Source organism: Equus caballus, chromosome 1, assembly GCF_041296265.1.
Source record: "Equus caballus isolate H_3958 breed thoroughbred chromosome 1, TB-T2T, whole genome shotgun sequence".
In the NCBI taxonomy this organism is placed as follows: Eukaryota; Metazoa; Chordata; class Mammalia; order Perissodactyla; family Equidae; genus Equus; species Equus caballus.
The window spans coordinates 196274696-196418874 of NC_091684.1; the positions used below are offsets into that span (position 1 = coordinate 196274696).

The 144179-nt window shown below is 37.9% G+C and overlaps 2 long non-coding RNA genes across 2 annotated transcripts; one reads left to right on the plus strand and one right to left on the minus strand.

The window, feature by feature from the left end:
- Positions 1-20670: 20670 nt before the first annotated feature.
- LOC111769300 (uncharacterized) lies at positions 20671-27615 on the minus strand. The gene is made up of 3 exons (XR_002802197.2): positions 27290-27615; positions 23973-24100; positions 20671-23416 (listed from the first exon to the last, which is right to left on the minus strand). It is a non-coding gene; the product is annotated as an uncharacterized lncRNA (long non-coding RNA).
- An 88-nt stretch (positions 27616-27703) lies between these two features.
- Positions 27704-105861, plus strand: LOC106782224 (uncharacterized). Its single transcript, XR_011441192.1, has 9 exons — positions 27704-27824; positions 28477-28672; positions 43935-44099; positions 72193-72373; positions 87424-87522; positions 99485-99648; positions 99829-100048; positions 104018-104143; positions 105618-105861. It is a non-coding gene; the product is annotated as an uncharacterized lncRNA (long non-coding RNA).
- The last annotated feature ends 38318 nt before the right edge of the window (positions 105862-144179 follow it).

A 144179-nucleotide genomic window follows, 5' to 3' on the forward strand; every position in this document is an offset into this window, starting at 1 on the left:
TGTACTTGCTTACTTGTGCACGTTGAATGGCTCAAGCTTTACAGAGCAAACTCCAGAAGGCTTGAACAGTTAATGAATACTCTTGTCACACCTACATAAATAATCAGGCCAAATCTAAATCCACAAACATTTCTGTGAACAAGAATAATCTTCGGAGATTACTTATGCTCACAAAATGATAAAAAGTGAAACAAAATATCTGAAGCTTAAGAAAAAAACTGTCTTTTTCAATGTTATATACTGAAGGGCAACTCAAGGCTTATCTAGGATAATGACTTGGTATTGACACTGTTTACTACCGACTTCCAGTTGCAGACTGAGTAATGCTACATGCTAATTTAGAGAGTTTTCCCCAGTAAAGATGTAATTAATCCCTCTCAGGTGGAGCAGGTAATCCCAATGGTTATAGATTATGATCTTAGTGGACTTTAACCAGTTTTGTGTCTAATGGAGCAATCAAATACTAAAAGTTCTTTATTTATTCACTAAATTGCATATCTCACATTCTTCTTCATTATTTAATTAGTTGAATAAATTTTAACACGAGTTCATTTGTATAAGAGCTATGCTTCTTAATATTTTGAAAACTATAAATTAATAAGTATTGATATTATATATATATAGAACTGAAAAAGAGGGACAAGATCATTAAAGCATTCCAAATTATGCCTATTCCTTACCACTAGCTATCAGTGGAATGTGATTTTAGACTCTACTAGATATTTAATGAAGGTACTCAAGGCAAAGATAAGTACATCTGGAAAGTTTCCTATCAAAACATTTTCAAGGGAGAATAATTTGGGTGGGAGAAAAACTTTTTAGTAAATGTTCTAATTCATAATTTTATGAATTGATACTTTCCTAAGTGGTTTGTATTTAATTCAAATTTTTTCCTTTATGCCTGAGAAGATTGTGTTTATTCTGTAGATTTAGGTTTCTGGAGATATTTGGGAAAATATTTGAAACTTGAAGACTAGCATACAAATATAAATTCTTCTTATTATTTTATCTTACCAAGTTGATAGCTGAAAGCTTTTTCTACAGTGATATGCTATTTTTCCATTACCTTGCTTGTGTGTATTGGTGTTACACATATCAGCTGCTATGAAGGCCTGTCCTGAATTCCAGGTCTTTTTCCAGATACCCAAGCAAAAAGTTTTCAGCTAATCTCCAAAGGCATTTATTTTAAGAATGAACTCATCCTCTCTTTAGTCCTTGAGGCTTCTGAAGAATTGCTGTAAAAAGATCATCATTTCCTCTTTTACCAATTTCATCTTTTGTCCTTGTTCTTTTTAATCTTGCATTATAAATTTTGGCTGTGTCTACAAGGATATTTTAAATGCAAAAGAAATATGCATATGAGGATAGTCATCTTCATTTTAATAATAAAGTATATGTATTCATATCGACTTTGGGCAATGGCAAAAACATTATTTATTCAACATACGCAATGTTCTCTTTTATAATTCCATACTTTTTTAATAAGAAAAGAAAATTAAAGAGTTATCTTTAAAATCACAAGAAAAGAGCCCACTTCTCGTGATGACTGAATACAATCTCCCTTTTCTGCTCATCTTCCATCCACGAAGATGAATCCCTTGAATGTCATAATTCCAGAATATTTCTTTTCTACTTTGTGAGAAAACAAGACATTTATTTTAACATATTCAAATATTCAGTTATTTCAATATAATCATCGAAATTTCAAACTGAGTTTTCCATCAAGTGAAAAAACAGCTCAGAGCTTCTTTTAAATAATGTTGACAATGGCTTGCCCTGAAAAAAATCATAAAATTATGCCTTTGGGAAGAGTAATACCACATTAATTTACTCTTATAAATAGTGGTTTATTAGAGTGTAAAGTGTTAGACAAAATGTGGATTTTTTGCAAGTTCCTCTACCAAAGCTGTACTTTTTCCTGATAATAAGAAACCGAATCATTACAAGAAGGCAACGGTGCTTCCTCTACACTTTACTAAGGCATTTACTTACTATCTGAATGAAGGCTACGTTTAGTTTCAAGGACAATTAAAGTCATTTTATAAAGATTCTCAGCACTATATTTTAATAAAATGTAGTATTTGAACCAATCTGTTGGTGATCAGAGAAGACAGGAGACCTGCTGATACATTCAAATGCTCTGACTTAAGGAGTTGGCAACTTTTAACACTTGTGTCAGATGGTGACACTTTAGGATGCCTGGGCTGGCAACCAACCCCTGGCAGTGGGTCAACACCCTCTGTCTTTACCACTATTTGGAGTCATTGCTACTATTCCTGGCTATGAGCATAGGCATGATCAATACCGATCTTGGATCTCACAAAGTTATCGTGGCCTCCAGGTCACTTACATCTATCTGTTCTAAACTCTATAATAGCAAATAAAAGAGATGGAAAGATGCTGTGAATCCTGAGAAGGGTGGTTTTTAAAATATTTTTATTCTACTGTAGATTATCATAATATCTGTGGCACGAGAGCTTCAGTGTTTCATTGAGAAATATCCTCATCAAGGGGCCATCCTGCCTTAGTGTGACACAACGATGGGGAACTCACTGTGTTCTGAGGCTGACAGTCTGTCTTTTTATAGCTAAAGGCAAGATCAAGGGACAGAATTGAAGCTGGGCTTTAGGATAACACAAGTCTTGGCTGTGGTGAGGTAGGTGAAAACTTGCCGATGTGAAAATTTTATAAGCTTGCTCGTTGTAAAAATTAAATAGAATAAAAAGAGAAGAATGATTTCTGCATTATTTCAGGCTCACTTCTAATATTCCTTTCATTTATTAATCTATCAAAGTGGACAAAAGGGATAGTGGTAGAATTGAAGACTCTCTACGCACCCTTTAGACTCTGGCATGCAGCATTCATTTCTTTCCATTACCACTTCCCCAAACTAGTCCAAAACATCATAGCATTTTGCCTCTACAGCTACAATAACCTGTCTCTTTGTTGACCTGTTTCTCTTGCTATTTTAAACATATGTATTTATGTAGATTATAATTCTGACAATTAATGTACTTGACATCCCTTTCAGTCTCATGAATCTCTAAGCAGCTGTCTGGGAACACAGAGCATGGTTGAATAGAAATAAGCTTGAATTCATATTTCATTCTGCCTCTTTTTAGGTGTGTCCCCTTGGGAAAGCGATTTAACCTCACAGAACTTACTGTATTGCCAAATGGGAGAAACATGGAATATCCAGTACAAATGGTTCTTGAATGTTCATAAAGTGTTTAGCTTAGGGTCCAGAATTGGAAGTGAGTGTTTGTTTTCATGAATCATAAGATTTTATTGTCATAACCTAACAGGAGTTCCACAAGTTGTGAACTCACATTTGTATTATTATTTAAAATTTTGAAAATCTATTTTTCTTAATAAGTCTTTATTACTATATAGATATTACTATATGTACTTGTTTTTTCTTAAGAATTACTGAGTATGCTCTTTTATTGTGTTCTCCATTTTCTCTGCTACTAAATATTATGCATAGGATGCAGTTTATGGTTTTATTTGAATAATTATTTTCTGTCCTTTTAACCCTCATATTTGCAGTTTGATGCCTTTACTAACTCAGATTGATATGTTTCCTGGTGAGCAAAAATTTCCGATGATGATAAGATGCACTTTAACCCTTCTAAAAGCCCATCCTTCTAATATCATCATAAACTATTTTCTAGAAACCAAATTTAGTCACTCTGCAATCATAAAATCCACCTGGAAGAAAAAGATAAGGAATTAAAAAATAAAAGAGGTGACATGATCTTCTATGTAGAAAATCTGAAAGAACTGACAAAAAAATCTGGAACTAATAAGCAATTATAGCAAGGTTGCAGGATATAAGGATAATTTACAAAAGTCAGTCACTATCCTATATACCTATAACATTCAGGTGAAAATTGCATTTAAAAACACAATATCATTTACATTAGCACCCCCCAAAATAAAATACTTAAGTGTAAATCTAACAAAATATATCCCTGATCCAAATGAAAAAAACTACAAAACTATGATAAATCAAATCAAAGAAGAACTAAATAGATGGAGAGGTATTCCATGTTCATAGATTGGAAGGTTCAGTATTGCGAAGATATTGACTCTTCCCAACTTGATCTATGGATTCAATGCAATCCCAATGAAAATCCAAGCAAGTTACTTCATGGATTTCAACAAATTATTAAACTTATATGAAGATGTAAAAGATCCAGAAGAGTCAATACAATATTGAAGATGGACAAAGTTGGAGGAATGACACTACCTACCTTACTTCAAGACTCAATATAAAGCTACAGTAATCAAGACAGTGTGGTATTGGTAAAAGTATAGGCAAATAGATCAATGGAACAGAACAGTGAGCCCAGAAATAGACTCAGACAAATATAGTCAACTGATCTTTGACAAAGGAGCAAAGGCAATACAATGGAGAAAAGTAGTCTTTTTAACAAATAGTGCTAGAAAAACTGCACAGCCATTTACAAAAATTGAATCTAGAAACAAGCTTTCATTCTTCATCAAAGTCAACTCAAAGTGGATCATAGGCATAAATATAAAATGCAAACATATATAACTCTTAGAAGTTAACAAAAGAGAAAATCTAGATGATCTTGGGTTTGTTGATGACTTTTTTAGATATAACACCAAAGGCACAATCCATTAAAGAAATAATTGATGGAATGGACTTCATTAAAATACAAAAGTCTGCTCTGTGAGAAATACTGTGAAGAGAATGAGAATACAAGCCACAGACTGGGAGAAAAATCTTTGCAAAAGATGTATCTGATAGAGAATTCTCATCTAAAATACAAAGCACTCTTAAAACTCAACACTAAGGAAATGAAGAAACTGACTAAAAGATAAGCAAAAGATCTGAACAGATGCCTCACCACAGAAGATGGTAAATAAGCATATGAAAAGATACTCAACATTGTATGTCATCAGAGAATGAGATACCCACCACACACCTGTTAAAAGACTAAAGACCAAAACACTAACAATACGAAATGCTGTTGAGGATGCAGACCAACAGGAGCTCTCATTCATAGCTCGTGGGAATGCAAAATGGTACAGCCACTTTGGAAGACAATTTTGCAGTTTCTCATGAAACTAAACATACTTTTGCCATACAAGATAGCTATGGATACATAAAAAAATTAGTGATTGCCAGGTGTTGGGGAGGAAGGAGGGATAAATAGGTGAAGAATGAGGATTTTTAGGGAATTGAAATTAATCTGTACGATACTGAAATGGTGGATACAAGTCATTACACATTTCCAAACCCATAGACTATGCAACACCAACAGTGAACCCTAATGTAAACTTTGGACTTTGGATGATAATATGTCAATGTAGGTTTATCAATTGTAACAAATGTACCACTTTGACAAGGGATGTTGGTAAGTGGGGAAGTTGGTGTCTGTATGGGGCAGGGGTGGGTATATGGAAACTCTTTATGCTTTTCTCTTAATTTTGCTGCAAACCTAAAACTGTTCTAAAAAATAAAATCTATTTTAAAAAATAGTAATAGAAATATTGGAGTGTATCTCTATAAATCCTTCAAATGACTAGAGATTTCTCACACTCCGTGTTCTAGTACATTCACATCTCTAACACATTTTCACTGTGTCACAAGTGATTTGTTTCATTAATAACTAACATATTAACATTTCTGAGTGGTTTGATTTCTGTAAATGTAAAGTGAATTAAAGATTTTTCTGTTATAATCTAAATTTAATATCTTAAATGTAACATTATAACTTATAATTGATAGAGAAAGGTAAGTGTAAAGTTATGTTTAGTGAATGGAATTATACATAACTGAAGTTCCATTAATAATCCAGTGATTAAGAATTATTTCTTAATTTTTTCCTTCTCCACAAATGCGAGAGCTACAATAGATATTGTGGATGTTCATCACCAGTATTCATGTTGCCTCCTCTTCTGGCCGGGTAGAAAACTGCATTTTTTGGCATCCCCGTAGTCAATAATCTTCAAGTAAGATAAATGCAAAGAGATCTACACTCTGACACATCATAATAAAAATGTTGAAAGACAAAGTCTTTTTTTCTTTTTTTAAAGATTGGTACCTGAGCTAACAACTGTTGCCAATCTTCTTTTTTCTTTCTTTTTTTTCTGCTTTTTCTCCCCAAATCCCCCAAGTACATACCTGTATATCTCAGTTGTGTGTCCTTCTAGTTGTGCTATGTGGGATGCCACCTCAACGTGGTGTGGCCTTATGAGCGGTGCCGTGTCCGCACCCAGGATTCGAGCTAGCGAAACCCTGGGCCGCAGAAGCGGAGCACGTGAACTTAACCACTCGGCCACAGGGACAGCCCCAAAGAGAAAGTCTTGAAAGCAGTAAGAAAATAATGAGTCATTATATACAAGGAAACTCTGATTTAAAAATTAGTTGCATAAAACATAAGCATTCAGTGGTATTGCTGGGTGTATAACAAATAGAAATGCAATATATTTGGCAATAACAGCAGAAGAGAGTGGGTGGGAGTAAAACTGTATTAGAGTAAGGAGATGATATAAGAAAGTAACTTGAATCCTCATAAATAAATGACTAAATAAATAAATGGTGAATAACAAGGCTAACAAAACAAACGCTATAAATATATACATGTTCTTCTCTAAGCTTTTTTAAAAGACAAAATTTTATAAACATAGAAATATAATTTTGGATTTGTGACATTTATTAACGTAATATGTATAACAATAATAACACAAAAAGGGGAAAGAGGAAGCAGAGCTATATAGAAGTAATAGTTTAATCTCTCACTGGAATTAAGTTAATATAAGCCTAATGTAGATTCTGATAATATGTACATGTAAACCTAGAACAACCACTAAGAAAATAACTAAAAAAATCCCAAAAAATACAAGGAAAAATCATCAAAGGAATTAAAATGTTACCCTAGAAAATATTCACTTAATGAAAAGTACAGCAATAAAGGAGGAATAGAGAAACAAAATAGATATGACACATCTATAAAACAGGAAGTAAACTAGTAGCAGATATAAATCCAACTATATCTATTGTGACAGTAAATGTGAATGGATTAAAAATTCAATCAGAAGACAAACATTTTCACATAGAATTCTAAAACATTAACTAATATACCATCCACAGGTGACACACTGTAGGTTCAAAGATTGATAGATTGAAAGCAAAGGATGGAAAATGATGTATTATGCAAATAATAACCAAGAAAAAAGCTGGAATATCAGTACTATTATCAGAAAAAGTAAATTTTAAAGCAGAAAATGCAAGTCCTACAAGATATCGAGGGGGATTTCCTTTTTTGAGGAAGATTAGCCCTGAGCTAACATCTGTGCTCATCTTCCTCTCCTCCACATGTGGGACGCCTGTGACAGCATGGCTTGATAAGCAGTGTGTAGGTCCACACCCGAGATCCAAACCGGTGAACCCCAGGCCGTTGAAGCAGAAACTGCAAACTTAACCACTGTGCCACTGGACTGGCCCCTAAAGGGGGACATTTTTAGATAATAAACGTGTTAATTCATTAGAAAAATGTAAGTTATAAACACATAGCACCTAACAATAGAGCCCTAAAAAGCATAAAGCAAAAGCTGACAGTGTTGAATAAGAAATAGACAATTCCACAATAACAGAGACTTCAATACTCCTCTCAATAATGGGTAGAACTAGGGAAGAGATCAACAAATATGTCCACATCAATAATCATCTTGGCTAATCTGTGGTTTTATTCTTTTCCCTCCTATCTACCACTTCTAGAATCCAGTCTCACATATATTCTTCAGGTTTCTGATATTACTTAGGAAAATCTAGGAATTCTCTTCTCAGTTCAGACTTTGTTTCCGAGGGCATTAGAGGTCTGGCTCTGATTTAGGACTTGATACAGAAACATGGGGTAAGAACGGACAAGGAATAGGGGGGGTGTGTGTTGTTTTGCAAGGGAAATACCTAAGGTAAAGTAATTGCTGGTCTTCAAACAAGATAGGATTAGTCATAATAGTCATGGAAAAAGGAGATGCTTCTGTGGCCAAGATGTGTAGACTCATCTGAATTCATCCAGATGCCTTCACTACAATTATCTAGGTCTCAGTCTTTCTAATAGTACATCTGGAAAGGTTGTGAATTCAACTTACGTTTTAATTCAATAGTTGCCGTATCAGACTTCTTTGTCTGTTTTCGGTTTTATTTTTCAGCAATATTTTTTAAAAAATGTAAGATCTTGTAGGGTACTCATAAAAAAAAAAAAGTCTGGTCCTCAAAATTTGCTTTGAAATGAGAACCTAAAACCTGGAGCTTGTTATTTTCTTTCTTTACTTAGTTAGGTTCCATCACCAGCAGCCATTTAATCTCAATTCTGGTACAAAATACTCCATCATTCATGGATCAGTGTCAGGAAGAAAAAAGACTCTAGATATTTTAAATAGGAAAGTAATTAAAATAGATATTTTTGTGTTTACAAAATTAATGGGAGTCCTGAAAGAGAAAGTTCTAGACTGAATCCTCTGAGAATGATTCATCAATTAGCAGAATTGCTCCAACGAGGCTTCCATTAGAGCTATACCTACTGCTACAAGTGGCAATCACTTCTGATACAACTGTCACTCCCATCCAGGAAGCTAGAGAATGGACAGTGGCATGAATGTTGCTATAGATTGGCTTCATGTTTCCCCAATACTGCTTACCAGACATGTGAGCCAGGAGTGGTAGGAAAATGTCTTGGGACTCAACTCCATCTTGCAAATCTCATACTAGTACATCCACTTGTTGGAAAATAATTAATAGATCCAAGAGAATCCAAAAATGTCTCTATTTCCAGTCTCTCCCTATAGACAAAAACTAGAATGGTCGGTAACTTTATGCCTAATCCAGAATATCCAGGAAATAAATGCAATCTATATATCATAGCAATTTTATTCCTTTATAATTCATTTAAAAATACACATGAACTATAGCTTTTTTAATGGTCATTTCTTTTGCTTCTGGAACTCATATTTCCACACAATTTCCCTCATAGAATTTGGTCATATATTGTATAAATTTATAATATAATCTTTGTAATTGTTACATGTTTATATTTCTCTGCAACACATTCATGCATATAAAATGAATTCTAAAATACATGCAATTACCGTGATGCTTTAGAGTGTCATATTGAATAATTATTCTAAATTATGTTATTATTGCAGTTTTTATTGAGTTCTTATTTAATCCAAGCAACAAAATATGTCTTGATGTTGAAATTCAATTATCAAATTAAAAAAATTATATAAGGGAAGCATTTATAATGGGGTAGGCAGATCTGTTTAAAAACTATTTTATGTATAAATCATTTAGTATTTTTTAATGTTAGAATAAAACATCATTCAGTGATTCTTAATAACAAAATGGAAAGAAGGTATGGGCACTGTTCTGGTTGGGTCTTACAGTAGGTGCATTAATGATTTTTGCTAAGTAAATTATTTCCATTGAATCTGCAACAGTGAAACTCCAATGCATTTCTATTAATCTAAATCCAACAAACTCATGTTGATAATGAATAAATGTGAAGAGAAATAGTCCAGGAATGACACGGACAAGTAGTCTTTTTCCAAAGAGAAAACAAATTCATATTTCAATAAACTTGTGGAAAAAGTTATGAAAATATGACTAAGAAAAAAATGTTAAAGAAAATATATTAGTTCTTATTTGAAAATGCAATTATAATATTTTGGATTTAAATCTGGATTCTTTTGGGGAGGGGGTTGAGGAAGATTGACCCTGAGCTGACATCTGTGCCCATCTTCCCCTATTTTGTATGTGGGACCCTGCCACAGCATGTCTTGATGAGTGGTGTGTAGTCTGTGCCCCGGACCTGAACACACACACCCTGGGCCCCCCAGGTGGAAACGTGAACTTAACTGCTATTCCACCAGGCTGGCCCCTAAATATGGATTTTAACCACCTCGTCTTTGAAATGTTCAGCAGAGACACAGGTGAATGAAAGTGTTCACCAAGCCTTTTCTCATTGCTCAGAACAGTGAAAATTCAGAAAGACTGTATGTTAGCAGTTTGTTGTTTCCCAGCATGCTTTTTACAAAATTTTGAATATTTGGATACTAAGATGGGGAGATACTTGCTTAATCAGCATAGTGCATTTGTTACTTGATTGACATAATCTTCTGACACCCACAACTTCATTGGACCACTCATTGCTTTGTCTCACAGGAGCTATGCATTACAACAGAGGACAGAACAGAGAAGTTCATTAACATGAAAACAGCCTCTTACCTCTCATGGCCGTGGAGAATGAAAGCATGTTTGCCAAATAAGCAAATGAGTTTGTGCTGATTTTCATGGTAAAGCCCTTTCATTTTATGGCTTACTGTCCTCCTGTACCCAGGAAAGCAGGGTACGTGCTTGTACGTGTAGAAAATGAGTAGACTGAATTCATGTCAAGAACAGTAGATGATACATACTTCTCAAAGCAAATGACTCTAAAGGAAAAAAATCTCATTAAGTATATTTTTAATCAGAGATCAACGGGTATCTAGGGTTTTCAATGTACTTAATCTCAAGAAAATCACGAGACAAAATTCTATTTTGTTTTAGTAGTAGGATTTGCTTCCAGTTTCTAGGTTACATCAGAAAATTATCATCTTCAGAACACAGCAGTTTTAATATTTTGTTCATTCTATCTAAGTGAGAACAAAGTTTAATTCAGAAATTACAGAAAGACTACTTTTTGTTTTTGATATATCTATGAAGTTTTTCTTCTAAGTGCACAGCTATTTTTGGCACATGAACAAATATATTTCAGTTCTGTAATCTTTTAATCTTAAAAATGGACTTTTGAACATGTAGCAGCTAAACGCTTCATTGTACACCCTCACACATAATCACATAATCCATTGGCAGACACAGAAGCGGAATTGAATAACATTTTGTAGGGTTAATTTGGTTTCTGGAAAATGCTGAAAATTGTAACTAGTTTTTTTGTGTGTGTGGCTATTTTAAGAATACATTTGTATGTGTTTGAAACAATTTTGCAGTGTTGTGCTTTTATAGAAAATGCTGAAAAGAAGCTTGTGTGTATACGTGTGGGAGTGGGTTTGGATGTGTATGTGTTTTGGCACACATATGAAAGTATCCATAGTTTTAAAGCTTCTAAAATTTGTAATAAATGAGTGTATATCACTATAATTCTATAAATTCACTTTCATTCAAAAATATCTAAATACTGTTATTCATTTTGATTTTTAAACTTCATGAATATTTTCCATGTGTAAAAGTAATAATTTTACAGAATTGTGGAATTGTGGAAAATCATAAAAAGAAAAAATGCCTATTATTCTACTGTATATTCATAACCACTAATAACATTTGGATGAAGATCTGTCCAGAACTTTTGCAGAGAACATGTTTATTGACATGTAATAGAAACTCAGAGGAGGCAATGTAGGCTGAAATGAAGAATTTATACACAGATCCAAGGTTTCTGTTGAGTTAAGCTCCAGACCGCGGCCAGGGCTCACACGCCGGCTGGATTTGTGGACGGGAACGCCGCAGGATCTTTTTTTCCAACCTCTGATTTTTGCTCCTCTCTGAGTGTTGGCTTTGTCGATCTCTTTTCCTCCAGAACATCTTTCTGTTGTCCAGGGCACATAGCAGGTATTTTTTCTTACAAGTTTATACATCACAGAGATAACTATGGATGAAATTTCCCTCTCTCTAAGACAGTTTAAGAAAGATGTAATTGGTCCAGACTGGCCAAGATGCTCATGGCTGCCTGGACCAATCAGCTGTGGTTGGGATAAGGGGGAGGTTCTGGGATCTATAAACAGGGCATCCTGGAAAGGAAACCAAGCATTTGGGTGGAGGGATACCTGCCTAAAAAGGGCGGTTCATTTTCTGCTAGGAAATAACTCAATATATGCCTTCGGTAATTATTTAATTTTTAACAACCTCAAAAATAGGAAAATATTGTATTTTTTCAATTAACAGTATGTTCTTAACATATTTCTGTCTCAGTTAATATTTTCACATCATTTTATTAAGCACACAGGATTTTACTGTATGAATATTGACATTAGTTAATCAGTTCTATATTTGGCATGTGGGGTACTTAGAATTTACATGCTGTAGGGAATATTTTCACATAGCCGTGATTATTTTCTTAAGATAAATGCACAGATGGTACAGTTGATAGATGAAAGGGTACACATATTTTTACAGATTTATATATTATAAAATATCTCCCCTCAAGCAGAAATGTTCTGACAATTTGTTTTCTCACCAGTATTTACTAGAGACCTCTTCCCTGACTCATACACTGAAACTGTTATTATAAAAACCCCCTTCATCTTAATGTGATATATCTTTGACGATATCTGTTTGAAGCAGACATTTTCCTTATTATCTGGCCTTAAAAAAGTTGTGTTATTTTTCTCAGAATCTAGAAAAGAGGTATTTTTCCTTGGCTCCCTGTTTTATTTCTACAGCTGGATAGCATGTAACTATTTGGACGAAATGTGTGCACATTCAAATAACAGGACTTTCTCTTATAGTACTTGCCAAAATAATGAAAATTCAGAAGTAAACTTTCTCTCTGCTTTACTGTTTATCTGTTAGGGACAAAATGACTTTTACAAGCTTCTTTAATTGTTAAACATCTTTGTTTAAATACATGAAAGCAACTAGTCATTGATGCGGACCATACTGGTCTTGAGGAGAACTTTTGTAGCAAGAATTTAATCAGATTTCTTTACTTGTCATCATTTGCATCGTTTTATCTGGAGATGTACTCTGTCAAACTATTGATTTAACAATTTGCCACGTTTTATTCTGGAATTGGTTTACTAAACAGAGTGAGACAAGAATTTAACACTTTTAATTGAATAGAAACATCGGTAGACTGATTTGGTGCAATGTTGATATTTTCCCTATTTTTTGAAATACTCTTATTCCAAATTCATCAGTAAAAGTAGCAATATAGTAATTTACTTACCTTTGTAACGTGTATATAAAAAGAATTTGACATAAATAAACATTTATATGAGAAACAATTTCATTTGAAAAAATCTTTAATATTTTTTAAATCCATATTATGACTACTATTTAATAGCAAAAGTATCAGTAACACACTTAGTGATTATTGCTATTCTATTAAAATAGCTACTTTGAGATTCAAAAGTGAGCAAGTCATAGAATTGTGAATATTAAGAATCCCAATGAGGGGGCTGGCCCTGTGGCATAGTGGTTAAGTTCGTGTATTCCGCTTCAGCAGCCGAAGGTTCATTGGTTTGGATCCTGGGTGCGGACCTACACACCACTCATCAAGCCATGCTGTGGCGGCACCCCACATAGACTAGCCAGAAGGACTTACAACTAGGATCTACAACTATGTACTGGGGCTTTGTGGGGAAAAAGCAAAAAGGAGGAAGATCGGCAACAGATGTTAGCTCAGGGCCAATCTTCCTCACTAAGAAAAAAAAAGCATATAAAAAGTAGTAGGAAGCAAAATCATGAAAACAAAAAAGAATCACACTGAGAAAGCAGAAGTACTACATTTCCGTTACTACCTTTCCAAAGATTTTAAATTCAAAGCTAATATTCTATATAACTTTGAGATTCTAAGTTTTATTGTTTTGGCATCATAAAATATTTCCTTTGGAAGAGTTTTCCAAAAGCTCCAAGAACTTAAACCTCTCTTTAGAATTCCAAAAATAAGAATTCCAGACTTTTCTGGAGACTTCATCAAGCTGATAGGCTTTCATCTACATAGCGACATTTTGAGAATTTTCAAGAAGTCTCCCCTGGACCCTGTAGTGCTCTAAAATGCATTTTAAAAAGAATTTGGTTTGTTATGTCAGAATTTTTACTTTGTGTAGCATCTAAAAAAATTTCTATAATTTTGGAAATACATCCAAACCCTCAGTGGACTCTCTTTGCAGAAAATTTTGTGCTTGGTTTCATTTTAGTGAAGAAGGTAGCCTGTTAAATGAATTCAGAAGAAATTCTAATATGAGGATTTGGCAGAAATGTTGGCAGCTTGGCATTTCTTTTCATTCTCCCCCACTTTAAAAAAAAAATAACGTGTGCATTTTTCTTCTTTCTGTATCTTCCCGAGTGCATTTATTGTTGTTGCATATGTCTGTGTGCTTGCACATCTGTGTGCATGTGTGTGTCTGTGTGTGTGGAGGGCGGGGAGGGTCATACCGTTGGAGGAGATTTAGGTTTTACCACTCAGGTTTCTCTGAAAGACCAGAATGTTAATACTCCCTCTAGCCTTTTTGTTGCTTTTCCAGGATGCAAAAATGACTGGTAATATGTTGGCTAATTTATACCATCTTTGTGCATCCTCTGATTCATCATGTCAATGCGAATAATCCATAGTCAATCTATAAATCAAAATTGGGGTGAGTTTATTATGAGCCAAGTCTGAGGACTATAGCCCCGGGCCTTCCTTCCCCAAGGAAAGAAGGGCAGCAAAGTGGGATGTGCAGAGTGGTTATATACCATCCTGAAACAAAGAGCATACATCATGTATGATCGGAATGCTCCTTTTACAATGGTCATGAGATTACTTTGCTGGCACAGCAGATGGGTGAACACAGCAGTTCAGTGGTCACAAGGTCACAGCAGTTCAGTAATTAACCCTTAGTGTAGGGAGAGATTCATTTCCTTAAAGAAATGCCAGTATGGGGGAAGCTACATCCTTGTCTTGAAGGGCATCCTTCTTGTCTTTGGGACATAGTAAATATTTAAAGCAGATGTACAATGCATGCTCAACAGGCCACATCAGGCCCTTTTGGAAAAACGAGGTCAGGCTGGATTAGTTTTAAAGCAAAGGGCTTTCTCACATACTCCAATATAGCCTATCGCTTTTCATTTATTTGTCAATCCCTACCGAGACCTGTAAATCTATTACAGCCAGGGCTGGGAGGCAAAACCTCCAGACGGTTTTTAGACCCCTTTGCCAAAAAGCAAGTAAGGGAAACTTGAGAGTGAGGGAAAAGTCGAAAGTTGTTTTACCAATGCAGTTTATTCGTGTATGAAAAACACCAGGAAGTGGCCAGATATCTAGATGAAGGGACTCTGACATACTTCCAGTTTGTTAATGATCATAATTCTGTGATTCTGAGTCATAGAGCCTGAGCTGAGTCACTCAGGACAAAGAATTAGTAAATGACAAAACAGTGCATAATGTTTACGCTTCATCACCCTATCAAGCAAGCATCCAAAAACAGACCTCATCCACCACTCAGATGTTCTAAAATTGGATGGAAAGGAGGTAATGTTTATTGATTATCTGCCATTTTTGAGTTAAAATGCTGAGTAATAGGGAAGCTACCACCCTCATATTTTATTTAAGACTTTTTTTATTTAAGAGATTACATCCTTAACTTCCTTACTACATCATTCCCCGACACTTTTTACAAGCATAACTTTTTAATTAGCGAGACATGATTTTCCCATTTGATAGACACGCTGGTTTCAGTGTGCCACAGAAACAAGTGAGAAAGAAAGTCATTCTAAGGTCCCTTTGAAGAACCAGCACGGACTGGGGTGGAAATGGATCACACGTGCTCCTAGCCCGGAAATCAGTCAGTACAATCCTGGTAATATTGCGTTCAAGCCTTCAATGCCTGTATCTGCAGGTGATGTAATCATTTTACAAAGTACATATGGCAGCCAAATATTTGTTTTAATCATATTCTTTTAGGGGGGTTGTTGTGTTTAATTGCCTAATTTATCCAAGAAACTTTTTCTCTAGCAGTCTCTTTCCTCTCCTTTGGGTTTTGAAGTTCAAAGTTTTACACTGTTGAAATTGTAAGGCATCTTTTAATTAGACAACTACCTTTGTTCTCTTTTTGTGCATATGTATTTCACCCGCTAAATGTTTTTTTTATGATTCTTCATATGATATTGAAATTAACAATTCAGGATCTGGGAGCAACTACTAATGTGTTTCCTATACTATAGATTAGTATGCTTTTTATAAGGTTTGTAAAAGTGAAATTTTGTAGTCTCTACTCTTTATCATCTGGTTTCTTTTACTGAGAATAATTATTCTGAGATTCATTTGTGTTGACCGTGTATCACCGGTCCATTCCTTCATATTGCCTAGAAGTGTTTTATGCTGTTGTTTATCTACCCCCTGGTGATGGGCATGGGCAATGTGTACAGCGTGGGAGTATGACAAAGGAAGATGCTATCAACACTGCTGTATGAGTCTTTGCATGGACTTTCTTTCTCTTGAGCAAACACCTCAGACTGTGGTGGCTGAAACACAAAACACTTCTGTTCCCAGTGGCCCCCTTTGCCTTGTGTGGATCCAGATTTCCTTCTGGCATCATTTTTCCTCTGCTTGACCAGCTAGTCTTCAACATTTCTTGTAGTGAGGGTATGCTTTTGATGAATTCTCTCAGTTTTTACATGTCTTAAAATATCTGAATTCCATCTTAATCTTTGAAAGATATTTTCAAAGCTTATAAATTTTAGATGGTCAGCGTTTCTTCTTTTTTTTTTTAGTACTTTAAAGTGTTGCTGTACTGTTTTCTCACTTCCGTTGTTTATGACAAAACAATCTGCTTATCATCCCTGTTTTTGTCCCATATGCAATGTGTCTTTTTTGATCTGGCTAGCTTTTAAGATTTTCTCTTTATAATGGTTTTGAGAAATCTTCATCTTATGTGCCTTGATGTGGTTTTCATGCGTTTTGTGCTTGAGGTGCACTGACCAGGGTTTCGTTCCAATTCGTGAAAGCACAGTTGCTGGCCCTCTCTACTTCGCTAGAATTCTTCTTGCCAAGGTCACTGCTGTCTCTTTATTCGCGTGCCCCTACAGAGTTGATCGCGTTTCACACGTCTTGCCCTCTAACAAATGTAGAACTTTGTCCTCCTAGATCTCTCAGTCTCCTGAGTTTTCCCTATTCCTCTGGCTAATCCTAATCAGTCTCCTCGTAGATGACTCGTCCCCCTCTTTCCTCCTCTACGTCAGCACCCAGTGCCCCCACTTACTCTTGCCTTCTCATTCTGATCATCCTTTCCGATCTCCATTGCCTTCCCTTGCTTCAGCTGTCATTTAGACCATCTCAAGCATCTCGCCAAACTCCAGGTATGTGTGCCTAGTTGTTTACTGTATTGTTTCCACCGGGACGTTCTACAGCATCCTCCTCAAACTCTACCATCCTCTTCAAATCCTGCCCTCTCCTCCTCAAACTCTCCCACTATCACACTGAGCACACTATCGTCCTACTCATTTTGCTACTTCTCCAGTGTTTTCTGTTTCCAAGTACCGCGTAAATGTGTGTAATTACCTTCCACCCCTAATTATCCTTTCTGGGCTTGCCCAATGAACTACTTAATTTAATGTACCTGCCAAACCCTTTTATATCTGGCCTAATTCCCAGCTCTGGTTTCTGTTGGCTAGTATTGTCTGTGGCCATCCATAGCTGCAGGTGACCATGAATAAACTTCTATGTTGCTATGTAAATCTATTGTTAATATTGCATAAAATAAAAAATAATTTAATATACTTTTTTCAAATTTATCATGTTTATCAGAATAAAGATTATGTAAAAGTTGTAATCTCAGGTTTGGAAGATATGTTAAGAATTCAATAATTATTTCTAGATAGTAAATAATTTACTGGAAAACATATAAAGTTACATATGACAAGTTTTTAGGGTGTGTGTATTTTAACGAACCAGCAAAATATTGCAAAATATTATGCAATTTTTTCAAAATTCCTAGCATTTATATCATTCAGTGTTTATTTGCCTTTTAGCTGGACTTTGCTGTTTTATTTTTAAGCAAAGACTTATTGTTCTATTTAATGTCATTAACCTTACATTAACATAAATGACATCATTTGCCTTTCAAATTCGATTAATTAAATCATGTTCAAAAACAACATTTTATGACATTTAAGGAATATTAAAATTGTGCATAAATTCTCTTTGCATAATTGTATTTGTATTGCAACAAATAGACTTGAATTAATTATTATTACAAATTGAGTGCTAATGGATTTCAACTTTCATATTGCTATTCAAGCATTTATGTCATATCTTTGATGGCCCACAAATCTGCTTTTTCTACAGTTAAACGATTGTCAAGAATTAGTTAATATCTTCTTTCTTTCACTATTTTTTTTACTTACTCTTTTTACAAACAAATTAAATTCTCATATAGTAAGTAATAGTTGCAAGAAATGATAGGATAAATTTCTCCATTATATTTGTACCACTCAAATACCTAATTACCCTTGAATAAATGTAATAAGAAATATTTTAGCATAGTATTAATAGACTATATTAAGCAATGGAAACATACTTCGATACCATTTTTTCAAAAGGAAACTCTCTGTGAACATTAAGGCCTCCTTTATCCTACATTGATTTGGCTAGGGTATGTAAGATGGAAGATTCTTCATAGTAACAAAAGATTAAAACAAAACTCATATAAATACCTTGCCTTCAAATAACTTAGAATCTAGAAGTCAGGTGGATGAAAGAGGAAACAAATACTGATATCTCTAATACATGATACACTGTGTTAACTTGGACTCATGTGGATTTGTTATATCATGGGCAAATTAAAATTAAATAATATAAAACTTCTTTCATAGGCCTAATATAGTGTGGCATAAACAGCATGCTCTGTGATAAGGGCTACAGGAACAGTTAAAGATCTAGGTGACACAGGAAAAAACCAAAATAGATCACCTCCAATTTAGGTCAGCACAGGAGAAATCTTATGGAAGAACATTGAAGATAGATCTTCATTTGGAGTTTTTTAGATAAAGGTTTGTGAGTAGAGGCAAGAATATATCTATATAAATAGGGATGTGAACACAGGCAAGCAATTCAGGAAAGGCAGATATTCTATATTTAAAATGTGTAAATAGTGAATTGTTGAATAAAGGGAAATAAAGCAAGAGGAGGATTTCGAGGGATATTGGTATGGACAAGTCAATATATAAAATTTGTTGGAAAGTGGGGAATCAACCCCTTAGTGTTTTTCAATGTGGAACAAACACAATCAAAGTGGTACTTTGGGACAATCCAATTGGATAACATTGTGCAAAGTTCACTGCAGCACGTGAGAGTGGGAAATAAAGAGAATCTGAATGAGAATATCATCATAGCCTACACAGCAACTCCAGATATAGCCTTCAGGATGGATGTCCGTCAACAAAAGGTGTGCATGTGAGGGCCACTGAATCAAAATCCATATGGAATTCAATGAATTTCCTTCTAAGTATCAGCTGATATCTGAACTAATCCCAAATACTCCTCTTTTTAGATTTATATGAATATGTATTTTCTAATTTTTTATTTGTTGTAAAGTTAAATTATATTTATAGCACCTTAAAATGAATTAATAACATATTTAGTTATAATATGTCTTACACTATAGGAAACAAAAAACTTTGCTAATTTTTTCTCAATAAAATATTAGAAAGCATGGCCCTTTTGAAACAATAAAAAAATTAAAAGACAGTGAAGTAAGCTCATTGAGATGTGTGCTGCCTGATTAGTCAGCTCATGCCTTCCTCTCTGAAGACACTGAGCTTTGATTGCCCCACCCTTGTTCAGCTGGGGTTACTACTTTTTCCCTTCATTACTATTGCAGCTGTGGAAGCACCGAAAGACTCCCCAATGAATTCTCAGTCTCAGACATACTCCTCCCTGCCCCGACTATGTAATAGCAGCCCTACCTCCTCATAACCATGAGAATCCAATATTCCCACTGTACAGTAACTCCTTTCTTGCCCCATTGATATAAAAGAGTTATTCGAAACATTCAAAGGCTCAGGTTCAGACTTGTGTTCTCTGATGATAATGTCGCTCTGCTGGGAACCAGGACCCCAGACTAGTGGAGCTCAGTTGTAGAGAAGCAGAGGGAAACTTCTAAAAGTGGGTCACTAAGAGTATTAGTTAAAGAAGCCCATCTTAATTCCACCCTTTGGTTGCCAGACCATGCCTTCTACATATACAGCACATAGCACTATATATTGGATGTGGCCTTAATGGACATATAACATCCTGGACAGTGGCATCCACAGGGCAGTCCCCAAGTTAATGCCTTACTTGAATGTCAGTCTTAGCCCAGATATTTCCTGGTGTTTTGATATGTTGTAGAAGGAGTGGGTCATTTAGACCTGTGTCCATTATTACACATACTTCACTATAAAATGGCTCCTTTGTTCTGAGGCTGAATCATGTGGGATTCCGTGTCAGTATATCAGTTATTTTCTAAGCCCATAAATAGTGGTGACTGCAGAAACACTTGGAGTAGGGAAGAAAATTCATATTTGGAGTGAGGCATCGGTTCCAACAAGGAAAACTGCTGCCTATGCCAGCGTGGAAGGGATCCAGGGTAATCAACTTGTCCCCAAAGGGCTAGCAGATCCCCTGCAAGGGCTCACTGCACATGAACTTTCAATACAGCAGTAGTTAGCTCAGTATTGATGAGAGAAAGCACATGCTGTTGGCTGCATGTATGGTCTCCATCTCTACAAACATGGCCCCTCATTCTTGAGGCCATTTCACAGGCAATGGTGTACGTAGCTGGACATAGTGTCTGGCTAGCATCCACAGGAGAAGTTATTTCTCCACCATGTTGTCAAATGCCCTTTGGCATTGGATCCTCCCTACTAGTTCCATCTACATGCCTCTATTCCAGAATCTCTTTTCTATTTTCTTTTAGTTTTGCTCATCTAGATCTTGACCAACCAGGCATTTGCACCACCCAATAGCCCATGTATATCCTTATATCAGGCCATATCTCCTCTCTGTGAATCAGGCCTGAGTTTCGCCCCAGGAGGCCACAGGTTTAAGTTATAAAAGGGGATCATTGCAGCAGAGGTCATGGAGCTCTGAACCAATTGTTCATGTGATTTTCTGGGCCCTCTGAAGTGCCTGGGTCTGATTCTGACAGCACAATTTTCAACGTACAGTAGATTGCTGATGCTCCTGCCCAAAACGATGACTTGGTGGATCTGATGATACCAATTTTGTGATGAGTAGCTCTGGTCAAAGCATCACTTGATACCTAACGGTCAGGCTTTCAGTCTCAGGTAGTGCTCAGTAGCTTTCCAGGAAGTGGTTTTCAAATAGTGAGTAGTTTTCTCTTGAAGAAGTCCTGGCCTTTTTCTAGAACTTCAAAAGTCTATGTTGTGACTCTCCAACTGGGTTTTGCCAGAAACTACAAATAGAATCCTTATTAAAAAAACGGACAGTACTTGTCAGATTGAATGTGATCTTGCACCACAGCAGGAACCTAACTGGATAAGCCTCTCTTTATGAGATTCTCACTCAAAACTGTCAAGCTTCCAATTCACCTGATAAGTTGATGGGAACAATATTCCCAAGTGCAGAACATGCTTTTCAAAATCCATAGATGCCCACATATTGCTATGCCTCTTATGGTCGATAGTGCAAGATACAGTAATTTGACCTTAACTTTAGTGGGGGTGTTTTTGCAAGAACTTCCTCTACATTTCGAATAAGAGCCATTATTATAGCAAGGATCAAGTCTAAGTCTCTGAAACTGCCATCATTGTGTCTATGTTTTAAGGGATCATACCAGAAACATTACTACAGGGCCCCAGTTCCTTGCTAGGACATTACATTCTTAAACTCTAAGTAAAGAATCTCATCAATGTTTAATATTAATCAAATCCCACTTCCGTATTATATCAAAATTTTACTTTGAGTCATAATTTCTCTTCTGATGTTATATCAACAACCATACGTACTAACATACAAGCAAGTAAAAAATTGATGAAAAGAAACATAAGCAAATATTTATGCTGCAAATGTACTCATTATTTCATCTCAACATTTTATATAATATTAAAAAAATCCAAATTGGAATTAAAGTTAAAGAAAATATGGCATATCTGTTTTAATTCATACAAAATATCAATCATGTAGGGAAATTTATAAAGCAGAATTCATAATTACATATAGTCTATTATGAAATATAGAAAATTAAAATCTAATGTCTCAAAGCACAAATGTCAAAATGTTAATGGGCTATTTTTAGGTTTTTAGATTGTAATTTCTGCTTGCCATTGGCTTTTATTCATTCTGGGCATAAAATCTTTCTAGAAAAAAATTTAAAGATATATTAATATATAAACTGCAAATTCTTGCACAAATGCAATGCATTATGCTTTAAGGAGTTGAGCCTAAAATATTTTTGTTAAAATATGTCATACGCAAAAATTGTCCAAAGTGCCTCTTAAATCAGTTTGTATATAATAGGATGTATTAGTACACAACTAAAGAGAACAAATCTAAATCCACATGAAAAATACCAAAAATATTTGTTTCCTTCTCCTGATTGAAAAAACGGATTTGACATTTGGTTTCAGTACAACTTGATTTATATCCAGTTGCTGTCCATTAATTTCCTTTGTGCTTACTAACCTTAACATATTCTTTTACATACACTATTTGGTGGAAACTTTCCGCTACTATTAAATAAGTTCAGTAACTTGTCTGAAGAAATACAGCTTGATCAGAAGAAAGTGTAGATGGTGTTGTATTATTTGTTAAAAAAAAAGCTTTCAATAAAAATTTAATAGAGCATCAAGTTTATCAGTGATTGAATTAAATGTTAAGAACTTTAAAATAATGTACCCATTTCTTTAGAAGAGTCCAGCATAAATATCATTAGATTATCTGCAAAGAAGACGCCCAGCTCCCAGCATTCCCGGTAACATCGAGCAGCAATTATTCCCCAGTGCTGGTGAGGGTTAGACTTTACTGCTTTCAATCGGCCTGTAGAAGAGTTTACTCTCTGGACTATCTTCTCCGTTATATTAGGCATGTGACAGTAATTTGAAAAGACGAAGTGAATATCTTATTGAATTTAACGTATGCTGTAACTGTTAAATTGGCTTTATAACATGGAAGGATTTTCTTAAAGTGATGGGTAAGTAACTGAAATGATCATAAAGATGAATGGAAGTGAGGTCAGGAAAGATAAAAGGAGTCAGACCGGTTGTGAAGATTCAAGGTGCGTGTGTGCTGGTACATGGCACAGATACAGCCACATCCATGAAGGCAAGAGCCAGATGAGCAACGGTTCAAGTGAAACTACTCCAAAGAGACTGGATTCAACAGGCCTCAGGAGGCTCAGATCAAGGTGTAGCAATGGCTCTTTGGAAGGTTGCTGGACAGCTGAAGACTGTTTTCCCAGGCCACACTGGATATTAAAGGGACTATACAAAGAGTAAAGAGGAGGTGGCTCCTGGAGTAAGGGAAGTTATCTCCGTTTACCTGGAACATTCCCCTGAGTGTTAGCATTTGTCAAACGTTGCTCACTCCTGGAAGACGCTGGAGTCTGTTCAGACACGACTGGACTCTGAGCTGATTCTCTCTCCTGAGGCAGCAGAGAAGGCCAGAGCCGAGGGAAAATTTAGGCACTGGGCAGTATTAAAGAAGCAGGGAAGAGATTAAAAGTGTTAAACTAACCAAACTCATTACTGCAGTCTAAGAAGAGCACAGAGCTTTCTCTCTGCCCTTCTCCCTCTCGCTCTCTTACTTTTTTTTTTTTGCCAGAAACCATTTGAAAAGGAGAGGGAGAGATCCTCATGACTCAGCGAAATCGCCCTCTTAGCCATCTTATTTATATTCTATTCTCCATCAGTTTACACTGTTTAGAGTTTAGACCAGGGGTTGGCAAACTTTTTCTGTAAAGCATCAGACAGTATATATTTTAGATTTAACAGGCCAACACTGTTAAGCCTACTCAACTTCACATGTAACACAAAGGCAGCCATGACAGTACATAAATGAATGGGCGTGGCTGTGTTCCAATAAACTTTACATAAATGAGTGACAGGTTGGAGTTAGCTCAGGAACCATAGTTTGCAGAACCCTGGCTTAGACATGGAGACTGCATCAGTTAGGCACGCACCACACTGCCATGATAAAGAGATCCCCAGTACAGTAACTTATGCAAGATACGCATCCACTTACTTCAGTACCACTTTCCAGAGTTACACCATTCAGAGCTGGTCAAGAGGCCACACCATCGTCAAATCTGAGTCACTCACAGCTTCCCACTCCATCAGGTCTGGATTTGACTCCTCCTGGTCCAATGATTTCTAAATTAATAATATGAGTGCTTTGCATCTGATATATTATGGTGAGGAAAAAACAGGATAACCACCAAAACAGAGAAGCAAACAAAAATGTAAATAAAAATAAAACAAAACTCCTTCCCCTTTAGAAAAGAAAAGGCTTTGAAAGAGGTGTCATTGGTTGGTAACACACAGAGCAGAACCAGGGGGCCCTTCTGCCGTGGACGTGCAGTCAAGGTCTTTTTGGAGACCCTGGTTCTGCTCTCTGAAAGGAACTTTCGGATTCATTGTGCTTTGTAATCCTAGCCTTTCCATCTGGATAAATCTTCCTTTTCTGCTATTTCACATGTCACATATGAGTGGGACATTATATAGTGTGACCTCCTTTGCTGCATTATATGTGTTTCACACTTTTTCTTTGTGGGTTTGGGGCCCGAGATGATCTTAGAGGTGGAACTATTGGGCCTTATGTACCAAATTTCTGGTATAGTTGGCAATATAATTCTTTTGAAAAGTCAGAAACTTTCCAGGCCCTTTGCTTTCATTCAGTTCTTTGTGGATGTAACCGTAGCTCCAGATTTATTTGGACATAGGTTTTAAGCCAACATTGCTGCCATCTCTGTGTGTAACACCAGCACTACTAAGCACCCAGTGAAAGACGATCATCCTGTGGCTACATGTGTCTAAGTTCTCGTCTTTAGAATATCTGAGAACTGATGTGTGCCGCATGGGGAAATTGCCCTCAGGAGAACTGAATGTGTTCTCCTCTCATTCTTTCCTCCCCCTCCTGGGTGTGAGATGGGAATTGGACCTGCCCCCTTGGGTTCAGACACAAAAGCTATGCTTAGGGAGTGACCATGCCACCCCACCTGAGCTGAGAGAGGTAAATGGCTCTTTTGTTTAAGCCACTGAATTTTTAGGTCTGTCTTTAGAGCCAACAGCCTCTATCTTGACAGTAGAGACATAGTGCCTCTGGAAGTTGCTATGCAGTTTTATGAATCTTCAACCAATCAGTTGGTTCATAATCTGTTCGGTTAATATAAATAGAACTTAAAAGTGTATTAGTAATAATCCAGGGGTGCAGATGCCAATGGCCTCTGAATACAAGGGTCAGAAATACAGAGAAAACAACTGGTTTACTATATTTGCTTCCAATGTTTATAGCATAATCAATCAGCTGTGCTTCTGTTCCAAATGGCCTTTTTATATGTAGCACTCTGAATTTTCAACAAAATTCTTCTGAAAGCACTGTAATGAGCCATGAGTTTGTGCAAAATGTAAGTAATTCAATCCTCCTCTTTAAAACCACAGAAGGACTTGTATCCATCTACCTCTAATATTCTCCAAAGATTAATTGAAGCCATAAAGCACATACACAAGCACAGCATGAAAGAAACCTATGCTCAGGTTGTGTGCATGCAAATATCAGTATCTATTAAAATCATATCTTATTGGTGATGGCCATACTAATATTTGCAGCTAATTTTTTTTTTTTTTTTTGAGGAAGATTAGCCCTGAGCTAACATCTGTCACCAATCCTCCTCTTTTTTGCTAAGGAAGACTGGCCCTGAGCTAACATCCATGCCCATCTTCCTCCACTCTTTATGTGGGACGCCTGCCATAGCATGGCTTGTCAAGAGGTGTGTAGGTCCGCACCTGGGACCCAAACCAGCGAACCAAGGGCAGCTGAAGCAGAACTTGTGAACTTAACCACTGTGCCACTGGGCCAGCCCTATTTGCAACTAATTTTATTGAGCATTTTCTATGCACCATATTCTGCAGGAAATAATTAGAAGATAATTTAGAAGGAAATGAGACTAGCTCAAGCTCACACAGCTAGAAAGAGGCAAAGCTGAGATTTAGATTTTTAACATTTTAGATGGGAAAAAATTCAGTTAAGTTGGCCAAGGTATTGACAACCACGATGCATAGAAGTGTTTTTGTCTTAAAATAATTTATCAAGATCACCTATTTCTTCATTCAGATCTGATGATTATAAGTTTATTAATACAGATGATCCAGTTTGAAGGATTTTTGTTCTCACCTGGATTCAGTTTTGCAGCTTGTCTGGGTATCAGATCTTAGTTTATATTTAAGATAGTGACTTTATTATTTCTGATTTTCCTCGTAAAATCTTTAGATTTAAATGTTGTAAGTGAGATATTGTGTTGATTGAAGAAGCAGTCAATAGTATCACTTCTCTACATCCTGAATCCTAGTCCCTCATGGCGACCGATAAGTTATGCTATATTTGGCCAAAGGATGTCCTTTAAAAACACCATGAGTCTGGGGCTGGCCCCGTGGCCGAGTGGTTGGGTTCGCGCTCTCTGCTGCAGGCGGCCCAGTGTTTCGTTAGTTCGAATCCTGGGCGCGGACATGGCACTGCTCATCAGACCACGCTGAGGCAGCGTCCCACATGCCACAACTAGAAGAACCCACAACGAAGAATACACAACTATGTACCGGGGGACTTTGGGGAGAAAAAGGAAAAAATAAAATCTTTAAAAAAAAAAAAAAACAATACCATGAGTCTGAGTGTGGTGGTGAGCAGAGCTGTGAGCACACAGATGTCAGCCTGGGTAATGATAGCACGAGAATGAAACAGAGCCCAGCCCTGAAATTCGTCAGGTGTAATCCAGTAAGTCAATGGGAGAGCTGCCTGATATGTGAGACCCTGTGTTCCGGGATAGTCACAAACCAAGTACATTCACCTGGTTGCCAGGAAAATTGGAAATGAAAGTAGATATCTAGAAAACTGAAAGGAGAAATTATTTACCTCTGAATTTAAGATTAAAAAAAGGAATTTTGCTATGCCTCAGTAACTGATCCGTGTCTCATTCATTCTCTGCTTTCTCTCTGAAACTTTCCACTTAGAGAAAGAATTTAGTGGAAGCTGTCAGAAACTGGGAAATTGCAGGTATATTTTTTGACTTAAAGCCTAAGTAGCAAATTCCATTGCAAAAGCACCCTCGCTGGGTGGAGGGAAAGGCTGACTCTTCTTGAAGTTTGGAGGAGTCCTAATTCTTGAGGGTATAAATTTGATTTTTTTCAAATAACTGTCTCCAACCATATTCTGATGGATCCTTCTTTTACACTGGGAACGCGTCGTGATATCTTGGTTCCATTCCAGAATTTCTGTCGTTTTGCATTAATAGAACAGCCTCATTTCAGCAGTTGTTTGGTTATTTTCATGTTAAAGATTTGGTTATTTACCTTTTTAAAGCTTTATTCTCACTCAGTTCAAAGTTTGCCCTTGCCCCCACGGCCGGGGCTCCCTGAGATAGGAAAGGCTCTGCTCTCCGGCTTGAGGACCCTTCCGCCCTTTCTCCTTTCTGTGCTCGAGGTCCAGGGTGGGGCCCAGGAAGAAGGGAGAGGGGCTAGGCAAGCCCAGGTCTTCTGACTTGCCAGCGAAGGCCTCCCCCGGATTTGGTCTGTTCTTACTCATCTTTAGCCCTCACTTACGTGGTGGCCTTCGCATGGCTATGTCCCCGGCGTATGCCACCAAGGTGGGCAGGCCTCTCCCTAGCTCATGGCTGCCCACAGCCCCTCCCCCTCTGGAAGCCCCGTGCTCTTTTTGTGAGGTCATAGGGACAGCTGAAGATTTTGTTGACCCTCACCTTGGGCCCCAGACACAGGGGGAATGACCCATTCTTTTTCCCCAGTTGTTACCCAAACCACGTCCCCTGCCAGCACTGTGGCACAGATGGCGTCAGCAGTCCTTCCTTGGTCAGAAATCCCAACATCAGAGGTAGACACTGCTCTTTAGTTTGAATATACGCTGTGCTTTTCTTCCCCACGGTAGGAGAGAAGAACTAACAAGTTATAAAAACCATGAGGCCAAACTCCCAGGATGTTCTCAGGAACAGCTTCTGCACCCTCCGCTCTTTGCTGGGTGCCAGGGGCCAGCAGGTTCTGAAGCTCAGTAAGCATCAGCTGGATTGCTGAGCTCACTTTTTCTAAGTACGTTTAGTCTTTGCAAGTGATCTTTTTGGGTTCTCTTGGCTTTAGCTTCTCACCCACGGACCCGCACTCTCTAAGAGGCAGATAACATTCTCAGCCATCTTCTTATATTAGCTTGAGGGCGGAGGCAGGAGCAAGGAGCTGAGTTTATAACCTCTTAATTAACTGAGGAAAATTGGCTAATCTCACCTGCTCGTGGCATTTTCAACTTAGACTGTTTGGTACAGAGTAATTTTATCCTCAGCTTCGGGCTATGGCATCAATTCTAGGACAACAGGAGAAATCCCATTTGATATTTTAGAAGTCCTCGTTAGTCACTTTGAGATAGAATACTGATATGACTCACTCATTCTATTAGCTATTACCGATGGCCCGAGGAAATAGATAGTTATTCTCTTGTACTAATGCCACGAAAGTAAAATCCTCTTGTTTCCCTACAGGGCATGCAGAGCTCCTTTTGATTAGGAGGGAGTGGAGACCTCTGCCCTCCGAATGGAGCTAATGGAAGAGGAAGGTAGCAGTACAAATCACTTCCCTGAGTACAAAGGGAAGGTGTGATTCTTCTGACAGCTGAGAGACTGGATTCTTAAAATGGAGTCATCAAATGTCAACACTGCAAGGGACATTGGAGACCATGTAAGTCAAGTCTGATTTTACACTGGAGAAAACCAGGGTCCAGCCTGGAGGAGGGGGCACTGAAGGGCCCTCAGCTATTCTGAAAAGTTGAGAGCTAGAGACCAGATTACTTGACAACAAATGATTTCCATAGAAATTCTAAAGTTGTTTTGTCAACCTGTTTGAACACAGAGAGATAGGACTGTGCACGCTTCACTGGAATAAAACATTCATAGTTATGATAAGAAAAAGATGAAAGCACTTGTTGGCGTCAGCACTGACTACCTTTCAGTGCAACTGTCAGGATGAAACAAGTGTCGGATCCATCCCCTGCCTGGCCTTTCAGGCACACCGATGGGGCTTCATAGAATCACTCAGAGGTATGTGTCATGGATATCCCAGATGGAAAACAACGTGAGATTTTCACTTCCAGAATACACGTGCCCAGTACTACCCATACCCACTGAGCACCATGGTCAAAGACACTAAAAGAATTGCAGTGAGAGAAAACAGCTGCCTAATTGAGATACAACCCAGCACCAGCAAAGCTTTAAATTACAGCGATCAGGATAAAAGACAACTTATAGTCTTTGTAAAATGAAGGCATATGTTAATTTTTCTTAAAGCATAAATTTGAAATCATCCTAATTAAACAATTTGGCATAACTTAGATTTACTTTCTCTTCTTATCCTTCACATTTTTCCCATAAGGAATAAACCTCATCCAGAATTAGTATCAATGTATATTTAAGGACTTGGAAATAATAATTTAGTCATGCATCCTGTCATGAAAAATGGCTAACTTTAAGATGGCACTTTTTATATTGGTTGTAGTCTGCTTCCAATAATAAAAACTGTGTTCTAATGAGCTGACATTTCCATCGCCCTGAAGAGGTTCTGTAATTAGGCATCTAAAAACAGTGGCACAGTTAGGCAGTTGTAGTTATTTTTAATTGCTTTATTCCTAATGAGGAAGCATTTTGGATTCACTTGCAGCATTTTTAGTGGGTGAAGAAAACATCTTGATAAAAATAATGTTCTCAAATATTTGCCTCTGTGCCCAAATAAGTAAAAGGACATTTTTTATTTCTTTTTATTTTATTAACCAAAGGTATTCTGCAACCTTCACTTGGCTACTCAATAAAATTATCTAAAAGTGGGAACTGCTCAACTCTTTTCACAATGTGAGTAAGATCACCGGCAGCATTTTGGATGACTCCATCATTGACGAGAAAGGCAGGAGGCCACATTCATTTTGGGTGAAGTGGGATGAGCAATTAGTCACCCAAGTTCAGGAGTATGTTTTTTTTTTTAAGAAGATTGGCCGTGAGCTAACATATGTTACCAATCTTCCTCTTTTTTTTCCTTCTCCCCAAAGCCCCAGCACATAGTTGTATGTGCTAGTTGAAGATCATTCCAGTTCTTCCATGTGGGATGCCGCCACAGTGTGGCTTGAAGAGCGGTGTGTAGGTCCGTGCCCCATATCAGAACCAGTGTACCCTAGGCTGCCCAAGCAGAGTGAAAACTTAACCACTCAGCCATGCGGCCAGCACCACAAGCTCAAGAATACTCTGCATAGCTTTTATGTCTGAAGATGGTACACTTAAGTCTTATTTACCTTTACATTAAATTATAAAAAACTACTAAAACTACACGTAGATTCAAGAAGCCTTGTAAATGACCTCCAATTATCATTGAGCCCCTGAATTTGTTTCTCAGTAGCAAATCCACTTAAATTCTTCTGAGCAGGGCACTTCTTCGAGCTCTCAGTTTCCTGGTTCCCCCTCCAATGTCCTCTGTTGGAATGCCTGCTTGAAAGCCAGGGGGAGTCTCTCAATCGCCCTAAGACCACCACCAGCATGAATGCCAAGGTGGTGTAAGCTTTGCACAAAGGTGGGAGAATGGATCTCTTCTGAATTTTGTCACCTGCGGTCCAGAAGTAGCACCTCCGTGCAAGGGGTTCTGTATTAGTCAGGATTCTCCAGCGAAACTGCACCAATAGGAGTTATATGTATGTATATGAGATTTACTATAAGGAATGACAAGCAGACATAAGGAATTGGCACACACCATTATGGAAGTCAGGAAGTCCATCACTCTGCAGTGTAAGGCCTAAGAACTGGGAGAGCTGACAGTGTAAGTTCCAATCTGAGTCTAATGGCAGGAAACCAATGTCCCAGCTTCAAGACCTTCAAGCAGAAAGAGCTAACTGAGTCTTTCTCAGCCTGTGGTCTATTCAGGCCTTCAGCGGAGTGGGTGAGGCCTGTCCGCACTGGAGAGCATAATCTGATTTACTCAGTTTACAAATTCAAAAGTTAATCTCATCCAGAAAACTCCTCACAGACCAATTCAGAATAATGTTTCACCAAATTTCTGAACGCCTGTGGCCCAGCCAAGCGGACATATAAAATTAACTGTCCCTCTTACCTTGAGTTGCTGGCCTTCTGCTTCCTATATCATTTTAGCAACTTCCTGGACCTCAACTTCCTACACCTTCATGAGAACAAGAAACTTCTTCCTTTTTTCTAGGCATGGAGAAATCTTCATACTTTCATTAGGTGGGAAATTATTTTCTTTCCTTAAGAAGCACTCACTATAGGATTCAATTCTTGCTACCGAGCACGGGCTGGCTCTGCTCACCACAATCTGAGTTAGAGTTTGAGGAGGGAAGTTTAATTAGATTAGCCATCTAATCAGAAGACGGGTGACTAGCGTCTCAAAAGCCCATCTTCCAGGATTACAGGATCTTGAGGGAGTTATATAGGGAAAATGGGCAGTAAGGAGGGGTCCAGGGCTGTTATGCTCCAGGCATGCCGGGCTCCAGGCGTCACGTTGTTCCATTCTTCTGTCAGCTGTGATGGATCCCTTGTAGGTGTGCTTCCTGCCTGTGATCTGCCTGTTCCTGGAGAGAAACTCATAGAACAAAGTTTTAATTTATCAAGCTTTCGGGGAGCACATACATAAGCAGAGGCCATCAATCAGGAGAGTATGTGAATTTTTTAGAGTATGTGCAGAGCAGCCGGTAGTTGCACAGAGGAGGGGCTGGGGCCTCACTTATGCTCCCTTATATTCTGTTTATAACTTATAAGTATGTGACCACGTCCCACAGAGGTAGCTTGACTCTGGAAGCCAGACTTCTCAAACTTAATTTTTTATCTCTAAAAGACCCAAATATGGTTTTCTTAGAAGAAAAGGAACAATTGTACCTCAAGGTACAATAATGCCTCATCTCCTTCAAGTAGATTTGAAATGGAAGTTTTTGCCTCGTGGAGACCACATATTCTAGGACCCAGAATTCAGGTACGAAGACACGAAGACTTCATTTAAATATGGATTCTTCGAGAAGAAAGGTCCCCCGTGGTATGTCCTGGGAATGGAAACTCGGCCCTCTTGGAGACAAGAGCAGGGGAAAATTTATTTCCCTCCTAAAAAATTGATGCAGACGTTCATGATATTATCCTGCTAAAATATCTTCAGATTATGACTTTCATATATATAACTTTTTAATTTTGAATTCTATGGTGTCCTGAAGTCATACATAAATTTTTTAAAACAGAACAAAATAATTAAGAAAATGAAACATAATAAGATTTGCTTCCCCCTGGTAATATCTGCTGTCTTTGTTAATCAACTCCAGAGGCAAAGCTGGGATTCAGTCTTTATTTCTGGGCAGTCCATTTCTTAGATGATTGTTAATGTCTTATTGTCTCCTCCCTATGGTTTCCATTTTAAATTAAGGTTGCTTCCCTAGATGGCTTTTCTTGCAGAATTTTCTTTATATGATCACAGATACTCATAAAACCAGTCCAATGCCGATTAAACCGTAACAAATTTGTGCAAAATGCTATTCAAAAAATTATGTTATGCTTGCCAGACTATTTCCTTAAACTTTGGGAAAATGTACACAAGAAAAGGACCTAACAAATCATTTCCTTTAGGTTCTTTACGTTATAAATTAGGAAACTGTAGCAGAGGGGCACCTAAGAAATATTCCTAAGCTGCCCAGAGATCGTAGAACTGTGGCTCAATCCTGAAAGTTCTGGCCCCAGGACTGCAGTCTTTCCCAGGAAATATGATATCGGAGTATCCAGAGCTTATAAAACTTGCAAAGGGAAAAGAGTTATAGTTAATAAATGTGGTATAGATAGAATCGCAAAAGATGAAATCCTCCATTTCGTTGAGCTTGAAAAATATGTAAAAAGACCAACCCTTCGCTCATTTTAAATACAGAAACAGCTTAATTTCAAATATTGGTTAAGCATTACTAAAATATTCTAAAGCATGATTTCTGTCAATGTGGCATGCATAACTAAAGAAAAAAATTCTAGCAATCACCGTAAATATGCTGAAATAAATGCATTCTTAATTATAAAATTGATAAATTGGAAAAACAAAAAGAGGTGAACTGGATTGTTCAATGACAAAAGTTCAGATTTCTATTAAAAACCTCAATCCCTCAAACATATATATAGGTTTAATTTGCTGCAATTAACTCCAAATTCAGACATATAAAGACAGGGATGTGCTTTAGGGTGTAAGGAAGGCACCCCAGTTTATTTTTAATAGCTGGCAAATTGACGGATGGAATTGCTTCCCATACATCCCATCTCTCTGGAACAAAAGTGAACAAACCCAAGACAAAATAAATCTTGTGGTGAAGAGAATGAGAAGGTGTTACATTAATGGTCTAAAGTCTTCAACAAATTTATGAAAAACAGCCAGTTGATGGGAGCTAGTTGACAGACAAAGTGAAGGACAGAGGACCCTAGGCTAGACTATGGTAGGAAAAGACAGAGGCAGAGGAAGTGGGGGCCATTTTGCCGGACAGAACCCCAACAATTTAGCATACACATGTGCACACACTGGCAACCACACATAGTCACAAACACACACCACATTTTAAAGAATATCAGTTATCTAAGATTGTAACCCTATGGATTATTTCTGCATTTGATACGTCTTTACTCTGTGCCTGGTCTTTTTCAGTCGTTACTTCCCAATATTGACTTTCCAATTTTGATGCATCTTTCTGGAATCTAACAACATACAAGGAATCAAATATTTTATTCAGAAAAAAAATCATGATTACTTTTCTGAATACTTGCATATCTGAAAATACCTTTTTGTCTGTTCACACATAAACTACTTTGCAGCTTCCATTCCAGCCTAAGCTTTCTAAATATTAGAGTTTGTTCTATTTTCTTCCTGTCATAAAGAAGTCTTCAATCTGTTTGACTTTTATTCTTTTCCAGGTAAGATATTTTGTTTGGTACCTTTGTATGTTCATTTTTCTTTGCATGCTTCAAGGATTATCAGGTAATTTCTTTGTTTCTGAAAGTTAAATATGTGTGTAATCATGGATCTTTTTTTTTTTAAAGATTTTGTTTTTTTCCTTTTTCTCACCAAAGCCCCTCAGTACATAGTTGTATATTCTTCCTTGTGGGTCCTTCTAGTTGTGGCATGTGGGACGCTGCCTCAGCGTGGTTTGATGAGCAGTGCCATGTCCGCTCCCAGGATTCGAACCAACGAAACACTGGGCCGCCTGCAGTGGAGCGTGCGAACTTAACCACTCGGCCACAGGGCCAGCCCCAATCATGGATCTTTTTTAATAAAATTTACTTCTAACGTTATGCGCTGGTTTCAGACATGGTTTCTCTTTTCTTTTCTTTCCTTTTTTTTTTTGATAAGGAAAGCTTTAACCTATCATGTCTTAAATTGTTTCATTTATTTGATTCTCTCTTCTGAGACATCAAATATTCTGTTTTAAAATATAAAACTGGCCCTTATATATTATCTCTTTTCCAATGAATTCTACCTTTTTAAGCTTTTTCTGTCTTTTCTAGGAGTGTTTATCAAGTCTATCCTCCGCTTACGTGTTTCATTTTGTGCTATGTCAAATATTATATTCACCTTACCATAATGCAGGCTATACTAATCTTGACATTTCAAACACTCACAATGTCTCCTTTTTTTTTTTTTGTAAAAATGCTGTTCTCTTATTTCTTATTCAGAACCAGAGGTTATGTTTTTTCGCTATCATTGTTTCTTAGACTTCTCTGGTATCAGTACAAAAGAAAGACCAAAGACAGTTTGATTCTTCAAAAAAATCAGAGAAAATTGTCTAATAAAGAAGAGGAAACATTCTTCTAAATCATCTAAGGGCCCTAGTGGAGAGTTACGGAGCTGGAAATGAGAGGAGAAAGAGGACACAGTAGGAGAAGCGGTAGATGGAAAGTTCTAGCTCTGTGTTTGATGTAGCAGTCCCCATGATAGTCAACTTCCATATGCCCAAATGAAAGGAACATATGTGTTGGGCTTTCTGAGGGCTCACTGTCACCCTCCTCCATTCCCTCCCCATACACTTACCTTCCAAGTTACAGAATTTATTATCCACGATTTAGAAGACTTAAGTTATAGCATAGAGTATTTCCCAACTCCTTCCTAAACCCTCAGTTTTCTTTCCCAGCATAGAGAACTCACATAAATCCTGGTAGGGAATGAAGAGAGGTGATGTAAGTACTTTTTCTCATGTTACCATCTTACGTAAAATCTACTTCTTCTGGGGCCGGCCCAGTGGCGCAGTGGTTAAGTTTGCTCGTTCTGCTTCTCCGCAGCCTGGGATTCGCCGGTTCAGATCCCAGGTGCGGACGTGGCACTGCTTGGCACACCATGCTGTGGTAGGCATCCCACATATAAAGTAGAGGAAGATGACCACGGATGTTAGCTCAGGGCCAGGCTTCCTCAGCAAAAAGAGGAGGACTGACAGTAGTTAGCTCAGGGCTATTCTTCCTCAAAAAAAAAAAAAAAAAGAAAGAATCTGCTTCTTTTAAGACAAATGATAAACCAGTTTTTTGGGGGAGGGGTCACACAAAAAGTAGGCTAACAATTCAAGTTTAGAGTCTCAAAATACTGTGGAGCAAGCCACATGAGTAAAGTTTGTGTTAATCTTTCTCTGTGTGTGGCTATTTATCAGCACGGCTGTGTGAATACAATGAGCAATCAGCTTCTGTGGTGGTGGCCTGCTGAAGAGATGACTCATTTGTAAATACCGCAAGCAATTGTTACAACACTGGTGAAGTAGCGTTGGCCCTTTTTGCCAGTCAAGTCTAAAAATATCTCTGCATTCTGGAGAATGAGTCTTCTGAACACATCATCATGGAATGTTGACAGAAGATCCAGATTGGGCCCCAAACCGTATGGAATACAAATGAAGGATTTCCTATCTGGTTGTGCGGGGAAGAAAAACAGTGCTTTGTATAATGCATATCAATGAATCAAAAGGCTGAAAACATGAAACAACTTGAACTAGTTTAGTGCCGAATCAGATTGTGGCAACACTGAATACAGTGAGACAAGCATGCTTAATTAGAAAACTAATGTCATGAATTTGAGGCTGGAGGCAACAAATGCACGACTTGAGAATTCTTGGATTCCACTGCTGGTATGTGGGTGGCCTGGCAATTCATATTTATATGGGGATATGAATTTACATTCTCAATATTTACTAGTTACTGATTATTTCCTATTTAATTTCTATTAAAATATGCTTTTGGCTGAAATTAGCGCTATTCCATTTGTAAAGATATACTACAAATGCACTAATTCCAATATATGATTTGATTATATATAAAAATGCACTGGTGTAGCTTTGAGGGTTTTCTGTTATTTGTTGTTTTGTGAAGACATTACTCACTCAGTGTTAGGAGTTATACTTTAAGAACTGTATTAGTCAAGGTTCTCTAGAGAAACAGAACCAATAGGCTATATATAGATATAGAGAGATTTCTTATGAGGCATTGGCTCATGTGATTATGGAGGCTGAGAAGTCCCATAATCTGCTGTCTGCCAGCTGGAGGCCCAGGGAAGCTGGTGGAGTAGATTCAGTCCAAACTCAAAGGCCTGAGAATAGGGGGCCAATGGTGTTAGAATCAGTCTGAGTCCAAAGGCCTGCAAATCAGGAACACAGTTGTCCAAGGGCAGGAGAAGATGGATGTCGTAGGTCAAGTAGAGAGAGCAAATTTGCCCTTCCTCTGCCTTTTGGTTCTATTCTGCCCTCAGTGGATTGAATGATACCCACCCGTATTGGTGAAGGTGATCTTTAAAATCTACCAATTGAAATGTTAATCTCTTCCAGAAAAACCCTCACAGACACACCCAGAAATAATGGTTTACCAGCTCTCTGGGCATCCCTTAGCCCAGTCAAGCTGACGTATAAAATTAACCATCACAGAAATGGAGAGGTTAAGAAAGTGTGTCATTTTGTTGTTACTCATTCTGAATTAGTCACTACTCATACATATTACTCATACAACACATTGCTTCTTCCTTATGCTTATCATTTTGAAGGGTCTGGCTCTCAGCTAGCAGTGCGGGTACAAGGAGGAGGAAGAGAAGGAAGAGCAGGAATGAGAGCAGAAATACCCTTGGGAATATCTTATATGAATCGACCACTTATCAGTGTCAGAGCAGATGCTGGATGATGTCTATTGACTGTCTTCTTTAGTCTCCAAAAACCCCTACCATTTTTAGAAAATTTTTGAGTGAGTTTTAGAGACACAATTAGCCCTAAATCCAGAGTTTTGTCTTTAGCCAGTTTGCTATCCTCATGGGTAGACTTCCCACACTGAGAGAACCGCTTGAACTGCACAACCATGTCTATGTGTTGTCTACTGTTAACTTAGTTGTTCATTTATTTAAAACACGTATACTAAATTCCATCCACATGCCAGACCTGTGCTAGACCTGAGGATGAATACAGGGTCCCAGATAGAGCAGTATCTATCTTCATGGAGCTTGAGGGCCATTATATTTAATTTCAGATTATCCATCGTTTGGTTATCTTCTTTTTACTATATCTACCAATTTATTCAAAAAATGTTATTAAACATCTATCACGTTTCAAGTACAATGCTAGAGAAATAAAGTACAAGGCAAAGTTCCTTTTGCTCAAGAATTTCAAAGCCGCTGATGCAGATAGACAAACTGACAATTATTTAAAATAATGCAATGTGTGCTATGACGGGGGATGCAAAGTCTAGCAGAGGAAGTCCTGATAGGGCTCAGGGTAGGTCACTGGAAGGAAGAGAAAAGATTGCTGAGGCCTGAATGGTGACTAGGAGTTAGTCACACTAGTCTGGGAGAGGTCAGGACTGGGAGGACGTTTCAGGTGGAAGCAATGACATGTGCAGCTAGATGGAGACAAGAGAGAGAGGGGCGGCTGGAATGATCTGGCTTGCTGGAGGACGTGTGCGGGAGAGGTTCCGGTCTTGAAGAGATGTTGCCCTACAATGAGGAATTTGTCCTTGGAACGGCAGGAGCAATTGATTTATATTACTAAGGGGACAGATCTGATCATTGAAGCCACAGAGGAGATTGGATTATATGCAAGGGATGAGGTATGCGTGGAGGACAGACTGGAGTTCTAGAGACAGGGAAGGGACCTATTGTAATTAGACCAAGTGAAAGAGGACAAGGGTTTAAAGACACTTCCATTAATTTATCATTCACGCCATTTCTCTGGCCCAGAATGGACGTGGATAAACAGTCTGGCGTGGAAATAAATCAAGCAAATGTTGAAACTGCATCTGGCAATGCTGATTACATTTATCCAGTTGAATTTATATGTGCACAGTGTTGCCCTATTGTTTTCTGCTTTAAAAAAAGAAACCATTAGATCAGTCATTTATTTTATTACACATCTTTGATGTGATAAATAGTATCTTATGGATGATTTCTTTTGGAATAGAAAAAAAAAAAAACCAAAACTTTTTTGAAATAGTTCTAACACATGTGTTGGTAAATTTCTAACAGCTAAAGCTTTGTGTTGAATTAAAATATCAAGGGATAATTTGTACACTAAGGTTTGAAATATGTTGAAATATCACATCTTATTTGAAAAGATTTATGGAAAATTGCATATTTAGAGTAGCTTTATGAAATCATTCCATTATTCTGCATTTAATAATTTCACTTCTATGATTTTCTTTATTCAAAAGTTAGAAATCCTGATCAAAGCCTATTTGTTCTAGCAAATATCAGATACGCACACGATCAAAACCCTGCATCATCATTAACTGAGGATTCTCTCTGTGACAGCCCTGAGGGAAACAAATAGGCCAAATCTTTTCCTCCTGGAGCTCACATGTGGAGCTGAAAGTGTGAAATGAGACAACAGAAAGGAAATCAGACAACAAACAAACAAACAAGAACTAAGAGAAGAAACTCTCAGATCAGGACAAGCGCTGTTCAGAAAATAAAGCAGGTTTATACTCAGCGAGTGGCAGGTTTGGGAGGTTTAGATGGGGCGTGCAGGAGCCTTCCTGGAGGAAGCGCTGTTGAAGCTGAGACGTGAATGACAGGGAGGTGGCCATGCCTGGGTCTGAAGGAGAATGTTCCAGGCAGAGAGGATGCTCATGGCCCTTTGCAGAACTGAAAGAAAGCCAATGTGGCTGGAGCAGAGAAAGCAAGAGAGAACATAGGTGGGAAGGTGTGAGGCAGGTGAGATGGGAGTGAGTGGAGACGAGAGAGAAGACTGGACGACGGCTGATTTTACTCTAACCGCCCTGGGGAATCATCCGCGAGGGGAGATGTGGTGCAGTGCGGCGCCTCCATTTCTCCAGATCTGCACACGAGTCTCCACGCCAGCCTTCGGGTGGAACCGGTAGGAAGCAGTGAGCAAATCCAGAAGCGCTAAGTCCCTCTCATGACTAAAGGGCATTTACTGTGGCCTGCCGTTTGGGCCGCTGCCAAACATTTTGCTCCAAATAGTTTCAATTTATATATATAAACTTATTAAAACATATATGGGTGTGTTATGTGTATATAAACATATATATGTATTTCCAAGTTATTTTCAACGTGGCGATTTTTATCCTTAATTGCTTTATCCCTAAAACAACTCTCAAATTCTATTATTCCTATACATTTTCACTGGAGTCTCCCCATGAGCTCAGGACTCTACAGCACTCCACTCTGCCTGCTTAGGTGGAGAGGGGAAGGAAATTCTTGTGGCTGCCCTTTCACATTCTCCCCTGCAGCTGTGCTTGTCCCCTGTCAAAGGATAATATCATTTCCCTTTTTAACAGCCAGAGGAGCTCACATGAGAGGTGAGAAACAGGCCACACAAATCCCATTAAGGTCCTCACAGCGCTGAGGGTGGCTCTCATTCCTCCTCCCAGGACACCCTCCTGCACGTACAATCTTGGATTTGACACAAACAATAATACAACTGCGGCTGTGCCTTCGGCAGCCGGAAGGAGACCAAAACCGTCTAGTTCTACCATCAAGGGTGCAACTGGCCCCTCATGTTACTCCTCGCGGCATCTACTACCCAACCCTGGGAGTTCTCTCTTGCCCTCCGTGGGACAAAGGAGCAGCAGCATTTTCTCATGGAGAAAATAGTAGCGTGTACGCCGCCTAAGTATGTATGAGTCTCTGTTATAAAAAGGTTGAAGGGTGTTGACATCCTTCTGACCGAGAAAGGTGCTTGTGTCGTTTGGCTGCATGCTCAATCAGAGAACAACAAGGCATCCAATTAAACGTGTCCTAATTACTTTTGCTATTATCAGGTGACAATTTAACATTTATCCTTGCGACTCCAAGCAGAGTAGTAATTGATCCGTCTTCTGTAGTCCTAATTCAGCAACTCTAAAAGCGCTAGGGACACTAACTTAAAAAATGAGCTGTGCAAACATGTTTCCCCTATTGTTTTCCCTATATCTGCAAATAACAGAAATTGCAGGTAGTTTATTATCCTTATTATCATTATTATTAATATTTTTATATATACATTGTATTTCATTTAATGATAATTTAAAATATAAAATATTTTTAATTTAGAAAATATATTTATTCAGAAAGTCCTGCTAAAGTGACAAACAAAACAAAAAATACATGAAAACAGCTACTGATCTGACCTTTTTTTCATTCAGTCAATAGAGGTTGATTTTCAGAATACTTATTATAAGTTATTGAGGTGTGTTTTTTTTGTTTTCGTGTAAGTTGAGCAAACTGTACAGTTACTTCCTTTCTTAGAGATCATAAGATAGTGGAAATTCACAATGTGATAGTAAGGAAAGGAAACTGCAACTGGGTATTTTCTGCTCCCCACCTGGGCTCCTGAGTCCTAAAAGTGAGTTTTAGGGAACAAAATGAGTTTGAAGATATACCTGCTAGGGTGTTAGTCTAGATCAAATAGATCTTAACTTAGCCTTTCTTTGGAAAGTAAGTGATGGGATCCATGGAAAATAGAAGGGAATTTTGTTTTTATATTGTATTTCATTGTTTAATATAAGAATAATACTTTTAAGGAACATATGAAAGTATAAGTATAATTTCAATTTATCAGAATTACCATAATTATTGCATTTGGTCAAAAGTCTTTTAAAGTTTAATGGGATTGAGATTACTTTTACTTTTGTATCAAAGTAATGAAAATAAAATGTACTGATCTAGAAATTTTGAGTGGATATGGCCTGGTTCGAGAGAAAGCCATAATTATCACTTCTAGTCAATGAGATGCCTTGGTCAGTGCTGGGGAAGGTCATCAAGAAGATGTGACCATCAGGGGGCCAGCCCCATGGCTCAGTGGTTAAGTGTGCACATTCCACCTTGGTGGCCCAGGTTTCGCCAGTTCAGATCCCGGGCGCGCACCTACACACCTCTTGTCAAGCCATGCTGTGGTAGGCATCCCACATATAAAAAGTAGAGGAAGTTGGGCATGGATGTTAGTTCCTCAGCAAAAAGAGGAAGATTGGTGGCAGATGTTATCTCAGGGCTAATCTTCCTCAAAAAAAAAAAAAAAGAGAAGATGTGACCATCCTTTGACTGATGAGCTGGGCGCAGGCAATTAGAGGTGGCCCACCCCCTCCTGTCTTTGGGATGTGTGTTCTGCTTGCTGTCCCCAGGCCCAGAAGCCACCCCAAGGACACAGCCTTGAGTCAGTGGTAAGGAGCCTGTCTCAACTGGGTACTGAATAAGCCCAGTGAGGGCCCCCTGTGTAGGTGACTGAACCCAGGGTACGGCCTATACATAAACTTTTAAGGTTTGGAGGGTGGATATGGAGATCTTCTCGTCTTGTGGCCACTCAAGATAAGCCTCATCTGTAAGAGCCCTTGCTCGTTAAACCTGCCACCTACCAATCTGGAGTGGTCTTCCTCTTGCTGTGTCTCTCCCCACCGTCCTTGTGGGGGGCCGGTTTCACACAACACCCTGGAAGCTCCTGGGAGCTTGCAACCCAATAGTCAAGAAGATATTCCCAGAGATAAGAGACACAAAAAGGTTGTTAAGATGCTTCTGCGTAAAACCAAGAACATAATGCCTCATCAATAGAGGCAGCACTGCCCTGGCCGTCACACGCTTCACAGAGCCACTCTTGATTGTCTGGAGAGTGTGGCCTTCCCTGCATGTCAATCAAATTATGATGAGAAAAATCCTCGTATAAGTGAAGTGAAGGTAACCAGAGGTGAAGCAGTGACACGTTACGTCGGCAGCTTCACCTAAGAGAAAGATCTGGGGAGGAGTTTGTGCAGCAGGTGGATTATAAATAGGTTTGAGGTTATGGAAATTGGTAATTTATGGGATCTGTGTTTATTCTGCTGGCTTGGTTGCTCTTAATGCCGATAAACCACCTGTTCCAAATCAACTCTGCTTCGCCTCCTCCAGGGTCAGAGTGTCTATCAGAGAGATCTTCAAATTGCAGAAGACAGAACTGGGGACATGTGCGAGTGGGCTGGAAATTCTAGTAATTACAGTTGCTTGCAAGTTACATGCAGCTCCCTACCCCTTACCACGGTCTGAGGAGGCTGAGCCCATGGAGGGGGAGGAGATCCAGGGATCAGTAGGTTGAACCTCGGAGTTGTTATCGCAGGACACCTAAGAATGTGCTCCTGTGCCTTATGAAAAGCTGTTGAACCATGAAGAACACTTAACAGGTGGATATTGAGAGCTATTTCAGGTATTGCTACATTTTTATGTTCATAGAATATTTAGTAATGCCTATTTTTGATTTAAGAATTGAATGATGTTTTGGGGCCAGCTAGGGTGTGTAGTGGTTAAGTTTGCCTGCTCAGTGTTGGTGGCCCAGGGTTGACCGCTTCAGATCCTGGGTGCAGACCTATGCACTACTCATCAAGCCATGCTATGGCAGCATCCCACATAGAAGAACTAGAAGGACTTACAACCAGGATATACAACTATGTACTGGGGCTTTGGGGAGAGGAGATTGAAAAAAGGAAGACTGGCAACAGATGTTAGCTCAGGGCCAATCTTCCTTACCAAAAAAAAAAAAAAAAAAAAAGAATACAAAGATGTTTCACCATAAGTCTTTGAAAGAAAATGCATAATTAAGCCTCATACTCAAGGTGAGATGTCTTATTGACAATAACGCCCGTTATTTTAAATAGCCATGATGTCCCTTGCTGCTGATAGGATATTAAAGGAAGAATCAAGAAAATGATTTGCCTGGGATCACACACATCTGTAGAAATTACGGGGGGAATCCCGCATTTTGATGCTCAGTATTCAGTTAGAGCTGTGAAAATATGTTCTCTCCCAAATCATTTTTACTAGGAAGTAATAAATATATTCCTTACTTCATACACAAGCTCAGTTCTCGATGAGGTTAATTTTGTTCACTGCATTAAATCCTCTGTAAATGATTTGAAGTCACTGCTCTCTGACAACAGTTCAGTAGTTTATGTCGGTGATCACGGTCAGGTCCTAGTATTAATGTGTCCACATCATGAAGGCTGTCAGGAAAATGGATACTAATGAGAGCCCTTGCTGGAAACTCAGGACAAAGGCCAGGTGTGAAATTCTATGGACAATGAACTCTGCCTTAACTTCCATAGACTGCGCCTTCTTATCAGAACTAAAATGCACCAGCAGAAAGATTTCACTAGGAACACACATTGCACATTTGGAAAAGCAGAAGAGCTAAATCTGTAGTGCCAGAGACTTGCATCTCTCAAGGTGTGTGCTTCGTGCAATACAGATGTTCCTCAGTATACACTCGGTCAAACAACTGAAACTTCACTGGCTGCAGAAATAAGGAACGATTAAGAACCTTTGAAACTCAGGTAATCTGTGCTGTGAACACGTGCTTTCTTACGCCCACCTTACAGACATGTGCAGTATAAAACTGCATGGAGAGAACGGAAGCTTGATCTTATGACACAAATATTAAAGAAACAAGTTACCAGGCACAGGAAAAAAAAATATATATATATATTTTTTAAATTTATTTATATACATTTTAATTCTCTAAAACCTACTCTTTCCACAGCTATCAAAATAGATAATTATTCATTCTCCTGCAAGGCGGAAGTGTGTTTCCCACCTACCAAGTGGGATTTGAGAAATAACTTGTCCTGGAGGTACACAAGTGAGATTGTCTCTGTGACAACCTAGCCACCACGTTTCCACGAGAAGATGATTTTCAAGGTCTAAGGTATTTTAAAATGTACTTTAGGAAAACGATCTCTTTATAACATCAGGACTACCTGTATTAGTTCCGCCTCTCCATATTTTAAAATGTCTCCAAGCTTTCTTCCATCAGTAATTTATTTACCACCTGTCTATAGCCATATCTTGCATGTGTGTACATTGCTTCTAGGACACTGTTCTAGCTGCTGAGCTGTAAACTTGCCATATGCAGGTGGATATTTGGGGTGGGAGGTCAGGAAGGCTTGGCCATCGCAAAGTTGTTAAAAAGAACCCTCAAATTCCTGCATGTGCCAGACTTTGTCATTAGAAAAAAATTAATATAGTTCACACAGAATTCCTTTACTATTTTCCAAGTATATTACAGGTTAATTCGATAAACTTAAATAACAAAGTTCAAGTTCTTAGCGATGCTTTGCTGTCACTGAATTGTGTATTAATGAAGTGATTTTTATGTGAGATCTGCAAAACATTTTGACATTATCCTTATTTTAAGATATTTTGGGAACCCCTGCTCTATGCTACTCCAAACCATGCCTTCTAAATTATAGCCATGGTTCTCTAACTGGTATTCCATAAAGATAAACAATCTATGTCTTAGCAATTTCACCGTATGACCATCTCTTCAAAATTATCTTCTGGATTCAGGTTCACCATGATATACTCTGGTGTTATGTTCATTTAGGGCAAGAATTCATTGTTCCAATTCCTCTTTCATAAAGCATCTACCCTGGGTAATACTCATATAATAAGATCCTTAACATCGTGGTATTCAACAGTTTCTTTCCTTCCTAGATATTAACAGACAGAAAATGAAAGCAAGACAGATCCTCAACTGAAGGAAAATTATACAGAAAGTAGACACAGGACTTCTGAAGTTGAGAATATTATCTATTTTGAAATAATTTTTTAATCTCTACAAACAAATTTTAGGGAAATTCTCTGAAACTTCCCTCTGGAAAATTAGAGAAGTTCTCAGGGGAATAAAGCACTGATTCCACCACGACTTTTTCAGTCTTTCAAAGATGGCTAAAGCTTTCATTTTTGATCCTACCAATCTTCCTCTAATTCTCTCTCCATCAGATGGAATATACCCTCTCCATAATCTTCCTTTCCGGTCTAAACACAGCAACAAGAAAACTGGGTATAAACATATCCCAGCCTTTCAGTATATGTACATAGTTTGGTTATTATAAATATTAATGGATGATGTAGATGAAGACACATTTCTGAAGTGATGAATTGCTTTCTGAAAGGACAAGTACAAATGACCCAAGTGTCTTCAAATTTGGAAGCAAGTCAGCTTTCCGTGTCTCTTATTTTGCTGTACTCAATCTGTGTCAAAGTGACTCAAGTTTAGTTTCCACTTAAATAACGCTTCAGGAAACAAATCACATCAACTTGATGAGATTTCTTTTTACTTCATCCTGCTGTTTTTCAAAATTACGAATTGCTTGCCTTGACACTAAGGCATCCATGATGATTAACTTGGCTGTTTACTCAATTATTTCTTTCTAAAATTAGAAACTTCAAAGTGCTTTTTTATATTTAAATGACTAGCACTCGAGTAACACTGCTGATCAATCATTTCAAGCTAATGATTAAAAACAGTGACCGTTCCTTTACTCTCCATCACTACTCTAAACGGTGTGTCAGACACAGCAGGCTCGATTTATTGTCAGAGCATTTTAACACCGGCCAACACAGATGGAACACTGTTCAGGCCTTTAACACTCTTCACTTAATATCTGCTTTGAATGGTTTTAGAAAGTGGCTATTTCTCAATTTAAATTATTTGATTTAGTAAGCCACGTTCTTTTGGGATGTGTTGTGTCCTAGAAGAAATTTTTGTATTTTAAAAGCTACATTTTCATGGTTCTGCATGGCACGGAGAAGACAACAATTTCCCAAATGGTTCCAAAAGGCATTGAATTATTTATTGAGAAAAATGTGATAGAAGAGTGAAGAGTTGATACATCTTGTGTACTTTAGATATGATACAAATTAATTTACTTTCATTAAATTTCGAAATCATTAATTCAATCCAGAAATGACAGTGTTTTGTTTAAATGATACAAAATAACAATGAGCTACCTGGCTTGAGCAATACATTTCTCAATAGATGCTTTTGTTATATTCACGGCTTCTCATGTCCTTGTAATTTAATAGGACTCACTCTGAGCCATTTCTTGATATTAAGATGGAAAAAGAACACAACATGTACACAATTTGTCTGTCAACTGGTTGCTCTTTTTCAATTCCATTCCCTCTTTCCTCGTCCTCTTCCCACCGTGTTTATACCTGAGTACTCCAGGGCTGTCACCCTGGGTCTCTTCCAGCCACACTCTTTCCCAGGTGATCTCATTCTATCACAGAGTTCCATGTTTCAACCAATTCCCGCTTTACAACATCTGTGTTCAATTTCTAACACCAGGTGGATTTTTGGTACTCTGTCCTTCAGCTTTGAAGAGTTCTTTATGTAGCGAAGATGTTAGCCATTTGTGGTAGAGGCTGCAAATATGATCCACTAGTTTGTCAATTGTTTTTTGACTTTGTTTATAACTGATTTTGCCATGCACTTTAATGTAATCAAGTTTATCACCGTTTCTTTCATTGTTCCTGGATTTTGAGTCCGAGTTAGAAAGCCTGTCCCCAGACCATGATTAAGGGGTAATCCATTCAGGTTTCTTCTGGTACTTGTGGGGTTTTATTCTTACTTTGAGATCCCTGATTCATTTAGAATTTATTCTTGTATATGGTCTGAGATATGGGTCAAATTTTCTCTACATGGCTGCACAGTTGCTCCAGCATTATTTATTAAAAGGTCCAACTTTACCCCAGTGGTTTAAAATACCAGCTTTATTGTATACTAAATATTTGTCTGTTCTGAGCTTCATTTCTGGACTTTTATTCTATTCTGATGCTGTGTTTGTCTATTTGTGAGCCTGGACCTCTCGGCTTTAATTTCAGAGATAGTATAGTATGTTTTAATGTGGGGCAGAGATAAGTCCCTCTCAGAGATTTCTTTTTTAAATTTCTTGGTTATTCTTTCCTTTTAAAAATGATTTATAGTATTGTTTTATCTTTTACTTATTTTATTTTTTAAGTTTTAGGTCAGGTTCTTTTCTTCCCCCCAGCTCTTTTGGGATGTGATTGACGTATAACATTGTGTAGGTTTAAGGTAAACAAGGTGCTGACTTGATATACGCGTATATGTTGTGAAATGATTACCACAACAAGCTTAGTTAACATAGCCATCACCTCACATAGCTACCATAGATTTTTCTGGTGAGAACTTTAAAGATCTGCTCTCTTAGCAAATTTCAAGAATACATTACAGTGTTAACTTTAGTCACCATGCTGTATATGACATCACTAGAACTTCTTCATTTATAACTGGAAGTTTGTACTCTTTGACCACCATTTACCCACCCCATCTCTGCCACTCTGGCAACCACCAATCTACTCTATGTTTCTGTGAATCGGGGTTTTTTAGATTCCATATATAAGTGAGATCAAGCAGTACTTGTCTTTCTCTGTCTGACCTATCTCACTTAGCATAATGTCCTTGAGGTCCACCTATGTTGTAGCAAAGGGCAGAATTTCCTGAATGGGGCTGTAGCATGAGCTCCACAGCTACCTGGGTTCTCCAACCAGGCTTCCTGGTCATGTGGGACTGGAGACAAAGCTCATTAGTTGGGCCGGGTTTTGAATTTGTGTCCCTGTCCCGGGTAGGCTGTAGGATGTGCTCCAAGGCTGCAAGCATCTGTGGCCACATTTCCTGGAGGGGCAGGACCTTACATTATGCTCAGCTGTTGGGCGGGGCTTTGAACTTGCTTCTCTGCCCCAGCAGGGCTGTTAAAGGGGCTCCATGGCCATTCTGGCTCATTGGCTGGAGACCCAAATCAGGCTGAGCTGCCAATGGAGTGCCCCGGCCAAATGGGACTACCAGCTCAGTTCTGTAGAGGGGCAGAGCAGCTGGCTGGGCTCTCTATTGGGCTGCTGCTACAGGCAGGAATTTGGTCTGCCAAACTCTGAGCTGTGGTTGCTGTAATTCCTGCCTCACTCTCCACCCCTGTCTGATGCCCAATGGTGAAGGCTTGCAGATTCCCCCAGTGTCTCCACGAGGTGAGACCCAGGTGGGCCTCCTAAAATGCATCCCTCAGCGGTGGGGGAGCTGGATGTTTACCTTGCCTCTCTTTTCCCACGGGAGAAATTGCAGACCAGGGGAGCCCTTTAGGTGCAGCACTGTGCCGGCCTCAGGCAGGAGCAGTAAGTCCAAAGTGACCCCACACATCTTACCCTTCTAATGTGGTCCTTGTCAGTCTCTGTGGTCCAGGTGGTGCTTCAGCTTCACTCCTCAGTTCTGGGGTTTTCACAATACTGTCTTGTCTTTGCATAGTTGCTAGTTGGTTTTCTTGTGAGGGACACTGAAGCTGGGAATGACCTAGGTCACCATCTTGATGATGTCACCTTTTCTTGGCTATTCTTGCTTATTTATATTTCCTTGTGAATTTTATTATAATTTTGATTCATTCCTTGGACTAGCTTATTGGCATTTTCATTGATATTGTATTGGCCCTATCTCCAACACAGTCCCATGGGGGATGAGGGATCACAGAATCATGTGCGTATGCATCTTTCCTGTACCGTAATTAAATGTTTTCATGTCTCCCTGAATTAGACTCTGAGATTATGAAGGATAGCGCACATGCCTTTTCAATGCTGAGAATATAGCAATAGTTGACATAGTGGGCATTTTTATCTTGTCCCTGATCTTAGCAGTCATGCTTCTAGTGTTTCTCTACTAAAAAGGATACTGGAAGTTCTGAGTAAGATAAGGTAAGCAATTTCACCTGTCTCTCCCACTGAAAGAAACCACAAAACCTGGACAGAATGCAAAGAGAAGCTGTTTGATGATAACCACATGCAAGCAAACAAATAAACAACTGAAACTCGACCTAAATCCTACGCTTCTTACAAAACGTAACCCAAAATGCATGACAAATCTGAACGTAAAATACACAGTTATACAACTTGTAAAAGTAAACACAGGAGAAGATATGTGACCTAGAGTTAATCAAAGAGTTCTTATCCACAGCACTAAAGCATGATCCGTGGACACCTTCTCCCTTCAGAGAGTCCAGCACTATCTAGGTGTTTGGTTGGTTGGTTGGTTGGTGGGGGAAAGATTCTGAGACTTCTGATTTTGTGGATCTCTTTTGCCTGGTAGAACCCTAAACTGGTCTCTCGTTCTTCTTTTCCTTTTCACCATCCTATTGCCAAAGGGTGCTTCCACTTTCCTTTTGCCTTTTTTCTCCCTAGAAGCTGTGTCTCTTGAAATTCCCCCTTTAAGTCTCTCCTATCCCCTTAAATGACATCTACTCTTTTAAATCTCACTTCTCCCCTTGAATGGTGGCCTTCTCCTTTAAATCACGTAATTTTAAATCTCTTCTTTGTAGATTATTCCCTGATCTGCCCAGATACTGTTCCAGTATTTTCAGATTTAGGATGGATTTAATATTTTTGGTGCCCGATGCCGCTCGTCTTTAGGCTCCTCTGACTGGTCTTCCTCTCGTGTCTTCACCACAGTTTTTCTCGTTCTGCCTTTGCGGCCCCAAAGCCTGGTGCCTGGACGAGAGTCGTGTGGTGGCCTGAGAGGTCCTGCTCTGGTCTTGGGGTCTTTGCTCCTTTTAACTTAGAGTTATTTGCAATTTCAGCCTTCTTTATGTTCAAATTATACTATAGGTACAGTTTTACGTAAATTTAATTTTCACTTTTGATTTTTTTAAGAATTAAAAAAAGAACTATATACTTTTCTTTTGATTTGGAGAGGAAAATGTTGGAGACAGGTAGTTCCATTGCAACACTGTCCTTAGCTACCAAGAAATATTGCTGAATTCAATTTCTAATATATTGTTAAGAATTTTTTCATCTACATCCATAGCAGAGATTAACTTCTAATTTTACTTTCTAATAATGTACGTGTCAGATTATAATGTCAGATTTGTCCTAGTTTCATAAAATGTCTTAACTCCAAAGCTGGGGGAGGAAAGACACAACATGAGCTTGAAAACTTTGTTATTCCAGAAAGTAAGGAGATGCTAACATCATCGTCATCATCATCATTGCAATTAATAGGGGCACATTACAAGGACACAGGATGCAGCTGTAAGTGATACCTCTGGCCAAATCTTGGACAATTTGAGCAACAACGTAATAATCCATGAGTACACAGTGATCACAAATAAACAGATAAATGAATAAATAGATGAAAAGAGGACAAGAAGGGCTTCTTCTTATACTGGAACGCCAATGGATAGTTTCTAAATGTGAAGAGATTGCAGGAGATGGAATAATATCATTTTCACCATAATAGTGGAGATTGGTTCAGGCAAAATCACTAATGGTTGCTAAACCTAGGAGGATATATTTTATGAGATACATGATACTTGTATAGTCTGAATGTGTCTTCCCACAGCTTTCTTATTAGTTTCAAGGGAAAAATAGTAACTATAAAGTGGAGAAATAGGACAACACCTTGACTGGGTGAAAAAATTAATATTAACGGTGAGAGGCAGTTGACTTTGTATATTTCCCAATGTGATCCTCTGTGAAGGACACAACATCATGTAGCTCATTTTTCAACCTGGAATGAAAAATCTGAATCTAATTATGACAAACATAAGACAAACCCAAGATGAAGGTATTTCTATTTACAAAAGTTGAAAGTAAATGATTCCAGGTCGGGAGTAAGAAATGTACAATGATTCAAAAAAGAATCTTGTCATAAAAGAGAACAAGGAATCTATCCAAGACCACTTGAATTTTTTCAAAAGTTCTCAGGGTTCAATCTAGCTCACACTGGTAAAGATGGAGCAATTTTAACATTAAGAAAAATAATTGTAACAGGTTGAAGCAGGTCAAATGTATTTAAATCTATGAGTTCATAACAATCAAAAATAATTGTTCATAATTCAAGAACGCTAGTAGAGCTATATGTTATTTTAAATATACGTACTTTAAGAGAAAAAATCAATTCTTTATCTTATTTTTCCTGTGAAAACTACCATTGTAAAACTCAATAGTAAATTAAAGAATATTTCTTGCTATAGAAATATTCCACATAGTAAATGACAAAGAATGCTAAAATTAGACTGTTTCACAACTTCTGATAACTTAATAGATCCAAGTATTGGGCATCAAAGGCTGTTAACCCAAATATGAGACAGCCAGATACCGTGTGCTTTCCGGCACAAGAACCAGCTCAACTCTTATAAAATCATCTCACCAAACACTCACACCTCTATCTTATCGAGCTCATAAATCAAACTCTAGAGGACAGAGAACATTTCAAAATGCACCATGGGATGCAATCAGCAGAATCCACACAGTGGGAAACTCTACAGAACAAATATCTTGGTTTCTTCAACAAATAAATTGAAAGGGGGTACAAACAAGATGAAAGTAAAACCTAAGATTTAAGGAAGTTTAAGAGCCATATCAAACAGCGCAAACGTGTGAACCTTACTTGGGTCACATTCAAAGTCATTTAAGTTTGATTTTGCGACATTTTAAAGATAGACATTGAAACACTGGGAATTTGGTGATATTCAGAGATTGTCAAAAAATTTTCAATGTGGTAATAGTAAAGTGGTTTTGAAAAAAAAATAAAAGAAGCCTCATATTTTACAGATAATTACCAAATTATTCATGGATAAAATGATAAAAGAACAGGATTTGCTTCAAAATAGCATGGGGCCTGGAAAGCTGGGAGGACAAATAGACGAAGTAGGATTGGCCTTAGGTTTTTACTTGTTGAAGCCTAGCTTTGTGTGGATGGAGATCCTTTATACTCTTCTGTCTGCTTTGGCATGGTTACAGTATTTTATGATAAAACTTTAAAGAAAACTTACAGTCGTGACCAATGATTGACTCTGATAGACTATAGAAAGAAGCAGTATCTTAGCACCCACGTGAGCAACTCGCTCACAGTGGATGATCAATAAATATGCGTTACGTGAATCAATAAATTCATATCAAGACTAGAGAAAAGTAAAGTGTCAGTGTGTAAATTTTCTTCCTACCTCTCATTCTTTATCCAGATCTAGTCATTAAATATAAGACTTTGTAAGATACGTCTTTATTGTCTTGGGTGTGTTGGACTATGATATCACTGATGAATTAAACGTGAATTTTGTTCACTGAAAGGCAGCTTATTTTCGCATAATCACGTATCCTTTTAACACAATTTAGATTTGTTAATAGAGAAAATCACATGATTTGTACTTTCTAGTCTTTCCTTTCACAAGTATTCTTTTCACCATGAAAAACCTTTGATATGAAAAGGCCTGCTATCTATTTCTCTTCTGAGGCCTTGTTAAGGGCACTACTTCAGAGTTCTGCACTGTGTTCTTCTCCCTATGAAATGCTCTAACTAAGGTCCATGTTTTATCTCAAATGTGCTCTATCTCTCAAGGAAATGTTTCATGCCATTAATAGTGATCATGTTACAGTAGGATACTCAGTTAGGTGTGGAGTGTATCAAGACATCCTAAAGGAAAAGTACTTTTAATAAATTGAAAATGTAATTCTATTTTGTTGATGGTTTCCTTTGATGTGCAGAAGCATTTTAGTTTGATTTAGTCTCATTTGTTTTTTTTCTTTTGTTTCCCTTGCCTGAGGAGACACAGTATTCAAAAAGATACTTCTAAGACCGATGTCAAAGAGCATACTGCCTGTTTTCTTCTGGGAGTTTTCTAGAGTCAGGTCTTAATAAGTCTTTAATCCATTTTGAGTTAAGTTTTGTGTATGGTGCCAGACAGTGGTCGAGTTTCATTCGTTTGTCTGTAGCTGTCTAGTTTAAATTTATACACTGTTATAAATCAATGTTATGTCAATAAAATAATTTAAAAAATAAAAATGCAATTTCCCAAAAATGAGGTAGGTTTTTGTCCCCAAAACTGAGAGATATGCTTCCTCATAAAAGAGCAGTGGTCAGAATTTCCCAAACTCAATTTGGAAGGATACTCTGCCTGACTGGGGATGGAGCAGTATAGACACTAGTGGTTCCACAGACTTATTAGTAACAAAGTTCCGTATGATGTTCAGATATCGACCATGACAGCTTCCTACATTTAGCGTTGTTTTGCAGGATGACTTTAGATTTTTGCTTTATTTTGCTTAAAAAAAAAAGCATCACTTTGGAAATTTGTTTTTCCATTTTCTTTGACAAGTAGAAATATTGTAGTCTTACCAGCACCTTAATTCACTTCGAGTTCGATTTTAATTCCTCGGTGTTTCCGTTGTTTGTAGTAGGCAGACTTCATTGTTCCATTACTTGTCCATGGAAGCATGAAGTGGAGCCATTTGAACCAGACCTTGTTTCCTAGTGTCGGGTTCATGGAAGTCGCTTTAAGGTCTGCAAAACTCTTTGCTTTTCTATTCAGCAAGATTGATAAATCAACCAACCATGGTGGTTCTATCCAGAAAGCTGTGCCTACATGTTCTGAAAAAGACTGTACGCTAAGCCTCTTGACGAAGACAGTTGGGAAAATCAGTTCACTTTTTAAAATTTGGATATGATTCTAGATCTTGGTGATGGTGGAGTCTGGTTTCTTGGTGCACACTCTTCCTTGTCACCATTTTGCAGACTGTGATAAAAATGCCCTAGATGGAAACACAACTTTTTTAGCCTAAGCTTCGCATTCGCACCAGGACTCTTTCATTTAGTCAAAAACAAGACGTTAAGGCTTGAATTGTGTCCTTGAAAAAGATATGCTTATGTTCTAGCTCTTGGTACCTGTGAATATGACCTTATTTGGAAATAGGGTCTTTGCAGATGTAATTAATATATAAGTTAAGATGAGGTCATACTGGAGTATGGTGGACTTTTAATCCAATGTGACTAGCTTCCTTATGAGAAGAGAAGAGGCACAGAGACACCCCCAGGGAGAATATGGCTGTGTGATGATGGAGGCAGAGATTGAAGTGTTACAGCTGCAAGCCAAGGAATGCAAGGCTCACGGCAAACAGCCAGAGAAGCTGGGAAGAGGCAAGGAAGGATTCTCTCCTACAGGTTCAGAGGGAATGTGGTCCTGCTGATATCTTGACTTTGGACTTCTAGCCTCCAGAACTGTAAGACAATAAATTCCTGTTGTTTTAAACCACCCCGTATGTGGTTCTTTGTTATAGCAACTCTAGGAAACTAACACACAAGGCGTAATATTATCTAAATAAGCAAGTAAAGAGCATCACTTCTGTCTGCGCTTGGAATCAGTGTGCCCTCTCCTTAAGAGGCGTGGGGGCGAGAGCTGTAGCTCTTTAAAAGAGATTCCACCACGACCGATAGCATTTCGCCTGGACCACTTCTAGGAGATGTCTAGTTTCTCTCATTTTGACTTTGCCTGGTTTTGTACCAGCTCCCCAGGCTCTGTTTCTTGTGCACAGCTCACAGTCAGACTTGTGGACTCTCCTTTAAATGAGTTCTTTGCTTTGGTTTGAAGACCTCAGTTCAGCTTTGAGTGTGTCCTACCTCAGCTTTGGCAACTGGCTTCGCTCTCCCTGTTTTAGGGCCTCTATGCAACGGGTACTCTCTCTCCTGCATGTTCCCTACCGTCCCCACACTCTCCACAGTGCATGACTTGTGTCCTTTCAAAGCACTTGCTAACATATCATTTTAACCCATATGCAACTTTGACCTTCCGATTTTGTCTTTGTTGGCACTGACATTTCACAGCGGTTGCTGCCCGTTGTGGGCAGCATAAATTATTAAAAGCATTTACCTAACTTTTCTAGCTAGTTAAGTTTCAGATGTTGAGTGGACCGATGTCTCTGTATGACGTCTTTAAATTTCATCTTTCTGTACTTGTAGAGGATATTAAACTTATTCAAGTATTCTACCTTGTAATTTATAACACTAGTAACTGAGGGAATCTCTACTTCTCTCTGCTTGCTGCACTTTCATGGTAAGATGTAAAATTAACTCCACATACACTTACGTCTGTAGGGGCACCTCCACAGCCAATGAGAATATTTGGGGATAAGACATTGCTTGTTCTTTTTTTCCCTCTTTTTGTTCATTAATTTAACAAATTGATATTGTGTCCTCATGATGGTCCAAGCATTGTGTTTGACACTAGAAATCTCTGTCCTTAAAAATGCAGCCTGCAGGAATTCTGTATCTGGCAAACACTCAACAATTGTTCAGTTCTTAATTAATATCCCAATATGATATCAGATTCATTAATTACAAAGAGCTCTCTCTAATAGCTTTGGGTTGAGAATAATGTCAATGATCAAGTTTGAATTTTTTTCACTCTTTTTAACTTTTTATTTTAAAATAATTATAGAATCATAGAAATTTCCAATGATACTACAGAGGTCCCATATACCCTTCACTCAGTTTCCCTCTGTTATATCCTATATAATTATAGCACAATATTTAAGCCAGATAACTGACATTAGTAATTGTGTATAGTTCTATGTCAGTTTGCACATATGCAGGTTTGTGTAACCACCATTACAAGTAAGATTTGAATTTTTAAAAATAATTTTTTTCTATTTGTGGACTCCAGAATATTTTCTTTACACTCAGTAGAAGAAACATTATATCTAAAATTAAAAACCCATCTTATCCTGCTTTCACTCTCTTTTAACATCCTTCAATTATGTATAAATATTAAAAATAAAATAGTTATTCCAAAAACTGCTGATGGCATAGACACGATAGGAGACTATGTTGTCCTCAGCCCTTCAGCTTATTTGAAGAGATTGTAAGTACAAATGTTATAAGAGCAAACATAAACGGGAGAGTTTCATAACTTTCCTGTGGGTTTTCTTTATAAAAGAAATATACACTAAATTCATAACATTTTTAAAATAAAGAAATTCATAAAGAATAAAAATGTACTTCACTCACCCCTGCAACAACTTTTAATTGCCTACTCCGTGCTCCATGTCTGCCCAGGTTGTTGGACTACAGAGCTGAATAAGCCCTAGAAGGTCCCTGTTTCCATGGAAATTATCTTGTGAGTGGGGAGATTAATAAGAAGTAGGTAAATTATTAATTCAGATTGCAAAAACTACCATGGATACAGTTTTAAAATGATCAGTAGTGTCAACACTATTACTAAGTGTCACGGCTTTTAAATCTCTGAGAACATGAATTCTGGATTCAAACGTGCTGTGGGCTCTACCTGACTCTTTAGCCCTCTCCTTCATGTGCTAACTGCTGGCACCAGTGATAAACTCACGGCTCTGAATGCACAACAGTTGTCTGATTATGATCCTTCTAACAATGTTGGCACATCAAAGCAGAACTCATTTCAAAGTTATTTTGATTTAAATTAAGTATTTGAGGCACTACAAAAAAATGCCCTCCTAAAAATAACCTGTGCTTCCTGAGTCCCTTTCATCTACTGTTGTTCTGACAAAAAGGCAATTGGTGTTTTCTTGCATGATTCTTCTTGTATTCATGCCATCTTATTGACTATGGCTCTGCTAGACTCTGGCTGCTTCTCTTCTCCCATTTTTCATTCTATTAGTTGAAAGAAAATTTTATTCAGGTGAATATTAACACTGATATATAAGATAAGCCAGAGTTCAGAATAAGGCGCCCATTTCATCCTGTAGTAAGGTGTATTTTACACAGGACATTGCATTAGGGTGCAAAGCAAAGAATGAGGTAAAACCATACATAAAAATAATCAGAAGTTCCTATTTCGGGGCCTGCCCAGTGGCACAGCGGTTAAGTTTGCATGTTCAGCTTCGGCAGGCCAGGGTTCCCTGGTTCAGATCCCAGGTGCGGACATGGCACCGCTTGGCAAGCCATGCTGTCGCAGGCGTCCCACATATAAAGTAGAGGAAGACAGGAACGGATGTTAGCTCAGGGCCAGCCTTCCTCAGCAAAAAGAGGAGGATTGGTGGCTGTTAGCTCAGGGCTAGTCCTCCTCCATCTCAAAAAAAGAAGTTCCTATTTAATATATCTGAAAACAGATATTAAGATAGATCCTCGTAAGTAATATTATTTTGCATAATCAAACCCTATGGTATGGTAGTTATTTCAGTATTGGATAATTCTCCCCCAACCCAGTGCCATTTTTTTTAGTGACTTGGAACTACCATGAAAACACCACCATCCTATATTGACTTGCTGTGGGTCAGAGTCAAAAAGGCTGTCAGATAAAATTTCCAGGCACTAATGGAAAATTTCTAGTCACTGATGGAAACACCACCAATGGAAAAGACACAGGTCCTGCTGACAGGATATCATCATCATCTTTACATGTAATGAGCATTTTATAAACCATCATTCTCCATTATACTTATACATTGTAGAAATTCAACAGGATCATAAATATAAATACTAACTTAAAGGAGTGTTTTTGATACTATTAAAAAACCATAAGTCAAAGATGAGGACACAATTTTAGGCTGTGAAGCACATATGAGTTAAAGCCCCCAAATATTTGTGGTTATCAAAAACATAAAGCCTTACACACAAATATGCACATGATATATAAATATATATAATACACAAAATTTGTGTTATGTATGTACATGTGTATTATATATAAATTTGTTACTTTCTGTCTCACTTATTTGTTAATGCTTTGATGATTTCAGGGAAAATTTATACCTAATATTTTTAAGTAAACAAAGCTAAAAGTCTAGTCAAGACCACGTTGAAGCGAGTTCCAAGCCATCCAGGCAATGCCAGCTCTAGAAATCTTCTACTCTGCTAAGCCTATTCATTATTCTTTGAAAACTGAGCCTTTAATTCCAGGAGATGGCTATGTCTTTAGTTTAAAAATCAATACCTATGAACAAGTACCACAATAGCTCAATTTGCTTTCTGTTTAAATATATCTCCCGTTTACCATTGATGCTTCAGAAAGTTCGAGAAATTCAGCGATAGCTTGTCTAATTTTCTTATTTTGAAAATAAAGTCAAATTATATTTGACCTATCCAGACTGTCGGCATGCTAATGGCCTGAATGTTCTGAGTACACACATGATTCATGGGTAAACGTCTGCATTCTGGGTGCTAGAGTGAATGCCAAAAACTATTCTAAAGATATTCAGATTAAACCTACAATAGGCTGGAAATTCCAAGGCGTGCCATGTTCATGGTCTGAGGTGAATAAATAACGACTTTACCTTTACAAACGTGCCAGCACGGAGCTAGCAATGGCAGTAAATTAAAGGTGACGTACAAGATGCACTTTGCATGCAAAGTACCCTTCTACCAATTAAAGCCTTCCTTGTAAGTGTCACTAAATGCTAATTTTAAATGATTTTAGAATCTTGTACATTTTTATTGATGAATGTGTCAAAAGGCTGCAAGTTCTGACTAATTGTACAAACTTCACTGCATTACAAACAGAAGCTCGTAAAGAGAACTGATAAAGCAGAGAGATTAAATGTCAGCTTTGCCTCAGTGCCTCACCAAGAATGGGCTCAGCTTTGAGCATGTGTGACATCTAAGCATTGCGACCCAGGCCACAGCTTTTACTGTTATTTACTTATTTGGTATGTTTGTTATTTTATAAATTTTTTAAATTAAAAAAAAAGGACCAATGTATGGGAAAAAACATTTTCGCCTGTTGCTGTGATGAAATTCATTCTATTTTGTTGTCGTTGTAGATGGTTTTGTTGTTTATTTTTTGGTTTATAGGGAAAGGCAAATTATGCAGTGTTCCTGCACTCCACTGTCATTATCCACAGGCTAGCTGAAGATGACAAGGAATACAAATATTTATCATAATATGATAGAGCTTTATTTTTAAATATATTCACAACACTAGTGAAATGTTTATCTTTATCTTAACAGGAATAGCTCTTTCCATATATTTTTTGCTGTAGCTACCAAAACTACTATTTATGTAAAATTATTATTTACTTATTTTATACCTTCTCACCTATAGACATTTTACGAAATTCTATTAAATATGGAGTATCTGATATGTTTTTAAATCTCAAATAATGAGTTTAATTATATGAGTGTTTTAAATGTTCAACTAACTAGAATTTGACCATCCAGAAGTATATCGTCTTTCTAAGCTGTCACCTGAAAGGAGACAGTGTTTTATAGTGCTTCCAACATAAAAAAACTTTACTTGATGTTCCCCAACCTCCACTTCAGTTCCTTTCCATCTTGAAGCTAGAGTAATGTTTTACAGGCCCAGAGAAGATTGTGTCACTCCCCTGTGTAAAACAGCTCCACGGCTTGGCTCTCTCTCAGGATGTGGGCCAAAATCCTCACCACATAGTCTCCCAGAGTCCTTCAGTCTCTCTCTGTGTTCCCCTTGTTCATTCCACCCCTTCATGTTCCAGCCGCAGCCTTGAATTCACAGTTCGTGAATTGCCATAGTCCTTCCCGACTCAGGTGCTTATCAGCACTGTTCTCCTGGCTGGACCCTCCTGTCCGCCAGCCCCTCAGCCATCCTTCACCCAATCCACCATCCCTCCCTCCTCCTTCACATCTTAGATGTTACTTCCTAAAGAAGCCCTCATGCCTTCTCCCCTCCACACTTCCCACTCTCTGTCTGGGTTGAGTCTCTCTGACATACGCTCCTATGACCTTGTAATTTTCTTTATAGCACTTAACACAGAATTTTTTTATTAAATAGTTATTTGTAACTTTACTCCCACTTCCAACTCTAGTATCTACTACTACAGTGTTGTCATGCTTAAATATTTAATAAATGTGTTAGCAAATGTGTTGAAAATGTAAATGAGTGGATTGAAATTATTCAGAGTAATACCTGAAGTAGGTGTTGCCTTATGCATCCTGCGCCCTGCTCAACCTCAGACTAACCTTGCCTGTTGATGAAAATCACTATTCCTCTGGTAATAATATCACGTTACTGCCGCTCCCACAGGTGCTGCCCATACTATTTCATTGAGGTTTTCTAAGCACAGTGAAAGGGAGCTGCTCAGAGTTAGATTGAACTATTTAGGAGAGTAAGCACTTACTGAGGTTTTCTTCCTCATGGAATACATAAAAGAGCATGAAAATATATAATTTCAAAGAAGCCTGACAGCTGTCAGAAGTATTTTATGCAAAAAGATAGATTCAATAACTTCCATTTGCAGGTATTGCCACACTACTTTTTTCAAAACAGGGAGAGAGTCTTGAGTCTATTTTGATGTCTACAAACGACCATTTTCTCTATGACATAATGACAATATTCCTTAACGCTGGTGGACACAATTTAGATGATCATGCCTCTGGAAGTTTTCTACACCTTGAAACCATCCATTTTCCTTAATGTCATGGGCACGTGAGATTTTTAGAGTTTTCACCAAGCTTTCCTCCATCAGTGATACATGACGACATTTATGTGCAAAAATTCCATTAATATTAATGAGATTAGCTCTCATAAATCTGATGTTATTGCTGATAGAGTAGATTCTGGAAACAGTAAAATTCTCCACATTAATTAGAGAACAAATCGAGTTAATTGTCAAGTAAAAAAATACATAAATAGTTAAATAATTAACACTGGAGTAATTAGCCGGTCATGAAAATTCTAATAATTATCATAATAAAGAATTTCAACAATTACTGTTTTGTTATGACTGCTCTGTTTTTCTTTCAAACCAACTGTTGTGAACCATGTGTGTACAACGTGCAGCAGTGTGGCCTGGCTGCTTGTTGTGTGGACCACTGGCTGGTACTGACGTGTCTTCATTTGCAGGTGATCCGTCTGAAAGGAACGCACATGCTGCTGTATCTCGTCACACCACGTGAAATCTTCCTTGGTTACTTGGCATCCTCAATTCTTTATGTTGAATCTTACATATATTATTTGATATTGACTTTTTTTTCTCCTTGCGCAATTCAAATGACTTCCTCTGGGAAGATAATGGATGCGAAAATGATCACTACAACAGTTGTATTCATTTATAATTTATTTAACATATTTTCAATAAACTTTTAGAGAGCATTCATTATTTACTAGTAAATGCCAGAGATGTAGAGGTAAAGAGATTTCTCTCTGCCGTAAAAGAATTACAGTCCACTGATAAACACAGATGTGCAAAGTAGCAGTGCAAATATATAGTGGTGATTACGCACCGTGGATTACGGCAGCAGGGAGGGGAGTAACTCCCTGTACTTTTGGGGCAGACATGATCTCCAGAAAGTGAATGATCTAGAGAGGGTGCAATAGCTGTAAAAGGAACCCCTCTCTATTCTCACATTCTAATTAACTGGTTCTTGGGGGCAGTAAGTGTTTTGATATCCAGATATAGGAATTGATTTAACCAGATAAAAACCAAAAAGTTGATATTGTTCTTTTAGCTATGTCATGCAACATTCTAATTATTCACTTTTCACATGGATGGGAAAAGTTGGACAGATCGAACCCAGCAAAGAGACAGAAAATGACTGAGCCTGCGCAGGGAAACTAGAGGATGGACCTGGAGAGTCAGGTTGAGGTCACGTGTTTCTTAGCTGTCTAACTGGCCTTCATACTGTCGATTATCCCCATTCCCAACCCCCAGCTCTTGTCTCTCACACCGCCTTTCCATCAGTCTTCTGATAAGTGCATCTCCAAGCATGACCTCTCTCTTGTGAAACTTCCCCTTGCTCCTCGCAACAAAACCCAGAGAACTTGGAAGACATACCAGGTCTTCAAATTGCACCACACCTTGCCAATATTTTCAGAATTCATCACCCTCTGCTTCCAACTCACCCCTTACATTCCGTCAAACAATCACTTGCAGTTGCCTGAACTTGCCATTCTTTTCATGCTGATGTCTGTGCAACGAGAGCTGCTTTCTCCAGCTCCGTTCTCTGTTTTCCTTGTGAAAGTTACTTCTGCCTTCCAAAGCCACATCAAAGGCCACCGTGTGTTTCCTATTGCTGATGTAACAAATTACCCCAAACTTAGTGGCCTAAAACAACACAAATTTATTATCTTGCGGTTCTGGAGGTCAAAAGTCTGAAGTGGGTCTTAGGGGTTAAAATCAAGATTCAACAAGGCTGCATTCCACTTGGAGACTCTAGGAGACTATCTGCTCCCTGGCCTTTTCCTTTTTCTCAGGGCCACCCCTATTCCTTGTGCATGGCCCCTTCCTCCATCTTCAAAGCAAGCAGTGTAGCATCTTCAAATTGGGTCCACTGGGATAAGACAGATTCATCTTCCCATCTCTGGATCTCTAACTTAATCACATCTGCACAGTCTCTTTTGCCATGTAGATAAATATATTCAGAGGTTTTGAAGATTAGGATGCAGATATCTTTGGGCATTATTTTGCCTACTGCAGTCACCTTCTCTGTAAAGTATAATATCATGCCTATTCCCCCACCCAAGGTTAATTTTTCCAAGTCCACGTATATTAGTCAGTCTAGGCTGCCATGACAAAATATGATAGCCTGGGCAGCTTAAACAACAGAAGTTTGTTTTCTCCCAGCTCTGGAGGCAGGAAGCCCAAGATCAGGGTGCCAGCAGGGCTAGGTTCTAGTGAGAGCTCGCTTCCTGGTTTGCAATTGGTCACTTTCTTGCTGTGTCCTCACATGGCAGAGGGAGACCTCTGGTGTCTCTTCTTCTTTTCTTTTTTTTTAAGGAAGATTAGCCCTGAGCTAACTACTGCCAATCCTCCTCTTTTTGCTGAGGAAGCCTGGGCCTGAGCTGACATCCGTGCCCATCTTCCTCTACTTTATATGTGGGATGCCTAACACAGCATGGCTTTTGCCAAGCGGTGCCATGTCTGCACCCGGGATCCGAAGGGGCCAACCCGGGGCAGCTGAGAAGCAGAAAGGAAAGCGCGAGCTTAACCACTGTACCACCGGGCCGGCCCCTCTTCTTCTTGTAAGAACACTAGCTCTACCAGACTGGGGCTCCACTCTTATGACCTTGTTTAACCTTAATCATCTCCTTAAAGGCCCTACCGTCTCCAATACAGTCACATGGGGGCTGAGGGCTCCTAGAATCTTGTGCATATGAATCTTTCCTGTGCCGTGATTAACTTTTCAGATCTCCCTGAATAGTCTGAGATGATTAAGGATAGCTTACATGCATTTTCAATACCATAAGTCCAGTGCCTCAAAAATAAAAAATGTTTAACCAAAAATTTTTGATTGGATGTAGAAAAGTCATCTCAGCTATCCTTGGAGAAGACAAAGTTAACTGCGTGTGGAATTAACTGTAACAAAGAGACATTGCCGACATAGACCGTGGGCAGGCTACGGTCTGCGCCAGCCACAGCAGTGGGAAGACCGCCAGTGGTGCAGGTACTTGATTACAATTTACTCATGCCCGTCGCCCCCAAATATCTCTGCTATGTCTACAAATCTTTTCCATTTGTCAAAATAACAAATGCCCAAATAGCAGGGAAGACTACCATAAATGAGCAAAGAAAAAGTCTCGTGATCCAAAATGAATAACCTTTTAACTCACCTTCTTGCTTGTGGCGTTTGCAATTGCGTTTATCAGAAATGATTTGGGATTACAGTCCTTCACATCTTGAGCTCAATTGTGCTTCCCCTGTAAGTTCACCTTAAAACTTTAGAGAGTATGATAAATTCAACATCATAGATATCTCAGTGCCTCAATAAACAATAATTTAATGAGCAGCTTCAAGAAAACATTAAAGTGTTTTTTACTTGATTTTACTAACCAATATATAACTAGTAATGAAATTATAGCACTAACTTGCTATTGGGGGTAACGACTTCTTATTTATACATGCTAGAGCCAGAAGGTGTTTTATATCTCATGTTAACCTCCTCCAATGGACTAAACTTAAATCAGAATCAGAAATAAGAAGATTGTCTTTTACTTTTTATCTTATCAAGAACTAGAAGTAGAAATAGTCGTATGATTAGATTTTCTTTGAGAGGTTTGTAGTATACTATATTCTTTATTTGTGATATTTGAGAAAAAGCAATTCAGTTTTATTCTCCCATCATTATCCATTATCATATTTCATACAAGATAAAGTTTATGTTGACGTAAACATTGATGCAACATTCATTACAGAGGCCATATTAATATATAATATAATACTTAATATTATAATAAAAATTTATTCTGTTATATTAAGGGGAATTAAGTACGTTTGCCGCATAGAATCTACAACCTAATAAATGCTTAAGTTACCAAAATATTTTACTAAGGGACATTTTTTGTTGTTTTATGAGACAAAAATTTACTCAGAAATGAACAAAAATAGTATTAATTTTAATAATTGAACAGCATTTCATAGAACATATTAGGAAGACATTTGGCAAAGCTTTGTGGAGAGGTAGGCCAGAATCCTGTCTGACTTTTCAGTTATCTTCGACTCTTCGAGACAGTGTTGCTGGCTCTGAGCAGATGTCAATCAGCTGGGGCAAAGGCCCAAGGCTGCAAATATCTCTGCTTAGGCCCAACTCTGCAGTAGAGACGGTGGCTAGGGGAAGAGGGCGTCCCCATACTTGAAATATTCGTCAAGCACGATATACAGAACACTGACCACATACCTAAAATCCAGTGAAAGCAACCATAAATTCCCATCATTTCATCAGTTCTGAAGTATGCACCTGTGGGCACTTATTGATTACAGTATATCTGTACACAGCTTTTTCAAATGACAGTGCGGTTTATAGATGAGGCTATTGTGGCTCAGAGAATGTGTTAGTTTGCAGTTTACAGAAGCTAATAAATGGTTCATAAATGGTGGGTCCAATACCAGAAGAGATTATGCCCTCTCTCAGGCAGGGCATATTCAGTGCTTGGCGTGGCTCTGAGACAAATTCTGCTGGTGACTTGACTCTCCCCCATTCCCCCTCTCCCCCATCCCAAATTTCCCAAACTGTAAAGATTCCTGATCAGTTCACTAATTTTAGGATGTGGCAGAATATTTAACTTTGATTATTCATAAAGATTCATTATAATCTGATCTTGATTGTTTTGGGCCACTGAGCACAGACAGGAAGTATGTCCTTTCGCAAAATTATAGAGTTGTCCTGCTTTTCCCTGTTTACTTCCAGTTGGTCCAGCTGGATTTGAAGCTGTCCTTTTCCTACAGTCCGTTACCAAAGTCCTTGCCAAGTAGAAAAGACATCCAGTGTCTAGCACCTGATGACATAACCCAGGGGACAGGGCCTCACTGGACTTGTGGTCTGAGCCAGGAGACAGTCTGCTTTCCTAAGTACCGCCTAAGGGGGACTGATAACTCCCATCCTGAGGGCCATCGTCATCAATTTTCCCTGTACAACCTACATGCAGAGAGTTCCCTGTTTTCGTTTTCAACTGTCACAACACCATGATTCTGGCCACATATTTCCATATTTATTAAGACCTGTAGTCTTAGAGAGACCCAACCTAAACTGAATTCGATTAAGAGAAACCCAGTAACAATTTATCTACAAAATCTCTGACAAAGCAGGAAGGCTTTTCATAAAACATTCAAACCCATCAGGAAAACTATCAGTTTCTTTTACCTGTCTTTCTTCTGCCCCCTGCTGCCCCTCCTTGAAGGGACCCTTGCCTTCACTGGTCCAGTGAGGTTTGCATGTTCCTAGGCCCACTGCACAGCTGGGATACTGGTGTCTTCCTTTCCATCATCCTAGGATTGCCTTCCACCTCTCACCAATAGGAAAGTCTGTTAGTTTCCTGGGCGGCCTGGGCTTCCTTTTTCTCGTTTTACTATACCTTTTATATGGAGCACATCCGCTAGAGGCTTTCTGGGAAATGATACACAGCATATAGCTTTTTGAGTCCTCTCATGTCCAAAAATATTCTTAAAATAAATTCAGTCCTATAACTTGGTGGATAAACAGTAACAAAGTTTGAAATATTTTTTCCTCTGAATCTGAAGACATTCTGAAGACATTCTTAACATCTGCTGATGTTAAGAAAACTGATAACATTTCACTTCCTGATTTTTTTTTTCCTATGTGCAAGCTTTAAGCATCTTTTCTCTTTCTTTTTGTTCTTCAGTTTCAGCATGACAGGCCTGTGTGTGTGTGTCTGTGTGTGTGCGCGTCTGTGTGTGTGCGCAAGCATCTGTGTGTGCACTTATTATTCTGGATACTTGGGGAATCTTTCAATTTGGAAACTGTTGGCGTTTAGTCCTAAAAAAGCCTTTTGAATTATTTCTTTGATAATAGGAAGATCCCAGTTTTCATCTTCTCTCTTTTTTCTGAATCTACTGTGAATCAGGAGTGAGATCCTTTAGACCAATCTTCTAAATTGTCTTATATTTCTCCTATTTTTCATCTTTGTCAATTTGTTTCCATTTTTGTGGTATTTTTCTCAACTTTATTTTCAACATTTCTAGTGGTTTCTTTTTTTTACTAATGCCCACTCTTTTTTTATTTCCAAGAGTTCTTTCTTTTTTTATGATTGTTTGTTTTATGGCCTTCTGTTCTTATTTTATGAATGCAATCTCTCCTTTCATTCCTCTGAAAATATACCTTCATGTCAGTTAATGTCTCTGATTCTGTTTTCTCAGAGTCCACATTTATGATTGTGTGTTTTATTTCTTTCTGCCAGTTTAGGTACTTTTCTCAAATATCTGTCGATCTTTGGCACACACAAGCATATTAGAACCTCTGTGTAGGTGTGGCTTGAACTCAGAAGACTTTCCTGTAAGATCCTCAGAGATAGGTTTCCGTACATTTTCTCTTTCTGGTCTGTCAGGGTCCCTGAGATGCGTTCCCTAGTCTCTCCCCTGGGAGTATAAATCCAGCCCCCTCCTGCTGGAGGAGTGCAGGGAAAGAAAGGTCAGGAAGATTTTCACACAAACCCTCTGTTTGCAGTCCATAACCCCCTCCATCCTTCCCAGTATCCCTGGGAGCAGAGCTGGTTCAGAGCATCCATCGTCATCCCTGAAATAGGATGGAAGGTATCTCAGAGTCCAACTCCTCTTCTTAAGAACTTTTAACCAAGTCATTTTCAGCTCCTTGTCACCGATTCCTGAGAATCTGGGAATTCTTCACCTTGGACCAGCTTGGGTCTAATTGACTCCTTACTCTGTAGCTTTAGATTTTAACAGTTCCCAGTGTCCTCGGTCAGATAAGACTCTTCCATCTACTTCCAATTTTCCAAAATTTTGTTGTCATGACTAGTCTCCTTTATCTGCTGTTGGCCCTTCTCTCTCCTTTTTGTCCTGGTATAAATATTTAGTCCCTTTTTGTGTTTACCCTCACTCTAGTGAGATTTCTGTCTGAGCTAAAAGCACATTACCAACGTGCATTTTTAACTGACATCCACTTGACTTTTTAAACCATATTCATTTACTAGTTTGATAAAAATAAGAAGACATCCCTGCTTAAATAATGTTCTTAGTGTAGCAAGTACCAAGCTATTATGATAAGAAATACACCTGTGAAAGTGGGAACTAAACTTTTCTTTAATTTGTCAGTGGATTTCCCACATTTGTCCTTCAAGTACTTTTTCTTCACAGGATAAAAAAGACTCAGTCATCTGCCTTGAATCGTAGTCAACATCAAAGACACAAACTACCAAATTTTACCCTCAATCTATAAATTATTTTTTAAAAGTAACTTTCCCCTTAGCCCACAGTTGAGCATATTTCTTCGTTATTACAAGATTTAACTCTTTGTCTTTGTCAGCTGTTTACTAGACTTAAGTATTCTCTTTCAACTGTCTATCTCAACACACACACGTATTCATATGCAGAAACACACTGACACATTATACACGCACAAATATTCATTTTTTAAGTAATTTTATTGGGATTATAATGGTTTATAACTGTGTAATTTTGGGTGTACATTATTGTTTATCAATTCCTGAATATACATCATCGTGCTCACCCCCAGTAGTCTAATTTTTATCCATTACCATATATATGTGCCCCTTTGTTCCTTTTGTCCAGCCCCCAACCCCCTTCACAAATATTCATTTTCATAGTACCTAAAAGAGTGCTTTTTCCCAAAACTCTCCTTTCTCAAAATATTTGTATAACCCCTCTTTCATGATTATGAATTCACCAGACCGCATAAGAATAATAATGTCATTGCCTAATAATTATACTACTTCTTGGTTCATTAACTTTTCCTATTTTGATTTTCAACAATCTTTTTATAGCAAGTTGAATGGAGGCCCTCCAAAAGATATGCTTACATTCTAATCCCTGGAGCCTGGGAATGTTACCTTGCAACGAAGCGATCATCCTAGATCACATAGGCGGCCCCTGAACCCAGCGACAAGCGTCCTTTTAAGGGAAAGGCAAGGGGAGATTTCAGACAGACAGGGGAGGAGAAGCTATGAACACTGGGAAGAAAAGGCGACGTGAAGACTGAGGCAGGGAGCTAAGTCACCTGGCTATAAGCCAGTGATGGACAAGTATTGCTGGAAACCGAGAAGCTAACAAAGAGGCACGGAACATATTCTCCCTTAGACCGTTCCAGAAGGAACTGACTCTGTGGACAGCTTGATTCCAGACTTCTGGCTTCCGGCTTCCAGAAACTATGGGAGAATAAAATTCTGTTATTTTAAGACACTTGTGCGTGGTCATTTGTTACAGCAGCCCTAGGAAGCTGACTGCTCCCTTTTTCTGCTACTTGAGTCAGCAGACTGAAGAGCCCCACACCCAAGTCCTATTCCCTTTCTGGCCTGAAATCAGAGCGCCCGGGATGGTGGAGCCAAGACGAGGTGGCTTGGGAGCCAGGATTACGTCCCACAGTCCTCTGATGGACATGCTATCCTGAAGGAGGGGGTTCGTATGGTTCAAGGAACTTTAACTTCAGCAAGCTGGTGTCAGTGGCTGAGGCTAGCAGAAGTCTAGGATCGCTATGACACCTCACTATTATACCACACTACTAACTCTGCCCCGTGTAAAACCTCCCTTGTGTCTAAATAAGGCTGAGTTTTCAGTAGTTTTCCAATCTCAATTCTACGGTCGGTGTGTGAGTCATTTTTTTTAAGATCATGTTTTCATTCAAGCCACTTACTGATTTAGAATGGAGCTATTATAGTTTTAAGCAACACTGAGCAAATTATATCATTAGCCTGTTAAACAGATCATCATGAATTCTTTGGAAATTGTTGATTTATCAAAGGAAACATCCTAATGCATTCTGTTTAGTGTAATGTTCTTCTTCAGATCTATTCACTGCACATTTCTGACAACCAGCTAACTGGATAAAGAAACTTCCTTCATATTTATTCCAGGAAAATAAATTGTGTTATGATATTTAGTTTAGCAATCAACAATATCTAATATAGTATTACATCTTAGTAATTTTTTTTCTTCTTTCAATGCTGTTCTGAAGGCATAAAAAATTAAATGGCCATTAGTTTTGTTCAGTTTTAAAAATATATCCTAGCAGGTCTTTTCCGCTTTGTTCTGTAATGTCAGGCGTTTTGAGGTTTCATAGATATTTTCTTTTTTTTCTGTTTTTCTTTTTGAGGAAGATCAGCCCTGAGCTAACTACTGCCAGTCCTCCTCTTTTTGCTGAGGAAGAGTGGCCCTGAGGTAACATCCGTGCCCATCTTCCTCAACTTTATACGTGGGACACCTACCACAGCATGGCCTTTGCCAAGCAGTGCCACGTCCACACCCGGGATCCAAACTGGTGAACCCCAGGCTGCTGAGAAGCAGCACATGTGAACTTAACCGCTGCGCCACCCGGCCAGCCCCTCTAAGATATTTTCTATAACTGTGCTACCAGAAGACTTTGAGTAGAAATCCAGAGCAATTCCTTCAACAAATAATTATTAAACATCTTCTATGAACTGAGCTTTGCGCTCAATGCTGGGAATCTATTTTAATAGTAGTTTTTATTTTCTTTAAACTTTCTTGTTAAATCAATCCTCAAACACTCATATTAAAATGAAACACACACGCATACACACAAAACAAACCAGCTTGACATAGGTGAGTTTTAAACTTTACAGAAGATCCATGACTCTTTTCCAAGAAGAGAGTCAGGAGAAAGGACTGCAATGAGCTTTAAATGTTAAGGAGTGTTAATTATGCCTGGAAATTATACAGCATAATGTCTGAATGCATTGAACTAATAGAGCTGCATCTGAATCCCAGTAAGTTAAGAATTTTATTTAATTCCTGGTACATGGCAGTAAAGTACGAGGGCAGAGGAGATGAAGATGTGGGACATGGTACAGTCTCTTAAAAATGGTGAAGCATGGAATAGCATTTTTTTCTCTCTCTAGGAATTTATCCTCAGTTCTAGATATAATTGGTATTGCGTGTGTATGTGTGCAGTTGAGGAGGAAATAGGCTTCGTCGGTGTTGTGTAGACCACTTTTGTTTGGTGGCACAATCCATCCTTGCCCAAATTGTGTTTAGCATCCTCAAACCACTTCTATGTGAAAGCTTCTGCTGTTTTGTTTTCTGCAATCCCTTAAAAGCTAGATCAATGAAGGAGTATTTACTCCTCCCAAAATAAGCCAAATAATAAGCAAAAACCTAAAACCTTCCTTAATAAATATAAAGTCTCAACATTTTGAAATGTCAGTAGGAAATCTGATTTCCAGCTTTGTGTGAATGCAGAGATAATAACAGGTAGGCAGAAACTGCCACCTATTGTCTACAGAGACAGAATCCCCAGTTCAGATGATCACAAGAGAGTGTATTGCTTGATGCAATGTTAATTAATTTTTTTTGAGAGTCTATTGTGCGCCAACCATGCTGTCAGTTACTGAGACTGATGCAAATAAATTCACAAAAATAGTCCTGACCTGGCATACACTTTAGCAGACAAAATCACAACAAAAGAAAATTATGACAAAATAAAGGTTGTACTGTCTTTATCTGAGGACAATGGGAGCATAAATGGAGAAGAACAAACTTTGGGGACATTGGAGAAAAGTTCACGTGTAGGACTAGTAGATGCTTCATGCCGTGCTCACCTGCCTGGAGCCACCCCTTTAGCGAGCTGTAACTTACTTTTAATTCCAGCATTCACGTCTCTTGGTCAGATTGGTTTCCCCCTGAGACATGAAAGGACACACAGCTCTCATGGGTAGCAAGCTCAGGGAACAGTCCTCAATGGACGGCGGGGGGCAGTGTCTCCTTCCTTCTTGGGTGGGTTAATGCTGAGATGTATGTTTCACTCTTTTCCTCCAGTTTCCCCATGTGTTAAGCTCCAGACATCCCTTGATAATAGCCTCTTTCTGGGCTGCCCTTTCTCCTCTGGATGACTCCTTAACTTTCCTGCAAAGTTTTCTTCCACCTCTCAAATAAACTTATTGCTCTTAAGTCCTGTCACAGGGTCAGCTTCTGGCCGATATTTGATAATACAAGTGGTCTTAGGAAGCAAATTCCATGAGTACGACACTAAAATTGGAACGCTTGACAGACAAATAGTAAACAACCCCCTCTGAAGACAGTACTTAGAGGAATGATAACCTCCGGCTTGTGAGAGTAGGACATTAATAAGATTCCCACATGTGGTGAACCGGGGGAGGCACAGGTGGAGGAGGAAGCACTAGCTTCTGCAATCTCTCCAGCATTTGAGAGATGTGACGGCAAGGGAAATTCTAAGGATTTGGAGTCAGTGACTTGTTGGGAAGGAAGGTAATGCACTGAAGGAGCAGAGGACAGGCTCAAGTCAGCCAACTATTACCTCAGGGCACAGTACTAAAGCCAGAAGGTCTTTATTACAGCACGTAGGAGATCTTTACCTCCTGCAGCCAGAGGGCACATTTGTTGAAAATCTGGGGTAGGACCTGGTTGTAAAACTAGAACTACAAAGTCCAGTTGAAACCCCTGAAATTATTCCCCCTTCCAGACACCCCAATCAAGACCATAAACCCAAAGAAACACCACATACGAGAAGGATTAACACCATACTCAGTCTTGAAAGTTGCCAAAACCCAAACTGATTATGAGAGAGAACAGTATATGAAAACCTTACTTGAATGGCAGCCACAGTCCCACTACCATAAAGGATACGACATCATTTTGTTTTGCAAAAAACAGGTTGTACATATGCAACGTTTTGGATACTTTATTAGATTAAATAATGCCCCTCCAAAGATATCTCTCAATTATAATCCCTCGTACCTGTGAACGTAATTAATTGCAGATATAATTAAGGTAAATTTGGGGATGGGATCATACTGGGTTAGAGCAGACCCTAACTCCAATAAGAATATCCTTATTCTCTACAGGAAAGGGCACGGAGAAACCAGGGAAGAAGTTATGTGAAGACAGAGGCAGAGATTGGAGTTAACTGCCGCAAGCTAAGGACCCACAGGAAGCTGGAGGAGGAAAGGAAGGATTCTTCGCTAGAACCTGCAGACGGATTGTGGCCTTCCCAAACTTGACTCTGGACTTCTAGACTCCAGAGTGGTGAGAGAGTAAAATTCTGTTGTTTTAAGCCAGTACAGAGACTTTTAAAACTCTAGAATGAAAGCATTGCCTCCGACCACCTTGAGGGCTCCGTTGCTCTAGTGAGCACCCTAAGGAAAGGGATACTGTCAGTGCATGTGCGCTGCATGGACCAGGCTCAAGCAGGAGAGGTGGAAAAGCAGGAGGTCGGCCCGTGTCCTAGGGCACGATGCAAATTGCAGTGGGAATCTAGCCTTTATACGTTTGTTGAAAATTAGAATCCTTGGTATTCATATAGATTTTTTATTGAGTTTTAGACCTTAATTGGAGTGCTTCTGACACAAACTAATGGTTAGAGGTAAATTAACTCACCTTCCTTGAGCCTTAGTTTCTTCAAACACAAAACAAGGATTTCAAATTGGAAAGAACACTTTTTGTTCTAAAATAATCTCATTCTAATTTCTTGATAAATATTAAACACAAAATCAATTAATTATACCATAAGATTATTAAATTGGACAATAAAAATACCTGTACAGAGTTGATCGATTTAGTTTAATTACTGCCATAGACAGTCCTCTTGTCTGCATTTTAATTGTCTACATTCAATCTATTTATCCCTTTTCATTTGTGAGGTCGTGCAATGATTCAGACACCTGCATTTTGTTAGCACTGGCAAAAATGGAGTGTTGATTTGACTCTTCCTACTCATCAATACAACAACATAATGTTCAATACCATTGATTCCGTGACCTATTTTACATATTCACTTATAATATTAACAACTAATTATCACTATATCACCTTAACGTTGAGATGAAAAACTTGCCTCTAATAATTAAAGTTTTATTGAGGATCATTAAAATCTTATTGATTTTTTCTTATTATTAATGAAGTAAAAGAAGTTTGTATTTGTATTGAATACAAAAGTTGATGCATGCTAAATAAACTGAGGATATCTCAGTTGGGAATTCAATGGATGGAACAGACACAAATGCACATCAATATGTTCAGCGTTTTTTAAATTTGCTGTGCATTTCCTGAACAAGAAGCTTTTAATCTTCAAGTGTGTGCCCAATACTTCTTTTTGCCTTTTTTAATTCATAAAAGAGCATTTTGTTTCTCCATTGCATATAATTAGAAAGTTTTTTATTTGGAGTATTTTAGATATTGGCTTGTAAATATCTAGTATGTCTGAAAAAAAATTAGTCATGAGCATCAGCATGTTTTTGCTTCAATAAAATCTTAGGGCATAGATTATGCTGTCCAATATAGAAGTCATTAGCCATATGTGACTATTGAGGCTGAAATTGTGGCTGGTCCAAAATGAGATGGGTTATATGTGTAAAACACATAGAAATTTTGAAAATTTAGTACATAAAAAAGAGTGGAAATTATTTCAATGATTTTATAAAGATTTCAAGTTGAAATGATGCCATTTTGATTATATAAGATTAAATAAGTTATGATATTAAACTAATTTCATCCTGTTCTTGTGATTTACTTTTTAACATGGATACTAGAAAATGTATACTGAAGTATATTCACATTGGCAGCTCATATAATTTTTCTGTGGGACAATGATGGTCAATTTTATATAATTATTAGAGCTCCTGTAGGACCACAAACTAGCTGACATGGAAAGAAGTTGCAGGAAAGGGAGGGTAACACCTACTGAACACATGTTATGTATGGGGCTTTCCCCTATTCCTTTTTGTTATGATCTATCCTCACAATAATCTTCTGCGAATGATGCTGTTATTTTCCCCCGTTTTATCGTTAAGACTTCCAAAGCTTGGAGTGGTTGGTTAACCCACCTTTTTATGGGCTAGTTAAAAGTAAAGTCAGAAGCCAGAGCATTTATTATCTGCTGCTTGGAAGGCTCTTAGATATAACAGATTTAATTTCTAGTAGAAGGTGGCAGAGTTTGCTTGTTGTCTCCAATATCTATTTTCCCATTTGTTATAGTAATAGAATTCCTAATTTTAGTTGGGCCCTGCGTTTCTCAACCCACCTGCAGGAACGTAGACCACACGACAAAGGTGTGGCCAATGCGTGTAAGCTGATGGCCATCTTCCTTAGGAAGGCGGGACCCGTCCTTTGCCCCTTCTTCTCCACCCCTCTCTCCTTGAACGCGTGTGCTGCCTGGAATCAAACCAATCCGTTTGTACCCTAAGACTATAGGGATAAATACCACTCCTAGGAGAACAACAAGATAAAATAACCTGAATTTCCAGAGATTGCAGAGAGGAGAACTGACATAAAATGTGTTCACTGGCCTACCATAAGGCTTCCACATGTGACAAAAATAAAAGCAGATATTGTTCAAGCCACTGATGGGTCTGGTCTTTGCTATTTTTAAATAAATTTAGTCCTGCTTGATATCAATAGTAACTAAATAGCCTCTATAATGGACTGAAAAGTGTTTCGGTAACAGGTTTCAAATTTTTTTGATAAACAGTAACTGAAAAGCCTGAGGAATAATAATAACCTGGCAGCGAGAAATAGGAAAATGTTAACCAAGGGATCCGCAGGGCTTTCTGGCCACGGTAAGAAGCGGGAGGAGTGGGAAAGGGAATAAAAGAATTTAACAAAATATAAAGGATAAGTGAGAAGATGCAGCCTGACATAGTTCTCTATAATTGTGCATAAAACCCCTTTATTTGTATCTAAGGGATTCCTTTCACCCTGCTCTTGACTGGTGCCATTTGGTGTTCAGCTCTCTTTCCCAGCACCGTCTTGAGATCAGAGAAGGCATAAACATGCCTTTAAGTGGTAGACATATGCTACAAGCAGGAACAAGATCAGTACTTTCTCTAGGAACCTAAAGTCATCAGAATGATAAAATCAGCAGAGAAAAATGCCCGTTGCTGATCTGTCTCGACCAGGAAATCAGGGAAAATGCACAATACTGGCGAGAAGTCTGCCTGCAAATACCCCTGCTGTACAAAAGTGCACAGCTGGAAACCAACACAAAAATGCCACTGATAGCTCATGCCTGCAAATGCAAAGGAGACAGCTTGAACCAAGTGGGGAAGCTGTTTATTTTATTTTGCTACATGCTCCGGGCTTAATTTCCGTTTTTCCCATTTTCAGATTGTCATTTTGCCCGTGAAGTTGTCCATTAAACTCTCAGCTGACAGGCAAGTGATAGTCTTCAAGCCTGGGATAAGTTCAGTAATTGGAACCATCATTTGGGGTTCTATCTGCATTTCTGAGGCAGTGTAGTGTCTGCGAGTTCTGCCAGAGGGAATTTTTAGAGGTGGGAGGAGGTTCTAGATTAAGGACTCTCTCCTAGTACTTCCCTCCACCCAAACCCTTCCATTCCATCTTACTGAATTTATTCAGCAGTGTTACCCTCCTGGAATTCAAACTGAGGAAGATGCACAGACATTGACCACCAAACACAGTATCACCTGTCGTGACTTTGTTGAAATACAAATCGGTGTGAAGACCAAATAGCCAGACCTTAAGGAAGTTTGCTAAATCTATTAACTGAGTTAAATTTATAAGTTACTAACAATACCTTTCAGTGGGCTGCTGAAATTGTTTTTCTTATTTAAATTTTTTAGTAATTATTCTAATTACATTATTTTTTAAATTTGTGTACATTATGTACTAAAAAAAAAACTCCCGTTAAAAAAATTGGAAACTGAAAGCAGATAAAATGAAAATTTACTTGGATTGACTTTCCACCCTAAATAATGTGTTTAGGGTTAACATACTTAAGAAATGGGGATTTTGCTTTAGAAAAGTAGCTTAAACAAAAACCCAAGCAAGGTGTGAATCTGTAACTTAGGAAAACTGGGTTAAGACTTTAAAACCGAGGAGTAAACAAAATAAAGACAACAATTTAGAAAATAGTCCACCTGTTTTCCCTCGACTATCAACTTTTTAAAGGCGTTGCGTGTACACAGAAAGTGCCACCTAAACAATCTAGTCTGCTTAAGGATTTAAAGTAACTGTCAGATTTCAGCATTCCTAGGGTGTAGCTAAATTTCTCAGAAAATGTATAAATATTTCTCAGATGACTTTGAATATATGAAGTGACTCTCAGCTAATGGAAACTGAACGGGGGCTGGAGTTTTTCCCCAAAGCCTAATGTTTAGAATTTTAATCTCCCATACTCAGTCGGCCCTAATTAGAGGAATTGAGCACGCCGCAGACATCTATCACCGTGATGTGACTCTGGGGAGGGCTGTGTGTGTAATTCATCACCGCGCATATCTGCCGTCCCTTCTTCCCTCGTGACGGTTAGAAGGAAGAGAGGCAAGTTAGAGTCACCATATTGTATAAACAAGTCTGCATCTCATCAGTTCAATTATTTTACTTTCTTAGAAAAACAGCCTTGTTTTAAAAAATGGCTCATGTCCCTTTTTAAAATTCTTTTTATTATCTAGACGCATGGGCATTTTCTTCTCCTCACCTGAAAACAACTGAGCTTTCTCCCTGGGTGGGGGTGGGGGAAGTTGCTGACTGTCTGTGAAGGGTGTGCTGTTCTGTCTCAAAGGACAGAGTTTCTCCGTGGGAAGCCCCGGTGCTGATCCCCGGAACACCTGGCCTCTCTTTGGAGATTTCCATCCAAGTACTGAGAGAGTCTGAACTTTCTTCATTCATGAGATCGTGACAAGGCTGCCAAACACGTGTTGCCTCGTTATTGCTTTTACAGATCGTGCCATAAGCTGTGACTGAATACTAGGAGAAAGGTCATTAAAAGTGAAAGAAAGAAATGGCTTATTTATGAAAATTCACGAATTTAGAATTCTGTAGCACCTATGTATAAACTAAAAATACAGAGGGACAGTAAGTGTTAATAAACTTTCAGTGTTGAACGATATTCTTTTGATGGGCCATCAACAGCTTGAGTTTGCGTATGAGTGGCAGCTTCTGCAAACTAAATGCTGATATTTGTACTCTGCAGCACAGTAATGAGAAAAGGGGTGGAAGTTGTCTTTCGAAGGAAAATAGTAAAGAATAAAGGAGTCTATTCCCTACAGTTTCCCAATGAGATTGTACACTTTGAGTTAGTCAGCCCAAATGTAAGTATGTCTCATTCAAAATTTCAAATTAAAAAATTTTTCCATCAGGCAAACTGGAGTAGGCAGAAACAACATAGATTACTAGGTCCAAGGTTCAAAACCCATTGGAAGTATCAGAGTGGACCAGCAAGATGGTCAGCAGGAAGCAATTACTGGACCCTGAACAAAATTTGCTTTTGTGGCAACTCTTCTTGGTAGATAAAGCAAAGCATCTTAAAGACATGGCATTTAATTCTGGACCTTTGGTCTGAAGACAAGTCAAGAGGTTCTTAGAGCTCTGAGGAGTAGCTGGTAAATGAGAAAGCTTATGCCTGAAAACAGAAACAAAAGACCTTCAGCGAAAAAGGCCCAATATGAATGCAGCAAGAGGAAATGTAAATCAGGAATTGTTCAAAGACAAAAGTGATGGTAGCAGAAGCAGAGCAGTGGACCTTGAGTTGTGTCTTAGAATTTGGACTTAAATAAAGACAGAATCAAATGAGCTGTCCCCGTGCAAAGAAGGGCAAACATAAAATTTTAGAAGAGGATTTAAAACTGAGACCATGGTCAGAGCTTACATCGTGCTTCTAGCCATCTGAAGCTAGGTTAATTCCTGAACTCCTTAATTAGAAGAAAGCATATCTATGTTACCAAGACTCTTGACATTGCCAAGGCTCTTGACAGTGCTTCAACATTGGCAATTTAGGATCCAAGAGAAAAGTCAAGAAAAAGCACTGGTCATGCAATCTTAGCAAATTTTATTTAAGTCTTGGCTCTAAGCTCTATCAGGAAAGCGGATTGTGACTGAGCCAAAATCTGTCTCAGGAAGAAAAATATTTGAGAAGATCTATTTTTATAGATTTTAAAGATTTTATTATACTTTCTTCTACCACCTCCTCCCAGGTTAGCCCCTCCACAACAACTCCTTACGTAATGATTAAGAATAATTATCGGTAAGAAAATTTGTATTTTGGGGAGTCTACCTTATTTTGTTTGGTTATATATTTCTTGAAATTGTTCCAGATACTCTAGTCTCCTGATTCTCTCCCTGCTATGTCACCTGTCAAAGATTCCATATTAAACATTTTTCTAACAGCCAGGGATACAAGAGCCCCAGTGAAGCAGTTTATAAGCAAGTCAAAGGCAGAAAATATGATTAGGTTCACTGGGCCAACCAAGGGACCAGAGGAGAGCTAGTATGTTTAAAAGACAAACAATCAAAAACAACAAAAAAATTCACTAACTGATTACTGAACTGGGTTAAATATGTTACTTATCATTGCCTTTGTTTTCAAAGGTCCAAATGAAAGAAACCCATCTTCATCTAGTTGAAACCTTAACCCCAGATTAATATTTCCTTGTGACTGACAGCGAGGCTATTTATTAATATAGTCACCATTTGTAAAACTGGCATGTGACCAGGATAGTCTGTGATTTCGATATTTCCAAATACTTTGTTTTGTAACTAGGAGTTTTGTCCTTATCTATTCTGTATTAGCGAACAGACAAGAAGTAACATTTTCTGGCTGGTGGTGCGTTAAATCAGGCCGGGCACCCTCAGAGCAGGTCAGTGAGGGACATCGGGCAGTGAGCACAGAAGGTCTAGCACCTGGGCCCATGGCTGTCTCCTTATAATTTGAATAGAATATTTTCAGATTACTCCAGCAAGAAAAGGTTGCAGGTGGTATCAGAGATTGTTTCTCATGTAGTTAAATTGAATTCAGGCGTATGTCAAGTATCCAGCAGAAGGAGGAGTGATCAAGTTCGCGTAAAATGAAGATATGCCAATATTTTGTGATCTAACTTTTAAAGCAATTTCCCACTTGAATTTCTGGAAAGGATTTAGAAAGGACTTAATTCCAAAAATGTTTTTGTAAAAATATTATAAGATTATCAGTCTTTCCTTTGAAGCAAAAGAAGGGAAGAATCAGTCCTCTTCTTTGGGGGAAAATAACCCATTTATAATGTCTAAGTCAAGGCAGCAAAAGAAAAAGAGAAGTGAACAGCAAGATTGGTACCAGCAGTGTGCGTGGGGGCACTTTATGAAGGTGAAGCAAAGACAACGCCTGCTTGCCCGCGCCGGGAGACAAAGGCATTGGGAAGGAGAACAAATTATCTGGAGTGAGAGCTTTTTTTTCTTTGTTCTCGTGTTTTAGGTCATCCTTTGATCCAGCAGCGCTGAGTCATCAGCTTGAAGAAGTGATTAGATTCAATGCCAGGCAGAGTGTCGTGTTCTTTGTGGGAGCTCAGTAAACATTAATCAAGGGAGCTCATGAGAATTTACAGAGCAGAATAACAGTGCCATCCACACACACTAGGAGCTGGAGCAGGCCTGGCATTTAAAATCTGGGCTACACGGGTGTCTGTCTCACTTTGGTGATCCTGTTTCAAGTGCAGGTTGACTCCTTTGACAAGTGGGTATTTCCATCTATCTTGAATGTCTAATCACTTTTTCCTGTAAAGCTCCCTGAAAAAGACAAGAAACTAAAGTACCAACAGTTGTCTATCGAAATTGTCAAAGAAGTTTGACATCTTTCTAAATAATAAAAATGATATGGGTAATTCTTCAGCACAAAAGTTGCATTTTTTTTTTTTTTTTTGAAGTTTGGTCCTGAGCTAACATCTGTTGCCAATCTTCTTTTTTTTCCCTTCTTCTCCCCAAAGCCCCGCAGTACACAGTTGTATATTCTAGTTGTGGTCCCTCTGGTTTTCCCAGGTGGGACGCCACCTCAACATGGCCTGATGAGTGGTGCCATGTCCTCACCCAGGATCTGAACCAGGGAAACCCTGGGCCACTGAAGCAGAGCATGTGAACTTAACCACTCGGCCCCAGGGACGGCCCCAAAAGTTGCAATTATTGGATCTGAAGATTTAAAATATTCGCAGTTAGGGAGCCAGCCCAGAGGCACAGCAGTTAAATTCACACGTTCCAATTTGGCAGCCTGGGGTTTGTTGGTTTGGATCCCAGGTGCCAACCTATGTACCGCTCCTCAGGACATGCTTTGGGAGGAGTCCCACAGATAAAGTAGAGGAAGATGGGCACAGATGTTAGCTCAAGGCTAATCTCCACACCACCACCCCCCCAAAAAAAGAAAAAATAAATAAAAGGAAAAAAATAAAATAGAATATTCACAGTTATACATTTTAGTAATTAAATAGATAAGTATTTAGGGAACTTTCTATGAGCCAGGCTATCAAATAAAGTGAATTTCATCACTGTCAATTATTAAAATTATCATCAATACTTAGCTGGTGATAGAGTTGCACATTAATGTGTGCAACTAATGTGGCAGTGGGTTGAGGGAGAAGGGTGGAAGAAGCATAGGTCCCGTAAGGAAAATGGCAGAAGAGGAAAATAACTTTCAGGCATTCTGTTGGTACTTTCCTCTACCTCATTCTCGTAGTCTTTAATCTTTACATTCCCCCTCCAAGGTTGCAGTAATTGCCTATCTTCCCTGTAGTTCTTCTTTATTTTTTATTCCTTAACAAGTCTTTAACAGCTTACTCCTGAAAAATCTTGGCTTAAAGTTATGTGCTGCTTCTAGCAATTAGGTTACTTAGCTAGAACTTGAAGTTATGTCTGTTTTACTCTGATTTTATAGTTTTAACCACATTGCCTCAGCATTTAGGGGCAACACTTCTGCTATCACATCCCTACTCAACAATGTTATATCATTCCTAGCTAAAAAAAAAAAAAACAGACTAATGGTTCCAGGAACCTGTAGCACCAAGTCTGAACTAATGGTCCACTTTACTCAATGACACAATCATTTCAAATCCTATTGTTTATTGTGGGAAATATTCCTAATTTCCAGAAACCAAGCATCCCAGTTTATGCATTATCACCTGAGTTCTAATTTCCTTACCATCTTGGACATGCCCTAATCTGATCTCATCTTTCATCCACTTTGTGAGGGACAAAATGGAAACACTGTGCCCTTGGACGTCCTGAATCAGTAATTAACAATCCATAAATCTTCACTACCTTACTTCTGCTCACCTTCCAGCCTTATCTAAGATTTAACTGTCTGCTGAGGACAATGCTTTGCCTACATCCCTCAGATCTAGCGGTAGGCAGGATGTCTTCCACTTTCAAAAGCTTTATTTTCAGCATTTCACTTTCCTACCACCACTTCTTATTGGTCCAACTTACTTATCCTTCTGTATTCGTTTTCTTCAATCATAAGCACCCTCTTGTCTGCACTTTCATTTCCACTCAGTTTGCGTGTGTTGATCTATTATTAAAATTATCGCATTGAAAACATTCCTAACTCTCTTGCCCACTCAACCTCCATCATCCTTGAATGCAGAGTCTTCCATCTCTGGGCACGCTACCAAACTGCCAGGTATAGCTGGGGGAACATATCACGAGCATGGTGATCAGTTTCACTATTGTCACAATTGCAAACATAAATAAACAATGCTGCAAAGGAAACCTATTTTTATTGGTATCTTTTCTTTATCTTCCAAGTTCTCACCACCTCCCTTCACTTTCAGGGAACGATTTCACTTCATATTTCATTGAGAAAATAGAATCTACACAGGAAAAGAACTATTTTTTTCCACCAATACCTCTGTAATCCAACGCAAATTTGTATCCTTCATCTGTCTTTTCTTTTATTCCTTTCTAATCAGTCTCTTTTGTCCTTGGTTCTGGATAATATCCATTTGATTTTACTCAAAATTTTCACTTTCTCACTATGCATCACTTTCTTCTGAATCATCAAATTATCTTGCTCCACTGGATTATTAAGATTAGCTGATCTAGTGTCTCCTACTAAATGCATTAAAACTCCACTGTCCAAAACACAAATAAATAAATTCCTCCCTGACGACACAATCCCTCTAATGACAGGCCACTCCTATTCCTCTTCATAGAAAAATAGCCAAAGCATCTTCTAAAATTTGTGTCTGATTTTCTCACCTTCTATTTACTTGTCAACCAATTTTAGTTGGGCTTCTGCTCCACAACTACTGAAACTGTACTAACCAAGGGGATAAAAAAAAACCTGGCCAAACTTATCAGTATTTCTTTAGCATCATCTTTCTTGAAATCTCATCAACCCCCCTTGTTTTCTGGGATAGTTCCTCTCTTGGATTCCTTGAAATCACACATCCCTGACTTTCTTCTCCTCTCTCCCTTTCCCTCCTCCTTTTCAGGACAGACTTACTTGGAACTTTAGATGTGGGCATGTCCCAGAGGTCAAGTTAGAGTCTGTTTTTGGTTTCTAACTATTCTGTGGACTTGGTGATTGCATCCTATACCATGGCTGTAAATAACATTTATATGTGATGATTACTCAATTTATATATTCACAAGGTTAATACATATTTTACTATACATCTTTAGTTGGATATCTAACAGGTATCTCAGATTTAGCGTGTCCAATACACATTACAACATGTCTCCCTTCCCAGGAGTCCCCTTCTCAGTAAGCAGCGTTGCAGATCCCTGTATTTTTCTCACTCATGTTTTCCTCCTCCAACTCATCATCAAGTGCTTTCAGGAATAACTCAAATATTTCTAAATATACCCCATTCGATCGATTTTTTGTATAACAGTAGAATGATGGTTATTTAAAAAAATCCAATCAAATAATGCCCCTTTCCAGCTGTAAAAATTCTTCAATGACTTTGCATGTTTTAAAAAATAAAATCCAAACTTCTTGCTATAGTCTCAGACCTGCCAGCTGATTTTCCTATTCTTAACTCTCCTTCATTTATACCTACAAACACACAGACTTTCCTTTTGTCCCTCCTTCTGGCCTCCGGCCCTGAACTTTTCTTCTCCATCTTTTGCCTGAACTGCCTGTCTCAGGACTTCGCGGTTCTGGTTCCTTTCTGTTGCTTGTTTCTCAGCTCACGTCTCGTTGGTAGAGAAGCACTTCATTTTCACCCCATGTAGGCATCCTCCCCCGTTCTTTCATCATGTCATCTTGTTCATTCATTTTATTTCAAAATATGTTATCATACTATTTTTCTTTTCCATTTAAATGTACATTCAATCAGGACAAAGATTTTGTCTCTTCTGACAACAAGATGAGACCTAGAGCTTTCTTGCCTAGAACCGACACTTGCACATGGTAGGTGCTCAATAATTATCTGTTAAAGAATGAGTCAATGGATATGTCATGTCCCAGAATCATCAGGGAAATATAAATGCCTAAAAAAGAAACTGTAGAACCCAAAGTTCAAAAGCCCATTACCATTTTCAAAAGAATTGCACTTGTATGAGTATGATGATGAAAACCTTGCTATTTCTAGACTATCAACAGACAGCTAATAGTGTAGAATGTGGATAATGTGAGTCTTATAAGTGACATTTTAAAGTTCCAAAACAAGATAATTTCTTACTTCAGAAATTCTAGTATTTTAAAATTCAGTTTTCTTACCATTGTTGGAAAGCTCTGATGTTTCCTAAAGAAACTGGAGCCACATTCTGTCCATTAAACCTCTGCTTTGGTTAACTAGGTACATAGCACACAGGACAGGGAGGGGAAAGTTGCATTAATGGACCTTCTGTTTTCTTTCAGGATTAGGCAAATCCATTTCAGAGATGCTGCTGTGTTTTTACTCTAAATCCATTAATCTCCTTTTACCCTTTTAGATTTACTTCTTTCTAGGTGTCTAAAACCATTCATTTCTGCTTCTATTTTGAAAACAAAAAATCACTCTGGAGAATGGATGGAGGTTTTGTTGAGAGAGTGGTCATGTAAAAACAGAGCTCCAGAAATGGGTGGGTGTGTTTCACAATGATCACCCTTCTTTATCCAAAAGCATAAGTGCAGGTTCATTGATTATTCTGGAATATAAAGTGATCGTTCAGGTGCCTGATGGTGATCCTTGTTCAGTTATTTTGAAGAGTTATTGTTGGGAGACAATTCTTTATGGATCTCTCATGTTTACCCATGTCTTGCTAGTATGACACTCGCAGTCCTTCTTTGTAGACTCTCTCTTCAAGGATGTCTGTACAGCAAACAACCTTGGGAACAGAGACAGCATCTCCCTCTGAAACAAAGGGTGTGCACGCTTACTGTCCTCTTTAATACATTTCCATTGCCTGTGTTCAGGATTCCTCTTCTATAGTGAAAAACAACTTATGCATTTGGCACAAGCCCTCTTTTCATTGCCGTGTGAGACTTGGGGCTTGGGAACAGGTGCAAAATTATGATATTTTGGTTACTATTACTGCTCTGAGTAATAAAGTCTGCTTGTGTCTCGCCTAGGAGTTGTGTCCTTCTACCAGCATCTAAACTGTTTGCTCATGAGAAGGTTAAAAGTTCAGATCCTTCACAGTTCTTGACAGTCTTCAGTATTTATCTAGTCATCTACGGGTTAATCAATGCCTTTTGCTCCCTATCTGGCAGCAACTGTTTATCTCCGGTTTTTTAACTATTTGGATAGCATTATGAAACTTTTTGTACTGTACAGACCAAATCCTATCCAAGTGAAATTCCACAGAACTCTATCACTTTCTATTTTCTTTCCATCTTTTAAAACTTAACCTTGACTTTTTGTTTTATTTGCTCTATTCTGGGAAAGATGTAAAAAGAAAAATTTATGTTTCTTTTGAAGAGTCATTTGTTGGGAGACAAATCTTTGTGGAGCTCTCATGTTTCCACATGTCTTGCTAGCATGACACAAACTGTCCTTTTTTCCAGACTCTTTTCGAGGATGTCTGTATAGCAAACAACCTTGGGAAATAGAGATAGTGTCTCTATTATTGTATTGGCGATGTGTTCCCATAGAAATACTACAAGCTTTGCTCTGATAAAAATCTCTTTGGAGAAATTTGAGCATTTGGGCAAAGTGTTGTATATTTGATAGCCTCTGTGCACTTAAAATCTCGATAAATCTCAGAATGAGTTAGTTTAATGAAAAGTGAGTCTCTGTTACATAGCGAACTCAGAAACACATAAGTTTAGGGGCCAACTCGGTGGTGCAGAGGTTAAGTGTGCCCATTACGCTTTGGGGGCCCGGGGTTCACTGGTTCGGATCCTGGGTGTGGACATGGCACTACTTGGCAAGCCATGCTGTGGTAGGCATCCCACATACAAAGTAGAGGAAGATGGGCACAGATGTTAGCTCAGGGCCAATCTTCCTCAGCAAAAAGAGGAGGATTGGCAGCAGTTAGCTCAGGGCTGAACTTCCTCAAAAAAAAAGAAATATGTAAGTTGAAATATACCACAAACTAAATTGTCATTATGTTAGGAGTTCTTCAGAGCTTTGTGAGGTATGGATATTAAAATAATTTCATGGACTGTAACATCTCTCCCCGGTTTGTTTGTTTGTCTATTTATTCATTCATTTTAGAGAATTCTAACTGAATAAGATGTGTGGACTTGTACTTGGAGGACTTCAGATAGAAAAATAGTCTTATTTTCCCAGAAATATACACAAACTCCTTTATATATAACTTCCCATGTGGACTCACTAGATGCCTTGATATTCACCATTAACTGAATAAAAATATATTCCAAAACTCATCAAATTTAAAAAATTAAAAAAAGAACTGCTGTGTGTACATTCAAACAAGATGTTTTCTGTCCTAGAATTTAGGTGCTTCAGTGGAAGGAACATTGGAACAACAGGAGTGCCCACTGAGAACTTCACAATGTACGACTGTCCTGAGGGCTCACTAGAAAATTCATATACAATAAACGAACCATGTAGGGAGTGAATGATGAGACCATACAAATGTAAGAGGACCCAGAACGCAAACCACAGTAATCTTAAGACGGCGATTTTTAGGGAAGTCAGATTTGAATTTAATAAACCAAAATGTGATCAAGCATGCATCAAACTGTCTTAGCCCATTCAGGCTGCTATAACAAATCATAACAGACTGGGTAGCGTACGGACAGCAGACGTTGATTTCTCACGGTTCTGGAGGCTGAAGTCCAGGATCAAGGCGCCAGCACGTGGGGTTCTGAGGAAGGTCCTCTTCCTGGGTCCCAGCCAGAGCTGCCTGCTCCCTGGATCTCTATAGGGTCTCTTTGACAGGAACACTAGCCTCATTCATGAGGCTCCACCCTCAGGACCTAGTCTCTCTCAAAGGCCCCACTCCTAAGACCATCACACTGGGCATTAGGATTTCAACATATGAATTGAGGCAGGGGCACACACATTCAGACCACTGCATAAGCCACTTTTAGAGACTGAAGCCTGCTTGTCTTCTGTAACATACAAAAAAAATCTGCCAAATGCTTGCTGTGTGTCCAGCATTGCATATAAAACAACAATCAAAACAGGGGAGAGCCCAGACGGCCTGGTGCTTCCAGTTTGATAGACATTGACTAAGCAATTATTTCAAGTAATTTAAATTCAACATCTTGCTAAATGCTATGAAGAAGCTACTCCAGTGTTATAGAAGAGATGTGGTTAGTTTCCCGCTAAGGCAGGGCTCCTGAGGACGTGGTGGACATGCTGGCGTGGAGTGGGAGTGGAGGTCTCTCCGGGGTTGATCACGGAGAAGGGCTTGTGGGGCTAGACTCCAACCCTCACATTTCTGTATCAGGGCTTCCCAAAGCGAGGGAGAGTATTTGCTGCTAAAAGAGACATCTTAGTATCTGCTAATTCCTTGTTCTGCTCCCACAACCACCACGCAAATTTTTGATGGTGTGGTACTTGCTATAACTTGCCTTCAGTGAGGGAGAATATGAGCCATATTTCACATCATTGTACCTTTTATAAAATATTATTGGGAAAACAAGTTGACTTTCCATGTTGCTGGGCTTCAGGAAGAAAAAGCACTAACTTGAGCACTCTTGTCCCATTTGCAGGTTTATTATAAATTAGCATATTAGCCTTTGGGCTTTTCTAGATGAGGGTGTGTGAAGTTAGTTGTGTGTCCAGCTCGGAGACATGGACACCTTTAAAATGTGACCCTCAACCAGTCTGTGCATCTCTGAGTCTTTACCAGATTTCAGACAGTGGTGAATTCACTGAGGTAAATACTGTCTTGTAGGGTGCAGGGGCCAGGTTCGGGGGCCAGAAGGACCTCTTCAGTTTGCATGCTCTTCCTTGTTTAATGAGAACTATTTGTTCCTTTAGAACTGATGCAGAAACAATCAGGGAACATCTGCTTATTCATGCCTGATCAATGATCAGAAGCGAGTAGAAAATGATGGAGTGGCAGTTACACTGGATAATGTAAGTCCATGTCTGACAGCCAGTATTGCATGTTCCTTTCCCCAATGCAGATATCGTGCATCTAGTTAAAGCAAGATGAAGTGTAAATTTAAAAATAGAACAATAGACTCTAGTTATTTTTATTATTCACAGATGACAATTATCAAATATAATAGACTAAAATAAAATTATTTTTGAAAGTTATTAATACTAACAGTAAATATCAACACAAACCAAAATCACTGCAATAAATAAGTGCAAAGGAGCATATGTAGATAAAAGCCCTTCAGGAAATCATCTCCTGCCTTTGCCTCCCGACTCTCAAGAGGACGTGAGGACGTTTAGATGGAACTTTCCGTTAATGCTGTTACATTAGTGCGTGTGTGCGTATGTGTGCGTTAGTGTATTTTCTCTGCTAGCATAACCTTTACCACATAGACTATATTTTCCATATTTCAAGTGACTCATTCTCACACGGGCAGGTCCTGTCTGGCGCCGTTCATAGCACCGCGCTCTACTGCACTCGCAAACTGACATCTCTGAACGACAAGGACAACCACTGAAAATGGAGGTCAACTAAACCTCGCATCAGCAACCCATGAATTCATCCCATTCAAAATCCTTAAAATCCCTGAGGATCTTTGGGTCATGGAAGTCGGAGAGTTTTTCTGACAAAGCTAAATGTGGTAGTTGATATTCTTCTGCATTAGAATAAATTTTGATAAATTTAATTGGGATATTAAGTCATAATTATTTAGCATTAATATTAATTCTTCGTATAATAGGCAAGGATGACATGAGCATAAATTTTATTTGGTGTGAAATATGTAAATGTTTTACCTTCAATATTATAGAAAGGTTTTAAATATTGCATAAATTATGGTACACATCCTTAAATGTTAATTTACCTTGTAGATGTTAGAGAGATACATAGAGAAAACTACCTACAAGAAATACTTAAATATAGAAATATAAATTCCTACAAACTGTATGAAAAATGTTTCCCCGTAAATTTTCACATTTAACAAACAGGATCAAAATTTCCAAAATTTATTTTTTATTGTGTTTTTGGATTATGTGGCTGTATAGACAGATTAGTGATCATCCTGGTGAATGAAACTAACATCATTTTCTCAAATTTCTAATTATGGCTTTGTGCTGACTTTTTTCCGAATTTCCTGATTTCTAAATTCATACTTTCAGTCCTTTTATAACATAATCTCTTGGATGCATCTCCTGCATTGTAATTTGACTGGACACAGATTCTCTTTGTTAGGTAAGTTTGCACTGCACTTGAAACTGTGTAAAAATTATCTCTGACATCCAATCATCATTGAAATAGTAGCAAGACTAAGACTTTCATAGAGAGAAAACAAACTGATAGAGTTTTTCCATTGAGTCTGATACTAACTTTAATAAAGGCAAAACATACACTACTGTCTTGTTTCAGCCATGGTTATTTTGGTTACGAATGACAGCACAACTCTATCTATCTTTAGCACAAAAAGAACTTATTGACTCAAAGGACGGCAGCGTCTTCAGACATGGCTGGCTCCAGGAATTCAGAGTCCTGAGAACTCTTTATCTCCCTCTCTCTAGGCTCTCTTTGACTTCATTCTCAGACAGATGCTGTTGAAACAACAAGTTGCCTCAGGCGATGGCTAATTTACTGTTCCTTGGAGGTTGGCCTGTCAGAGAGAAAACTAAAAAGTATGTGTTTTTCCAGATAGCTCCAGTGAAAGTCCCAGCAAAGATTCTTATCAGCTCAGCTTGGGCCCTACAGTGGTTTTTGGACTAATTACTTGTCCGTGGAATGGAGAACTCTGATTAGTCAGACATGTGCACACGCTTGCCCCTGGGGCTTGAAAGCATTTTCGCCCCCTAAAACCAGTCATTGATCCAGATAATGGCACACTAGATCCTTAAAGACACAGATCCCAAGCAGACCAGAAATGAATGTTTCTTGCTCTTCCTGAGCCCAGATCTTCAGAAGAACCATTCTGAGGAAATTCAGATAACGTTTTTTCATAATTTTGTGTTTATATATATATATATATATATATATATACACATAAATAAAACTTGGGAAGTTTTTTCTGCATTTAGTCATTATCAGTCAAGTAGAACACATTTATCAAAGCAATCTATTTTAACGAGTGAAATATACACATAGTACTCTGTGTGCTGAGTGGCATTGCATCCCAGGTAGGGAAATAGTTACATTTATGATCTGAGGAATAATTCCAAGTTAGTGTTAAAACAATTAAGTCAAGATTATTTGGAGGAACAAAACTGAGTTTGTGGCTATTCCAATCTCTTTATTTCTTCTCCATTGGTCTCCTGTTATTCACTACTAGATTCTACTTTCCTACTAATTTTGCTATACAGTGATGGATACATGGTGAAGTAGCTGAGAATATGAACTTGGAGGCCAGGATGAATGAAGGTTTAGGGGTGCAAGACGGGCCTTTCTTACTAGCTGTGTTTCCTTGGGTGAATGCCTCAGCTTCTCCTGGCAGCGGTTTAGAGCAGATGGATTTGGAACCCATCGCCAAGCCTTGTAGCCGCATTCTTGCCAATGGTATCATTTCCTCTGTTAGAATGTCCCACATAGAAATCAATTGAACCCTCTGAATCTTCTGATTCTGAACTTAGGAGCAATTACAAATGCAATCACACAAGCCAGCAGGCAGGTGCTGCTCATGCCCATCTCTACGAGGCCTTCAACACTGCCTGGAAAGTCTCTGTATTCTCCAAGGCTTCTTTCTAACCCATTCTCCAATTACTTCAAAGCTCTATTTCTCTTCTCAGACCTCCCATATGACCACTTTCCCTCTTCTTTTTACACCCCATCAACTTCTTCCAGCCTCCTAACGCTCAGGATTTTCTGCACCTTCAGCCTCTCGTTCCGTGCCTCCCGTCCCGGTTCAGTTCTCTCACTGGCTTCGGAGCCCATCTCCTCCTTTTTCCCAGGACTATCCCACCACTGGTTTCCCCTCTTCTACGTTTTCCATTTGTTCTCTGTTTTAATACCTTCTGAATTATTTTCGTATTGCTGCTGTAATAAATTACCACAAATTTAGTGGTTTAAAACAAGACAAATTTACTATCTTGTAGTTCTGGAGGTCAGAAGTCTGAAATTGGTCTTCAAGGGGTAAAATTGAGGTGTCAGCAGGGCTGTTCCTCACAGAGGCCTTAAGAGAGAGTCTGTTTCCTTGCCTTTTCCAAATTCTAGAGCCTGCCTGGATTTCTTCACTCGTGGCCCCCAGTTAGCCATCATATGATTCCAATCTCTGCCTCCATCCTCACATCTCCTCTTATTCTGACACTCCTGTTTTCGTTTTATAATGAACCTTATGATTATATTGGGCCCGCCCAGAAAATCCAGGAATATCTTTCCATCTCGAGATACGAAACTTAACCACATTTGCAAAGTCACTTTTTCCATGTAAGGTAACATATTCACAGGTTTCAAGATTGGGGCATAAACACCTTTGGGGACCGTTATTCTGGCCCCCACACTTTCCTATCCCCACTATTCAATGCTGATTCCTTTCCTGTTCTTGTCCCTTAACCCTACTTTATGATCACCTCCTTTCTGACCTCTTCAGAGCCAATCTTCCTGAATTGTCCACACAACTTTTTTCTTCATCATCCTGCATACACACATGCACACACACACACGCACACACACACACGCACACACACATTCTATGAAAACCAACTCCATCAAGGCCACTAAGTCCTGTTCAGTTCTTAGCTTACTTGACCTTGCAGCATTATTTACACCGCTGACCGCACATCGCTTCTTGAAAAGCATTTCCCTAGGCTTCCATGACACCTACTTTTCCAGTTTTCCTCCTCTCCTATTCCTTTTTAGTTTACTTTCAGGAATTTTTTTCTGCTTAATTATGTTCACGTTAGTTTTTCTCTAGGTTCTGTTCCTAGCCTTATTTTCTATTCACTGTACACAATCTCTCTAGGTCATTTAAAAAACTCCATCATTTCAAATTCTTTAAGGAATACCAATGACTTTCTAGTTTCTATTCTTAGTATAAACCTCTTTTTTATTTCATAGCATATATACAACTTATTACTGTAATTTTCAATTAAATGGTGATTTTACTTTATGCCCTAATCCTTTTCCATTTCTTGCATTCTTTATACTCAAACATAAGTCTTGAAATTCATTCTTGAGTTTGCCTCTTTCTGCCATCAATCTGTCATAACTCTTGTGCTCTTTCTTCTAAATCCTACATCCTGAAATTTTGTAATTCCCTCCATTTTTCTGGCCACTACCATAGCTCATGCCAAGATGAACTCTTGCATGAACTATTGCTGGTTCTGTCTGAAATCACACAAACACACTCACATGCACACAATTGCACACACATGCACATGCACAACTCAAACCTTTGTACTCCATCCTCAGCCATTTGTTAAACTACTATTCAATCTGCAGATCTCTGTTTCAACACTGCTTTCTCTGAGAGGCCTTGCCACACACCATTCCACAGCTGGTCCCAATCATAGGGTCTCTGCTTCTCTCAGGTGGCACTCATTTCCCTCTACAGTAACTGTGATTTGCTTTTCTGTATCTTCCAGAGGATGCTTAGGTGCAGGCCACTGGTTAGTACTTTATGCATAGTGTATTATAAAGTTGCTATAGTTCTATGGGTATTTATATGCACTTAATACCTAATTATGGATGGCTAATAAATAGTAACTTTCTTTTCTTTTTTTTTACTTTTTCTCATTAGAAATAAACATGTAAATGTTAAAACTGTCTACTTAATATGGACCTGTGCCAGCAAATAAAATATGGTTTTTAATATTTCTATTGATCAGATTTGCACATCTATGAAAATTGAGAGAGACATTAGCGCCTAGGGTTTTACATCTGCAAATATTGCAAGAAAAGAAAATATTTTTCAAATCAGAGCACAAGTCTTTAAAATTATAGCATTCATCGTTGACTACTCTCTTTTTTAACTTCTACAGGGATGGTCTTTTATAGTTACAAATATTGTTATTATTCTGAAAAAGCAAGTCTATCGCTAGCTGAACCCTATGATGAAGAACAAAAGAAGTGAAAATTGAAGGTCAATTTTCCTGTCTTACTATGATTGTCCAAACAACCTCTATTTGTTCCATGTAAATAAAAGACAGTAGGGGAAATGGTATTAGCATAGAAGTGTGGAGGAGAGAGAGCTCCTAAAGTGGTTTTTCTGTAATGAAATAGCCGCATGGTACACATGCTAGGAAAGCATTGGAAAGCGAGCTTATGAAAATAGCCGAAGTGGATCAGGATGGGAAATACTTCTCCACCACGTAATTTTGTCCTAATGCCTATCCTCATCAAGTTCTTCAGATGTATTGGCCAGTCAGATGGACCTGAATTGCTACAGCATTTCCAAAACATTTGGACTTTATTATCATCCTTCACCGAATGAGGATCATCATTCTCCTGAAGCAATATTTACTAAGAATCCACTATGCTCAAGATGCTAAGGGAATTGCAATAGATAAGATTATGATACAGTATCTTAACGATTAATTTACAACTTTTAAACTTTATTTTAAATTGTATTAAAGAAGAGCTCAGGACCCTCTTCCTTGTTAGGCAAATGAAAACGTCATTTTTCCTTCTTAATATTCTTCATTAATCTTGCTGCAAAGTGGTTTTGCCGCGTGTCCATTTAGCTCTGTTAACCTAAGAGCATGTCTCATATATTTAAAGAGGTGAACAGGAAGATTGTTAGAAAAAAATTTACAGCCACCATGAGCTTTCGTGAAACTAATGCAAAATATTAAAACATAAAACCATTGCAAAATAATGCAGTTAGAAGTCCAAGAAAATCGCATGATCACATGACCAGCACCCAGGAAGGAACGATCTGATTGCTGGGCACAGAAATGGCACCAGCACACATGACGGATGCTCTCCCTACCGCTACTATATACCGTTATTTGGGTACAACTGGGGGGAGCATTGCCAGTTAGATCCAGATAGCGTTCGTTAGCGAAGTGGTGACAGTGGTAACAGAAGCTCATTTTCGCCTTCTGAGAACTATCTGCTGGAGCCGAGTTATCAGTCAGCCTTCAGGAGTCTTAGTCCATGAGCAGATGCTACTATTCTCTTGGTGCATAATCAGATCTGTCATTAACACCTCCACAGTCTGCTCTATTTGGGTAGAGAAGGTAGTGTTCCTCTTACGGGGGAATCTAAGGGTTTTGCTATGCCACAGTCAAAAATAAAATGGAAATTATTCCTGGGATCTCATTTGTGCTTTATATGATCCGGTATGAAAACCTAGGTTCCTCCTCGATGTTATGATAAGTTTCCCGTTTGTCTGACTGTATCCCTGCCTTGGAAAGTGGAAGGCTCATTAGCCAGAGAGTAGACTTTTCTCACCCTGTGCTCTCAGCTACCACTTACTGTCGATGCCGTCTTACCCTTGACTATAAAAGCTCCCTATTTGCTGAATGTCTTCCCTTGCAATTTAAAAAAGAAAGAAAGAAAAATCATCTCCAAGGCCTACTTATTTTTTGAGCATGTTTTGGTTTTGGAAGTTAGAGATTGAGTGGTTAACTAACTAATGGTTAAAGGGTTGACTTGCTGTTCTCCTCGAGAGCAAGGATAGTGTGTTGTACTTATCAGTAATAAATAACTTAGACCTTGCTAGATGCAGAGTAGGCACTCGGGATGGACAGAATCTAACCGCAGCATAACCAGGACATATCAGAGTAAATAGGACACAATTTTGATTCCCTCGATGCCAATAGCGATGGTCACAAATTCCCGATCCTTCTATTGGGCACACCGTAAGACTGCCCTGCTAGTCCCTCCCTGGGAGTCAGGCACATTCAGGTGACTTGCTTCAGTTCATGAAGTGTGGGCAGAGGTGATGTGTCACCTTTTGAGTGGAAATCTGAAGAACCAGCACCTCGTGTGCCCATTTATTTATTTTCCTAAAATAATTATTATTTATTATGTTATATATTTAAGTATGCAATACATTTGTATGTTATAATTCTGAAAGGGTGAGACAGGGCCTCTGCCAGCCTTGAAGGCCTGCAATTAAGAGAACCTCTGCCAACCCACATCAAACATATAGTATGGAAGCAAAATAAGCATTTGATGGTCTTAGCCATGAGAGTTGGGGATTATTTGTTATTGCAGTGTAACATGGCTGTCCTGACTTACATGAAGTGAGATCAAAACTAAGTGCCAAAGAAGGAATAGCAGTTAATCAGAAGAATGGATGGGGCGGGCTGTTCTAAATAAAGTGGGTCTATAGACAAAGGGGCAGGTAGATTTCAAAGTCCATCATTGAGGGGGAGAACACAAAATTATTGACTTGGGTTTGATAAAATCAGCAGAGAAATTTCCTCAAAGAGTAGGCTTTTAACCACCAATTGAAGTCAATAAACAGAATTGGCAGAGTTTTTGAGGGAATTTGGGATGGAGGAAATGCCAGGCATTTGCTGGAAACAGTCAGTCTACTTTCCTGGAGAGCACGCATTCTCTGGGAATCTTCCCTAAATTACCATCCCTACTCCTGTCCAGAGCCGGCGGCAACTACGACCTAGGAGGACTCCTCAAACCCAGCTTTTGACCTCCAGGAAAATATGCAGATTTTCCCTCGGGCGCCTTTTATAGCCTACATGTGTTTTAAAAAGTGGGCAGGAAAATAAAACCAGATAAAACTTAAGGAGGCTGAGTTTTAGTGAAGTTAATGGTCTTGTCCCAGCTGCAAAACAATGCAAATAAGGGAGAAACTTAATGGACTAGAAGTTATATTTTATCATATTATATTTATTTAATGTTAATTTAATGCTTTTGAAATATTACATTTGAATAGTAAATATTGCATAGGGAAATTTTTTTTTCAAGCTGCAGTCCTATTGAAAATGTAAAAGGAATGGTTTTTGAAGATGCTGACAAATAAAGCAGAAGGATACAGTGGGTTCTTCCCAGCAGTCAGCCGCGCTGTCCAGTGACAGGGTACCAGGCAGTCCTTATGAGTGGAGGATCTCACAGCAGTTTAGTGTTAGATGCACCTGCGTCCGGCTTACCAGAGGTTCTCAGCGTGGGATCTCGGTTCTGGGCTCACACCTTCACTGAGCATGGCAAGGGCTCCAGCTCCTTACCCACAGCCCAGTTGCTGGGCCCGGGCGTCTTTGCGTAGCATCTTTGACAATAGACTTCACCTTCTTCTCAAAAGTTGTTGATTCAAGACTCTTTCCACACTTGGCACCTCGGAAACGGTTTGGTGCCAGGGCTTTCCAGCTCCAGTTATCTTTCCACCTGCAGATGTGGAATCTCCACATCTGGAACAGTTCTTGGCATCTCCATGTTTCTTAGCAAATTTAGAAGTGATGGATTCGGGGCGAGGTTGAACTCTTGGGCGGGATGCCCAGCCTCTCACCGCCGTGTACATTGCGCGGGCCAGCACGCTTCTTTCCACAGCAGGGTTTGCAGTACATCTTCCTCAGGAAGCACCACTGTTGTGTCTCTACACGAGGCCACGTGGCTCATGGTGCTCTCAGAGGCCTCACACTGCCACCACTGCCCTAGACGGGCCTTCCTGTGAGAGCTGGGGCCTCGCCCCTAAGCAAAAGAAGGCAAGGGTCGGGGAGCGGGAAAGGGTTGCAAGGTTGGATGTATGGACACATGTTTCATGTAATGAAACTTTGAGAATCGCTGTCAAAACATTCTCGCACAGATCCTTTATAGTTTTATTTTTTCCTAATTACCCTGTATTACTTCAATAATGATTAATTTATATATTTAATTGCTGAACATTAGTCCTTAAAAAAGCACTGATTATTTTTAAACTCACTACTGTTCTTTGAAATTATTCCTTTTCCTTAAGAACTATTATTTTTTTAATACTACATACATTCAATTATTTTTCTTTAGAGTCTTAAAAAAAACCTTATTGGGGAAAAAATTTAAACAAAATGTGCAAACTAACTTGGTTACCAATCTTCAAAATAACGGTCACGTTTCATTGACTATTTGGTTGTTCTATCATTAGCGTGGAAATAAATGGACTATAAATAATTGGGCTTGTGGAGTATAAAGCTAAACTTGTCAGGCTTAGCTGGTTAGAAACTGCTTTTTTATTTTGTATTTTCATTCGTCATGAAAGATATGCAGAATTGCTTCCACGTCACTTTTAAGTAGCTGAACGTGTCTATATATGCATATTCCCTGGGGTTATTGGAATAGAAATTCCTTCCAAAATTAAGCACCAGATTGTCTAGAAGCATAAACACAAGGAGTAAAATTTTACCTTTAGTGATGTTAATGCAAATCTGGTCACAGTCATGAATATATTATTTTTATTCTTCTGGATCTGAGATTGCTATATCAGAAATGGAATTTTAGCCCGTTTATCCTGTGGCTATAACAAATTACACACGTACCAGAGAGCACATCTTTTTATGTTCTTTTTTTCTGGTATTACAAAATATAGCCAATAGCTCACTTTTTTATAGAATGTGAGAACTCTCTCCAACTCTGAAACGATTATACCACCAACAGATCATTATTCCAGTGTAAGCCAGCGCAGTGTCTGAGGTTGCTGACCCTGGCAGGCTCCCTCTCCAGGGTTATCAGATCAAACATGTTGACTGAATTGATCCCTGAGCTCCGTGACCCGCTGGCTAATGCATGAAGCAGGTCTATCTCCCAGGAAACTGATGAGTTGTTTTCAGTCTTGACCAAACTGAAGAGTCATGTTAGTATTTTATAGACAAAGTTCAAGTTTAGCAGACTTTATCCAGGACCCTTTTGAGATGATCATATTTTCCATGAATATGTGTTTGGATGTGTGGTGTAGAGTGAGTGCATGTGTGCATGTGTGTGTGTGTGTGTTGAGGAGGATAGGAGTTTGTAGTCCTTAGACATCAGTTATTATATTGTATTGTATTATATTGCTTACTCTCTCCGCTAGACATGCAGAAGCCATAGAGAACAACTAAACACCATGTCGGGCAAGAAAGCGTAATGTCTTTAGATTTCCATTTAAAATGGAAACACACCGAGAGAATTTGAAACTATGTCTTCACTAACACTTTAGCTTATATTCATATTGCTTATGTACATATCAAAAGTATTATTCTTTCCTGTCATTTGTTTTACTTGTTTACATGAACTCCCAGCATAATCGCAGGTGGGCATGCTGGGGTGGTGAGATGTCTTGTGTGTACACGCTGGACCATCTATAAATGACAACGTATTTAACAGGTCTAGGAGTTGATCTAGAAGGAGAGAGATTATGAATCACGATAATCAAAGTGCTGGGTCCGAAACAGAAAGATAGCTAATCATTTCTGAGTGGTGACATAGACCAGGCACACTCCAAGTGTTTTACATGAATTCTTACTTTTTATCCTCTCACCAGCCCTGTGAGATATGTGCTGTTACTGCCTATTATTTGCACATGAGGAAAGCAGGTCTTGGAGAGCTTAAGTCATTACTTTGAACAGCATAACTTGTATTCTTTTACTTGTTCCAGTTTTATTGAGAAATAACTGTCATACATCACTGTATAAGTTTAAGGGGTACAGCGTGATGGTTTGATTTACATATATTGTAAAATGATTACCACAATAGGTTTAGTTAACATCCATCATGGCATATAGATGCAACAAAAAGAAGAGAAAAACGATTCTCCTTGTGGTGCATAATTTGTGTTCTTAAACAACATGCTATAACAACGTGGGATTTTCCTGTGTGACAGTTTCTTGAACTGCAAGACTATATTTATGTAATTACCAATGTAAAATTCAAACCAAGTCCTTATTCTCTCTTTGACATTAACCACACATAAAACTGAACACTGGACGTTTCAACGTTGCCATCAGTGCAGTGCATCTTCGGTTGCAACACCCATAGGATGAACATCCCGCCATGACCAAAAGATAAAAGAGGAATGCCGTGGAGACTTGGGGAAAGAGGACCGACAACATTTCCTAGGTTTATCACCTGACTGTACTTGAAACATGAGATGATAGAGTGTTTAAAGAATGAGAACTGATAGGTCCGTCCATTTCTTTGCATAAGGTGCTCTATTCTTTTCAGATGTAAATTAGCCCAGTCATATTAAATATCACGCACTGTGTGAAGAGTTGGGTAATGAACTCCATCCAATAATGAGAGCAGAGGGTACCCTTCACTCGAAGTGCCTTCTGTTCCAGCTGTTTCTACTTATCTTAATTCTCCTAATTGGGTTGCAATTAGGCTGTGAATGAGACGTTAACATGGGAATTGGAGATTTTCAACAAAAGGGTTTACTTCTTTTATTGTTTTGTGGTTCTTAACTTTCAGAGGCCTGTTTCTTGCCACATGTTAATTAAAAAAATATTACAAAGTGTTTCAGACAAGCTTATGGCATACCAAGAATAACGTATTTACATATCCACAGATCTAACAGTTTGGCTGCACGAAAAGCACTGTTTGGGAAAAATTCCTCAATTTGTTTAGGGCATGAGATAATGTTTATTTAAAAGCTGTGATAATACGTCATATTTGTTTCTGAAGTTTCTCCAGGCCTGACTTCACTTACTAATATGAAAGCTATCAGCTGGCCGAGGTGATTGGAATAGTAAGGTGAAGTCTAGGTCCTTGCTATGCAAAGTGAGACCCCTGGATCCACAGCGTCAGCATCACCCGGGAGCTTGTTGGAACTGCAGAATCTCAGACCTGGTTTGGTTTCAATCCTATTGAAACAGAAGCTGCATTTTAACAAGATCCTCAAGTAATTTATATGCACATTGAAGTTTGAGAAACCCTGTTAGAATCTAATTATAGCAGCAAATCAAAGGCAATTCCAAATTAAGAAAAAAAATGTCTTATCATGCATTCTGATCATATGTTAAGAAAATAAGAAATCTCAGCTAGGTAAAGTAGTCTAATGACAATTAGAGTTAAATTTTTAATAACATCACTATTTTATATGTTAAAAAATAGGCTAAAACATTTCCAAAGCATTATGTAAGAAAAGCACAGAGCCAGAGTTGAGTTGGAAAGCGTGAATCCTGTTGGTTCTTCAGCCTGTTGTCTCCTGAGGAAGCCGGACAGTCCAACTTTCTCCTCCTCTCTGGGTCAGCGGTGCTGCAAGTTTGAAGACCGATGTAAGGCTCCAGAGTTGGCGGAAAGTTTTCATTCCATCCACAATTTTGCCCACTCTGTTTTCTTATCCATTTTAGTAATCGTAGATCTCTTATTTATTTTTTAACTTCACTCTACCTCATTGTGTACTTTGCCATTAAAAAAATTTAATCAATAATATATTTTCAAAAATCCTGTTGCAGAGGAACAGATTCCTGAGGAATGCCGTGGAGCTATTCATCTGAGTGTCATCTGTCGCCAACCACCGACATCAAGGTGACAGCTGAGATTTTTGCGGTTGCGCTGTAAGAAGCAGGACACACTTGTGAAGTTTCTAGCGGTCACTGTGTTATCTTTCTTCACCTGTCTCTTTGCTGTCCTGAGATTTGAAGATGTTATCCATAAGTTTCATCTGTTTAATTAGTAAGTTAATTAATAAGTTAATAAGTTTAATTATTGGGCTACCCAGTTCCTGGCTGAGGAGGGGTGTCATAATTTCTGTAGCTGATGTGATGGCAGGGACTGTACTATTTGCAACTGGAAGTCATTAGAGGGGCAGCAAATCACTGAAGGAAAATTAAGCCTTTCCCCAGGCTTAGTGATCATCTCTGCTGCAATTTACCAGCGCTTCGTTTTATCCATGTGATAATCAGCATTCAGTGTCCGCATATCCCTGGCCTTTCTTTTCCCTTCCTTCACTATCAGCATCAAGTACTGCCTCTCCAAAGAGCTCAGGGGTGCAGAGGCTGGGCTCCTTGCTGCCTCCATAATTGCTGTCCTACCTGAATGTGTCTCCTGATCTGTGGCTGTTCTGAGATAATGAAGGGATTGACATCTTGTGCATTCTCTTCACCTACTACGTGTAAATTAAGGCAGCAAACGCTGGTTTCATATATTGCTGGCCAAGTGAGTCCTTCCATATTTCTACATGGTCTCTTCATTGGAGGAAGTTTCTGTGTCCCTGATCAACTCAGCTCCTTTCCATGGATTCCTGTGGGTGCTCACAGGACATTTCTCCCAGTAGATCTCTGTGGCCTGCTTGGCTGTTTCCTGCCTGTGCACCATCTCTTGGATAAGGATCTCCTTCGTGTGTTTGCTTCTCATCAGAGAACATGGCGAACATTGTAGTCTTTGTTCCTTGCTAGCTCTGTGCCTTTGTGGATTACTCGTTTAGCAGCAAGTTGAATCCCTAGCAATTCGAAGCTCTTTTCTAGAGCGTCACCTTCCTTGTAGCTTTGTCCTCTTCACTGTGGGAACTCTCTTCGTGCTGACCCTGGATGGGTTGTTTCTACTCACTGATGGAACTTGTGTATGCTTGGAACCACGTTCACATTCTCAGTGCTAGCATCAGCCAACAATCTGCTCCCCATGCTATTTTCTGTTACTTGCAACAATCAACTCCACATAATGCAAGTAAACAAATGTCTTCATTGTCTCTCAGATGCTTTACTTTCTTAAAAGAATTTTGTAAAATGTGGCAAAAATTTGAGATTAAATTTAAACTCAGGTGGTGAGTGTATGGATGTTTGGCATATTCTATTTACTTTTTTTGAAGATTTGAATTGTTTCACAATAATAATAGTTTTAAAATATAGTTTTGTTTTGTTCAAATAGTTTTAAAGATTAAAAATGGAGCAAAATGCAAAACTCCTATGAACAACTGTGTCAAGCTTTCATAGCATGCTATGCTATTGCTGACTTAGGCAGAGCAGCAACAATGCCAGGCAAGTTTAAAATTTGAGCCAAGCAGAGTTGTCCTAGGATTCCCTCTATCTGATGCTCTTCTTCCAAAAACTACTCATCATGGTCCCTACTGACCAGATATTTTATTAATTACAACTTTCTCAAAAAGGCCTTTCCTGCTCAATAACTAATAATCCCCCATCTCAATTCTCCCTATTTCTCTTCTCTACTTTACTTTTCTCTATGATAATTAACATCATTTCCATTTATGTATGTACTTTTTTATTGAATGTCTCCCACCACTAGAATATAAACCCCATGAAGACACTGTAAATCCAGTACCTATAAGAGTGCCTGCCACATAGGACACACTAAGTAAAGATGTGTTGAATGGGTAAATGAACAAACAAATAACAGAATTAATGTCAGATAATATGCTCTTACCCCCTTAGGATATTTTGGTGTGCCTGAATTGGGATTAATATTTGTTGGAAATCCCGTGGGCTCTTGAAGTTTCCCTTTGCTTGACATCTCTCACTTCTGATGCTCTGCAGCTTCTTGACATCTGGATTCAGACAGACGAACCCATGGACTGCTCAAATACATAGGAGCACCTATTAAGATTTATTACCAACAGGAACAGAAATTGTGAATTACCACAGTTGCCCAAGATAATCTGACCCTGGATGTAGCAGACACTGTGTCAATATAAGAGATCTTATTCTTAGGATCCTTTATTCCTTATAGCCACTCCACTCTGAGTTAGCTGAAAGGGATTCTTTCCTCAAGATCTACAACACCCACGAGAAAGGTAAATAAATTTGATGTTCTTTGCCATCCTTGGCGGTGAGAACTAATAACAGAAACTTGGAAGGGAAAGAAATGGTCAGCACTCAAAACACTTACAGAGCAAGTAGTAAACTGGACTTCAGATAGCCCAGAGAAAGAGGAGCAGCCTTGTAAAAATACCTACTTTGGAATGCTGCATTTCTGATTCCTTTTCATACTTTGAATGCATCTTCTAGACAGGGCTCTGAGGAACATGTCTATACCGAATGAGTGATGAGAAAGCCACATCTGGTCTATAATGAGGTGCTTTCAATTAAGAGTGATACTTCACCCCAGTTATTCTGACTTGTGCTAAAATCACAAGGTGAAAGGCATGTCGGGCCAGGCCATCTCCAGAGCAAGTGCGCTGGCTACACCCCTGCGGAGCCTTCGTGTGGTGATGTATACATCTTACAATGATAGCACGATGTTTTAACTCAGCTCTCACACACAAATTTTACTGCATTTTTCCCAATCTTAGAGTAAAAATGTATTTTCTTTTCCATTTTTGCTCAAGGAACACTATAAATTCTCAGTGACTCAGAACACCTGCCACAGTGAGTGCATTTCTTTCTCTATGGAGTTGAGATCAAGAACAAATAAGGCCTCCAGGTTTTAAAAGCAGGGAACAAACAGCTGTACATTGGAAGCACATGGTATTATTGGGAATAAAACAATGAAAAATAAAAAAGTGAGAAGCTGGACAGGGTCTGGAAAGATATTTTCTCTTCTTAGCTTAAATGATTGCTGTAGAGATTTTCATTTACGATCAGCAAATACTTTGCTTGCTTAACACCATGATTTAGCTTATGATTTTTTTTCTCTTTGATAAGATTAAGAATCCAGTTAGGCCAATGAGTTCTAAAATGTGCAGACCCTGCCCTTCCAAACACACACACACACACACACACACAGGAATTGTCTACTTACTAGATACCTATGTGTACACTGTACCTTCTCAGTTTATGAGCTCTACAGAGGCGAATCTGGATGCTATTGTAAACTGAAATTCCCACTGTTGTTTTAGCCCCAATGAAAACTATCCTTGTGTTTTCATGATAACTCATATTCTACCGCTGGCAAATCATTCCTGGAATTTATGAAATTATTTCCCATTTTGACATACATGCACTCAGGGAGATTACTAAAGACAAATCTTTTATTGGGCATTTACAATTCTGTATAGATTAGTTTCTTCTTCCTCTTCTTCTTCCTCTCTCTCCTTCTTCCTCTCTTTCTCCTTCTGTCCTTTTCACCTTCTCCTTTCTTCTTCTTTGTCTGTGTCTGAGATCACTATGCCATCTCAGCGCTCTCAGAAAGAATGGAAAAAGGGCAAAGGCCCTCACTCTCTTTGCAAGTATTTTTCATTCTGGCCAAAACAATCTTCAATGGATAGGCTGTTTAATTCTAGCCAAATGTAAAATATCAGACTCTTCCCTAAGAGGTTGTGTGTTCCATTAGAAGATTCAGGGCCAGGTGTCAATTGATGGATTCCAATTCTGGCTCTCTCAACAATAAACTTTAGAGAACTGATCCTTGGCTCTGCCTTTCTGTTTTCTCTTCAATGAAACAAAGATACTACCAGTTGTGTGTCAGATAGGGTTACCGCACAGCTGCGGCTGGTCAGCTCTGCTTATCTCCAAGAATGCCTGGAAGTCTTGTATCAACATTTGGCCAAGATAAGAGTGAGATATTTTCATTATTGATAAAGGGCATTTTACAGTTTGGAGCTCCCCTCCAGGTACCCAGGGCCAAATCCTCTACGCGGCTTAGGGACGGATTGATGGTTTATACTTGGTGCCACCTGGTTCAACCTACATAGCCTGGCTTTAGCTACGTAACCAGTAGGGTACAAAAAATCCTGCTATAAATTTTTGACAGGGCAACCTTGAAAACAAGATGCCTTACACATGTCTTGCTGGTTTATCATCTGAAGACAAAGAATCTCTTCTGCAATTGAGAAATGAACATGTGGCTGCACCTGGAAGTGTCAGACCCTCTGTGACGGTATGTCCTTTCTCCTGTTCTACTGCACCCTTTACTTTAGGTACAGCTTGATGCCAGCGCACCTGTGGAGGCTGTGCGTCCTATCCATTACTGGGCTCTGTGGAACTGATGCACTTCACTCTTTTCAGAGATAGTTGAGAGGTCCTTTTGGATAATACATTATTACTTTAATTTTCTTCTTCCTTGCACTAACTCTGACTAGAGTAAACATATTTTCAAAACAGAACACAGGGAATAGTAATCAAAGACTTTTTCCTCTCTCCAAAGCCATATACCATGTGAACCATTTCAAAGAAATGTAAGATTATAAAATATGAAGGTACATAATTTCCCAAGCAATTTTTGGGGGGACAAAAGGGGACTGGGAAGTGGTGTTTGTCATATATTTTGACTCAGCATCACAGATATTTTTGGTTGTAATACATTGGGTATGTTGATGCTTAGTGTCATAGTATTGTCTTTCTTAAAAATCTGCAAATAAGACCCTTTTAAAATGAATTAGCCAGTAGGTGTTCCCAATTTACAGACAATAATTCAAGTTCACGTTTGAGGGGTATTGAATTTAAGAGTCTATAAGTGCCTAATTGGCATTGCTTACTAAAATTTTAACTGACTAGAAATAGCTTTTGTTATTTTGAAGGAACATTTTCCTATCCTATTTTCTAAGATAATATTGCAACATTTTCAAAGTGATGTTCACCTATGCTTTCTCGATCTCTCCAAATAAACTATATTCAAGGAGAGTTGAACTTTTTTTGCTTTTAAAGTCAACTTTACTTTGAAAAATACCCCAGTGAAATTCAAGCCCAGGGAAATTCAGCTGTGACAACTCCATTTCCGGTAATAAATAAACAGGTTTTACTCCTTCTATAAATGAACATCTCAGTTGTAGTTTGAGTAGATTTATCAGTCTAAAGAAAACAAATTTTTCTTTTCCTCATCTTCATGAGATCATAGCTTTCATTAGGCTTAGAAGTTGAATGCCACGTGCGTTCAATGAGGACAAGGCTGATTTCTCACCTTCATTGTGAAGTGCTGATATCTAATGAGAATGCAAGCAGATGTTTTGCCTTTAAAATAAGTTAAGGAAATTGTAGTTGGTATATTCTTTAGAAACTTAGGGTGAACTTGGAGCCTGCGGTGGGAAAGAGCAGACGTCGGACACAGTAAGCTAAGGAACAAAGGACCGCAGTAGCCCTCTCGTTTAATAGAAGAGGAAGAGAAAAAGGCGAGCTTAAAAATAGTCTTCAAGGCCATGAAATTTTATTATGAAAAACAAACAAAGCAAGACAACCATCTAGTATTTTTCACTTCAACTATAAATAGACAGACTAAAGGCTTATGTCGTAGGGTAAACATATGAGATCTCTAATATTCTGACAAAAGAATGCTATACATTTTAATGGTTTCTTTGACGTTTTGTTGAATTTTAGCTGAGTATGTGAGGATTTGATGACTTTTAAAATCCTTCCAGCTCCAGGAGTTGCTGAGTCTATCAAAGTGTCACCTCTCACTGTTTGACGTGGTTATAACTGCAAAACACCCTTCCGTCGTGTACAATAGGAACAGCCTTCAAAAGATGGGATGAAGTTAGGAATGTTTAATCCCACTTTACAGAAGAGGAGAAAAAGAAAACCAAGATTTTGCAGTGCTGAGTTTCTATTTTTTCTCTGTATAACAGTAACTTTATTTTTAAGATAAAAACTGTCATTAGATAACTTTGTACATCTCACTGGTTTTGTGTAGCTTTGAGCAATGTACAATATTCTCCCTTCCTTGAAGTTGTCTGATATAAGTGAATTTGTGGTGGCATAAATGTATTAAGGGGAACAGATATTTCGCTGTTTAAAATTCGCTAACATCAACACTTCCCTATAAAGAGAAAACAAATAAAAGAGAAATTGTCTTCTTTACACAAACAAATGGACCTGAAAATGAAGTTTCATTTTCAGAATAACTTTATTTAACCAAAATATAATACAACACAAAAATAGATAATTGGTAAATTTTAAGTACATGCACATATATAGAGACATATATAAAATCATTATATAATTGCAAAGAAATAACAATATCCTCAAAATGGGCTAATTTACATTGAAATGCCCACAACCAAGTGGTTTTAAAATTATCAAGTTTCCATGTCCATTTCTGACACAACATTTATGCTGAAGATACTAATGTTAGTGACAGACCATGTATACGGCCAGTCATAGATGGATCCCTAGGAGAGTTCGGGCTTCACCTATAACAACAAGAATTATTGTACAGGATACCTTAGAAAAATCTCCCTCTATCAATCTATAAAAATAGTCAAGGGCTAAAACTTTTTACCAGCTCTTTGAAGTATAACACTGAAACTAAAATAATTATGCCTATATAAGATAGAATACAAAGACTAAACTGGATGCTATCGTCTTATCTCTCAGAATAATGATAAGAATAGCATAAATAGCAAATAATAAATAATAGTTAAAATAAAAGGAAAGATATAATAAGACTTACTCTGTGCCAGGTACTACTGATTATACTATCAAATGTATTGTTTAGTCTAATTTTGTGTGTGTGTGTGTGTAAGATTAGCCATGAGCTAACATCCACAGCCAATCCTCCACTTTGTGCTGAGGAAAATTGGCCCTGAGCTAATAACCATGCCAGTCTTCCTCTATTTTACATGTGGAATACCTGCGACAGTGTGGCTTGATAAGCTGTGCGTCAGTTCACACCTGGGATCCGAACCTGCAAAGCCAGACCATTGAAGTGGAGTGTGCCAACTTAACCACTATACCACGGGGCTGACCCCTAGTTAGTCTAATTTTTGAGGTACAATTATTATTTCATCCACTATAAATATGAGAAAATGGAGGTATATTAAGCAATTTTCTTGTGTTACTCACCTAGAATGTGGTAGAGCTAGGATTTAAAACGACATAGCTTACTTCTAGAGACCCAAACTATTCTGCTGTAATATCTATCTAGAGAAATAGTGCTTTTAAAGGCAGAAGTATAATTTCTAATATTTTTGCAATTTATTTGGTCTTAGTAATATATTTCTGGTCTTTGAATACTTTATTTCATTGTATTAGTTTCCTATTGCTGCTGTACAAGTTGCCACAAACTTAGAGGCTTAAAACAAAGCAAATGTATTGCCTTATTTCTGGAGCTCAGAAGTCTGAAACGGTCTCATTGGACTAATGTCAAAAGGGCAGGGCTGCATTCTTTCTGGAGTTTCCTGGAGAGACTCGGTTTCCCTGCCTTTTTTGCTTCTAGAGGCTGCCCTCAGTCCTTGGCTTGTGGCTCCTTGGCATCTTCAAAGCCAGCAAGCAACAGCCAGTTGATCTTTCAGATGATGCCATCTCTCAAGTTCCGACACTTCTGTCTCTCTTTTCCCCATTTGTGGACCCTGGTAATCACATCATGCCTACTGGATAGTCCAGGATAATCTCTTTATTTTAAAGGTGGTTGATTAGCAAACTTATTTCATTTACAAGCTTAATTCCCCCTTGCCATGTGATATAACATATGCACAGGTTCAGGGGTTAAAACATATAGATAGTTGGGGGGCCAATTTTCTGCCTACCACACTCACTATGTTTTTATACTGGGCATTTTTTACCTGTGTGTGTGTGTATGTGCAAAATAGTATCACAACTCAATGAGAAATTAGATTAATTATTCACTGAATTGACTGCCCCTTGGACATTTTTGTTTACCAGTCTAAGATTTAGAAAAGGTTACCTGTATTAACTACTGATGAGTTGGTTTTTGTTGGAAGTTGCCATTTGATCAGTAAACTGCAGGAAGCAGTGTGAGGGCTGCCACTGGGGCCCCCTGCAGAACGGGGGAGTGACGGTTGGCAGGGTCAGCTGCTTAGAACCTGCAGGTCGGGGTTTCCAGCCAATAGAGGCTTCCTCGCTGTCCCAGGCTCTTGAAGCCCACACTGATAATAACTCTGTGATTTGACTACTTAATCTGCTTCTCTGGTTTAGAGTATAAAATCTTCAGGAGTGGAATCTCCTTAAGCCTTTATGAAAACTGATTATATTTTGATGACAAGTCTGTTTTTTCCTGGGTCATTGGCCACATTTACTTTGCTTTTTATTTTATTTTTTTAAATTTTCTTCATAAAAAGCAAAGGGAAATTTAAAAAAAAATGCTGTTCTCCATGTTAAAATTATTTAAACTCACATCCATGCTTATTTTGTCTCCAAAATGTTGGATTCAAACATGGTAAGAAAGAGCATTCACTTATTGTCATACTTTGTATCTAATATTGAAAAGTGGAAGAAAGTGCTCCTAAATATTTATTTAAGTAGTAACTCGAAACATGCCCGTGCTCAATTTTTTGCTCTAAAAATCGCATCTTATAATCCAGAGCTAACATAATCCACTAATTCTCAGCACAAAGAGAATATTTATTACCAACAAGAAATTTTTCTCTACATGTATCAACTTATTCATGAGGAGAATTTTCTTTATGGTTCAAGTCATTTCTTGGAAATAATGGCCTGAAAGATGCAAGCAATGGCTACATGCAAGCAAACATTGGACAGAAATCAATCACCATGAACACCTGTACACATGACCCACATAATGGTTATATGGTGTCAATGGAGAAAGGATGGGAGTTGTGAAAAAGATTTAGCGTGGGCCCATGGATTAACGTATACGAATGCATGGAGCAGTGGTTCTCAACCTCCTTTTTTAAATTATCACCTCCTCAGGAACATTTCTAGACTTACTGTTCTTAATCACTGCTTCCTTCCATGGAATTTTAATATCATTTATTTACTGTATATCTGTTTATATATTTTGGCCCTTTGAAGGCCCACAGACTATTATAATATCTAAGATGCTACCTCCCAAAGAAACAATTTTCCAGCCCTTGGAAACCATATTCTCCCCATTGAAACTACATAAGATGGAGTGATAGCAATGGAAGAAAGCTCAACAGGGTAATTCAACACCCTTCATTTTACTGGCAGGAAGCTGGCACACATTGAAGGAAATTGATTTGTCTAAAAGGATACATATGTAACAGATATTATAGATAAAATAAAAGGAGTACAAAGCATAGAATTTTGTCAATTTGCTTTTATATGCAATGAATATTGATCAAAACAAACAACACCCTGGGAAAGGAAAACCCATCATGCCTACATGATGATAAAGTGATGATGTAACCATCAGGACACTCAATATTTTACATCTTAGTCTGATATTTTGATATAAACAGACTGTTACATTATTTGGCAATTCAAACACTAAATACTCTTCGTATGATAATATATAATAGAAAAAAAGCCTTTGAGAGGAGCTCAGCCATAGAGACTTAAAACTCCCAATAGAAGGCATAGTATAGAAGGCAAGGCTTGTTTAAAGGACAATCACTCATATGCTCTCGATATTTTCCCTGAGTTAGAGCTTGTTCAACAAAACAAGGAGTTCACAACTGTCAGATGCTGGCATTTCAAAGGGTGAAAGACATCTTTAACGAATAGTCAGGACAAAAATCTCTCCATGTACAATAATGTATTAAATATCACCTGGAAAAGAGTATGAAAATTTTTCTTTCCACTTATTTATGAAAATGTATCTCCTATCTTAGAGTAAGAAAAATAATAGTCACAACCAGAATGTAAAACTGCCATTTGAAGTTAATGTCTTCATATTTCTGCTCTAAATGATTGAAAAATATTTAGCATAACATTATTGTTAAGAGCAATAAATATATCTGCCATTAAGCGACACAGCCATAAATATGTTGGTAAGGTAGATTGATGCTAGATTATGTAGCATAAATTTTAGCACTTAGAATTTTATCCTGAGAGCTTTGAGAAGAAAGAAATGACTATAAAATTGTGAAATTACTTGACCATATTTGGGCTTTACAACTATTTTTGTAGAAAGAGTATGGATAATGAGTTGGGGATGTTAAAAGAGACAGAGGGGCTACAAAAATAGTGAGATACGAGTACATAGTGGCAGCAAAACGCAACCTAAGGATTCAAGAAAATACTTGCAAATCCATATCTATAAGGGATTAATATGTGGAATATATAAGCACCTCCTATAGCTCAACAATAAAGATGGAATAAACCCTATTAAAGAAATGGGCAAAGGACTTGAATAGACATTTCTCCAAAATACTATACAAATGGCCAACAAACATGTGAAAATGTGATCAACCTCACTAATCATCAGAGAAATATAAATCAAAACCACAATGAGATATCACTTCACACCCATTAAGATGGCTACTATTAAAAAAATGAAAATAACAAGTGCTGGGGAGGAGGTAGAGAAATTGAAACCCTTGTGCACTATTGGTGGGAATGTAAAATGGTGCCACTGCTATGGAAAACAATATGGAGTTTCCCCCAAAAATTAAAAAACAGAACTACAATACGTCCCAGCAATCCTGACCCATGTTCACAGCAGCACTGTTCAAAAGAACCAAGAGGTGGAAGCAACCCAAATGTCCATCAATGGATGAATGAATAAACAAAATGTAGTCTATACAAACAATGGATTACGCAGCCCGAGAAAGGCAGGAAATCCTGTCACATGCTATACCAGGGAGGAAACTTGAGGACATCATGCTAAGTGAAATGACCCAATCACAAAAAGACCCAAAGATATTTAAGTGCATAATTGCACTTATATATGCTATCATAAGTGTTCAAATTCATAGAAACAGAAAGTAGAATGGTAGCTACTAGGGGCTGAAGGGAGGAGGGAAAGAGCAACTGTTGTTTAAAGGGTGTAGAGTTTCAGATTTGCAAGATGAAAAATTTCTGGAGATCTATTTCACAACAATGTGAATATACTTAATACTATGTGTTATACGTTTAAAAGTGGTTGAGATGATAAATTTTGTGTTATGTGTTTTTTACCACAGTAACAAAATCACTTAGGAGCTGTTGCCACAGTTCAAGAGAAAGACGAATGGTGGTTTGGATTAGCATTGTAGCACTGGAGATCAAAAAAAGGATAAATCTAAGAGAGATTTAGAAAGAAGAATTAATAGGCATATTAGATTAAGTACATGGGGCAAAGGAGAGGAAGTGCCAAAGCATTGAGGATTTTTGAATTATAAACTGTATTTGTGGCAGCATTATGCCTGAGATATATATTTAAGATTTTTCAGCATACACACACTAAAAAAACCATGGCAATAGGTCAGATCACGATGGGAGTAAGAGGCTGAGTGGAGAAAGAAGAAATTGAGGCAGAAGAACACAATGTTCACCCTGAACACCTCCAGAGTTTATAGATCAAATCAAGGAGGTGACAAAAAAGGCTGAGAAGAAGACTTATAATATGTCTTTACCTTTACCGTAGTAAATCAACTAATTGCTCAAGCTCACATTTACCAACTCTGTTAATTACTTATTAATATTAACAAGAAGAGATTACCACAAGGGAAGAAGAATTTCCAAAATAGTCCACTGTTACACTCTATGATGATCAATGAGAAAAACTGTATAGTTTCAATTAATTCTTTCTTTGCTTTGATTTATGTAAAGATATGTTGATATATAGATTAAGATGGAGTTCCCAAATAAGCAACTGATTTTCAACTTTACAATCATATGCAAATCCATATATGTTTTAAGTCCATCTATAGATTTTTAATTCTGAAAGAGTTGAGGAAACCAAAATCAAACCCTTTTCTACTCTAGAAATTACAAACATCAGCCATGACGTTTGGAAAACCGCTAACAAAAAATAATTACACAGCGTCCTTATTTATAGGGACACACAAAGAAACTTTTTTATCTAATCAAGAAGTGTTCATTTTCCTTCAACAACTGAGAAAAATTGAAAATTTTATTTATGTTCACACTAGATAGCATATTAAATATGCTCTGGTTTCAAATTCTTACAATTTATTTTGGGGCAGAAAGAGTAAGATTATGTACAGGTTATTGGAAGTGGATTAATACTTATTACCTTTAAAGGGTGAGTTAAGTCAACTAATTGTGCATATTCACCATAAGTCAACTTACTGTGTAGATTCACCACTGAGTTTAGAATGTTTGGTTACTCTATAACAAATCGGGAGTGTTTCTTTGGGAACACTAGCCCTTACGTGTATAGTTCATGGACAGCTTTCAACACATGATCATTTCTTACCACTTGTTATTCAGTACCATATGAGCACATTGGAAGCAATCAAAATAATAATTCTTGAAACTAAAGATTAAATTATAGATACATTGGTGAACTAATGTTCGATTTGCTCTTTCTTATAAGGAGATTAGAATGGATGTAGCTCAATATATTTCCACCGTACTTTTAATCACATTATGGATGATATAAGTTATTGAAGAGAGATACATATCTTACTAATAAAGAAATTTTAGGTCTGTCCTTGAATCTCTGCCTTATGAGTGTTTTAGGTGTAAATTGTTTAATTTTTATTATTTGGTGCTCCTCTGACCTAATTTTAATCAGTTTCTCTGCTTTTCACACAGGCATAAATTTGTATAACTCACACATTTTAAAATCTACCCAATAAGCAGTTTGGGGTGTAGGACAAATACCTACTTGAGTAAAACTTTTCTTAGTTTTAAGACACTACTTGAGTAAAATATTTCTCAAGATTTTTTTCTGTCTATATTTCATACTGGGTTTTCTTGCGGGAGAATTGAAATCAGGACTATCCATTCAATAAAATTGATTGCAAAAACATTTTTCAAATACTCTTCTAAAACAAACTAAAATAAACTTTCTTGTTCAGATCATCCTGTTATTTTGAAATGTAGTTTTGAAAACCTTAGTCGTTCAACTCTGGCTGTTTACTTTGGTATGAATCTTGTTGTTTGGAATTCTGTTTATCCCTGGGGTAATTTATAGACATTTGAACTCACTTTTTTTTGCTTTTTGTAAAAAGATTCTATCAGTTACTTTGATATAAATACAAACGTATTCAAAGCACTAATGGCATACTATTTCCATTTTATTCCAGAAGATAAATTTTCCATTGATGAGAATTGCATATATGTAAATAAGGATCTTAATATTTTTTATAGCATACAAATGTAGCACCAGAGAATAGGAAATATGTATAATATGAAAATAATGCTCAATTATAAGAATAAAACAAAAGAACATGGAGGCATTTTAAAAATAATCTACCTTTTATTTCAACATGCTGAGTGGATCATTGCAAACAATTATTTTGCAGTTTTAACAGATTCTGAGGGAAAATATTACTACGATAAAGTAAAATTTTATAAAAAAATTATAAAACCAAGAAAACACAAATCAATGAGATAATATACACATAAATATATGCATACATATCAGATATCTCTACCTGTGTATAATTTATAACTACAAAAATATAACTGGTAATAGTTAACTCTTTATATAAATACACAATAATTATATTGAAAGACGATAGAGAATAAATGAATATTTATCACATATTTTATAGGTTACAATGTTTGAAGTATGATTTATATTTTATATATATGCTTTTAATATAGTTTAAATTCAAAATTTATGGTAACATTCTTGAACTTCATAGTTCAACACATAGTTAACACATAGTATTAAATATAAAATCCTGATATTTTCTGTTTAAAAACTTATTTCCAGAATTTGAAAACTGTATAGAGATTTGAAATAGTTCTTCTTTATTAAACTGGAGCACCCTTCCTTCCTCAGAGTAAGTCAATATTAATATTTAATTAAAGTCAGCACTTCAGTAAATGTGCCCTTGTCCTTGAAGAGAGAAATCACTGACTTTGGAGAGAAAAACAGAGAGTACACAAACATCCTCTTCTATTTAGAGAAATGCTGGAGTGAGCAGGTTGTGACATACATCTCTATCAGCCGACCCTTGGAAGGCACTGGAGGAGAACTTTAATAAAGAAAAAAGAGTCAAACTAAATCGTTATATGTATTGCATAAAGAAAGCAAACAGAAGCGAACAGGTACTACAAGCTAACCCAGATATTGAAAAAAGACTAACACAACTTTAAAGTATTACTATGTTGCTTCAAACCTGTTTAAATGAATATATGTTTTCCATACATTTTTGCCCATATCATGAAAGAGGTAGGTCGCCATAATCATTCTACATCATAAAGACCCACTGGACCATTTAAGTGAGCTTCTTCCTGTGATTCTATACCACAATCAAATTTTGATAGAGATAACTCATTTTATCCCAATGACAGGAAGTCCCTTCCTCAATATACTGAATTCATGATGAAATCTGTGCCAATGGATGAAAATGGAATCTTAATAAAACAAAAAGCCCTGTAGGAGTCAGAGATTCTGAAATTTTGTTGAATATTGAAAATGCAGAGTGCACTACATGACACTTAGTGATGAGTAATTACCTAAGTGTCAACAACTCCTTTCACTTTCTTGTAACAAAGAATTGCAAATCGGGCCACATGACAGTCATGTCCAGTAACACATCCAGAACATATTACCTCTAGCCCCTACAATGCTTACCGATCCTTTGAAAGTCTTTCTTGACACAGACCTGAGGTACCCGCCCCATCCCTGCCCTGAAATAGCCAACAGTCCCCATAGATATTTTCCATCTAACAACTCAAAGGGGAAAAGGAAATTGTGGTGTTATTTAAATTCTTCTACTTATCATTGCATTTCATTATGTTTCCCCTTTCCTAGAATGATTACCAAATCCTGATAGCCTATTTTGTTATAAATGTCGAACAATTCACTATTCCCTTAAACAAAAATGGTAATGAACATGGAAGGAAAAAAGAGGGTATCTTACGGATCACTGACTTTTTTCCCTGAGAATGCAGGACTTCGATTTTATTAAAAACAAGTGTACTTCTGGCTTCCAGTCTGGCATATGAGGAGCTTGGAAGTCATCACTCCATCATATCAACAAGCAGAAAACTAGAAAATCAGCAACTCTTCTTAGATCCGTCAGAGAAGTGAGGTCACAGGGCAAACTGGTGCCCCCCAAGTAGAGAAACAGGTGGATAAATAGAATCATAACTCACCGGAGCAGAAACCCACAAGCAGAAATATCCACAAGAACCAGGACTGGGGTAGGAACACCTAAACCTAAAGAGTAACTGATGAATTCCTGGAGGCTCAGTGTAGACGGGTCTAAAAGTTAAAAACTCCAAGGTGACCCACTCACCAGGGGCCCCCCACGCTTTTGAGTTTTAGCTCCTGGAGCTCTACCAGGTTCTCACACTGAAGATCTGAAAAGATTCCTTGTGCTTCCGATGAGGGGAGGGCGGACTAAAGGAACCCCTTTGAGATATTCCAGAACATTCTGTTCTGAGCAAGGCCTGCCTCCAACAGAAACCATTCCATCAGAACCTAACCTATTGCAGGTTTATCAGAGCCTAATGAATGTATGGCAAGGGGAATAACCAATTCCACCCCAACAACCATCCTCTACCACCTAAGTGGGTGAAAAAAAACACTTGTGAATTTCACAGCCCAGGGGCACAGACTCACCAGAACACGGAGACCCAACCACACTATAGAATGCTTCCCCTCCTCCCACACCTTACCACCAGCCCACTAAAGGCCTGTTTGCTAGAGTTCCTTTTACCCAGTACATCATGTCCAGCTTTAACCAAAAAATTAAAGGCATTCTAACAATGCAAACAAAAAAAAAATCCTGTCTCCAGACACACAGCAAACATCAGAACCAGACTCAAATATAGCAGGGGTATTGGAATTATCAGACTAGGAATTTAAAACCACTAAGATTAATATGCTAGGGGCTCTCTAGTGGAATAAACAGACAGCACGCAAGAACATATGGGCAATGTAAGCAGGGACATGGAAATTTTAAGGAAGAATTTAAAAAACATTTTAGAGATCAAAAACGCTATATCAGAAATGTCAACTGCCTTTGATGGGTACATTAGTAGTAGACTAATACAGTCACGGCTTAAGAAATAATCTCTAAACTCAAGGATATATCAATACAAGTTTCCAACCTGAATAGCAAAGAGAAAAAAAGCTTGAAAGACAGTACAACAGAATACCAAGAACTGTGGGTCGACTACAAAGGTGTAATATAGACGTAATGGGACTACCGGAAGGAGAACAAAGAGACAAAAGAATTGAAGCGGTATTTGAAGCAATAAACACTGAGATTTCCTCTAAATTAATGCCAAACACCAAACTAAGATCTGGGAAGGTCAGAGAACAAAACGCAGATAGATGCCAAAAAAACTCCAACACCTAGGCATATCACATTCAAATTGCAAAAAATCAAAGAAAAAGAAAAAAAAAGTCTTGAAAGAAGCCAGAGAAGAAACACCTTTCCTTTAGAGAAGCAAAGATAAGAATTCTATCTGACTGCTGAGAAAATATACAAGCAAGAAGAGAGTGGAGTGAAATATTTAAAGTATTGAGAGGAAATAGCTACCAACCTAGAATTCTGTATGCTGCAAAATTACCCTTTAAAATGAAGGAGAAATAAAGACTTTCTCAGGAAAATAAAAATTGAGGGAATTTGTTACCAATAGGCCAGCCTTACAAGAGATATTTTTAAAAAGTTATTCATAAAGAAGGAAAATGATGTAGATCAGAAACTCAAACCTACATGAAAAAGGAAGTTTATCGGAGAAGGAATAAGTAATAGTAAAATAAAACTTTCATTTTTCTTATTCTTCATTTATATTCTTCATCTATTCTAATAGATAACAGTTTGTTCAAAATAATAACAGCAACGTATTCAGTTATGTATATATGCTTACGCATGTTAATGTATGAGTGAAATGAATAACAGCAATGATACAAGCGACAAGGGGGGCAATTAGTAATATTTTGTTATTATAAGATACTTGCATTACCTGTGAAGCAGCATAGCGTTATTTGAAAGTGACCCAGATTTCTTGCAAATGTATATTACAAACTCTAGGGCAACCACTAAAAAGAAGTTAAAAAAAAAAGTATAACGGAAAAATTTCTCCTTTTTTCTAAATGGAATCATTCAAAATGCTCAATTACCCCACAAAAGGCAGAGAAAGAGTCTAAGATAAACAAAAATCAAAGAAAGAATTAAAATGAGGGCAACAAATAGCAAACAGTAACAAATACAGTAGATATTAATCCAATTATATCAATAATCACTTTAAATATCAATGGCCTAACTACACCAATTAAAAGAGATTTTCAGAGTAGATCAAAAAATAAAACCCAACTATATATTGTCTACAAGAAACCCACTTTAAATACAAAAACACATATAGATTAAAAGTAAAGGGAGGAAGAAAGATACACCATGCTAACACTTATCAAAAGAAAGCAAGAGTCGCTATTTTTAGACAAAGTAGACATCAGAGCTAAAACTCACACAGAACATGGATGAACCTTGAGGACATCAGGACAAGTGGAATAAGCCAGTTACAAAAAGACAAATGTGTTTGATCCCAGTTATAAGAGATACTTAGAATAGTCAAAATCATAGAGACGGAAAGTAGAATGGTGGTTGCAAAACATTACGAATATATTTAATACTACTGAACTGTGTGCTTAAAAATAGTTGAGATGGTAACTCTTATATGTATTTTACCACAATAAGATTTTTGTTAAAGACAGTAATAAAAGCTACAGAGGAAATCAATGAAATTGAAAATAGGATATCAATAGAGAAAATCCACAAGACCAAAAGCTGGTTATTTGAAAAGCTCAATAAAATTGACAAGCCTCTAGTCAGTTTAGCTAAGGAAAAAAGAGAACGCAATTACTAATATCAGAAATGAAAGAAGGGACATCACCACAAACCCCATGGACAATAAAAGGATAATCAACAAATACTTTAAATAATTCTTTGCCCACAAATTTGATAACTTAAATGAAATGGACCAAATCCTTGAAAGACACAATTTGCCAAAACTCACAAAAAAGAACTAGACAATCTGAGTAGCCCATATCCATTAAAGTAATTGAATCAATAATTAATAATCTTTCTAGGGGCCGGCTCTGTGGCCGAGTGGTTAAGTACGCGCCCTCCGCTCCGGCGGCCCAAGGTTCGGATCCTGGGCGCGGACATGGCACCACTCGTCAGGCCACATTGAGGTAGCGTCCCACATCCCACAACTAGAAGGACCTGCAACTCGGATATACAACTGTGTACAGGAGGGTTTAGGGAGATAAAGCAGAAAAAAAAATAATTAATAATCTTTCTAAGCAGAAAGTACAAGGCTCAAATGGGATCACTGGTGAATTCTACCAAACATTTAAGGAAGAATGCATATCAATTAAAAACACAATACCATTTACAGTAGCACCCCCAAAGATGAAATACTTAGGTATAAATCTAACAAAGTATGTACAAGATCTATATGAGGAAAACTACAAAACTCTGATAAACAAAATCAAAGAAGTAATATACAAATGGAGAAATATTCCATGTTCACGGGTTGGAGAAAGACTCAATATTGTCAGGATGTCAGTCTGCTCAACTTCATGTACAGATTCAACGAAATCCCAACCAAAATCCTAGAATTTATTTTGTGGCTATTGACAAACTGGTTCTAAAATTTATATGAAAAGTGAAAGAACTCAGAATAGCCAGCATCATATTGAAGGAGAAGAGGAAAATTGGAGGACTGACACTATCCAACTTCAAGAATTCCCATATAGATACAGTAATCAAGACATTGTGGAATTGGCAACAAAATAGACAAATACATCAATGGAGCAGAATATCGAGCCCAGAAATAGACTCACACAAGTATAGTCAACAGATTTGATTAAGATTTGACAAAGGAGCAAACACAAAACAATGGAGAAAAGATATCTTTTGAACAACTAGTGCTGGAACAACTAGACATCCACATATAAAAATAAATCTAGACACAGACATGACACTCTTCACAAAAATTAACTCAAGTCGCATTAGAAACCTAAATTCAAGACAGAAAAATATAAAACCCTAATGTTAACTTAAGAGAAAATCTAGAGGATCTTGGGCATGGCAATAACTTTTTAGGTACAACACTAACAGCACGGTAAGTTGGACTTCATTAAAATTAAAAAGTTTTGCTCCATGAAAGACACTGTGAAGAGAATGACACTGTCAAGAGAAGTCTAGGAGTAAATATTTGCAAAAGACATATCTGATAAAGAACTGTTATCAAAAATATGCAAAGAATTCCCAAAACTCAACAATAAGAAAACAAATAACACAATTAAAAAATGGGGAAAATATTTGAACAGACACATCACCACATAAGATATAAAAGGCAATTAAGCATACGAAAAGATGCTCAACATCATATGTCATTTGGGAATTACAAATTACAGCCACCATGAGATACAACCAAACCCCTACTAGATTGACTAAAATGGAAAACATTGACGACACCAAATGGTGGTGCAGATGTGGAGCAACCAGAACTCTCATTCATTGCTGGTGGGACTGCAAAATGGTACAGCCACTTTGGAAGACAGTTTGGCAGTGTCTTACAACACTAAACATAGTCTTATGATACAACCAGAAATCATGCTCCTTGGTATTTACCCAAATAAAGTTTTACCCAAATAGTTCTATATTCACTCAAAGATCTGCACACAAGTGTTTATAGCAGCTTTATTCATAAATGCCAAATCTTGGAAACATCCAAGATGTCCTCAGTAGGTGAGTGGATAAACTGTGGTACATCCAGACAATGGAATATTATTCAGTGCTAAAAAGAAGTGAGCTATCACACCATGAAAAGATATAGAGGAAACTTAAATGCATGTTACTAAGTAAAAGAAGCCGATCTGAAAAGGCTACATACTGTAGGATTCCAGCAAAGTGATATTCTGGGACAGGTAAAACTATGGAGACAGTAATAAGATCAGTAGTTGCCAGGAGGCGGTGGGTAAATAAGCAGAGCAGAGAGAGTTTTTAGGGCAGTGAAACTATTCTGTGTAATACTATAATGGTGGATGCATGTCACTACGCATTTATCAAAAATCGGATGACGTACAGCACCAAGCATGAACCCTAATGCAAACTATGGACATTGAGTGATAATGATGAGTCGATATAAGTTTGTTGCCTGTAAAAAAATGTACTACCCCGATGAGAGACATTGATAGTGGGAGAGGCTGTGCCTATCTCCAGACAGGGGTATATATGTATATATGGGAAATCTCTGTACCTTCTGCTTAATTTTGCTTTGAACCTATAAAGTACTCTAAAAAAGTCCATTTTTAGAAAATGAATGTTACCGTTTGAGTAATTATTTCATTAGGTCACAAGTTTTTTTTTTTTTTTAGCACTTTATTGAGGTATCATTGACATGTAAAAAGCTGTACCTGTTTAATGTATACAATGAGATGAGTTTGAGGATAAGAATATACCTGGGAAACCATCACTGCCATCAAGGCCATAAACATAGCCATCACCTCCCAAAGTTTTCTCCCGACCCCTTATTATAATTATAAGTATTATTTTTGTGATAAGAACATTTAACATAAGATCTACCCTCATAGCAAATTTTAAGTATAAAACACAATATTGCTAGCTACAAGTACTATGGTGTATATTAGATCTTCGGAATTTATTTGTCTTGCGTAACTAAAGCTTCATACTTTCACTCTTCCCTTTTCCCCTCCCTTCAGCCCCTGGCAACCCCCTTCTACTCTCTGTTTATGAGTCTAACTATTTTAGATTCCACATATGAGTGACATCGTACAACATTTGCCTTCTGATCCTTTTTTTGTTTTTTGTTTCTTTTAGGTAGCTTGAAAATACTTAAGGGATTCATACAAAGGTTGGAACTATATATTTTAATATTATTTTAATATGTTAGAATACATTTCTGTAATGCTTTATAATATGCATGGTATTTTCACTACTTACAAAATACTTACTTCATATCTGCTAAAGCGTCTGCCGGGCATTCTTCTAGGCCCTAGAGATACGTCACCAAACAAAATCCCTTCACTTTCAAGAGCTTACATCCTAGTCGGGTGAGCCAGACAAAAATAAACAAACAGCAACTAAACCGTATTAGATGGCGATAGGTATTATGGGAAAAAACAATTACAGTCAGGTAAAGAGTGTCAGTGCTGGTGGGATGGAATGCAGTTCACACAGTGTGAGTGTGTTAATCCTCATGAGAATGTGATATCTGAACAGAGACTTGAAGGAGGTGAGAGGGAGCCAGGTGGTATTTGGAGGAAAGTTATTTCAAGCTTGGGTAATGAGAGTGCCTGAGCTCAGAGGCAGGAGTGGTCAATTTAAGGAAACCAAAGGAGCCATGTGTGTCGTTGGAAAGGGTGGAAGTAGAAGGAGATGAGAAATTGGAGTGGTGGGAGAGACTTTATATTTTTATATTTTACTCATTTTTTTCCTCACACTGATTTTTGCGGAGAGCAGCTCCAGAAATACAAGAAGACTGTCTCGTCACATGGAAGTCTGGCGGTATGATTAAATGCAGGCAGCTTGATGTCTATGCACCTAGATGCCTCCTGGGCCTCCCATGACCTTGATGAATAGAGAAGTTAAAAATCTTACTTTGATCTTGTGGACTCAGAAAACTGAGAACATTAGCGAACTGAAAGTAAAATAAGTTCCAATTAGTACCCTTGCATTATTGTCCATTTCTGAGATTAATTTATAAAACCAAACTATCAATGTATAAGTTTACAGTGAGACATTTGACTTCCAGATGAAAGAGATAGGCGTGATGGATGGGGAACTTTCAGGCAGAGCAGGTTCTCCTGGGCCACGCACCTCACTGGTGCATATCTGAGATTTGTGTTGGAAGTAAAATCTTAATCAAATTTGTGGTAAACGTGAATTCACAAAAGGGGAATAAAGTATACCAAGAGCTTAATGACATCACACAGGGTTAACTTTATGTCTTCATCTCTGCAAACGGGTTAAGTGTGGTCCACCACCTTAAATCCTGACGGCTTTTCCAAGACAACCCCTATTAGCACGGGTGAGCATCAACATACGATTCTTTCTTGCTGTTCTACTATTCATGGCAGTCAACAGTCCGGTGCAGTAGCCCCAGCATCATTATGTCTAAGGTGATCTTGTACAGCTCTCTGCCTTTCCAGTAGTTGAATGTCTACTTTTTAAAAATAAAACCTATGAGTAAAAGTATAACATGCATACATGAAAGTACACAAATCATAAATACACAGCCCATGAATTTTCCCAAAATGGACACACTGATGTAACCACCTCTAGGTCAAGAGATTTCAGATTACCGTCACCCCAGAAATCCCCATCACGCTCCCTCTCCGTACTAACTTGATATAATCCCAAAGGGAACATCTACTCATTTCTATTTTAATAAATTAGTTTTGTTGTTTGGAGTCTATTTTTGCTCAAAATTATGTTCATTAGATCCATTTATGTGTGTGTAGCAGTAGGGGGTTCACATTAACGCAGTTCTGTAGGCCATTGTATAAACATAGGAAAGGTATTTATTCCTTTTCATTGTTGAAGGACAGTGGTGGTTTTTATTTATTGGATATAATTAATAATTCTACTATAAGCATTCTTCCACCTTTTTTGGGTTCACATATATATATATATATATTTCTGTTGTATATATACCTAGGATTGGAATTGTTGATCACAAGGTGTATTATAAGCAAATATTGTCAGTTTTCCAATATTTAAGGTACCAATTGAGTCTTTCACCAAAAATATACAACAGCTCTGGTTTCTCCAAACACTCTCTATTGTCAGCCTTTTAAAATTCTTAGCTATTCTAGTAAACATGTAGGAATAGCTCTTTACGGTTTAATTTGCATCTATGACTAATATGAACCTTTTAATATGTTTATAGGAAATTTGAATACTTTGTTTTATGAAGAATCCATTTTTGAAACAGTTTAATCATTTTTGATGGGATTGTCATTTGTTTATGAATTTGTAGGAAATTTTATATATTTTGAGTACAAGTTATTTGTCAGTTATTTATATTGCAAATGCCATTTCTAGTTCTGTGGATAGTATGTTCAGTCTCTTAAAGTGCATTTTGATGGACAGAAGTTCTTACTTTTTCTGTAGTTTAATTTTTCAATCTTTTCCTTTACAGCTAATGCTTTTTGTGCCCAGCTTGCAAAGTGATATTTTTCTATGTTGGATCAAAAGTTTTTCTACTATATTATCATTTAGAACATTCTTCATTAGATCCACAAACGATTTGGAATTAATTTTTATGCGTGGTGTGAGGTAGGAGGTTAAGATTTGTTTCTTTTCTGTATGGACTTCAATTGATCCAGCACCATTTGTTGAAAAAACTGGGCAAATACTCTGAATTCGTTTTAATATATTTCAAAATTGTGGTGGTTATGTGTGGCCCTTTCCATTTCCATATCAATTCTGGAATCAGCTTCTCAATTTCCACAAAATGACATCACCTGACTCTGACTGGAATCTTATGAAATATCTAGAATCTCCCCAAACTGCTCACGGTATTGTCTTCCAAGCTGTGGACACGATACAGCCATTTATTTAGGCTTTCTTCAATTTGCCGTAGTACTGCTCTCTAGGTTTGTTTGTAAATATCCTTCACATCATTCATAGATTTATTTTCAAGTATTAAATTTTTTGGTGCCACTGCCAATTACACCAATTTCAAAATTTCTTTCATTGGTCTAGTCTTTCAAGGATATCGAACTATGACATATTTTTGTATATTGATTTTGTATCCTTTATGTAGACAAATTCAATTCTTAGTTTTAATAATTATTGGACTAAGAAAGGTCTTTTCTACTCTTGGTTTGCTAAAGGTTGTTTTTATCAACAATTATATTAATATTCTTTGATCTAGTTTCTCTCTATATATCTCTTTTTTAATTCACATATATCACTGGATTCCTTTTCCTAATATTTTTCTAGGGCTTTTGCATCAGCGTTGTGAGGGAGATTGTCCTGTAATTTTCCTTTCATGTGAAGTGTATATAACCCTCTATGCTAAATATATGTTGAAATTATACAAGAAACTGAGACGTTTTCCCTCTTTTCCTATTCTCTGGTGGAGATTTTTATAAGACTGGCATTAATCTGACCTCAAATTTGAAAAAAAATCCCTAGTGAACTACCTAAACCGTGATTTTTCCTTATGGGAAGGTTTCTGCCTATTGAAGCAAGTTATTTAGTAGATTTCTGTGTTCTCTTGGGTCAGATTTAGTAAGGTATGTTTTGCTAGATATTTGTCTGTCTTTTTCTAAAATTTCAAATTCATTGTCATAAAGTGGGTTTTAATACCTTTTTTATGACTTTATTGTTAGTTCATTTTCCTTATTCAGTTTTTTCATTGATGAATCTTGCCAAACTTATCAAAATTTTCAGTCAATTCAAATTACGACCTTTTACCTTATCTTTGTTGATTTTATCTTTATAAGTTTGTTTTAAATGTAAATAAGTTTTTTCCATGTCTTTATTGTTCCCTTTCTATTGTTTTTTAGCTTAACTTTGTCTCTGATTTCTTATACTGAACATATCATTGATTTTCAGCCTTTCCTCTTTCCAGTACATGTAGTTAAGACCATAGATTATTTCTCTAATTATAGCTTCTCTTATATGCCATGTTTTAAAATGTTATATTTTTATCATTGTTTAACTTTTTCTAATTTCCATATTTTTATGCATACGTTATTTAGGAATGTTTCTTAATTTCCCCCAAATTGGACATGCTTACTATTGTTTCTGCGATAATTATTTCTAATATAATTCCTTCTAACTGAATAAATATTGTATTTTAAGCCCTTTGAAATTTAAGAAGACATTTACAAATTTAGCAACATTACATCTTGCTGGTAGATTATTATTACTAAATGCTTCTCTTTTCCTAGTAGTGATTCCTGGTTTAATGTCAATTTTATCAGATATGAGGATAGTATAGCTATACCATCTTCTCTTAGAATATGCCTGGAAAATCTTTTACTGAGTTTTTGACTTTTAACTTTTCTGAATACTTATATTGAATGTATGTCTATAAGCAATCTATATATTGATTATTTTTATTTAATCTGAAAATTTTTCTTTGCTTTTGAATAGTTAGTATATTTACCTTTAACATAATGACTGACGTATTTGGGTTTAAATATACCATTTTACTATTAGATTTCTAGTCACACTAATTGACTTGTGTTCATTGTTTTCTCCTTTCTGGCTTTTTCAATGAATCAATTTTATTTTGTCATTTTTCCTCCACTTCCTTAGCATATTAACTATACATTGTTTCTTCTTCCATATGTTACTCTATGGTTACAACACACCTTTTTGCTTTACCAAAGTCCGATATAAGTTAGTTTAAGCATTAGCATATATATTACTTTTCAAACATTGGAAGGACCTTGAGAACATTTTAATACCAATTATATCTTACTATTATTTTCATGTGTTTAATTCTGCTTATACTTCAATCCTCTAAGGTTATTATTGCTATTTTGAATTGTTGATATTTGCTTAAATTCACTCATATTTATGTTTTTTTGTTGTTCTTCAGTCCTTCCTACCATTCTGTGTTCCATCTGGTTTATTTGTCTACTGCCTAAAGAACCTCCTACAGCATTTGTGTAAATGTGATTTACTGGTGAGTTCCTCTCTTAGTTTTTGCTTGTTTAAAAGGTCTTTATTTCACTTTTATATTTACGTGTTTTCCACTGGATGTAGACTTATTGATTGGCAATTGTTTTATTTAAGCACTAAATTATATCATCTCATTCTATGCTAGTTTCTATATTTTCTTTCAAAAAGTCAGATGTGAGGGGCCAGCTCAGTGGCACAGGAGTTAAGTTTGTGCTGTCTGCTTCAGCGGCCCGTGATTCAGTGGTTCAGATACTGGCCGCAGACCAACACACCACTTGTCAAGCCATGCTGTGGCAGGCGTCCCACATATAAAGTAGAGGAAGATGGGCATGGATGTTAGCTCAGGGCCAGTCTTCCTCAGCAAAAGGAGGAGGATTGGCAGCGGATGTTAGCTCAGGGCTAATCTTCCTCAAAAAAAAAAAAATTAGATGTCAGATTTACAGCTGCTCCCTTGAAGGGGTGTGTGTGTGTGTGTGTGTGTGTGTTGTGTGCTTTCCCTCCTTGAATTCATAGGGCTTCTGGAATCTGAGGCTTGATATCATCTACTGTTAGGAGAAAGTCTCAAAGTATCTCTTCAAATTTTGCCCTTGCCTCTTTTTCTCCCAGTTGGTCCCCAAATTAACTATTTTTGATTTTTCACTATGCCCTATACATCTGTTCTCTTTTCTGAATTGTTTCTTCTTTCTTTCTGTATGTTTCAGTCAAAACTTTTGTATTTCTCATCTTTCAGTTCACCAATTCTGTCTTCAACTACGCCTAATCCACTATTAAGTTTAACTATTGGATCTTACTTTCATTCATTGTATTTTTATAGTATAGAATTTTCATTGGAATTTTTTGTCAGAAATTGCAATATCTGAAGAAATTGTTCTTCACTGTCTTGAATGATTATCAAGATACTTAAAGTCTTTGATTATTCCAATTTCCAGGTCACTAACAAGTCTGTTTCTACTGTTTTTGTTTTTTCCTTTAGGTTTTGGTCATTTAGTCCTGTTTTTATGACATTCTTCATATGTTTCTATTAAATTTATGCCTTGTATGTAAAAACTTATAGGACTAATTTGAAGTCTGCCTGGTGTCATCTTCTAATAGAAAGGATTTCCTTTTACTTTGTGGTAGGAAATTAGAATAGTGGCATATAAATTTAATATAATATGGGATTTAGGCAGTTGGAAACAGAGCTTCTTTCTTTGTGAGAGCCGGTCAGTCTCTGCTTTTGCACGAACTTCTATGGTAACAGTGTTTCTAAGGTCCTTACTAGAAATACGCATAATATAAGATCCCTCCTGTCAATCTCTGAAATCCAAATTTTGTCACCCAGTTTTAAGTTACTGACACCTTTACAGTCATGCATTGCATAAAGACATTTCAGTGACTGACAGGCCACATCTACGATGGTAGTCCCATAAGACTAGCGTCATATAGCCTAGGTGTGTGGAAGGCTATACCATCTAGGTTTGTGTAAGAACACTCCATGATGTTCACACAACGATGAAATCACCTAACGACGCACTTCTCAGAACATATCCCTGTTGTTAAGTGAAGTGTGGCTGAACTTACTTTCAGCTCTCCTAGTTATTCTGTTTGACTCTAACTCTCTGGACACAATACCAGTAACAAACCAGCAAACGCCTCAAGTGAAAAATCATTGACAAAATTTCAAGCTCATCTAGAAGCATTTAGTTTTCACTGGTATTTGAGCCCCCTCCTATGTGGATGGGTCGTAACTCACTGATTATTTGAAACAGGTGTTGTTTGTTTGTTTTAAAGTTTGCTCAGCTTTCCTAGCTTTCATTGGTGGACGAATTGGTTCCACAACAAATAACTCCGCTATTACTGTAAGTAGGAATTTGTATATGCGACTTGCCATATTGGAAAATAGGTATATTTTCTATGTTATTATCAAAAGGAGGCCTATTTCCCTGAGGGTAAAATTATTGAAGGAAGTTTTATTGTAAGTCTAATATAGTAAGCTTTGAAACAAGCTGATATTTTTAGAGTAAAGTCATATGAACTGACACATCTCCAAAAAATCAAACAACTCTCAATCTTCAGAGAGCCGATGAGAAGCTGGATTTTCTAATTCCACACGCAGGCTCTTAACCACTCCAAGGCGTTTGATAACACAAGCTCAAGTTTACAAAACATTTTCTGTGGACTTCGTGGTTAATTGGGCAACTCCTGTCTTCCATTCAGGAAACCATGCCGATATTTCCTGGTGAACAGTCTGAAAAGTCAATGTTTCAATATTGTCATTCACATGTGTGTGCCTGTATAACCTTTCAGTGGTCTGCTTCCTGAAAAGCCACTAAAGAAATGAAGTCCCTTTTCATCAATATTCACATCATTTTACTTTTACCTTCCCTTCTTGCCTGAAAATATGTGCTTTATGTCCTGTAGCTAAACTGCTGAATCTCTGTCTTTATGTCTGAAAGCTTATGGAACTGATTTGGAGCCAAATTCACTAACACGTGCACACACACACACACACAGTCACACACATATACACAGAGATACCGTAAGACACATTCCTAGCCGATCTTAAGGCTTATAACTGTGTCTCCCATCTCCCCTCATCCCACCACCACTGCTACTTCAGGAAAGTGTATTAGTTACTCACGGATTCCTGTCTCAGAAAGATAATATTATATAATACGTATTTTTTCCTTTCATTACTGTCTTCCAGAATCTATTACCAACTACCCTCAGATTGTAAAAACAGGTGTCAAAATCCAAATAATTTAAGACATTTAATAAGAAAAGTCATATAACGTATGGGGATAATTTACTTTTAAGCAAAGTTTTCATAGAAAATAAATTCTTGGAGCCTGCCGGGTGGCGCAGGGGTTAAGTGCCCACATTCCACTTCGGCAGCCCCGGGTTCACGAGTTCGGATCCTGGGTGTGGACATGGCACCGATTGGCAAGCCATGCTGTGGTAGGTGTCCCACATACAAAGTAGAGGAAGATGGGCATGGATATTAGCTCAGGGCCAGTCTTCCTCAGCAAAAAGAGGAGGAGTGGAAGCCGTTAGCTCAGGGCTAATCTTCCTCAAAATAAATAAATAAATAAATAAATAATTAAAAGAAAAAAAGAAAACACCTTGCGACACCAGGGATAGCATTCTATTTTAAGCATGAGGAAAAAGAAAAAATGATTACATAATGTAATTTTTGGTCTTTATATTTTGTTGAACTTTTAAAAACTTACACATGCTTTTTAAAAGAACATTTTTCTCTCTTCGCTTTGTATTATATAAAATGCTAGTTACATATTCTTTTGTTTTCAAAATATTAAGATAACCAAATCTCTATTTCAAATAGTCTGCAGAAGTGTGTGACGTGACTATAGCAGGGCAGCAAATTTGACTTCGCGAGCATGATATATTTATCGCATACGTATAACTAATGTAAAAACTGTCAATTCTATAAAATTTAAAAATGAGCAAAACCTATAACAAAGCTTTTCTTGATAACAGTCCTATTTTGCTCTGAATCATTTAGACAATTTCCTTTTTATTTCCTTTTAAATTGATGTCGATTTTAATCTTTTTCATATTTATTGATATTCAATTTTCTTAATTCACCCTTGCTATTTAGAGGAAGCATCTCCTGTCAATTGTGTTTCCTGTCAAAAAACCCCAAACTGACATAACTTGAGGAACGTAATAACTAAAGTCTTTTATAAAGAAGATTCTTTAAAAAACTGAAAATTAGAAGTGAAAAGCACTTCGACAAGAATAAAGCACTAAATATACATCAGTGCATGAAATATTGGTTAAATGAAGACTTCGTAAGCAACTGTGTTTATTTTAGTAAACAGAAGGTGGCAATCAGATGCAGCATCATGCATTTAGGTATCAACTAGGTATCAATTAGGTATCAACTAGGTATTAGCTAGGTATTATCTAGGTACCAACTAGGTATTAACACCAGAGGTGCTGCTAGCTTCTTCGTGAAGAACCACCATCAAATAATTACTTTTTTCTGATTCTTTCTGTGACTGACTACTATACTAACTGTAGCATTATTCACCTTTAAGATAGCCACCCTTTATGTGTCTTTCTTATGGAAACTATTTCCATTTTCAAGAAACAACATACAATTAATGCTCCAATTGGACTAGGGCCAACCCTGTGCTACAACACATCCATACGGAAGCCCATTTTCTCTTCTTTCTTACCACATCTTTATATTTCCATGTTGGGAATTGTATCTGTGTATTTTAGTCACCATGAGTAAGCTGTGCTTTATTTATCGTTATGAATGAAGGAATTCAAGATTAACTGGAATTTGGAGGATGCAGAACGAAACCTTATTGTAAATATCTGAAAAAGCAAGTTAGAAAATCAGTTCTCATCAAAGTCATTGATTTTCACAGGACTATTAAGGCACTTATTAAACTATATTGATTACATTTTATATACTTGCTTATTGAGATGATTTCTAATTACAAAACAAAGTGGGAATATTACTCCAGTTGTATTTTTTCCATTTCCAGTGCCCTGGCTAATTAAACTCCCTCACCACCTAAGGACTATAATTAATATTAGCACATTTTTAATTCTAAAGGATATCTGACCATTTTATTGTCTCATTTTTATGATTAATGTATACATATTTATTTTTATGAAAGAAATTTTCATTAAAAGTCACTACTAATGCAAACTTAATTGTGTTTATAATTTAGCTTGGTGTTTACTTGAGGGCCTAGATAAAGCCATAGCTCACAAAGGGGACCTTTGTAGCTTGAACAGGACAGGAAACTGTACACAGTTAGGTCAAGTTGTTTTCTGTTGAGAGTGGAGAATATGGAAAGAAATCTAACAGGTATCTAGCTCTCTAAGCAAATAGAACTAATGAGGCCAATTTTCATTTTGCAGAGAATAGCAGGAGACAGTAAGACACACAGCGTCAGTTGAGGAATGTATGATAAGCCATCTGACTTGACGAAGTAAATAGATGGTAAGTTCCAAATGCAGTTCTCAATACCGGCCCAAGGCAAGAGGACTGAATTGGCACTCTGCCCACCGAGGCCTCTGCCAGGACTCTCCTGCAGCCAAAGCAAACTGACCTAGCTGATGCTTGCTTCAGCTTGTTGACCGTGCATCCTCTACAGACAAGGCAAACGCCAAGGGAATCCGACAAACTGGACCACACTCTGACCACACCACTATTAGTCAAATGTAGCTGATAGAGCGGGTCCCTAGGAGTAAGGAACCATGACACTGACAAGGGCAGAAATATGCAGAAAGAAATATACCCAGGTTGTAGAAGGTGTTTTGCATAATTCAAAGAAACAATATGCCAGCTTTTATGTTTTATATCTAAAAGGGAAAATAGAATCAAAGAATCTAGATGTCCACAAATATGTAATTCATATATTATACTGATTCATTATCTACTTAACAAATACTGTTCATTTTCTTCCAGATTTTAGGCACCATGTTTTCTAAAGGAAAAGTAAAAAAAGAAGAAAGAAAGAAATGAAAATGCCTAATGAAGCAAGTGTATTTTACAAAAAATTCTCCTATCAGTTCAGATTTTTGTTTAATATGTACAAACAATAGAAAAAAAAGTTAAGTAACCCTGAAAAACCGTATAGAGTCACAAGAAAAATGCTGAGAAGAGCTTAATTGTGCAGTTTTTACATGCAAAGCAAAAAAAAAAAAAATATTGGAAAGGACAATGGTCACTTTTACTGAATCTAATAAAAAGCAATCCTGGAGAAGAATGCGGAAAATTGTGTTTTTATACCAGCAGTTACTCAGTTTGATGAACTCATCAGTGTGCAGTTAAGATTTTTTTCATTAAGAGATAAGGAAATATTTGAATTTATAATCATAATTACTGGTTATCTCATGATATGGCCAATATTGTCTTATCAAACAATAAAATGGCGATTAATATGACTATAATAGTTTTGTTATTTTTTATAGGCAAAATAAATTCCTGCATAATTAGCTCTGCTACTGGGTTTACATACACTGGCTTATTGGGGATGTGAACTGAGTAGTGTAGGTGGGTAATAACAGCTTTACTTTCATCCACATAGTCCTTCATTCATTCAACAAATCCTGTCAAGCACCTACTATTTCCAGACACTGGTCCAGCACCGTGAAACGTCAGAGAGTAAACCAGAGTCATTGGCTTTGGGATATATCTTGAAGGCGGAGCCAGCAGAATTTCCTGATAGACTGAATGTAGCTTGTGAGAGAGAAGATTCAGGAACTACTCTGTTTTCCCTGAGCAAAATAATCCTGTAGATTCAGAAGAACAAATTTAGAAAAAAAAATCGATTTCAATGGAAACGAGTGACTATAAATCAAATTTAATGAGAATCCTAAAACAGAACCATCCTCCAGAGGACACAAGAATTAAAACTTGGGGACAACTGCAGATGATTCTCATAGGACCCAAAATAAGTAAATAAAAAATAAAAATGAGAAACAAAAATTATATTCAAAAACTATAAAAAGTAAGAGGAAGTTGATAGCAGCAGTACAGGAATAATTAAGCTAAGAGAAAACCTCACACGTTGGAGAAGAGAAGGTGAGACAACATGACTCCCCCAGTCCGTGAAGACACGGAGGCGCAGTGCCGTCTTCCCTATGCAACAGCCCATGTACATTGGTGATGTCAGATTCGAAGCAGAAGTGTTCCAGAGTCAGGTGGCGCAGCTGTATTCGCAGCTGGAAGACAGGATCAGTGAGAGGACTGAGGATCCCGTTTAGAGGCTGAGACTTGGGAAGGAAAAGTCACTAAAATAAAAGAAAGAAGTGCAGACAGGCGAGGGACTTCGTAACCCCCGATCGTTGGCGTGAACCGGTGCGGAGTGATGTCCTGAGTGACGTGCCGCATGTGCTAAGGGAGACGTTGTCAAGCAGGAAAGTCATTTTGATCCCCTGCTTTCTTCCAAAAATAATGTAAAGGCCCATTAGGTCCCCAGTCGTACAGAAGACTAGACCTGTAAGGACAACAGACACATGAGACAGTCGTAATTTTGAAATATCAGTTGATGTTTTATTCCTGAAAGTGCCTCCTTTTTTTCTCCCTCCTCCATCATTTTATTCAATTAAGCAGCTTAGGAATCATTGTATCAAGGGAAGGGATACGAATTAGATGGAAAGCAGAAGATACTCTGAATGTCTTTACTAACTTGTTTCCAAAATTCTAAAGGCCTTTAAATAATTCAGAGAGCTTCTGACATATTTAAATGTTTAGAGTGAGGTTTGAGGACTGTGTGTCTTTTCTCTGGAGCAGTGTTTCTCTTCTGGGGGTGATTTTGCCCCCCACAGGGAACATTTGGCAAAATCTGGAGACATTTTTGAATGTCACCGCTGAGCTGGGTTGCGGGGTGCTCCTGGTCTAGCCAGTAGAGATCAGCCCCTCCACCACTGACGAAGAGTCACCCAGCCCAAAATGCCAGGAGCACTGCAGTTGAGAATTGTGCTCAGGGGAGGCTGGAGAATATTCCCTTAGTTTCGGAGGAAGACAAGATAGTATGGGTGAGTAAAGAGAGTAGACACAGGGGCAGATTATGAAGGAAGGAATACACGTCCCTGGAAGAGCCCTGGACGTTGCCAGGACGTCTGGTCTCACAAGCTGACACCGAGAGGCATGGCAGGGCCACAATGAAGGAAGGACTGTGCATTGTGTTCAGGACAATCTGGGCTGAGCCCGGCACAAATAATGGTGCTTCTGCATGTCAGGGAAGCTGTCAAATGATCTCCTGTCTCAGGGCACAGAAAAGGTGGAGAGAGGTGACTGGAGCTGAAAACGCTCCGCAAGGGTCAGGGAGGGGCATCTCAGTGAAGAACCTGAGGAAGAACCCGGGACAGAGGCCAGGGATGCCCTTTCGTCTGCCAGTTCTGCAAGGGAGCAGTGGCTTGAGGTGGATACGGAAAGCCAAGCCCAGGAAGAGAACAAACTGTGGCAGTCTAGAGAGGGTGCTGTCCAGCCACAGAGGAAAATTTTCCCAGGAAGCCGGTTAAGTTCAGGAAAGCATTTTGCATGAGGAAAGGCTTTCGTAGCAATAAGCTTAAGATAATTCAGTTTCAGATGGTTGCACTTGAGCAAGGGCTTCACTGTCTACGCCAAACCTTAAAATTTTAAAAATCGTTAAAACGTTTTAACGTTAAAAAACGTTAAAAGCTAAATTTAAATACCTCAGATTAGGGAATAGAGAAATTCTTCATTTTCCCAAGGACAACAGAGTTTTTGAAATTTGTGAGCATCGGATGGCTTAATCCATCCGTACGGGTGGATTAAAAGTCTAGATGTGGTTTCTTGCTGTTGTTTTTTGCTTCGTTTTTGTTTAGCGTAGTTTTACGGGTTTTTTGTTTTTTAACTTAGACATTCTAACTCAAGTGACTGGGATTTGAAGACACTGAAGGAGCGCCATTTTGCAAACTTATAGTCATTTATTGTCGTTCTGCCCTGAAGATTTCTGGCAGAGCTTGGAGGTATGGCAGCAGAATAGAAGTTTTTCATCTGAATAATCTGACCTCTTTATATCATGGTTCTGTAAGGATAGTAATGTTATATAACTCTGTTAAAGGATGCACTATTCAAATATTTTTTAAAAAAAATCAACTTCATCAAAAATGAGTTGTGCCTTTACAATATAATTAAATTTACTAAGCACTAAGTATGTGCCAGCCATTGTACTAGGACTTTGTGTGGGTTATCTCATTTAATACTTGCACAACATGGTGAGGAAGCTCATGCTAATATTACCTTTTTAAGCATGAAGGTCCCGATGTGTAGAGATGTTGAGCAACAAGCAAGATCACAAAGCTAGGAGTGGAGACACCAGTCTGCAAACCTAAGCAGTATAGAGCTGCCCTTGCTTCCAGGACGAAAGTTTCCTAGAAGCTGCCAAATAACATTTCTATTTGACATCACTGACCAGGACGTAATCCTAGCTGCCAGGAGACTGGGAGTGAAGTCTCTATTCTGGAAAGTCATGTAACAGTTAAATATCTAATGCTATGAAGAAATCAGAGTTAGGAGACAACTAGAAGTCTATGCTCCTGGCTAATTAGAGTAAACACTGATTGTATCTCCTGTATATATAACATTATCTCCATCTCGCCCTCCTAGCACAAGCATCAGTACTGATGATGAACTTGTCTAGAAGATGTATCCATGCCAGATTCTCTCTTTGCTACTTGATCAATATCAAAATAATCTATTAAAACTATTTTAAAGCAAAAAAATAAAATAAAATAAAATTTTATTACCAAAAACTACCCTACATGTAATCTTAAGGGATGCCTCTATGGAAATCGCTGACCCATGATTCCAGGATAAGCATTTAAGTCACACCAAGTTTTAGGTAAAATAACAACATTGGTTGGGCTGACTAGGTGGCATGGTGGTTAAGTTCCTGCACTCTGCTTGGGTGGCCAGGGGTTTGTAGGTTCAGATCCCGGGTGCAGACCTACACACAGCTCATTAAGCCATGCTTTGGCAGCATCCCGCATACAAAATAGAGGAATATTGGCACAGATGTTATCTCAGAGCCAATCTTCCTCACCAAAAAAAAAAATCACAGCATTGGTGAAATTAACAACTAAAATACCGTGTAGGAACTGTGCAATTATTTTCTTTGCCATATGAAGCCTAATGTATCTTGTGATTTTCAAAGAATGCATGATCTCCCTCTTGTTGTATCTGTGAGCTTGAACTCAGGACTGCTCACGATCTTCACGCCCATTTCTGGTCATTACTGCTGTGTGGGAAAGACTTCAAGTATCTTATAAAATGCTACTTTTATAAACTTCCAGGTCTTTCCTATAGTTTCTTCAGGAGCTGCACTTCTTTTTTATTTTTAGGTAGACAAACAGGGTGCAATGCTGAAAACTGGGGCCCTGTTTTCCAATAGACATAAAATTTAATCCCCTTTCCTTTTCTCACCACATTCTTTAAAACTGCATTTAAATTAGCGTCAAATTAGAGAGGTACTAACTGATATTATTGCCTGTTGCTAATTTTGGTGAGACTAAGTCAAGAGTTTAACTAAGTTTCAAACTGACCATGAACAACATTTCTCTGAAATTATGTTGAAATCTGAAGATTTAGGGACAGACTGAGCCTTGGAACTTTCTGGATTTAGGATGTTGACATTAACATCAGGAAGTAGTTGTCCAGGATCAAGAAGCGGAAACTGTTTGTCAGAGGCAGGTGCAAGATTCCCTAACTCAGTGTGGAGGGGGAGAGGCTAAGCACAAGAGAAGGACCAGACAAACGCGCCTTCCTGGGCTGACTGAGGTGCGGGGTCACCAGTAACTGGGGGTGAGTGAGAAACGCTAAAACTACACGCTAGTTGGAATAGATCATAATTGGTCATTTTTTCCCTCCAAGCATTTATATTTAAACTTAGGTACTTAATAAAATTCTTTGCCCTATCCTGTATTGTTGTATTGTAAATAATCAAATTCAATAATAAATAAATGCATTTGTTACGAGAGAAGTCCCGGATCGGCACACCAATATGACACTGCAATTACCGTTCTGGTGAATTTATCTAGAAAGTGAAATAATAAGACTTTACAAGATCATTTCCAGGAATGTCCTGTTCTGGTTACTGCTGTAAATAGGCTGACAAGTACACCAGGATATGGAGTCTATTTTCTTGTTGCCCTTTCTGAAAATTGCACCACATCATCTTATTACTGTGTTTGCTTGTGAAATATTTATAATGTCATGCTCATGGGAACATGGAATATTGTGCACTTTAAAAATAACATGATTTGCAAGCAATGTCAGAGTTGTTGATCCTTCATCCACAAACATAACTTCCATGTTTGGAAATTTACTATGTGCAATTTTGTGTTTTCATTTTTGCAGACAATCGTGGGTAGCTGAGAATAAACAGATGTTCCCTTCTAAGTGACCATGTTGTTAACACATTTGAAAACATGCCTTCCAGTGCACCACTTCCTCCTTCAACAGAGATTTTCAGCAAACCTGTCAACCTGAAATTTTTGTCTCAACTCAACGTACTAGCTTAATTCTTCTGTATTTGGATCAAAAATTGCAGTTTGAGGGGCTGGTCTGGTAGCCAGGTGGTTAAGATCGCATGTTCCACTTCAGTGGCCAGGGGTTTGTTGGTTCAGATCCTGGGTGCAGACATGGCACCGCTTGGCAAGCCAAGCTGTGGTAGGCATCTCACATATAAAGTAGAGGAAGATGGGCATGGATGTTAGCTCAGGGCCAGTCTTCCTCAGCAAAAAGAGGAGGATTGGCAGCAGATGTTAGCTCAGGGCTAATCTTCCTCAAGAAAAAAAGAATTGCAGTTTGATTTCTGTGTAACTCTGAGTAAATGTCTGTTTTAGGTGATAGACTGGACTATGATTACATGTTTTTACAGCTTTTCCCAATTTGCTCCCAATTTTCTGGGTAACCCCCATCATTGCTCCTTTGGATGTTATGAGGAAGTGGGTGCTTCTATAACCTGTGCTAGTTCTCTCACTTGTTGATCACCTCTCTTGTGAAAACAACCCAATGTCATCTCTTCGCTGTCAACGTCCTCCCCAAGTTTATTCAAGTTATTCGGTATTCAATTTTCACTTTCATATATTCTTGTGTCTATTTTCCTGTTAGTTTACTTTTATGACTTCACACACATACTCTTCTGAATTAATTATTTTAAAAATGTGGAATAGAAAGCATGCTTAAAAAAATCATTCATTCAAACAGAACTGGAGGGGCACAGAAATTTGAGTCTGCCCCAGGACTCATTTTCTGATCGCCACAGTGGCTTTGAATAGCAGACAACTCCACACTGGCTTTCACGCTGTTCCTTTGTATTGTCTGTTGCTATGTTGGATGCTTTAAAACACCTATTATGTCCCTTTACGTCTCTGATAGGATTCAGCCTCAGTATTTTACAAATATGAAAAAATAAAATTGTTATGAATTTTCAGTGCAAATTCCAAATGCATTTGTGGAGCTGAACACTGGAAAGTACGTGAAAGGAGTGCGATAAGATGCAATCGGGAATCACTTCACTTGCTTTTTTCCTATGAGTCGTCACCTGACTAATGGGAGGTAACAAACATACATTATAATATTTCAGCATATAAGTGCCTCTCAGATTTTACTCTTTCACAACTGTGCCTGTGATATATTCAGCATAGATTCTCCTAGGTTCTGTCTTAAGATCAATGAAAAGTGACCTCTTTGTCCTAGGATCATAAAACAGCTGTCCCTCACATGAACTTCATCAGCGACTACTTACTCCAGCTCAACACTCATTCCAAATATTTGTTGAACTTGCTCCCATTTATTCCCCACACTCAGACTAAGCTAGTTCCATAGTAAGTTCTTGGTTCAAAAATAGTTTTTTAAGAAAATGTACATATGGCCTAAAAGCATATGAGAAGATGATGAACACCAAATGCATCAGAGAATTACAAATTAAAATGAGACTCCACTAAATACTTATTAGACTGGCTAAAATCTGAAACACTGACGACACCAAATGCTGGTGAGGATGTCGAACAGGAACTCTCATTCCTTTTTGGCTGGGATGCCAAATGGTGCTGCCACTTTGGAAAGCCATGTGGCGGTTTCTGCAACACTAAGCATACGCTTACCATGCAATCCAGAAATCATGCTCCTTGCTATTTACCCAAAGGAGCTGGAAACTTATATCCACACAAAAATGTGCACGTGGATTTGTATAGCAGTGTCATTCATAATGGCTAAACTTGGAAACAACTAAGTTGTCCTTCGGGAGGTGAATGAATAAATAAATTGTAGTACATCCAGACATTGGAATATTATTCAGCACTAAAAAGAAATGAGCTATAAAGACATAAAAAGGCACGGAGAAAACTTAAATGCATATAATCAAGTGAAAGAAGCCAATCTGAAAAGGCTATGTGCTATAGAATTCTAACTGTATGACATTATGGAAACGGCAAAACTGTGGAGACAATAAAATGATCAGTGGTTGCCAAAAGTTTGGGAGAGCGAGGATGAGTGGATGGAGCATAGGGGACTGTTAGGGCAGTGAGGATATTCTATATGATACTGTAACAGTGGACACATATTACTACATGTTTGTCAAAAGCCACATATACATATGTGTACGTACATGTCTACACGTGTGCAACACCAGGAGTGAATCCTAATGTAAACTACAGATTTTAGTTAAAAGTGTTTCAATATTGTCTCCTTAGTTGCAACAAATGTACCACACTAATGCAAGATACTAATAATCAGTATATGTGTTTGTGTGTGTGTGTGGCTTGTGGTAGTAAGGGGGTATATCAGAACTCTTTGTACTTTCCATTCAACTTGTCTGTAAACCTAAAAGTTGTTAAAAAAATTGTCTATTAATTTTTTTATAGTTGTCGAATACACAGGCGTGTTTTGCAAAACCTGATTAAATCTTCAATCACCCAAGGCATTTGAAAATTTTAAAAAATTCAAAGTTAATTTTGCTTAAATGAAATTTAACATCGAATGCTTTCACCTAGAACATCCAGTTGGAAAATCTGGTTGCTTGACAGTGCCGGGCTTCAGGTTTAATTGAAGAAGAGACTTCCTCCAAACGGCTGCACATTGGGTCTGAGATCTTTCGCCCTGGCACACAGTCTCCTTGGGGTTCAGAGGTAATGTGGGAAATATTACTGTTTCTGTCATGTTGAGACAACATAACGAGTAGCTCCCCAGTGTGCTGGAGCTGGTTCCCCCTGCCTCGTGATCGTCGATTTGCTGTTTTCTTTCTAATTCAGTGACACTGTGTTGGTTGCCTGCATTTCATCATGGAGGAGTATTTACCGTATTAACATCAGCAAGTGCTGCAAATCAGTTCAGTTCTTTTTTGGCTTTGTTTTAGAGAGCTGGCTGACCAGCATATTATTGGTTAAAACGTGACCTCAGACTTATACCTATTGGAAATATTTTGTCCAAGTTTAACTAGATTATAAAAAAACCTTCTCCCCAGAAAAGAAAAAAGGATGATACTTTTGATATCAATATTTTCCAGAAAAAAAATCAGTTTTTTGCATTTCTTTTTTCCTCTTGATTTTCTAGGTCCATACTGATAGTTTGCTTTTGAAGTTTCTAAATTGCATTGTTATCACAGAAAAGAATCTAAGGGGTCATAAAAGCCTATAGGCAATACAGACTAGGGCTTAGCAGAGACGTGCATAGACGATTAATTAGAATAATGGAAGGAACTGAAGGGGAGTCTATATGCAGATGCCTGAGGCCCTCCAACGATTCTGCCTTAAGGAAATTGTAGAAACCTAGTGATGAAAAGGTGATGGGGAGAATACTAAAGTGTGTGTGTGTTTGTGTGTGTGTGTGTGCATGCCTAGTGTACTCCATGTGTTTTTATACTAAGCCTACATAACACTAACGCATGTTGAAAGAACTATAGCACCAGGCTGTGAAATTCCAAGTAGCAAGATGAAGGTTAATGGCAGTAAATTGAGAGAAAGGGGCTGTATGCAAAATCTGCAGCAAATATGTAACTTTGTTCATCAAAAGCGATTAATACATTAATTTAAAATGAACAAAAAGTAATTGTGCCAGGCACTACGCTAGGCATAAGAAATACAAAAGTGTTTCCTGGCAAAATTAACTCAGAGCTGGTAAGAGTTCTTGACTGATGCAATACAATAATAAAGAGACTACTTGGTCCTTCGGGAACAAGTAACAATGTCTGTGACAGCGTCTCACTCTGCTTATTTTTCAAAATCATGACACTTTTGAAGAACATTTTCCAGGTATTTTGTAGAATGTCCTTTAATCTGGGTCTGCGTGATGATTTCTCATGACTGGACTGGGGTTTTGAAGATCACCACAGAGGGGTGGTTGCCTTCTTACTGCATCACATGATGTCAACACGACTGCTACTGGTGATAGTGACCTTGATCCCTGGGTCAAGGTGATGCTGTGAGACTTCTCCACTGCAAAGTTACTCTGTTCTCCTTTCTGTAGTCTATTTGGAAATTAGTAAGTCCAGCCCACACTTGCAGGGGGGAGAAATAAATTCTACCTCCTGGCAGGAGGAGTATCTGCATATATTATTTGGAATTCTTCTTTAAGGAAGATTTGAATTTCTCCACCATTTATTTACTCAATAATTTATGTATATCAGTACAGACTCATTGATATTTATTTAATGTTTTGAATTATAATGCAACACAATGCTATTTATTTTGGTGCCCAATTGTTCCAGCCTTGGCCATTGGGGAGCTCTTTCACATTGCCTTCTGTGTCCTTTGACATGTACCTATCTCTCTCTCTCTTTTTCTGTTTCAGCACTTATTAACTTCTAGCACTATAAAGTGCTCCAGCTCATCGTGTGTTTCCCTTGCTCCAGGACTAGTATTAGTAGTTGCCCGGTTCCTTTTCCTGGAGAATGAGTATTTGTAAACTAAAATCTCAGCGCCGGGTGTGCTTATTTCTACTAAGACGGCACCACTTCTAGATCCTCTCTGATATATGCCATATTTGTAACAGTCTGTATTCCATCCTGGGATTTTCCAACATCCTGGTTGACTTTAAATTTTTCTTACATTAAATTTCACTCTGTAATATAAAATGGTACAGATGTTGACAAGTGCAAAAAGTCAAGGATGCACCAACCCAGTACCATACAGAGAAGATACATAGCACACAACGTTTCCCTGCACATTTCTTTTGGGGTAAACCCTTTGCCCTCTCCAAAATAAAAACAAAATTAAAAAACACGACGAAATATTTTCCTTCCCAGTAGTTTTGCCTTTTCCAGAATGTCATATACATAGAGTTATACAACACGGAGCCTTTGGGTATGGCTTTTTCTTTTAGTAAAATGTGTTTAAGATTCATCCTGCATGGGTAGCTCATTGCCTTTTATCACTGAAGAGTATGGATACTATTCCACACATCATTCATGTATTGAAGGAAAACTCAGTTACTTCCAGTTTTTAGAGCTCATAAACAAAACTGTTGTGATCATCCACGCACAAGTTCTTGTGTGAATGTGAGTTTTAAATTCACATATATAAATACCTTGGAGTGTGATTGCTAAGACTGTAGATTATGACTCCAAGTGGAGTGCAGAGAACTTATCACCATTTATATGCCTTTACCGCCCATTCTTTATGAGACAGTTATCTGAAATATTACCTCTTCACACTTTGAGAGCCAGAGTAAATTATTTTATAATTATTTTTGCTTTTGAATGTCAAACACATTTTTAAAATCTCAAGAGGAGAATAGTCTTATATTTACTTATTTGTTTATCCTTTCCATTACTCTTTCTTAATTCCTGATGTTTTCTGTTTCCTTCCACTATAACTTATGCTCTGTCTGCTCCTCCCCAGCAGATCCTGTGAATGGTACTCTGACTTCCACCCTCCTTAGTACTGAGGTGGCAACCCACTCACATTTGAACCATAACCCACAGAAGTAAGCCAGGAAATGCATTCTGAACCTAAGCAAGTTAGCTACCTACTAAAATAGAAGATTCATGAAAGAACCATAATCTTCTAATACACAAGATGTCCAGAGTGCAGTGCAAAATTACTTGTCATTCTAAGAATAAGTCTATTGGACAAGAGCTAACCAGAGAAGAACCTATAGAAGATTTATATTAAGAAGTTTATTACAAGGAATTGACTTACCTGATTGTGGTGGCTAGCTAGACAACTCCAAAATTCACAGGTCAAGCTGTCAGGAAGAACAGCCTTGAGCTATGGGGCATTGGTTGAAGCTACTGTCCTCAGGAGAAATGTTTTTCCATAGGAAAGCCTCAACTATGTGTTTAAGGAGTTTCTACTGAGGAAATCAGACGTATCTAGATTATCTAAAATAATCTCTCTTACTTAAAGTCACCTGATTGTGGACTTTAACTACAGCTACAAAATATATTCACAGCAATACCCGGGTCAGCGTTTGGTAGAATAATAGGGACTATCCTCCAGTCAAATTAACACATCAAAGTGACCATCACACCAAACAAAATCTCAGTTTGAGAAAAGACGTTTAATGAGCACGAACCCTAACAGGACACAGGTGTTGGAATATTCTGACAAGGATTTCAAAGCAGCTGTCATTAAAAGTACTCTAATGGGCAATTACAAAGACTTGAAACAAATTTAAACTAGAAAAAATCTCAGCAAAGAAACGGAAGACATAAAGAAGAATCAAACGACGGATTTTGAATTAAAAACTGCAATAAACAAAATTTTTAAAAAAACATTGAATGGGCTCAATATCAGAATGAAAGCAACACAGAAAACGATCAATGAACTTGGAGATAGAGCAATAAAAATTGTGCAATCTCTACAACAAGGAGAAAATAGATTGAAAAAGAATAAATTGATCCCCAGGGAGTTGTGAGACAATAACAAAAGATCTAATAAAAGAACTGGGACTTCATCAGAGTCCCAGAAAAAGAAGAAAATAAATTGTGGAGCTGAAAAAATATTTGAAGAACCAATGTCTAAAAACTCCCCAAATTTGGTAAAAACAAAACATAAACAAGTTGAGGAAACTGAAAACAGGATAACACCAAAGAAATCTTTGCCTAGACACTTCTTGATCAAATTTCTGAAAGTTGAAGGCCGTGAAAAGTCTTGAAAGCAGAGAGAGAGAAGCTGTCTGTTACCTGAGGAACAGCAGTTCTAACGGCAGCCAATTTCTCGTCAGAAACCGTGGAGACCACAAGAAAGTGGCACATTTTTTAAGTGCTGAAAGAAAGGAACTGTCTGCCCAGTGTTCTATATCCAGTGAAAATATACTTCAGGAATGAAGGTGAAATAAAATCATTCCCAGATGAAAGGAAGCTAAATGAACTTGTCATCAGCAGATCCGCTCTACAGAACATCTAAAGGAAGCTCCTTAAACTCCAAACTTTCACGAGTTGTTATTCCTGAGAATTAGAAGGGCCAGAGAAAAGAATTAAACACATACATTGCTTAGCAATTCTTCTAAATGCATGTACTGTTATCTGATTAACAGTTTAATACTAAGATAGAAATCACATTTTGAGACTTCTAAGTATTAATTTTGAAAGGATCCAAAACAAGAGTAAGATTATAGTCCTGACATAGTATCTTTAGATAAAGCAAAACTTGACTTTATAAATTGATAACCAAAAGAGAAATACTACAGTAAAAAAAATAGGCAAAGAATATAAATGACAATTTATAGAAAAGTAAATACAAATGTTACTAAATATGTGAATAGATTCTCAATTTCCCAAGCCAGAAAAATAGAAGTTAAGTAACAATTATTAACTACTTTGAACCTATCAAATTAAAAATTTTTAAAGGAATGATTCCAATCATAAAGATGTTTATCGAAGCATTGTCCGTAGAGATAAATATTAGAAACAAAAGGAATACCGTCGATTAAGTGGAAGGTTGAATAAACCATAATTTACACCAATATACAAACACAGAACACTATACTGACACTAAAAACTATATAAATTAGATCTATAACAACTGACTTAGAGATTTTTACAACATACAAAAAATGGTAAAGCAAGA